The sequence below is a fragment of the Salmo salar genome, chromosome 17 (assembly GCF_965601325.2).
Source record: "Salmo salar chromosome 17, fSalSal1, whole genome shotgun sequence".
Taxonomy (NCBI): Eukaryota; Metazoa; Chordata; class Actinopteri; order Salmoniformes; family Salmonidae; genus Salmo; species Salmo salar.
The window spans coordinates 52725155-52869333 of NC_138307.1; the positions used below are offsets into that span (position 1 = coordinate 52725155).

The window sequence follows — 144179 nt, forward strand, 5'->3', positions numbered from 1 at the left end:
GGAATGTCTACAGCACTACAATGACAGCATATATTCCAGCACAGAGGTTCTCAAACTTTTTGGGGCTGGGGACCCCTTTTGTGATAGCAAATTCATCAGGGACACCCTCATAATCATTACACAAACAAATAGTCTACAATGAGTTTTACCGTGACGTCTAAAGTGCATGGCCGGACCAATCTAGCCTCGGGCCGGGGAAAATAACATTTAAAAAGGGCCGCCTCTTGGCTAATTTCCTGCAATTCTAAACATTTTGTCATGGGGCACAGAGATGTTTTGTTGTTGCAGCTTTAAAGCTAATATACACCAATTCTACACATTTTGCCACGAAGCAGAGAGAAAACATTGACGTTTTAAACTTCAATTACAGTGCATTTATGTAAAAAATATACTGTATATAATCAAATCAAACTGTATTTGTCACATGCGCCGAATACAACAGGTGTAGACCTTACAGTGAAATGCTTACGTAAAAGCCCTTCACCAACAATGCAGTTGAAAGAAAACACCAACAACAACAAAAAGAGAAGAATAACAAATAATTAAAGAGCAGCAGTAAATAACAGCGGGGCTATATACAGGGGGTACTGGTACAGAGTCAATGTGTCAATGCGCGGGGGCACCGGTGTCAAGGTAAATTAGGTAATATGTACATGTAGATAGAGTTATTAAAGGGACTATGCATAGATAATAACAAACAGTAGCAGCAGCATAAAAGAGGGTGGGGGGGGCAATGAAAATAGTCTGTGTTGCCAATGCAAATAGTCTGGGTTGCCATTTGATTAGCTGTTCAGGAGTCTTATGTCTTGGGGGTAGAAGCTGTTTAGAAGCCTCTTGGAAGTAGACTTGGCGCTCCGGTACCCCTTGCTGTGCGGTAGTAGAGAGAACAGTCTATGACTAGGGTGGCTGGAGTCTCTGACAATCTTTAGGGCCTTCCTCTGACACCGCCTGGTTATGAATTCCTGAGTGGCAGGAAGCTTGGCCCGGGAGATGTACCCTCTGTAGTGCCTTGCGGTCGGAGGCCGAGCAGTTGCCACACCAAGCAGTGATGCAACCGGTCAGGATGCTCTTGATGGTGCAGCTGTAAAACCTTTTGAGGATCTGAGGACCCATACCAAATCTTTTCAGCCTCCTGAGGGGGAATAGGCTTTCTCATACCCTCTTCACGACTGTCTTGGTGTGCTTGGACCATGTTAGTTTGTTGGTGATGTGGACGCCAAGGACCTGAAGCTCTCAACCTGCTCCACTACAGCCCTGTCGATGAGAATGGGGGAGTGCTCAGTCCTCCTTTTCCTGTAGTCCACAATCATCTCCTTTGTCTTAAATCATGTTGAGGGAGAGGTTGTTGTCCTTGCACCACACGGTCAGGTCTCTGACCTCCTCCCTATAGGCTGTCTCATCTTTGTGTCATCAGCAAACTTAATGACGGTGTTGGAGTCATGAATGAACAAGGAGTACAGGAAGGGACTGAGCACTCACCCCTGAGGGGCCCCCATGTTGAGGATCAGCGTGGCGGATGTGTTGTTGCCTACCCTTACCACCGGGGGGCGGCCCATTAGCAAGTCCAGGATCCAGTTGCAGAGGGAGGTGTTTAGTCCCAGGGTCCTTAGCTTAGTGATGAGCTTGGAGGCCACTATGGTGTTGAACGCTGAGCTGTAGTCAACGAATAGAATTCTCACATAGGTGTTCCTTTTGTCCAGGTGTGAAAGGGCAGTGTGGAGTGCAATAGAGATTGCATCATCTGTGGATCTGTTGGTGCGGTATGCAAATTGGAGTGGGTCTTGGGTTTCTGGGATAATGGTGTTGACGTGAGCCATGACCAGCATTTCAAAGCATTTCATGACAACAGACGTGAGTGCTACGGGTCAGTAGTCATTTAGGCAGGTTACCTTAATGTTCTTGGGCACAGGGACTGTAGAAAGGCCCATGGAGTTGGTGGAATCATCCTTTAATTCATGGCCACTTGCTCAGCTGGGCCAGGGGCGCTTTAATTAGGTCAGGTGGAAATGACCGACAGAACTCAAATCATTAAAAGGAGGACATCGACACCACCCAACCTCGCTGCTTTCTCTTCCTCAACTCCGTCTAATCCAGACATTCTGTGCGTCCATGAATCAACGTAAATCCACCGAATCTGTTACCTTTCATCTGAACTATCTGTTGCGATTGGGAGAGCGTGCCATCAGTTATTGTTTATAGTTATTGGAGCGCACCCTTCAAACCTATTGTGTTATGTAAATGGCCAATGATCACGGCCCTACAGACATTGATATATATTGTTAAAATGTAATGAAATTACATGTACATATAGGATGAAATATGAAACGTAATGATTTGCTGAATTGATCCAAAAAATCCACAAAAAAGACACTTTTTTTATCACAAGCAAAGAAAAGTATTGCAAACAGAAACGATTACGGTGCCTTGCTGTAAATTGTCAATGATGGACTGCACAGTCAACTCGGTAGCTCTCATTCCTAAACGACTACGGGGCTGATACACCAAGCTAAATAAAAAAAAACATACACCTACGTGAAGTAAAACTGACTGACAGAAAAGTACTTAAAATATAGCATTTTACCATCATTTAGCAGTGAATTCGTTGAAGCTTCTCTACTACCATCCATGTTTGCCACTTCATCACACGATGACGTAGAATTTCAGCGACAGGAAATGAACCAAACCAAACATTTTATTATTCTTAATAAATTATCAAATTATCTGTATTTGTATCAAAGTTCATTGTTATAACGTTACTTATCAAATAAATACATAAAAAATAATATTTAAATCCTTTTTAGGTTCAAAGGTAAAACATGAAAGGTTGTTCGGAGGACACGCCCACTAACATACCGCGTGTTATTCTTTGCATTTGGGTGTTTGTCATCTTTAGCTAACTAGCTAGCTTAATTACATTAAACATGAACGTTATCTAGTCACATCAACGTTAGAATAGGTCATAAACTGCATGCAACAAACAGTTTCGACTGTGGAAAGAAAAGCATTGCCATGCCAATCTAGCTAGCTAGCTAGCTAACTGGCTAGCTCACTTCAGTGATTAAAAACATACTGTACGGTCTATGAAAATGACGACCACCAACATGATGGACATGTTTGCGGAAGGGAAAGTTCTGAAAATCTGTGCTCCTATGGTCCGGTATTCAAAGTAAGATTGTCTGATCTTGGTACATTTTCAATGACTTGTTCAGCAGTTGGGTTTTGTGCAGATAGCTGAAGTAGGTTGAGCAATAGCTATAACTCGTCGTTTATTTTCAACTTTTCCAGGTTGGCATTCAGGTCACTGGTGAGGAAATTTGACTGTGACATTTGCTTCACTCCAATGATAGTTGCTCCTGACTTTATGCGTTCTGTCAAAGCCAGAGACAGTGAATTTACAACTAATGAAGGTAATATGAGATCACTTTTTTTTCCTTCAAGGAAATATTAGATGCCTCTCAAACTATAGGGACGTGGTGTCTTGATGTGTGGAGACTGTCAATTTGCTGTCAATTAAATCCAACTTTATTGCTCTCTGTCTCTCCCATCAGCTGACCGTCCTCTGATTGTGCAGTTTGCTGCCAGTGATGCCCAGACCCTGGCTGATGCAGCCTGTGTGGTCGCACCCTTCTCTGATGGAGTGGACCTCAACTGTGGCTGTCCCCAGCGGTGGGCCATGTCGGAAGGCTACGGGGCATGCCTTATCAACAAACCTGAGCTGGTCAAAGACATGGTTCGACATGTCAGGAACCAAGTGGACAATCCTAACTACACAGCCTCCATCAAAATACGGTAAGAGTGATTATATCACCAAATATAATTGTTTCACTTTTACTCCAATGACAAAAGAGCTTGTAAAGCTTTATTTTGCAAACAACCTAAGTGTCACGAAGTTCCTTTTGTAGTTGTTGTTTCTTCTCTCTTTTCCCAGAATTCACAAGGACCTGCGACGTACGGTGGACCTGTGTCAGAAGGCAGAGGCGGCAGGGGTGTCCTGGATAACGGTCCATGGTCGGACCGCAGAGGAGCGCCACCAGCCGGTCCACTTTGACGCTATCAAGACCATCAAGGACAGCCTGTCGGTCCCTGTCGTCGCCAACGGAGACATAAAGACCCTCCGAGATGTGGAGACCACTCACCAGCTCACTGGAGTTGATGGTCAGTTCAATTTGTGCAAATCGCAATTGATTCTTTATTCCCAATATTGTGCACTACTTGTGACCAGAGACTCCAAAGGCAGTCACACAGGACTCTGGTCAAAAATAGTGCACTCTGTATGAGAATAGGGTGTCATATGAGACAGATCCTTAGTAACTACACATGTGTAGTTATTTCTATGGGAAAGACACGCTTGAAATAGCTTCATATTAAATCCCCTTATATAGGCCAAAGTGATCCACAATGACAAGCTGGGCAGTGCAATGAAAATAAACCACAACATGGGGGGTTTCTGGGGGGGAGCCACTGTCATGGTTGATTTTCATAGAACTGCATAGCCCACTGTTTACTCCTTATCGTAAACACTATCTGCTTTTCATCTGCATTTATTCTGTAACCTCTCATTCCCTCCAGGGAAATCATTATCTGTTTATTGTGTCATCTTAACATATATTCATTGTAAGTACATAAATGGGTAGCTAGAGGTTCCATTCACAGAAATAATTTGAGAAAGATAGAATATATCAATACAGAATCTTTATTGTTAAATGGCTCACTCAAGACACTTCCCACCTCACGTGCCTTGTCCTGTAGGTGTGATGGCAGCCCGGGGGCTGTTGTCCAACCCGGCCATGTTCGCTGGCTACAATGAGACCCCTCTTGAGTGTGTGTGGGACTGGGTGGACTTCGCCACGAACCAGGGGACCCCCTTCACCTGCTTCCACCAGCACCTCATCTACATGCTGGAGAGGGTCAGCTCCCAACCCGAGAGAAAGGTGTTCAACTCCCTGCATAGCACCGCTGCTGTCATAGACTACCTCCACAACACATATGGATCCCCAGACACACAGACAGTAGGCCTATCATAAACACTGGCTGGGTATAATTTATTGTGTATGTTATTAATCATATTTCCAATGGAATAAAAGCTTTTATTTACTATATTACTTTTTTATTTTTTATCTCATTCAGATAGTTAAGGAGTGCAGTGTGCGAGCACGTGACCCTCTATCTGCACTAAATAAACTAAGGTTACATCAGATTCACTTCAACATGTCCAGTCAGAAATTGTCAAAAGGTACAAACAAAACCAAACACGTTACACCTAATTTCAACATATTTGTAATTTCCATGATGTGCACAGTATGGTATTACCAATATATGGCAGAACCTTATTGGTTCTCAGTGGAGGATAAAACCGTAAACGAACAGCTACTGTAAAACGTTATGTATGACGTCATTCCAATGAGACGAAAAAGGAGGAGTGAAACAACTGTCTCCAAAGTTTGCTTTTCTCTTTTCAACCTCCGGTTTCTTTGTTCGGGTGCCGCAGAGTAAGTTACATACTTTGCATAATTATTAAGATATTGAACTTGATCATATGTGTAGTTACTGTGTATTTCACAAAAGTGCTAACGTTAGCTAGTACCAGTTAGCTAGATAGCTATCGTGTCCTGCCTTAAAAAATATTGCCAACTATAGTACCTGGCTGATGTCACTGCATGAGGCAAAGTCTTTAGCAATATAAAGCTAGCTACTATTTCTATGAGGCACAGCTACTATTTCTATGATATAAGGACGTATGGTACACACTGAATGAAACAGCATACATTTACTACTACTGGCTATTATTTACCAAGCATGTGAACTTTGTAACGTTACGTATCGAGCTAGGATAAGAGGCTTATCACTGAAACAGGAACAGCTCTGTTCTCAATACATTTGCATTGGTGGTTTCACAGTTAGCTGAACTATATCCATAGGAAACTAGCTAGCTACGTAGCCAGTTAATTGTTTCTGTTGTTGACATCAACAATTGAACCAGTCCGTTTCCATTCTGGCAAAATAACCTACTGCCAGACTGTGAAAAGGACCTCTGTTGCTTAAAATGTTTAATATTTTACAGACTGTATTGTTAGAGATGACGTTGCAATGGACTGCAGTTGCCCTCTTCCTCTATGTGGAAATAGGTGTACTCCTCATCCTCTGTCTACCCTTCATCTCAGCCACCAGGTAGGAATGAGCCCTAGCCAGTCCTGATACTGCAACAAGCCAGTAAGCAAAATTACGTTGAAATCATGTCTAAAATACGTATTTTCCAGACATTGAGGTCAGGTTAATTTTCAGTTCTGAATGAAAGTTAAAGACGTCATTTACAGACGTTAGATATTAAATTTTTTTTTGTCATTGACGGATTACCAGGACGCGTACTCATAGCATGTGCCGACCAGATTGCAAGTGTATACATTCACATTTTCAACATCTCCCTGACCCAGTCTGTAATACCCACGTTTCAAGCCGACCACCATAGTCCCTGTGCCAATGAACGCCAAGGTAACCAGCCTAAATGACTTTCGCCCCTTGCACTCACATCTGTAGCCATGAAAAGCTTTGAAAGGCTGGTCATGGCTCACATCAACACCATCATCCCAGAAACCCTGGACCCACTTCAATTCGCAAACCGCCCCAACAGATCCACAGGTGACGCAATCTCTATTGCACTCCACACTGCCCTTTCTCACCTGGACAAAAGGGACACCTACATGAGAATGCTATTCATTGACTAAAGCTTAGCGTTCAATACCATAATGCCCTCCAAGCTCATCACTAAGTTAAGGACCCTGGGACTGAACACCTCCTTCTGCAACTGGATCCTGGACTTCCTGATGGGCTGCCCCCAGCTGGTGAGGGTAGGCAACAACATATCACGCTGACCAACAACACGGGGACACCTCAGGGGTGTGTGCCTAGTCCTCTCCTGTACTCCTTGTTCACCCACAACTGCGTGGCAATGCATGACTCAACACCATCATTAGGTTTGCAGACGACACGACGGTGGTAGGCCTGATCACCAACAGCAATGAGACCGCCTATAGGGATGAGGTCAGAAACCTGGCAGTGTGGTGCCAGGACAACGACCTCTCCCTCAAGGTGAGCAAGACAAAGGAGATGATTGTGGACTACAGGAAAATGAGGGCCAAGCACACCCCCATTCACATCGACAGCGCTGTATGGAGCCGGTCGAGAGCTTCAAGTTCCTTGGTGTCTACATCACTAAGAACCTATCATGGTCCAAACACACCAACACAGTCATGAAGCAGGTACGACAACAGCTCTTCCCCCTCAGGAGGCTGAAAAGATTTGGCATGGGACCTCAAATTCGCGAAAAGTTCTACAACTGAATCATCGAGTGCATCCTGACTGGTTGCATCACCACTTGGTATGGCAACTGCTTTGCATCTGACCGCAAGGCGCTACAAAGGGTGGTGCGGACAGCACAGTACTTCACTGGGGCCAAATTCCTGCCATCCAGGACCTCTATACCAGGTTTTGTCAGAGGAAGGCTCTAAAAGTGGTCAAAAACTCAAGCCACCCTAGTCATATACTGCTCTCTCTGCTACCGCATGGCAAGCGGTACCGGAGCGCCATGTCTGGGACCAAAAGGCTCTTTAAAAGCTTCTACCCCCAAGACATAAGACTGCTGAACAATTTAATCAAATGGCTACCTGGTCTATTTGCATTGACCCCCTTATTTTATTCTTATTTGTTCTTAACTTTTGCTATGACTCTCTTGCACAGGCTCAATGTACACTCACTGGACTCTAACCACTCACTCACACATGGCAGTCCAACACACACACACACACACACACACACACACACACACTATATATTGACGTCACACACATACATTCACACTCTTCACATACGCTGCTGCTACTCTCTGTTTATTATCTATGCATAGTCACTTTACCCCTAGCCACGTGTACAAATTACTTGAATTACCTCAACTAACCTGTACCCCAGCACATTGACTTGGTACCAGAACCTCTTGTATATAGCCTCGTTATTGTTATTTTGTTACTTTTTTGTCTTACTTTTTTAAAACTGCATTGTTGGTTAAGGGCTCATAAGTAAGCATTTCTCAGTAAGGTCTACCTACACCTTTTTGTATTTGGCGCATGTGACAAATACAATTTTATTTGATTCTATGGCCAAGTTTCAACTGCGCATGCACTACATCACCAAAAGTATGTAAGTATGTGGACATCTGCTTGTCGAACATCTCATTCCAAAATCATGGGCATTAATATGGAGTTGGTCCCCCCCTTTGCTGCTATAACAGCCTCCACTCTTCTGGGAAGGCTTTCCACTAGATTTTGGAACATTGCTGCGGGGACTTGCTTCCATTCAACCACAAGAGCATTAGTGAGGTCGGGCACTGATGTTGGGCGATTACGCCTGGCTCGCAGTCTGCGTTCCAATTTATCCCAAAGTTGTTCGATGGGGTTGAGGTTAGGGTTCTGTCCAGGCCAGTCAAGTTCTTCCACACCGATCTCGACAAACAATTTCTGTTTGGACCTCGCTTTGTGCATGGGGGCATTGTCATGCTGAAACAGGAAAGGGTCTTCCCCAAACTGTTGCCACAAAGTTGGAAGCACAGAATTGTCTGGAATGAAAAACAGCCCTACACCATTATTCCTCATTCAACAGTTAGTTGAATGCACTGACTGTAACATGCTGACCATAACGCTCACGTCGCAAAATACATTTAGACATTTACACATGTTATTCAATCATTGCACTCACACTGCTCGTGCGCGTCAGCGAGCGTCTGCGTGTCCAGGCGCTTAAATAGAAATTGGTTCGATTTGTGACGCTCAACGTGCTGCAAGTCCGGCCTCTCCCATCTCCTCATTGTTTTTTTGGAGCATATACCCACCTGGGTGATTGACAGATTTAACTGAGGTCCTCACTCCATTCGGTTGTAGTAATGCTCCGTAAAATTGGTTGCCAACCGCCATATAAAGTCCAAAGAAGAAAAAGAAGCCTGAAGGAAGGAGGAGAGATGAGAAACTAATTCGGTTTACCGTTTTATCTGTGGATTAATTGTCGGAGTAGTGGACCTTGTGCATTTCATGTAAAATAACAACCCAATGTTTATATCACAGGACAAATTAGCTAGCAACAGCAAGCTAGCTAGCAAAATTGCCATAAATGTTTAATGCTTTTTGACTTGTCCCCAAATTGGTTCAGAGTTTTTGATATTTTTACCTGTGTGTCCTGATCGCTTCTGGTGCGTGTGAACAAAATCAACGTGCGCAGGCACGCGTCCAGTTTGGTCAGCATATAAGTTGCTCTGGATAGGAGCTTCTGCTGAATGGCCAAAATGTAAAAACAAATACTTGCAAAGCATGCTGGGGAATTTTCTAATGACCCTAAACAAGTACAAATTTGGTCAGTCCGGACCAGACCAAATGTGAATGAGTCATAGACATCTTGGCCAGTGCTTCCCAACCGAAGTGCCGCGGCACACTGGTGTGCCTTCAAGAACTCTCAGCTGTGCTGCAAAACCTTTCATAATCTTGATGATTATTTTAGATGACTCATTTATAAACCTGTGGAATGCACATTACTTCTTGACTTGGGAGCACTCGTTCCGGTCAGATAATGCATTAAACAGCACAATGTTACATTTGTCCAGTGCACTCACACTGTTGTTACAGTTATATCATTTGAGGGACACGTTTCACGAGCGAAGTAATTAGCATAATTTTACTTCATCTGTGAAAACAGGCAGGTCTGATTAGGATTAGCCAGAGTAATTTATTTCTTAATATATGCCTCTGGGCTTAGCTATACCTTCCATAGAAACAACGTTTCTCCCATTCTTCTCTGCACATCCTCTCAACCTCTGTCAGGTTGGATGGGAGTGTCGCTGCACAGCTATTTCCAGGTCTCTCCATAGATGTTCGATCGGGTTCAAGTCCGGGGTCTGACTGGGCCACTCAAGGACATTCGGAGACTTGTCAACAAAGCCACTCCAGCGTTGTTTTGGTTGTGTGCTTAGGGTTGTTGTCCTGTTGGAAGGTGAACCTTTGTCCCAGTCTGAGGTCCTGAGTGCTCTGGAGCAGTTTTTCATCAAGGATCTTTCTGTACTTTGCTCCATTCATCTTTCCCTCGATCCTGACTAGTCTCCCAGTCCCTGCCGCTGAAAAACATCCCCACAGCATGATGCTGCCACCACCATGCTTCACCGTAGGGATGGTGCCAGCTTTCTTCCAGATGTGACACTTTGCATTCAGGCTCGAGTTCAATCTTGGTTTCATCAGACCAGAGGATCTTGTTTCTTATGGTCTGAGAGTCCTTTGGGTGCCTTTTGGCAAACTCCAAGTGGGCTGTCATGTGCCTTTTTACTGAGGAGTGGCTTCTGTGTGGCCACTACCATAAAGGCCTGATTGGTGGAATGCTGCAGAGATGGTTGTCCTTCTGGAAGGTTCTCCCATCTCCACAGAGGAGCTCTGTCTGAGTGATCGCCATGGTCATGGTCACCTCTCTGACCAAGGCCCTTCTCCCCCGATGGCTCAGTTTTGCCAGACGGCCAGCTCTAGGAAAGTCTTTGATGGTTCCAAACTTCTTCCATTTAAGAATGATGGAGGCCACTGTGTTCTTGGGGACCTTCAATGCCGCTGACATTTTGTGGTACCCTTTCCCAGCTCTGTTCCTCGACACTCCTGTCTTGGAGCTCTACGGACAATTTTTTTTGGACCTCATGGCTTGGTTTTTACTCTGACATGCACTGTCAACTGTGGGACTTCATATAGACCGGTGTGTGCCTTTCCAAATCATGTCCAATCAATTGAATTTCCCACAGGTGGACTCCAAGTTGTAGAAACATCTACATCTCATAGCAAAAGATCGAAATACTTTATGTAAATAAGGTATTTCTGTTTTAATTTTTTATATATTTGCAAAAAGACCTAAACCTGTTTTCGCTTAGTTTTTTAGGGTATTGTGTGTAGATTGATGAGGGGGGGGAGTATTTCATCAATTTTAGAATAAGGCTGTTGTCGTGTCTTTGGACTATCATTAAAGTGAAGACTGTTATATTATCAAATCAATTCTCTGTGTAATTATTACGTGATTAAACTAATCATGTAAAGATGAATTAACTAGGAAGTCGGGGCACCATGGAAAATGTTGTTTAAAGAGTTACTATTTCCCGAATTTAACTTAAATCTTATTGATTACAGTCACTTATTAATGTATTATTACCTCAGTCATATTCTGAATGTTGCAAACTCTTGGATATCTGCACGAACCCTAGCATAAATGATGAGTCAGCGATATACAAATTGGCGTAATTTATTTACCTTCTAACTAAATAATCACACAGAATTACATAAACACACACACACAGGATAGGTTACACATTGAGTACTACATAATGCAATGAGAAGTCCCTAGTGGACTAAACTGATATGACGGCTTGTTACACAAAATTAAAGGGGAGGGCATGTAAGAAAGAGCGGGACAAAAGACATAGGACTTCACTATCGTACACACAGCTGATAACTAGGCGCATTGAAATGCTAATACTTTGCACATGAACACCCGCTCTTTCGAAAGGAAGTGCAATTTATATATTTACAGCCGTATGTCTTGATGTTTCTCTGTTGAAATCGCTGGTCTATCTGCTGGAGAGTCAGTCGACAGAAAGTGTCTGGTTTGTCTTTCGTAGATGTAGCTCTGTTATAATGGATACATGAAACGTACCAATGGTTGTTGATAGGGAAATGTTCTCCAGAATGGATCTTTCAGAGATCTTTCAGAGTACCAATCGGTCGTTCGATATGGAAGTGTTCTCTTGTCTTCGGTCGAGTTTACTAGACTATTTTACATATACAGCTGCAGACTGTGCATGTGTAGTCATGTAGTTTTCTTAACCAGCTTCATGCTCTCTGGTCTATAGAGTAGAAGCCATTTCAACGTGGGGACTCACATTTTGTCACGAGTGCTATTTAAATCTTTAATCATGTCAGTTTCCCAACATTTGGGTGTGACCCTGATCACTGGGAAATATACACATTCAGAGACACAGTTATGTTGTTATACTGTCCTTCATGGGATCCCAAAACACAACTGATCTGACATAATTGTTATTTAAGTGCCCACGGATCATTCCAACTATTTGGGGAATTAAACAATATTTATCTTTGTCCAAACAGTTGATGTTGGAGTTTTTGGCGGGAGGACTCCCTTTGTTCCACAGAGGTTTCTTTCCCTCAATTCTGCATGACAAGGAAGAGAGTTTCTGTAAGGTATTTACGACCTTCATAAAACGGCCAACTTCACCCCTCTCCCCCTCTGTAGAGCGGACCCACTGTAACCTGATCCTTCGGATCCTCACAGGAGTCATGACACTCTAATGGGTAAAAAGGGAAGGGGTCTGAAATACTTTCCGAATGGATTGTGTGTATATACAGTGAGGGGGAAAAAGTATTTGATCCCCTGCTGATTTTGTACGTTTGCCCACTGACAAAGAAAGGATCAGTCTATAATTTTAATGGTGGGTTTATTTGAACAGTGAGAGACAGAATAACAACAACAAAAATCCTGAAAAACGCATGTCAAAAATGTTCTAAATTGATTTGCATTTTAATGAGGGAAATAAGTATTTGACCCCCTCTCAATCAGAAAGATTTCTGGCTCCCAGGTGTCTTTTATGCAGGTAACGAGCTGAGATTAGGAGCACACTCTCAAAGGCAGTGTTCCTAATCTCAGTTTGTTACCTGTATAAAAGACACCTGTCCACAGAAGCAATCAATCAATCAGATCCAAACTATCCACCATGGCCAAGACCAAAGAGCTCTCCAAGGATGTCAGGGACAAGGTTGTAGACCTACACAAGGCTGGAATGGGCTACAAGACCATCACCAAGCAGCTTGGTGAGAAGGTGACAACAGTTGGTGCGATTATTCGCAAATGGAAGAAACACAAAAGAACTGTCAATCTCCCTCGGCCTGGGGCTCCATGCAAGATCTCACCTCGTGGAGTTGCAATGATGATGAGAACGGTGAGGAATCAGCCCAGAACTACACGGGAGTATCTTGTCAACGATCTCAAGGCAGCTGGGATCATAGTCACCAAGAAAACAATTAGTAACACACTAAGCCGTGAAGGACTGAAATTCTGCAGCGCCCGCAAGGTCCCCCTGCTCAAGAAAGCACATATACATGCCCGTCTGAAGTTTGCCAATGAACATCTGAATGATTCAGAGGACAACTGGGTGAAAGTGTTGTGGTCAGATGAGACCAAAATGGAGCTCTTTGGCATCAACTCAACTCACCGTTTTTGGAGGAGTAGGAATGCTGCCTATGGCCCCAAGAACACCATCTCCACCGTCAAACATGGAGGTGGAAACCTTATGCCTTGGGGGTGTTTTTCTGCTAAGGGGACAGGACAACTTCACCGCATCAAAGGGACGATGGACGGGGCCATGTACCGTCAACTCTTGGGTGAGAACCTCCTTCCCTCACCCAGGGCCTTGAAAATGGGTTGTGGATGGGTATTCCAGCATGACAATGACCCAAAACACACGGCCAAGGCAACAAAGGAGTGGCTCAAGAAGAAGCACATTAAGGTCCTAGAGTGGCCTAGCCAGTCCCCAGACCTTAATCCCATAGAAAATCTGTGGAGGGAGCTGAAGGTTCGAGTTGCCAAAGTTAGCCTCGAAACCTTAATTACTTGGAGAAGATCTGCAAAGAGGAGTGGGACAAAATCCCTCCTGAGATGTGTGCAAACCTGGTGGCCAACTACAAGAAACGTCTGATCTCTGTGATTGACAACAAGGTTTTTGCCACCAAGTACTAAGTCATGTTTTGCAGAGGGGTCAAATACTTATTTCCCTCATTAAAATGCAAATCATTTTTGACATGCGTTCTTCTGGATTTTTTTGTTGTTATTCTGTCTCTCACTGTTCAAATAAACCTACCATTAAAATGATAGACTTTTTGCCAGTCCTGTCTGGTCCAGTGACGGTGGGTTTGTGCCCGTAGGCGACGTTGTTGCTGGTGATGTCTGGTGAGGACCTACCTTACAACAGGCCTACAAGCCCTCAGTCCAGCCTCTCTCAGCCTATTGCGGACAGTCGGAGCACTGATGGAGGGATTGTGCATTCCTGGTGTAACTCGGGCAGTTGTTGTTGCCATCCTGTACCTGTCCTGTTCAGGTGTTGTTACATGTGGTATGCCACTGCGAGGACGATCAGCTGTCCGTCCTGTCTTCCTGTAGCGCTGTCTTAGGCGTCTCGAAGTACGGACATGCAATTTATTGCCCTGGCCACATCTGCAGTCCTCATGCATCCTTGCAGCATGCCTAAGGCATGTTCACGCAAATGAGCATCTTTGTTTTGGTGTTTTTCTGAGTCAGTAGAAAGGCCTCTTTTAGTGTCCTAATGTTCATTAAATGTTTATGGTTCATAGAACAAGCAATGAACCAATGAGAAACCGTGTTTAAACCCTTTACAATGAAGATCTGTGAAGTTATTTGGATTTTTATGAGTTATCTTTGAAAGACAGGGTCCTGAAAAAGGGCCGTTTGTTTTTTTTGCTGAGTTTATGTGTGTGCGTGCGTGCATTCTGATTGATCCCTTGACTTTTTCCACATTTTGTTACATTACAGCCTTATTCTAAAATGTATTAAATAAAATAAAAATCATCAGCAATCTACACCCAATACCCCACAATGACAGCGAAAACAAGTTTAGACATTTTTGAAAATGTATTCAAAATGAAAAAAACATAACTTATGTAAATAAGGTTTCAGACCCTTTGCTATGAGACTCGAAATTGAGCGCAGGTGCATTCTGTTTCCAATGATCATCCTTGAGATGTTTCTACAACTTGATTGGAGTCTACCTGTGGTAAATTCACACACCAGTCTATATAAGGTCCCACCGTTGACAGTGCATGTAAGAGCAAAAACCAAGCCATAAAGTCGAAGGAATTGTCCGTAGAGCTCCGAGACCAGATTGTGTTGAGGCACAGTTCTGGGGAAGGGTACCAAAAAAATTCAGCAGTATTGAGGTTTCCAAGAACACAGTGGCCTCCATCATTCTTAAATATAATAAGTTTGGAACCACCTATACTCTTCCTAGAGGTGACCGCCCGCCCAAACTGAGCAATCGGGAGAGAGGGGCCGTGGTCAGGGAGGTGACCAAGAACCTGATGGTCACTCTGACAGAGCTCTAGAGTTCCTCTGTGGAGATGTGAGAACCTTCCAGAAGGACAACCATCTCTGCAGCACTCCACCAATCAGGCCTTTATGGTAGCCGGTGCCGTATGCTCCATTACCACACTACACTTATTCTTCCAATGACCAACGGCCCCACATCTAAAACAGGAATCTATCGCCCTACACTTTGTTTTTTCACAACGTTTCCCTCCCTGTTTCTTTGTCTTACCTTGTTTTTGACTTTCACTGTGACTGTATTAACCCCTTGCATAACTGCGAAATGAGTGGAGTTAGAGTAGGATGCTTTGAGAGTGGAATCTATTTAATCCATATTCGAGCTGATTTGGTAGAATGCTTGTGTGCCTCTTTCAGGGCCGGTATGGCTTTTTTAAACTGTTCTTCCTCTAGCCCCGCTTTACAGAGAGAATCAGGGCCGCCGGTCGCAAATTATTCCGAAGCCTCTACCGACGGTGTCCAGAGTATTTCGATTTCCTCACGCCCGGCTCTAATACACGCCTTTTATTAACTGTTTTCCAAGGTAGCGATACCCACATCCCCGGAGAGTAGTTTATAGTATTTGTGCCTATTAATTGGTCACAGCACCTAATACCTTGTATTAGAACCAATACTATAGCGTCTGCAAATGTATTACTGGAGAATATGGGTGACATAATGTCTTATTCCCGTGTTACGCCTCATATCGCTGTTGTTGACAACACACATTATGAAAATTATTCAGTTGTCTTCCTATTTCCACATAATCTGTCACTGTTCCCTGCCCCAATAGGGAATTAACCAACCTCTCTCCTTATTGCTACTGCTAATACACTCGAATCATGTTCAAACATTATGTCACGCTCTGACCTAGGAGAGCTGTGTTTTTCTGTTTAGTTAAGTCAGGGTGTGATAGATGGGTGAGCATTCTATGTTTTTTGTTTTCTATGTTTTGGCCAGGTATGGTTTCCAATCAGAGGCAGCTGTCTATCGTTGTCTCTGATTGGAAGCCATACTTAGGCAGCCTGTTTTTCCTGTGTTGGTGTGGGTAGTTGTTTTCCGTTTTGTGAGTATCACCTGACGGAACTGTTGGCTGTCGTTTTGTTGTTTTGTTTAAGTGTTATCATTAAAGTAAAGTATGAGCACTCTACACGCCGTGCCTTGGTCCCCTTTATACGACCCTCGTTACACATCATTTGAATATCTTTTTAAAAATGTTCTAACCATGGATGAGGCTCTCCTCCAGAGCTTACAGGCAACCTTTTATCACTATCCACATACACTCTACTGCCTCACTGCCACTGTGGCTGGCATCTTCGTCCCTCTTACAGATCTCGCAGGGGAATACCCCCACTAGGGACCTATCCTATACGGAACTTACCCTACACTGTAATGTCACTCATGGATCTCGGGACCTATCCTTATGGAACCTACCGTACACCATAATGTCATTCATGGATCTCGGGACCTATCCTTAAAGAAACCTACCGTACTAGTACACAAGCATAACAATGTATCCATACACACTCTCCACAGCCTTACGGTCACCACGGCTGGGACTTTCACTCCCCCTTTACAGGTCTAGTAGGGAACCAACCCCACTCGAGATTTACCCCCTAGAACTTACCCTCTGCAGGTACCAGCCTGCTCTGTCTTACTTCTGGGACTTAGCCTAAAGCTATGCCCGGTCGTAATACAATGGGACTACTGGATATGCTCAGGCTTTCTAGGTCCGTATCCAATAATTGGTTCAGCCTACGGCAACTTCAGGAGAGTAGAAAGCCAGCAGGAGCGGGAGGGGGATGGTCTGGTTAATACGTTTTATTTTTCTTCTGGTTATCTTGATCTCTTGCTCCCTCTTGAGTCATTTGTCTTATTTAATCAAGCAGTTCACTTAAATCGTCAGACAAGCATCTTAGATTATTTTATTAAAACACGTGTCTATATATGAAAAAATACATGTTTTAAAATGTAGACAAATCTATTAGTTCGAAAGAACAGATGACTTTTGGTCTACTAGGATTTGTTTTAGTCGGGGACAGTCCTAAGCTGCATCCAGTGCTATTTTATTAGACATTGACTTGCTGTTGCAGTTCTGAGTCTCAACTTTGTTTTTGTGCTGTTTTGCAGATGGCAGTGTATCTTCCAGCTGAGAATATGGAACAAAATGGCCAGGTTTTGGAATAAATTCTTCCTCGCCATGATCATAATCCTTATAGTCTTCTTCCTCGGTAAACTGATGCCAAAAAGTGTTGTTTAATTTACTCACAGATCATGACAATCTCTCACCAGAGATCTTACAATCTCATGCAATACTTTTGCAATCTCAATGTCTTACCATGTTTAACCATGTCGTACCACACCTGCACACCCTCCTGTAGATGCTTTGCGTGAGGTGAGGAAGTATTCAGGCGCGGGAAACAGCAAGGATGCTAATCTGCATCCCAACATGTTTGACCACCTCCACATGAAGCTGTTCAGAGCCCAGAGGAATCTCTACATCTCTGGCTTTACCCTCTTCCTCTGGCTGTAAGTCCTGGATCTGTCTGTCCATCACTCACACATCGACATACTGAGTCCTTACTGTGTCGTCATCACATTGAGATGGATACTGGTGAAAACCAGCCAGAGCATGGATAGTCAGAGATTTCTTAATTCATTAGTAGTGCACACCGTAGCAAAATGTTTATCAACGGAAAACAAAACATTTGTTCAGAAGGACAAGTTCAGGTGGCAGCTGAAGTATTGAGCGTAATCTGTGTGTTGTTTCCCTACAGAGTGCTGAGGCGGGTGATCACTCTGATCAACCAGCTGGCAATGGAGTCTGGCACCACGGCCTCTCTGCAGACCAAGGCAGAGTGTGCCAACCAAACTGCAAAGAAATACATGGAGGACAACGAGCTATTGAAGCAGGTAAGGTCATAACCAGTATCACTACCTTTTCTGCTCCTGAGCCCGTATTTAAAAGGGTCTCAAAAAGAAGAGGAGCGCTGATCTAGGATAATGCCCCCCTTGTCCATGAAAACGTATTCATGTTGATCTAAAAGGCGAAGCTATATCAGAACTCCACTCAGAGATGTGGGCCTTCATCCACACTAAAAGAAACTAAACTCATTTTGGTACTGCATATGGTTGAGAAATGTGGTAAGTGGTTCATGTTTGTTAATGTTTACCTGTGTTTGTTTCAGACGCTGATGGATGGGAAGGGGGACAAGGCCACAGCGGAGGGAAACGAGCTGCTGAGGTCAGAGATGGAGAAACTGAGAGGAGAACTGAAGGGCTCAAAGGAAGGTGAAGAAGACACACACACAATACTTTTGTGACAAAGACGGAATAATAGAACCACAAATCCAATAATATTTCAATAAAGTGATCTACAATAACCAACCAAATGAAATCGGACTAATGATAATAAAACAAACATGGGCTTCAATTACTGTTCGAGAATGTGCACTCATAATGTGCACTCATAACATGTCCATAATGTGCACTCATAACCCATAGCATGTCAATAGCATGACCCATAGCATGTCACCTTGTAGATAGATTGGAGGATATGCATGGGAATTGGATGATAATGGGAATGCTTTGTGGTTAATGTTTTTCCTAGCCTTGGAAAAGTCCCAATCCGAGATGGAAGCTATGAAGAAACAATCCGATGGACTGACCAAAGAATACGACCGACTGCTGAAAGAACACCAGGTAACCCCAGACTTGCTCGTACATACAGTATCTACACTTAGCCTACAGTGCCTTCAGAAAGTATTCACACCCCTTGAATTTATCCAAATGTTGTTACATTTGTTATGGCAAGCCTAAATAAGTTCAGGGGTAGTGATAGTGAATGTTCCTGAGCGGCCAAGTTAGTTTTGACTTAAATCTACTTGAAAATCTATGGCAAGACTTGAAAATTGTTGTCGAGCGATGTTCAACAACCAATTTGACAGAGCTTTAAGAGTTTCGAAAAGCATAATGGGAAAATACTTCTCAATCCAGGTGTGGAAAACTCTTAGATTTACCCATAAAGACACTCAGCTGTAATCGCTACCGAAGGTGCTTCTACAAAGTATTGACTCAGGGGTGTGAATACTCATGTAACTTTGATATTTCTGTATTTCATTTTCAACAAATAGTGCCAAAAAATGCAACTTTTCTTTTCACTGTCTATATGGGGTATTGTGTATAGATGAGTGAGGGGAAGAAAACAAATATTTAATCCATTTTGAATTCAGGCTGTATCACAACAATGTGAAATAAATCAAGAGGGATGAATAGTTTCTGAAGGCACTGTATATATTTGATATTACTGCTCACCCTACCTTGTTCAAAGCTGTATATTACTACCCTGCTCAAATGTAGACAGAATACTACAGCTCTGACTTTAGTACTACTACTGTACATTTACCTCTACCACTTCAGATATATTGTATATATTCTTTATTTTTCCAGAATCTTCAAGAAAGTGGAGATAAAAAGGATGATTGATCGGGCTTACGACTACAGCGGTCAGAACGTTTACAGATTGTACCAAGAAACCAGAAATACTGTCACGCACGCTATCACTTTCCTTTGACATACTGAAGCACTGTGCATGATGTCATCAAAATACTCCTCCAAAGCCTCATTGAGCCGCCAAATCTCAGATAAAATGCACCTGAGCACGTTTGTGATAGAATAGCTACTAGACCAGCCTAGAAATAGTGTTTCTATTATTTTCTGGCTTTTGGAGAATGGATGTCAGTACAAGCTTCAGATTACAGTGGTCGTCTACTGTGAATATATTTTTGATGTAATGGGCTTGCTATGTAGTTTTCTTTCCTGTATATCGCAAGAGCACCACCGTTGCAGTCATCTTTCTTTCTTTTTGACCTAAACAGCAATGCATATTACAGATTGAGTTGTATGTGTTTTGTAAAACAAAATTAGCATTGAGTTCATAGGGGTAGAGAAGCTATATTGAGTCATTTTTGTTGTTGAAGATTTGATGTCAATGTTGAAGTTCTGTTTTCATTCCTCTTAGATGTGGAGGGTTTGTGAATATCAAACAGGGTCACAGTCATGATTTTCTGTTTTGTAATAAGGATACTGAAATGGAAAAGTCTGAGGAAATTCATCTTTCCTCTTACTCTGACTCCCTGTATTGACTGTCCCAACCCAGGGGTTGGGTTGGGTAGGGTAGACAGAGTCAGCACTTGGAGTGGAAGTGATAATTGACCAACAAATCTTCCTCTAGCCCCCATCCCCAAAGTACTTATCTCCTATAGGGCCCCAGTACTGTACTGTACACCCCCCAGTACTGTACATTCAATTCCAATACTAGGGAACAGTAGCTTCCCTGACTGAATAAGTGCCTTTCAGACCACTGTAGATATGTTTTTTTCAAAGTTGTTTTTCGTGCGAAATACGTTTTTTTTTTGGTATGTAGACAATTTTTCCAACATGTTATCCCGTATTAAAAATGTTTTACTGTTGTATTACATTTACAAGATTTTCGCTTTGTTTAATCGAATAAATACAACTATATACATTGATTTGTTTTTATGCGAGTGAGAAATGCCATGCAATTAATTTGTTTCACACAACAAAGTGATTCAAAATAAAAATAAAAATCCTTGGTATCCCAGTTATTTGAAATATTCACCTGTATAATATAAAGTTGGTGTTTATTCACCAACTTTAGGAACAAACTTGATATGACCTGAGAATAGACCATGATGCTTTTGTTGTGAGGTTTTGGCACATTAATGGCTCTATTCAGTCTGTATTGCAGAAATTCAGCGTTAGTGTGATCAAAATATAAAGGCAGTATTCCAACGTCAGCGGAGACTGCATTCACGGTAAACGCTGCATATGTCGGATCGATCTGAAAATTACCTTTACATTTATATTGTGCATTTGTAATGCTTCAGCGATGCAGATTAAATAGAGCCCTAAAACTTTCAAACATATGTACACAACTTATACACAAACAGACACGCAGATAGACTGACTAATAAATTAAGTGAATTTGCTTGACTTCTCATAATGAATATGGCACCTGCAGTGGATAGTCACTGATGGTAGAACTTTATAAACTGGGTGGTTTGAGCCCTGAATGCTGTTTGGCTGACAGCCGTGGTATATTTAAGTGATAATGCCCTCGAAGCCGTTGTTTGAAGGATATATTGGCATGGGTGTTGTTAGGCCCGGGACGAAAACGTTATTTTGATTAATTTATTCATACTATTTCATTCTTCCAGAAGATATTGTTCCGAAACAAATCTAGGGTTGTATTGGTTCGGTTGCCAGAGACGCGACCCAGTCATTCAGTATCTATGGACGCAACCCAGTCGTTCGTTCTAAATGTTCCATTGCCATACTGGCTGGCAACGTTCTTATCCCTTGCTTGCTAGCTAGCCAACTACGGCTAACTTACGGTCAAGTCAAACAGTGTAGATAGAATAAATACAGTAGCTGCATTTGTTTAAGCTGTTTTCTAGTGACATTTATTTGGATACATCCATAACAATGAGCTAATGAGGCACAATTTCGCCTGGCCATAGAAAGTGTTCTCTCGTTAGGACACTGTTGTTCAGAGGCGCTAACTTAGCCAACATCACAGTGTCGTGACTTTACTTTAATTAATCTGATGACTGCTATTTATTTAATCCACCAACTGTGTTTAATTGTTACCCAATTTAAATTAATCATGTAACAACTCATTAGTATTTGGGGCACCTAGGAAGAGGTTGTTTAAAGAGTTACCATCTCCTGAATTAAACTCTATAAGGTGTATATCTATTACATCAATAAACAGTCACCTTATTAATCATTACCTCTTATAAAATTATTATTCTGACCAGTCGTACACAAATTGGTTTAATTATTTATTCACTAGCTAACAATATGATAACACAGAGTAAACATACACCTTTATGTGAGACAAAGGTCCCTAGTGGACTGACAAAATATGGCAGCTTGTTACGACATAGATGGGGGGGGGGGGGGCACACTTATCGTCGAGACATTTCAGAAATATTCTCACAGTAGCGTTAATCATACAGTTTGCCCACGAACCACCGCTCATTTGGAGTAAGAAATCATGAATGTATTTATGTGTGAATTGCCTTTATTCATTGTCTATTGTTGGGTTCTGAGAGTATGAAATATACTTATTCATGTCACTGAGGGAGAGAGGGTAATGTATAATGTATACATTATGTCAGGAAATGTTATTGTTAGCCATTAGGGATCCTCTGGGAGGAGAAGAGAAACAGTCTGGTACCAGTCACCATGACCGCCGTGAGTTGGGGAGGAGTGAGCACTTTGGGGCAGAGGTCAGGTCAGATGAAGTGAGGAGGAACAGATATCACTAAGGTTCTGTCTAGCAACAGAGATGCATTGGCTGTTCGGATGTGTAGGAGGAGACTCAGCATAGGAGAAAGGGTTAAATATCAGTGCTTGTCTGAATATGTATTTTGTCTGTTCAGCTGTTCAATCCTTTAAGGTGAATAAACTTGGTTGAAGCTTTATAGTGTCCGTTGAGTTCTTACTCTGATATTTAGAACCAAACAGTTGGCTTTGTCGACAGGATTCACCACGATTTTTAATCGAACCAAAGTGTCCAGATCAGTGGAACAGGAGCCGGCACAACAAATAAGGTAGGCATAGTTCCTACACCTGTTACCACTCATTTTGACATCTTGGGGAGATGAGAACTGTAGGCTGAACAATAATAGAATACGGACCTAAAAAGCCTGAGCTTATTCAGTAGTCCCATTGTGTAATGACCGGTCGTAGCTTTGTGGTATATGGTAAGTCCCGGAAGGTTGGTACCTGTAGAGGGTAAGTCTTAGGGGGTAAATCCCAAGTGGGTTGGTTCCTGCTAGTACCATAAAGTATAGGGTAAGTCCCAGAAGGTAAGCTTGAGCAGGCTGGTACCTGCAGAGGGTAAGTCCTAGGGGGTAAAACCCGAGTGGGTTGGTTCCTGTGAGTACTACAAAAATAGGGTGTGTTCCGGAAGGTAAGCCCGAGCAGGTTAGTACCTGCAAAGGGTAAATCCTAGGGGGTAAGACCCGGGTGGGGTTGGTTCCCTGCTAAACCTGTAATGAGAGGGTGAAAGTCTCAGCTGCAGTGGCCATGAGGCAGTATAGTGTGTGTGTGGATGGATAAAGTGTCATGCTTGTCTACTAGGATAAAAGGTTGCCTATATATTCTGAAGGAGAGCCACATTCAGAGTTAAAATAAAAGATATTCAAACGCTGTTAGATTTGGGTGTATTAGCCATAGCAATAAAGAGAGGTTGGTTTTATGCCCTGTTGGGGCGGGGAACCGTGACAAATGTGGAAATAGGAAGACAACTGTGAATAATTTTGGTAATGTGTGTTGTCAACAACAGTGATATTTGAGGCGTAACACTGGAATAAGACGTTAGGTCATCCGTATTCTCCAGTAATACATTTGCAGACTATAGTAGTGGTTCTAATACAAGGTATTAGGTGCCGTGACCAATAAAAGGCACAAATACCCTAACTACTCTCCGGGGAAGTGGGTATCGCTACCTTGGAAAACAGTTAATAGAAGGTGGGTTTTATAGACGGGAGTGAAGAAATCTAAAACACCCTGGACATCGTCAGGAGAGGTTTGGGAATAATAACTCTTGATATGGCGACAGACGGTCCCGATTCTCCCTGTAAAGCCAGGCTAGAGGATTTTAATAAAGTCATGGAGGCGCTGAAAGAAGCACACAAGCATTCTACCAGTTCGGCTCGAATATGGGAACAATTGAGCAAACTGGATAAAATTGGGCAGCATTTCCCTGCTGACGGAAAATTCCAATCAAATTAAGAACTCAGAGATGATGTTGTGGTATGGCACAATGACATCAATGAGAAATCGCAAGCTCAATATACAAGTGTTTTGATGTCGGCGTTTTATTACCAGAAGAGTATAACTGATAAAAACGAAATTAGTAGATGTACTCAGCTGCAAAAAGACTGGGTACGTGAGTACATTGATAGAATTTCTACGTTGGCTTTGATCAAAAGGGCAATTTCGGGGATAGTGGATGAAATAGAGTAGAATGCTTTGAGAGTGGAATATAACTCTGTTCACTTCGCATACGTGCGAGGGGTTAATACTGCCACAGTGGAAGTCATTAACAGTGGTCTCAATGGCCAAGGTAGGACAAAGATACAGAGAGGAAAGGGTAGCGAACCAGTGCTAAGGCAGAGGGGGTTAGCTCCTTGTTTTAGATGTGGAGTTATTGGTCATTGGAAGAATGAGTGTAGAGTGGTCATGGAGCCTAATTCACCCACTGCATTAGGGGGGGATGCTGCGATGCAAGCCTTTGCATCATTGTCAAAACAACAGCAGCATATACTCCTGAAAGTAGCGGGACAGGAAACTTTCACATAGCGGTGTATGGCCTCAGTTAGATCAATAGTGGTTCATAGATATTACAGTTTGTATGTGAAGGGAGATGTAGGAGACCACGTTTTACACAACTTTTTAATAGATGCCAGGGATCAAATATTGCGGATTCCTTATGATGAGAAGTTGGCTAAATTTGCCAAAGAAAAAAGTATGTTGGGTTAAAGAATCTAGGCGAAGTGCCAAGGGGATGGATTCTAAAGAGGTAACAAATTAAAATTATCTGCCGAAAACACTCCTCGCAAACTCAGAAAACCATGTTTTTTTTTTTATCTCATGAGACATTTTATATCGTTTTATTCTGAAATAGATTTACCTTTTATGTCGTCTTTTTCTGAAATAGATTTATAGAATGGACGAGAGGGAGGAGGGGTCACGAGAAAGTAGCATTGGGGTTACCAAACTTAAAATGTATTTTACATTTTTAAGTTGTGGTGCGGTGGTTATGGAGAATCATGGGGGAAAATGTTAGACTCTGTGGCGAGATAATGTTGCCATGTCTAAGGGTAGTACATGCTAAATAAAGGATTCATAAACAAGGGTCTGGATTAAAACAAATGTTTCATGATTGGAGTAAGGACAGTGGATTTACCATTATCATGTTTGGTTTATAATTAATACTTTTGGATTGCTGATTAAGATGCAGCATAATGAATGTTAACACTGTACACTTTCTTTTCCAGAAGAGGGGTTTCATTATCTCCCTATGGAATGTTCCCCGAGACTGTGGTCTTGGGAAGAGCAGTTAGTGATATACGTCAGTTTTAAGTAGAAACGTATCTGGATTAGGTCATAAATGGACTTCCCAGATAAGTAAGGCCTGTTCATGTGTGTGTTTTTGACCTACGGTTTACCACACACACACCAGCACACACACACAACTTACTGGTTATGAATATGGGTTAGTGGTGTTAATACCGTGGGATTTATTGTGTGGGGTCTTCTCAATTTAGTTTTAAATTGGGTGTGCAGAATGATGGAAATGTTTTTAAATGTATCTGAAGGACAGGGAAAGAAAAGGGAGAGGAAATATTTAATGGTGTTGAATGACCTGGGTTCTGACTTTCTGGTGAGGCCTGATCAATCTCACAAGAAATAATCGAGACAGTTGGGATTTAATTACACTATGAATGAGATATACCAGTCTCTAGTCTATTTTACCATTACCTTATGGGATACCATTATTTTCTTATGGAGTTATCAAGAGTTGTAATTCTAAGTTGATTGGTTATTCGAATTTGTTTATTTTTGATTAACCTGTTATGGCTAGGGGGCAGTATTTTCACGGCTGGATAAAAAATGTACCCGATTTAATCTGGTTACTACTCCTGCCCAGTAACTAGAATATGCATATAATTATTGGCTTTGGATAGAAAACACCCTAAAGTTTCTAAAACTGTTTGAATGGTGTCTGTGAGTATAACAGAACTCATATGGCAGGCAAAAACCTGAGAAGATTTCATGCAGGAAGTGGCCTGTCTGACAAGGTGTCATTCTTCTTGTCTCTGTTTATTGAAGAGTGAGGATCTTAGCTGTCCCGTGACACTTCCTAAAGCTGCCATAGGCTCTCAGAAGGCGGCAAAACGCTGAATCGTGGCTTTGCAGGCTCTGGCTGAAAAAAAGTAGCGCGTTTGGGTAGTGGCTGGTTACAGTACTGTGAGACTCAGGCTCGTGCCCGCGTCGACCGAAAGCTTTGTTTTCTTTCCTCTGTTTAGCTAAATGGACATTCCCGGTCGGAATATTATCGCTTTTTTACAAGAAAAATGGCATAAAAATGGATTTTAAACAGCGGTTGACATGCTTCGAAGTACGGTAATGGAATATTTAGATTTTTTTTGTCACGAATTGCGCCATGCGCGCGACCCTGATTTACCATTTCGGATAGTGTCTGGGACGCACGAACAAAACGCCGCTATTCGGATATAACGATGGATTATTTTGGACCAAACCAACATTTGTTATTGACGTAGCAGTCCTGGGAGTGCATTCTGACGAAGACAACAAAAGGTAATCAAACTTTTATAATAGTAAATCTGATATTGGTGAGTGCTAAACTTGCCGGGTGTCTAAATAGCTAGCCCGTGATGGCTGGGCTATGTACTTAGAATATTGCAAAATGTGCTTTCACCAAAAAGCTATTTTAAAATCGGACATATCGAGTGCATAGAGGAGTTCTGTATCTATAATTCTTAAAATAGTTGTTATGCTTTTTGTGAACGTTTATCGTGAGTAATTTAGTAAATTGTTAGCAAATTCTCCAGAAGTTTGCGGGGGTATGCTAGTTCTGAACGTCACATGCTAATGTAAAAAGCTGTTTTTTTGTCACGGTTGTCGTCGGTGAATGAGGACCAAAACGCAGCAGGTACGTGAATGCTCATCTTGATTTTTAATTATCTTCAAAAATGAACATACAAAATAACAAAAACGAAACACGAACAACTAACAAACAGTCTGCAAAGCATAGGCTCAACACAGAACAATCACCCACAAATCACACACACAAACACACCCTAATATATGGGACTCTCAATCAAAGGCAGATAGACAACACCTGCCTTCAACTGAGAGTCCCAACCCCAATTAACCAAACATAGAAACACACACACCAGACTAACCATAGAATACAAACACATAGACCATCAACCAAAAACCCAGAAATACTAAATCAAACCACCCTTTACACAAACACACCACCCCGAACCACATAAAACAAATACCCTCTGCCACGTCCTGACCAAACTACAAAAACAATTAACCTTATACTGGCCAGGACGTGACATTTTTGATATAAATATGAACTTGATTGAACAAAACATGCATGTATTGTATAACATAATGTCCTAGGTGTGTCATCTGATGAAGATCATCAAAGGTTAGTGCTGCATTTTGCTGTCTTCTGGGTTTTTGTGACATTATATGCTAGCTTGAAAAATGGGTGTCTGATTATTTCTGGCTTGGTACTCTGCTGACATAATCTAATGTTTTGCTTTCGCTGTAAAGCCTTTTTGAAATCGGACAGTGTGGTTAGATAAAGGAGAGTCTTGTCTTTAAAATGCTGTGAAATAGTCATATGTTTGAAAAATTGAAGTTTTTGTATTTTTGAGGAATTTGTAATTCGCGCCACGCCTATCATTGGATATTGGAGCAGGTGTTCCGCTAGCGGAACGTCTAGATGTAAGATTAACATGCATTGTTGTTTGTTTTTGAATCACTATGTGAATCGTGTTCAAAAGGGGAAATTACCAATTCCCTGGGGCCCTGGTCCTTGGGTAAATACACACATGTATTTTGTTCAGACAGCATATAGAAGAAAAAATATATGTTAATAAAGGTTGACAGTTACTCCAAATGGGTGGATATTTGTGTATTGCTGATTTCATTTTTGTCTTTGTTCGATATACATTTCACCAGATTGGGTCAGCTGGATTGTTTGGATTTTCCCTGATGGGTTAGAGTTTGAAAACGGTTTCAACAGTAACAGTATGTTGTTATGCTCTTTGACATTTGTCTTAGAGATAATGGTATTAAGAAAATTGTGAATGTAATAATTTGTCATATAGTCAATGCTTGTCTGGATTTCCTGAATCAGAAATGAACTGAACTAAAATGTTTGTCTGATCTGCCCTCTCTTGAGGTTATCATGGAAGGTGACATCAGATTGTGTCTTAATGCATGGTAGGAATAATTTGACCACAAACAGTGTGTGTGAACCTCAAAACCCTCCCAAACCGGCAGAAGAAAGAGTGACAAAGACGTTCAATGCGACAGTGACTTTTAACACTTCTATCTGAAGTGCGCCATGAGCCCTGAGACCGTGCATGTAAAGTTAGCATGGAGAGAGATCACATTCAAACTTTTCTCATGCTGCTGGTGTACTGGTGGGAGAAATGGACCAGACAGAATGGTGGTTGTGGCTCAGGTGAGACTCGTGTATGTGGGAAAAACGGAGTTATTTATTTGGATATTGAAATCGGGGCATTATCAAGGGCCATCAAATGTGACAGGCAAGAGTTACATATGTGCCGTTGGGAAGATGAACTGTAACTCTATCTGAAGAAGAACCAATGAAAATACGCTGGAAGGATAAGGGCCGGGAGAAGGGGGGGGGATGGACAACCGTGCCCGTAATTGTTTAGTTGGGGTATTAGGTTTATTGAGGAAGGTCTACACACAGCGAAATTTATAGCAATTTAGACTAAGAATGCATTGAGATACCGGTCTTTCATTACCATGTCACTCGCGACAGGGAAACAGGGACAAATGGGGGTTGTAATGAGAAGAGTTATTACCGGTAATATCTGTTCCTGTTTATAAATGTAAATTCTAACCGGGATGATGTGTGCTAGGTTGAGAAGCTTGAATTTGAGTGGTAGACTCAAAGTAAAGCACTAAGGACTGTCATTCTAAGTTTGGGTTGGATAATTTATACATTTCAATTATGATTTGGATAAAGCGAGAGAGAGTGCTACCCTCAAACTGTGAGGGGTGGGTGCAATGCTCAAATTTATTGGGCCTAGGGAGGGTTTCTCTCTCTAGAAACCTTATCTCTAAGTGTCCTCTGAGAGGGAGGTTATTAGAGAACTCACTGGATGATAGCTGGAGTCAACCATGAAGGGGTTTTTGTTTTATAATGTCATCATAATCCTAATGTTAAAGCATATCAATACATATGGATTGCTGGATGATACGGTACAATTAATTGCATACAATGCTCATAGTCTGTGTCTTGCGTTATTAAGATCCAAGGATGAAAATGAAGGAGACGGGCATGGAGACCAGCATCACATGGGCATAGAACGGAGCAGATGGACGGTTCTTTCCCCAGTTTGAGTAACATCAATGGTGGTGTGAAATTATTAAACATGTACTTTCTCTCTTCCCTGTTCAAGTGAATATGTTTTTAGGTGTCGTGGAACATAAGAGTGACCATTGTTCCAGAGGAGTGATTGGTGTATATTGACTAATTAATTTGAGAATGTTTTAGTATTTTTTATAACGTTAGAAGCGCATTAGGAGTAGTGACTATTGTGTTATGGGTTAGATGGAATGTGTGAATGTTGTGAACGTTGAGCGGTTTAAAGGTCTTGCTCACCTCAGCTACGGAGAGCGTGATCACACAGTCGTCCGGAATAGCTGGTGCTCTCATGTATGCTTCAGTGTTGCTTGCCTCGAAGCGAGCATAAAAGGCATTTAACTCATCTGGTAGGCTCGCATCACTGGGCAGCTCGCAGCTGGGTTTCTCTTTGTAGTCTGTAATAGTTTTCAAGCCCTGCCACATCCGACGAGATATACGGGTCTACACTTTTCAGTGTTAAATTAACACACTGCTTAGTCTTATTTGTGCCTTTTGAGTGAATTGTAGAGTTACCACCCATGACGGAATTTGTTAGTGACAGAGACATGGTTGTTGCGTTCATCCATTTTCAGTCCTGTGGCCTTCACCAAGTGAGATCCTAAGTGAATAAAATGTTATTATTTAGGACAGTACAACACAATTCAAAAGGCCTTATTTTGAGGGCCTAGTTGTATCCCTAATACAGTGGCCGGAAACTCATGATTTAAAAGCAAAATCAGGCCCGCAGGTCACATTATGCTGGCTTGCAAAGTGATATGTAATTCCAATTGGAATCTAGCCAGGGGAGAACAGTCCATGGTTGGACCGCAGAGGCGCGCCACCAGCCGGTCATCGCCAACGGAGACATAAAGAGCATCCGAGATGTGGAGACCACTCACCTGCTCACTGGAGATAAAGGTCAATTCAATTTGTGCAAATCGCAATTGATTCCTTATTCCCAATGTTGTGCACTACTTGTGACCAGAGACTCCTAAAGCAGTCACACAGGACTCTGGTAAAAAATAGTGCACTCTGTATGGGAATAGGGTGTCATATGAGACAGACCCTTAGTAACTACACATGTGTAATTATTTCCTTGTGTCACATCTTCTCCTGCTCCTCCCTTCCGGCGTACGACGTCGCCAGAATACTAACCACCAGTCCTGGGATTCATCAATACACACACCTGGCACTCATCATTATGTGCACCTGTTAATCATTATGATTCACACCTGGACTTCATTACCTTCATCATTTCCTCCCCTTTATATGTCCCTCCCTTATGTTTTCTCACCAGTTGGTATTGTTCTTGTTTACCGGCGTGTAGCCTTATGGAATTGTCTCGTTACTGGTTTTGTTGTTTTATTAAACGTTTCACCTGCTTCTGACACAGCTCCATTATTACACCTTGGGAAAGATGCTCTTGAAATGGTTTCAAATTAAATACCTTTAAATAGGCCAAAATGATCAACAATGATCAGCTGGGCAGTTCTATGAAAATAAACCACAAACTCTCATTCCCTCATGCCCAGAAATAATTAGAGAAAAAAATGTCTCAATATAGGACTTTTATAGTTACATGGCTCACTCAAGGCTCTTCCTCTCCTACCTCACGTGCCCTGTCCTGTAGGTGTGATGGCAGCCCGGGGGCTGTTGTCCAACCCGGCCATGTTCGCTGGCTACAATGAGACCCCTCTCGAGTGTGTGTGGGACTGGGTGGACCTCGACACAAACCAGGGGACCACCTTCACCTGCTTCCACCAGCACCTCATCTACATGCTGGAGAGGGTCAACTCCCAACCCGAGAGAAAGGTGTTCAACTCCCAGCATAGCACCGCTGCTGTCATAGACTACCTCCACAACACATATGGATCCCCAGACACACAGACAGTAGGCCTATCATAAACACTGGCTGGGTATAATTTATTGTGCATGTTATTAATAAAAGTGTTTGTTTACTATTTAACTTTTTTATTGTCTCATTCTGATAGTTGAGGTGTGCAGTCTGTGTGCATGTAATGTGTCCCTCTACCAGTGGTATAAAGTACTTAAGTAAAAATACTTTAAAGTACTACGTAAGTAGTTTTTTGGGGTATCTGTACTTAACTATTTATATTTTTTGGACTACTTTTACTTCACTACATTCATGAAGAAAATTATGTACTTTTTATTACATACATTTTCCCTGACACCCAAAAGTACTTGCTACATTTTGAATGCTTAGCAGGACAGGAAAATGGTCCAATTCAAGCACTTATCCCTGGTCAACCTGACTGCCTCTGATCTGCCGGACTCACTAAACACACATGCTTCGATTGTAAATTATGTCTGAGTTTTGGAGTGTGCCCATGGCTATCCGTAAATGTTTTTGTACATTATAGTATTTACAATATATGGCAGAACCTTATTGGTTATCCTCAGTAGAGCGAACAGTTAAACGTTTCTGTAGGACTTCATTACAATGAGACGCAAAACAAGTGACAGCTAGAAAGGAGCGTGAAACAAATGTCTCAAGTTTGTTTTTCTCTTCATTCTCCAGTTTCGACCGTTTCTGGGTTCTTGTGCCGCTGAGTTAGTTGCGTACTTTGCATACTTATTAAGAAATTGAACCTGGCTACTCATGTGTAGCAACTAACTATTTCACAAAAGTATTTGCTAACGTTAGTTCCAGTTGGTTATATAGCTATCACTTCTTTCCTAACAGATTGCCAGCTGCCTGGCTGATTTCAATGCATGATGCAGTCTTTATAAATATATAGCTAGCTAGCTACAGAATGGAGAAGGCATACCTACTACTTCTATGATATAAAAACGTTTGTTATAAACTGAATGAAACAGCACCTTAGTGGCTGTAGGTGCTACACATATGTTTTTTAGTTTAAAAAAATGCATTGCAATTTCCGAAAATGCCCATAATATATCTGCAGTAATAGTGGAATTATAGATAGTGTTCCACAGTATTACTTAACCGCCAGTGTTGTGATTGGCTGTGATATTCGCCTATTGATTTCTCCTGCTGGAGCAGCGTCTGTTCTGACTTTCTGGCTGGGTTAACTCGTGGAAATTGTTCTGTAATTTCCTGGTTTCTAAAATGGTACACTGTTTGCTCAATTTCAGTGTATGTAAGAACAAGCACTGAATAGCGTAGGGAGTCATTGTACCATCTAAATCGCTGTGAAATATATTTTCAATAATATCGTTTTTACAGCTGTTTGAAGCTGGTGTACCGAAACCGAAAGTAAAAGGCTCAAGCGCAAGTCTCTGATATTTTAGGCGAAATTGAATGCGAGGGATGGAGGATATTTGTTTTAAATGCAGTCTAATGCTAGGTTAATTACAATATACTTCCCATTGATGTAGATGGACCCTACACTATTCAGTGCATGTTTCTCACATAAACTGAAATTGAGCGAACAATGTAGAACTTTAGCAACCAGGATAACACAGACCGATTTCCACTCGATAATACAGCCACAAAGTCAGAACAGCTTTCCCAATTTTACAAGAGATGCCGCTCCAGCGGGAGAAATCAATAGGCTAATATCACAGTCAATCACAACACTGGCGGGTAAGTAATGATGTGAAACACTATCAGCCCATTATTATTTAAGATATTGATATTTTCTGAAATTACAATGCAACATTAAAAAAAAATCCGATGTGTAGCACCTCTAACCAAGCATGTGAACTTTGCAGGCAGCTAACTAGGATAAGGGGCATTCATGGTTTCACAGTTAACTGGAATACAGTATATCCATAGGAATCCAGATAGGAAGCTAAGTTAGCTAGCCAGTTGGATTTTCCTGTTGTTGACATCAACAATTAAACCAGCCCTTTTCCATTCTGGCAAAATAACCTACTGCCAGACTGTGAAAAGGACCTCTGTTGCTTAAAATGTTTAATCTTTTACAGACTGTATTGAAGTTGTTATGGACTGCAGTTGCTCTCTTCCTCTATGTGAAAATAGGTGTATTCCTAATTCTCTGTCTACCCTTCATCTCAATCACCAGGTAGGAATGAGCCCTAACCCGTCCTGATACAATCTGCAACATCACAGTAATCAAAAGTACTTTGAAACAGCGTCTCAAATACATATCTTCCATATGCTGAAGTGAGATTAATTTCAGGTTCTAAATGAATGGGGAAACCTTCCACATGCTTCCCACAATAAGTTGGGTAAATGTTGGCCCTTTCCTCCTGACAGAGCTGGTGTAACTGAGTCAGGTTTATTGGCCTCCTTGCTCGCACAAGATTTTTCAGTTCTGCCCACATATTTTCTATAGGATTGAGGTCATGGCTTTGTGATGGTCACTGTAATACCTTGACTTTGTTGTCCTTAAGCCATTTTTGCCACAACTTTTGAAGTATGCTTGGGGTCATTGTCCACTTGGAAGATCCATTTGCGACCAAGCTTTAACTTCCTGACTGATGTCTTGAGATGTTGCTTCAATACATCCACATAATTTTCATCCCTCATGATGCCATCTATTTTGTGAAGTGCAACAGTCCCTCCTGCAGCAAAGCACCCCCACAACATGATGCTGCCACTCACGTGCTTCACGGTTGGGATGGTGTTCTTCGGCTTGCAAGCATCCCCCTTTTTCCTCCAAACATAATGATGGCCATTATGGCCAAACAGTTCTATTTTTGTTTCATCAGACCAAAGGACATTTCTCCAAAAAGTATGATCTTTGTCCCCATGTGCAGTTGCAAACCGTAGTCTGGCTTTTTTATGGCATTTTTTGAGCAGTGGCTTCTTCCTTGCTGAGCGGTATTTCTGGTTATGTCGATATAGGACTCGTTTTACTGTGTATATAGATACTTTTGTACCTGTTTCCTCCAGCATCTTCACAAGGTCCTTTGCTGTTGTTCTGGGATTGATTTGCCCTTTTCGCACCAAAGTACGTTAATCTCTAGGAGACAGAACGCGTCTCCTTCCTGAGCGGTATGACGGCTGCGTGGTCCCATGGTGTTTATACTTGTGTACTATTGTTTGTACATATGAACGTGGTACCTTCAGGCATTTGGAAATTGCTCCCAAGGTTGAACCAGACTTGTGGAGGTCTACAATTTTTTTTCGGAGGTCTTGGCTGATTTCTTTTGATTTTCCCATGATGTCAAGCAAAGAGGCACTGAGTTTGAAGGTAGGCCTTGAAATACATCCACAGGTACACCTCCAATTTACTCAAATGATGTCAATTAGCCTATCAGAAGCTTCTAAAGCCATGACAATTTTCTGGAATTTTCCAAGCTGTTTAAAGTCACAGTCAACTTAGTGTATTTAAACTTCTGAGCCACTGGAATTGTGATACAGTGAATTATAAGTGAAATAATCTGTCTGTAAACAATTGTTGGAAAAATTACTTGTGTCATGCACAAAGTAGATGTCCTAACTGACTTGCCAAAACTATAGTTTGTTAACAAGAAATTTGTGGAGTGGTTAAAAAACGAGATTTAATGATTCCAACCTAAATGTATGTTAACTTCCGACTTCAACTGTACGTATTTTATCGATTATTAAAATCAGGTTCATTTTTGGTTCTGAATTAAATGTGAAAATCTGTATTTTCTGGACATTGAAATTACATTCACTTTGTTTTGAGTGCCAGTTGAAAAGATGTCATTTACAGATTTTGAAAATATGTATTTTTTGGTCATGGATTCTATTCAACTGTACATTAATTCTAAGTATTATCACAATAATCATTTTTTCATCCATTTAATAAAGGAAACGAGAGTCAACAGAAGATTGCAATGTTTATTATTGCTCCCATCTGTCACATGCACTTCTGCATGTGACGGGCATTGATGATGTTTAAATTAGTCCAAACAACTAGCACTTCAAAACTACAATCATTTTCTCAGTAACGGCTACTGTTGTTGTTTATCTACCTTAGTTGAATGCACTGACTGTAAGTCGCTCTGGATAAGAGTCTGCTGAATGCCAAAAATGTCAATGTAAAAACAAACACTTGCAAAGCATGCTGGTAAGCTGATTCTAAAAAGTATGTTTAATTTACTCACAGATCTTAATGGCTCACAATAGTGACAATCTCTCACCGGAGAGATTACCATCTCAATCAATGCTTTTGCAATCTCAGTGTTTTACTATGTTTAACCATGTCGTACCACACCTGTACGTCCTCCTGTAGACTCTTTGCACGAGGTGATTAAGTATTCGGGGGCGAAGAACAGCAAGGATGCTTATCTGCATCCCAACATGTTTGACCACCTCCACATGAAGCTGTTCAGAGCCCAGAGGAATCTCTACATCTCTGGCTTTACCCTCTTCCTCTGGCTGTAAGTCCTGGATCTGTCTGTCCATCACTCACACATCGACATACTGAGTCCTCACTGTGTCGTCATCACATTGGGATGGATACTGGTGAAAACCAGCCAGAGCATGGATCGTCATAGTCATAGAGATGCATTTATTCATTGCAATGACCATAACACTGGTCGTGTTCAGTAGGGCACACCGTAGCAAAATGTTTAGACAAACTGAAAACTAAAACTGTGTTCAGATGGACAAGTTCAAGTGACAGTTCTCTGTTTAAGAAAAGTATTATCTCAGTATTGAACACCATCTCTGTGTGTGTTGTTTCCCTACAGAGTGCGGAGGCGGGTGATCACTCTGATCAACCAGCTGGCAATGGAGTCTGGCACCACGGCCTCTCTGCAGACCAAGGCAGAGTGTGCCAACCAAACTGCAAAGAAATACATGGAGGACAACAAGCTACTTAAGCAGGTAAGGTCATAACCAGTATCACTACCTTTTCTGCTCCTGAGCCCATATTTAAAAGGGTCTCAAAAAGAAGAGGAGCGCTGATCTAGGATAATGCCCCCCTTGTCCATGAAAACGTATTCATGTTGATCTAAAAGGCGAAGCTATATCAGAACTCCACTCAGAGATGTGGGCCTTCATCCACACTAAAAGAAACTAAACTCATTTTGGTACTGCATAAGGTTGAGAAATGTGGTAAGTGGTTCATGTTTGTTAATGTTTACCTGTGTTTGTTTCAGACGCTGATGGATGGGAAGGGGGACAAGGCCACAGCGGAGGGAAACGAGCTGCTGAGGTCAGAGATGGAGAAACAGAGAGGAGAACTGAAGGGCTCAGAGGAAGGTGAAGAAGACACACACACAATACTTTTGTGACAGACTGAATAATAGAACCACAAATCCAATAATATTTAAATAAAGTGAACATGTACAACTACAATACAATAACCAACCAAATTAAATCAGACCATAATGACAATAAAACAAACATGGGCTTCAATTACTGTTCGAGAATGTGTACTCTGACCCATAGCACGTCACATTTTAGATAGATTGGAGGATATGCATGGGAATTGGATGATAACGGGAATGCTTTGTGGTTAATGTTTTTCCTAGCCTTGAAAAAGTCCCAATCCGAGATGGAAGCTATGAAGAAACAATCCGATGGACTGACCAAAGAATACAACCAACTGCTGAATGAACACCAGGTAACTCCAGATCAGCTCACATACAGTATCTAAGACTTAGCCTGCATATTACTGCTCACCCAGCCTTGTCCAAAGCTGTCAACACTTACAGTAGATACTGTATATTACTACCCTGCTCAAACAGAATACTACAGCTCTGACTTCAGTACTACTACTGTACATTTACCTCCACCACTTCAGATATATTGTATATACTCTTTATTTTTCCAGAATCTTCAAGAGAGTGGAGATAAAAAGGATGATTGATCGGGCTTACGACTACAGCGGTCAGAACGTTTACAGATTGTACCAAGAAACCAGAAATACTGTCACGCACGCTATCACTTTCCTTTGACATACTGAAGCACTGTGCATGATGTCATCAAAATACTCCTTCAAAGCCTCACTGAGCCGCCAAACCTCAGATAAAAAGCACCTGAGCACGTTTGTAAGAATAGCTACTAGACCAGCCTAGAAATAGTGTTTCTATTATTCACTGACTTTTGGAGAATGGATGGCAGTACAAGCTTCAGATTAGTGGTCTTCTACTGTGAATGTATTTTTGATGAAATGGACTTGCAATGTCGTTTTTTTCCTGTACATGGCAAGAGCACCGTTGCATTCATAGAAATGTTTTACCTTAGCAGCTAGGCATATTACAGATTGAACTGTATGTGTTTTGTAAAACAAAATTAGCATTGAGTTCATAAGGGTACAGAAGCTATATTGAGACATTTTTGTTTAATATTTGATATCAATTGTGATATTCTGTTTTCATTCTTCTTCGATGTATAGAGGTTTGTGAATATTACACAGGGTCAGGATTCAGCTAGATTGTAAATACCATATTGGGTCATGATTTTCTGTTTTGTAATAAGGACACTGAAATAGAAAAGTCTGAGGAAATTCATATTTCCTCTTCTCACTCTCAGAACCCCTGTATTGACTGTCCCAGCCCAGGGTTGGGTAGACTGGGTCAGCACTTGGAGTGGAATTGATAATTTACCAACAAATCTTCCTCTAGGCTCCATCCCCTAAGTACTTATCTCTTATAGGGCCCCAGTACTGTACTGTACATTAAATTCCAATACTAGGGAACAGTAGCTTCGCTGACAGAATAAGTGCCTTTCAGACCACTGTAGATATATTTTCAAGTACAAAAATCTGGTTTGAGTAAGAAAGTGTTTCAATATTTCAGTATTGCTCATTATTAAACTTGTTTTTGCTGCTAAATCTGTTATTTTTTTAGTTTGGAAAAATTGTCTCCACATACCAACATATTATCTCCACATACCAACATGTTATCTCATATTAAAAATGTTTTATTATTGTAGATATTCTCTTTGTTTAATCGAAGAAATACAACTATATACATTCAGATGTTTTAAGGGTGTGAGAAATGCCATCCATTTCATTTGTTTAAAAAAACAAAGGGATTCAAATAAAAATGTTCCTTGGTATCACTTGGCCCACGAACCTCAGTGATTGAAATATTCACCTATATAATATTTAGTGTTTATTCACTAAATGTAGGTCCAAACATCATACAACCTGAGAATTGGCTGTGATGTTTTTGTTCTGATACTTTGGCACATTACGAGCTCTATTCAATTCGTATCGCGGAAATTCAGCGAATTTAGTGTGATTAAAATATAAAGGCAGTATTCCAACGTCAGCGGAGACTGCATTCACGGTCAGATCCCTAGACTTTTTCCACGTTATGTTACAACCTTATTCTAAAATGTATTAAATACATACAATTTCTCAGCAACACACAATACCGCATGGCTAAGCGAAAACAGAAATACCTTATTTACATAAGTATTAAGACCTTTTGCTATGAGAATCGAAATTGAGCTCAGGTCCATCCTGTTTCCATTGACCATCCTTGAGATGTTTCTACAACTTGATTGGAGTCCAGCTGTGGTAAATTCAATTGATTGGACATGATTTGGAAAGGCACACACCTGTCTATATAAGGTCCCATGTTATCAGTGCATATGGGAGCAAAAACCATGTCATGAGGTGGAAGGAATTATCCGTAGAGCACCGAGACAGGATTGTGTCGAGGCCCAGATCTGGTGTAGGGTACCAAAAAATGTCTGCAGTTTTGAAGGACCCCAAGAACACAATGTCCTCCATCATTCTTAAATGGAAGAAGTTTGGAACCACCAAGATTCTTGGCCGAATGGCCAAACTGAGCAATCGGGGGAGAAGGGCCTTGGTCAGGGAGATGACCAAGAACCCGATGGTCACTCTGACAGAGCTCTAGATTTCCTCTGTGGAGAAGGGAAAATCTTCCAGAAGGACAACCATCTCTGCAGCACTCCACCAATCAGCCCTTTTGTCACGACTATGTGTAGGAACGGACCAAGGCGCAGCGTGAATATCGTTCCACATCTTTTATTTTGAAAGTGAAACTTAGCCAAACAATAAACTATAAACAAACAACAAACCGTGACGAAGAGGTGCAACATGCACTAACTCAAAATAATCTCCCACAAACACAGGTGGGAAAAACAACTACTTAAATATGATCCCCAATTAGAGACAACGATGACCAGCTGCCTCTAATTGGGAATCATACAAAAAACCCAACATAGAAAAAATAAACTAGAACACAACATAGAAAAAATAAACTAGATAAAACCCCCCAGTCACGCCCTGACCTACTCTATCATAGAAAATAAGAGCACTCAATGGTCAGGACGTGACACCTTTATGGTAGAGTGGCCAGACGGAAGCCACTCCTCAGTAAAAGGCACATGACAGCCCACTTGGACTCTCAGACCATGAGAAACAAGATTGAACTCTTTGGCCTGAATGCCAAGCGTCACATCTGGAATAAACCTGGCACCATCCCTACTGTGAAGCATGGTGGTGGCAGCATCATGCTGTGGGGATGTTTTTCAGTGGCATGTACTGGGAGACTAGTCAGGATCGAGGGAAAGATCAACAGAGCAAAGTACTGAGAGATCCTTCATGAAAACCTGTTCCAGAGCGCTCAGGACCTCAGACTTGCGTGAAGGTTCACCTGCCAACAGGACAACGACCCTAAGCACACAGCCAAGACAACGCAGGAGTGGCTTCGGGACAAGTCTCTGAATGTCCTTGAGTGGCCCAGCCAGAGCCCGGATTTGAACCCAATCGAACATCTCCGGAGAGACCTGAAAATAGCTGTGCAGCGACGCTCCCCATCCAACCTGACAGAGCCTGAGAAGATCTTCAGAGAGGAATGGGAGAAACTCCCCAAATACAGGTGTGCCAAGCCTGTAGCGTCATACCCAAGAAGACTTTAGGCTATAATTGCTGCCAATGGTGCTTCAACAAAGTACTGAGTAAATGGTCTGAATACTTATGTAAATGTGATATTTCAGTTTATGTTTTATAAACTTGCTATAATGTCTAAAAACCTGTTTGTGCTTTGTCATTATGGGGTATTGTGTGTAGATCGATGAGGGGGGAAAAAAACAATTTAGTCAATTTTAGAATAAGGCTGTAACGTAATTAAATGTGGAAAAAGTCAAGGTGTCTGAATACTTTCCCGAAGGCACTGTATGTGGGATCAATCGGAAATTGCCTTTACAGTTCTATCCCGCAATCGTAACACTTCAGCGATACAGATTGAATAGAGCCCTAAAACTTTCAAACGTACACAACCTATACACATAAACACGCGGACAGATTGACCAATAAATTATGCGAATTTGCTTTACTTCTCATAATGAATGACACCTACAGTGGATAGTCACTGATGGTAGAACTATAAAACAGTGTAATGGTTCAGTGGATGTGCATTTGATATCTATAATGATCTTTGCGTTGTTAATTGTATGAATCACAATTCATTGTGATATTACTGTAACTTTCTAGACAGAGATTAATTTACTACCAGTATACAATACTGCCACCTAGTGGATTTGATCAGAATTGAAATAAGAAAGCCCCTGCTGCACACCAAAGGCTGAGAACAGCTATGGTAAGCTGGCACAATGGCATCATGTGGCACAACACAGTCACACAGACATGATGAACAGTAGCCCCGTTTATACCTGGTGCTAACATGTGTCCTTTGTCCTCATTCTGATTGTGCCCACATTTGTAGACAGGTGCATTGTGATGTGATTGTGATCATCTTTCACAGCATATTCGCCAGTGTTAAATCAATACTGAGTGTTACATTTAACACTGGTCCTTGTCTATACGGGTCTACACTTTTCAGTGTTAAATTAACACACTGCTTAGTGTAAAGACTTACTTGAATATTTCCCAGAGTGCCTTGCCTTTCGAGTGAATTGTAGAGTTACCACCCATGACTGTATTTGATAGTGACAAAGACATGGTTGTTGCATTCATCCATTTTTAGTCCTTTGGCCATCACCAAGTGAGAGTTTAAGTGAATATGTTATCATTAAAATAAAATTATATAAGACAGTACAACACAACTCATGAGGCCTTATTTTGAGGACTTAGTTTGAACCCTAATACAGTGGCCAGAAACTCACTTACAGGCAAAATCAAAACAAATCAAACTTTTTGTCACGAGCCGAATACAACAGGTGTAGACTTTACCGTGAAATGCTTACTTACAAGCCCTTAACCAACAACGCAGTTCAAGAAGAGTTGAGAAAATATAACACTATAAGTAACACAATAAGAATAACAATAACGAGGCTATATACAGGCTATATACAGGGTTTACTCTGCGGTAGCAGAGAAAACAGTCTATAACTTGGGTGACTGGAGTCTGACAATTTTATGGGCTTTCCTTTGCCACCACCTATTATATAGGTCCTGGATGGCAGGAAGCTTGGCCACAGTGTTGTATTGGGCCGTTCGCACTACCCTCTGTAGCGCCTTACGGTCAGATGCCGAGCAGTTGCCATACCAGGCAGCGATGCAACCGGTCACGATGCTCTCGATGGTGCAACTGTAGAACCTTTTGAGGATCTGGGGACCCATGCCAAATCTTTTCAGTCTCCTGAGGGGGAAAAGGTTTGGTCGTGCCCGACTGTCTTGGTATGTTTGGACCATGATAGTTCGTTGGTGATGTGGACACGAAGGAACTTGAAACTTTCGACCCACTCCACTATAGCCCGGTCGATGTTAATGGGGGCCTGTTCTGCCCGCCTTTTCCTGTAGTCCACGATCAGCTCCTTTGTCTTGCTCACATTGAGGGAGAGGTTGTTGTCCTGGCAACACACTGCCAGTTCTCTGAGCTCCTCCCTATAGGCCGTCTCATCGTTGTTGGTGATCAGGCCGACCACTGTTTTGTCGTCAGCAAACTTAATGATGGTGTTGGAGTCGTGTTTGGCCACGCAGTCGTGGGTGAACAGGGAATACAGGAGGGGACTAAGTACACACCATTGAGGGGCCCCAGTGTTAAGGATCAGCGTGGCAGATGTGTTGTTGCCTACTCTTACCACCTGGGGGCGGCCCGTCAGAAAGTCCAGGATCCAGTTGCAGAGGGAGGTGTTTAGTTCCAGAGTCCTTAGCTTAGTTATGAGCTTCCTGGGCACTATGGTGTTGAACGCTGAGCTGTAGTCAATGAACAACATTCTCACATAGGTGTTCCTTTTGTCCAGGTGAGAAAGGGCAGTGTTGGGTGTGATTGAGATTGCGTCATCTGTGGATATGTTGGGGCGGTATGCGAATTGGAGTGGGTCTAGGGTTTCCGGGAGGCTGCCGTTGATGTGAGCCATGACCAGCCTTTTAAAGCACTCATGGCTACCGAAGTGAGTGCCACGGGGCGGTAATCATTTAGGCAGGTCACATTCGCTTCCTTGGGCACAGGGACTATGATGGTCTGTTTGAAACAAGTAGGTACTACCGACTCGGTCAGGGAGAGGTTGAAAATGTCAGTGAAGACACTTGGTCCGCACATGCTTTGAGTACGCGTCCTGGTAATCCGTCTGGCCCAGCGGCTTTGTGAATGTTGACCTGTTTAAAGGTTTTGTTCACATCGGCTACCGAGAGCGTTATCACACAGTCATCCAGAACAGCTGGTGCTCTTGTGCATGCTTCAGTGTTGCTTGCCTCGAAGCGAGGATAAAAGGCACTTAGCTCATCTGGTAGGCTCGCCTTACTGGGCAGCTCGCGTCTGGGTTTCCCTTTGTAGTCCGTAATAGTTTTCAAGCCCTGACACATCCGAAGAGTGTCAGAGCCGGTGTAGTAGGATTCAATCTTAATCCTGTATTGACGCTTTGCTTGTTTGATGGTTCGTCTGAAGGCATAGCAGGATTTCTTATAAGCGTCCAGATTACTCTCCCGCTCCTTGAAAGTGGCAGCTCTAGCCTTTAGCTCGATGCGGATGTTGACTGTAATCCATGTGTCACGACTTCTACCAAAGGTGGCTCCTCTCCCTGTTCGGGCGGCACTCGGCAGTCGTCATCATCACCGGTCTACTAGCTGCCACCGATCCCTTTTTGTTTGGTTTTGTCTGTCTTTTGTTGCGCCTGTTTTGAGTTGGGTCATTAGTGGGGTATTTAGTCTCGCTTGTCTAGGTTGGGTTCGTGCGGGATTGTTTGTTGTTACCTGTTGTGGGTTTTGGGGTAGCATTTATTTTTTCTTTGTCTATTGTGGGCTTGCGTTTCTCTCTGGACTGCGTCCCGGCCCTTTTTGGGGGTGGACAATTTTTTTCTGGTTTGTTTTATGCCTGTTCATGGTGTTTTTGGACTCTGGAATAAACACGCTCTGCAAGTGCACTTTTGATCTCCTGCGCCTGACTTCTCTCCCTCCCCACCACTCCTAGAGAGCAGTGACACCATGGCTTCTGGTTGGGATATGTACGTACAGTCACTGTGGGGACGACGTCGTCAATGCACTTATTGATGAAGCCGATGAATGAGGTGGTGTACTACTCAATGCCATTGTATGAGTCCAGGAACATATTCCAGTCTGTGCTAGCAAAACAGTCCTGTAGTGTAGCATCCGCGTCATCTGACCACTTCTGTATTGAGCGAGTCACTGGTACTTCCTGCTTTAGTTTTTGCTTGTAAGCAGGAATCAGGAGGATAGAATTATGGTCAAATTTTCCAATTGGAGGGCGACGGGAGAGCTTTGTATGCGTCTCTGTGTGTGGAGTAAAAATGGTCTAGGATTTTTTTTCTCTGGTTGCACATGACATGCTGGTAAAAATTTGGTAAAACTGATTTAAGTTTAACGCGGGCAAAGTCCCCGGCCACTAGGAGCGGCGCTTCTGGGCGAGCATTTTGTTGTTTGCTTATGGCCTTATAGAGTTGGTTGAGAGCGGTCTTAGTGCCAGCTTTGTTCTGTGGTGGTAAATAGACGGCTACAAACAATATAGATGAGAACACTCTTGGTAGATAGTGTGGTCTACAACTTATAAGGTACTCTACCTCAGGCGAGCAATACCTCGAGAATTCTTTAATATTAGACATTGCGCACCAGCTGTTATTGACAAAAGACACAAAATCCCGCTAGCTCTATATTATCCATATCGTCGTTCAGCCACGTCTCGGTGAAACATAAAATGTTACAGTTTTTAATGTCCCGTTGGTAGGATAATCTTAATCGTAGGTCATCAATTTTATTTTCCAATGATTGCGCATTAAGAACGGATGGCAGTGGGAGTTTACTCGCTCGCCTATAGATTCTCAGAAGGCTGCTCGATCTGCTGTCCCTTTTCCTGCATCTTTTCTTCATGAAAAAGGCGGGGATCTGGGCCTATTCCAGTGAAAGCAGGATATCCTTCTCATCAGACTCGTTAAAGGAAAAGGTTTCTTCCAGTCAGCGGTGAGTAATCGCTGTTCTGATGTCCAGAAGTTATTTTCGGTTATAAGAGACGGTAGCAGCAACATTATGTACACAATATGTTAAAAAATAAGTTACACAAAAAAACTAACAAAATAGCACAATTGGTTGGGAGAATGTAAAATGTCAGCCATGTTCTTCGGCACCATCTTGATATAATCAGGTGTGCAGGTCACATTATGCTGGGTGGCAAAGTGATGTGTAATTCCTAGTGGAATCCAGACAGAGGGGGGTTAGCCTACGTTTGCAGCAACCTGGAGTTCACCAGCAACCTGCATTCAGAATGATTGGCGGGTTGGGAAGATAAGAGATGAGACTACCTAAAGCATCTAAACTGGAACAACCATTTCAGTGCCGGGTGCAATAAGTCCAAGTAACATATTGGATTAGTTTAGAAAATTGCATGTTATTTATATTTGAGTAGCATAAGATTAATTAGTTAATTAAACAATGTACATGCAAAAACATAGATATTGAAATAAACAATACAAAAAAAGAAATCTACCCTCAATAGAGCATTCTGGGAAATATAATGATGGGTGTGGTTTTGGTTTAACACTAGTTATTAACACCAACAGTGGGGTTCTTTTAAACCATTGAGTGTTAATTTAACACTTGCAGAGTTAGTTTAACACCTGAATCAACGCTACAAATGTTAAACTGAAATATCAACACTAGGTAACACTGACCAATTTGCTGTGTATAAGTGTAAACGGACAAGATCAGGATGAAGGATGCATGTTAGAACCAGGTATAAACAGGGCTATTGAGATCACATTTTGGCAATGTTTACAGTAGAGAAACACAGAATGTCTGACATTCTCTTTCAACAGATTGAGGCTGTATAGCAATATTATCACGTAGACTACCTTGGGAGTTGTTACAAAAATACTCAGTGACCGAAACTGGACTCTCACTGCAGTAAAAACAATTAACCAATGGTTAACAAATCCAATCAAATACTTTCTTTGTAAAAAACAACAAAGATGACATTCTTTGTCGTTACATTTGTGTTTTTGTAAAATACAGCAGGTACATCCATGAAATACGTCAGTTATATCAAAAACATGTTATTTTTTAAATATACATAACCTTGACAGGTCCAGTACAAATATATAATTTATGTTCTATGAGATGGTCTGGCGCAGCACGTTGTTGGTTCCTGCACATCTCGTGTGTGTGGTGTGTGTGTGTAACATGAGGGATCAGGGGAGACTGTCACAGCCGTGTCTCTCTCTCTGTGTTGTTGTAGTCTGTTGTGGAAGTCTGTAGCGATTGGTCCGAGTTGGAGGCTAGGACTTCCTCTTTCCTGAGTACCTCCAGTTCTGCTCCGCCGTTGGCCACTTGGTGAGCACTGCGTTCCTCTCTCCGCAGGTGTCGTTTGAGCAGCACAAATCCCAGTATACACAGCAGGAAGGAAACTGTCCTCAGGCCCATAGTTAGACCCAGGTAAGCTATCCTGAGGAGAGAGAGACCAGGGGATACACACACTCAGAGACTTGACATTACACTTGTGCTTCAAGTGGCAAGGCTACCCGGGGGTTGCTGGGGTTGCCTTCAAAATTGGCTTGAAAATCAATGTTCAGCATCTGATGTTATAGAGGGTATGCCTCTCCGACATTATCACTTTGAAGTAAGTGTGTTGTCTGTGTGCGTTTGTGTTGTGTATCAGGCTTGACCAGTAGTGTGTATGTGTGCATTACCTGTATGCTGTAGTGTTGTATATCCGACAGGCTCCTCTCCCTCCGCATCTCTTCTGGCCCCACTTCAGACACGTGGTGTCGATGATCGCCCCAAAGTAGATGGGCGCTGGGATGCCCGCTGTTATAACACCAACACACACAAAATGATCTACCAGTAATACGGAGGTGGCTAATCTTGGTCATGGAAAAGGGCAATGTGTGCAGGATTGTGTTCCAACCCAGAGCTAACACACCTGATTCACAAGTAATCATTTTTCAAGGATTACCTTTGCAACAGAGGGGATTTTTAAGAGGATTTTGTTCAGGGTATTAAGCTGATTAGTGGAGAAATGTGTGACTTGGAAACAAACTGGCTGCAGCTAGTTTTAGATCAGGGTTGCTAAGCTGCCAAGCGTTGGCTGTGATTCTGGTATGGCTTGATCTGACAGGAGTAGGAGGAAGTTGCCCCTAGACGCTGATCTTAGGATAGTTTTGTGCCCCCCACATGTTAACATTTTGGGTGGTAAACTGATCCTAGATCTGAGATCTGACAGTATTGACTCACCAAGTGTACGTGTGGACAGAGTATGGAACCCCAGAGCTAAGGACTTCAGTTGAGGCTTGATACACCTGCACGGGAGAACACCATCATCAACTTGAACTTTACCATTACTATGAATACAGATAATAGATATAGATCTGAAGATATTATAAATGAAATGACATGATATGAAAGTATCCACAATTTAGTTATGGTTCATTATTAAGTTTGCATACTCAGACCGCTTTAAAGGTCAATTGAAAAGACTAGTGTTGTTGACATAATGTAAGTTGACTGAAGACGTTCTCTGACGTAACTGGTGAACACAAAGAGTGAGTACGACTGACCTCTGTTGGTAGAGCAAGGTAGTACACTGTCAGGAATGTCTGCCCTTACTACCTTGCTATTTTATTTTTATTTTATTTAACTTGGCAAGTCAGTTAAGAACAAATTCTTATTTACAATGACGACCTACCAAAATGCAAAAGGCCTCCTGCGAGGACGTGGGCTGGGATTACATTTAAAAAAAAATACAAATATAGGACAAAACACACATAAAGAGAGACCTAAGACAACAACATAGCATGGCAGCAACACATGAAAACACAGCATAGTACCAACACAACATGGTAGCAACACAACATCGCAGCATCACAACATGGTAGGAGCACAAAACATGGTACAAACATTATTGGGCACAGACAACTGCACAAAGGGCAAGAAGGTAGAGACAACAATACATCAGGTGAAGCAGCCACAACTTTCAGTAAGAGTGAAAATGATTTAGTCTTTGAATGAATAGATGAAGATAAAACGGTCCAGTTTGAGTGTTTTTTGCAGCTCGTTCCAGTTTCTAGCTGCAGTGAACTGAAAAGAGGCGCGACCCAGGGATGTGTGTGCTTTGGGGACCTTTAACAGAATGTGACTGGCAAAACGGGTGTTGTATGTGGAGGATGAGGGCTGCAGTAAGTATCTCAGATAGGGGGGAGAGAGGCTATTCAGCTGTTCTCTCAAGACCCAGAGCAAAAACAGAAGCAGACCTATCTCAGACAACTAATACTCTAAAAATATCAGAACAAAAGAAAAAGGAAATAGGCCACTGCCAGTAACTTCATTTGTCCCAGTAAGGGCAACACATTTCATCAGGGTCAGCTGATCGAGCTTTGGGCCGATCTGCTGGATTGTGGTTTGTGTTCGTGTGTGTGTGTGTGCGTGCGTGTACATGCGTGTTTGTGTGTGCGCATTTGTGTACATGCTCAAAGCTGGCGAAGGCTAATCAAGGACTAGTTTTAGCCAGTAACAGTACCGATCCAAATCACATATTCTACTTTCCTGAAATACAGTAAAATCTCTATTGCTGACTTTCCTATAACCCCTTTGAAGTATGCCATGTGATAAAGATATCAATTAAATGTACTTAAAGTGTACTGAATCTATGTTTCCTGCTATAACCCTGAATGGACTCACAGGCAGAGAGTAGGAAGAACAATGAGCTGACTCAAAAACTTCTCTCTCAGTCCAATCAGACCACGAATCCAGAGGAAGTAATTCAATCACCTGAAAGCATCATGTGACTGTCTCCTTGCCCTCTATAAAGTCTGTTGCAACCATAGAGATAGATAGAAGACTCATCTTTGTATCTGAGCCATTATAGCGTCTGTGACAGCGCGTGCAGCGCCATAGTGCCCCACAGTGGAGGTGTCATAATACCTATAAAACCTAGTGGTCAAACAGGGAAATGGTTCCAGTCGTTTTTCCACCATTCATTTTTTCCCATAGGGGATTTTTAGAAACACTTAAATAAGGGCTGTGTTTCGCTTACCCTGTGACGTTTTGATAACTGTGTAAATCTCTATCGGACAAGGTGACTTTTATCAATATATTTGCCTGTATTTACCTCCCAAAAAGGAAATGCTAATTAGCTGTTAATGGTGGGGAAACGATTGGAACCAATTCCCTTAATGACCTTTAGGTGTTATGAATATTATGACTCTATAAAGGCTATCTCCATTTGCATTTTCTTCTTCCCAATTGGCGGATCACTCTGGATGACCCGATTGGACGTGACTCCAGCCAATAAAGTTGGAAGTCCCACCCAGTTGACTACATTAAAATGGTGGAAGTCCTCAATGGCACTGCCCATGCTAATATGGCCTTTACACCACTAGAGGCCTCTATGGTTGCAACACGGCTCTTTAAGTCTAGAATTCAATCTGATCGCGATTTGTCTGCTATGCAGCTTTTAAAGGCAATGGTTCCGCGTCAGCGGAGACCGTGTTCATCATAAACACTGCATATGTCAGCTCAATCAAAAATTACCTGGAAAATGGAACATAGCAGACAAAGCGCAGTTGAATTGAATCCCTGCCTAAGTCTGTTACAAAGACTACATTCAACTTCTGTCAGCCATTCTGTGAGGCAATTTCACTACAGTGAAATGTGAGAACTTTCTGGGTGAGATCATTCTGAAGAAGGTGGTGCAAGTAAATGTAATAGACTTTATGCAGGTTAGGTTCTCTCAGTAGCCATGGTTACACCTTGCGTTAACATGTGATTGTCATCATCCGATTAAGATGTGGTTGTCATCATCCGATCACTATCTGATTGAGATTTTGTTGCGTCTACACATGGTAATATCGGTCTCTTATCTGCCCACTTCGTCCCTATTGTGACCAGATTCCCTGGTCCCTCCCTATATGCAAATGAATCCAACCTGCCTTGGACCTACCGTTATGACACAAGCTGTATAAAATCGACAGAATAGCACGCTTTTATAGTCAATAGTTTTATACTCTCATCATTACAGCCTACTTTTGTTATCCAATGATTTAAGACTAGGCGTAATAGACTACTGTTCCGATAACTCTCAACTTGTCCACAGATGGACAAACAATAAGTCAGAGAATCTCTCCCATCTCTAAAAATGTCACCGCACAAATTAGTTGAGTATCTGGATGTGGGTACAAAATACAATTATTGCACAGTATAAATAAAAACTACACTTAGGCCCTAATGCACACAGTAGAAACAGGTTAAGTTACAGAGTAGGCCTCCCTGAATTCCTTGGCCTTTCTGTAGCCTTTTCAAATATTAGAATTTGAAGGGGAGAACCTCTTTTCTCTTATTCGGGACAATATCTCTTCATAAATATCTTTATTTCTATATGCCATTTTAAATCAGAGCTGGACGCGGTATTGGACTGTGGCATATCTGGCCACAGTGTCAGTAGGCAGTTGGTTTCTAAAAACATGTTCTGGTGTGATTTTTTTAAGAGGCCGGGATAACTGTGACGTTGGCCAAATGTATACACTTTCGATTTGTTTACACCAAGGATATCCGTACAAGATGCGTCTTTCACTACAACCGGAGGTGGTCAGAAAGATATAATCACAATCAGATCACAATGCGTCTTTTGATTGTCTACACCTGTCGACGCACAATCAGAATGTGGACATGATCAGGACAACGGACGCATGTTAGAACCAGGTACAAACGGGGCTTCTGATTGTTTCCCCTTTAAGGTACCTTGTTGTAGCAGGAGTCACAGATTTCTTTGTGCCGTCTTGCCAACTGCTATGACCATCCCTTCTTGTTTGTGTGTGTGTGTATGGGTGTGTGTGTGACTGACCTGATGAGGACCATGTAGCCTGGCGTGCCACCCAGGGAGATGATAAAGGAAGTGATGACAGAGAGAGCCAGGAAGTAAGGGAAGACACGGTCACAGTCGTCTCTGTGAGGACAGTGGCCTACACTGGCTGTCAGGTTACCACTGCTCAGCCCTGCTACCACCACACAGCTACAGTTAGAGAACACCTGCAGAGGCACACACACACACACACACACACACACACACACACACAACAATTTGACACAAAAACAGAAACATCATAACTGGCTGCTTCAAAAGTTTTCCATAAACCCACCAGGGTGCGAGTCAATTCCGACTGAAATCATACTGAAATTAAAATGGAATTGACCTTTACCCCGTTGCTCACAAGTAACGTGATCTATCAGATTACACAGTCTTTTTGCATCTCAAATGGCACCGTATTCCCTATATAGTGTACTACTTTTAAACAGAGCCCAAAAGTAGTATACTATATAGGGAAGAGGGTGCCATTTCGGGATGCAGCCTCCGTGCTGGCTATGAATCTCATCTAACCGTGTTCTTCCCTGATCCTGTGGAGGTCTGGCAGCCAGCTAGGCAGGGAGAGACGTACGTGATGCCGTTCTCTCCACAGACAGGGTCCCAGTCTCTGTCTGAACACACACAGTCTGAGTTACAGGCTGAGAATACTGAGCGCTCCTCATACGATACACCATCCACCCTGAGAGAGAGAGAAAAGGAGAGAAATAGAGAGAAAGAGAGAGAAAGTGGGGCTGTTATTAATAGTAGATTTAATTCATATAGCGCTTTCCTTTAGACAGATAATCTAATGAATACAGACATGACTTGACCTCTGCCTGCTCAGATACAGAAGGTGTGATGTGCATTTAATCAAATGCATAATAAGATATATCCTGAACAAAAATATAAATGCAACAAGTGTCGTTCCCAGGTTTCATGACCTGAAATAAAAGATCCCAGAAATGTTGTGCACAAATGTGTCAACATCCCTGTTAGTGAGCATTTTATCATTTGTCAAGATAATCCATCCTCCTGAAAGGTGTGGCATATCAAGAAACTGATTAAACAGCATGATCATTACAAAGATGCACCTTGTGCTGGGGACAATAAAAGGCCACTCGAAAATGTACAGTTTTGTCACACAACACAATGCCACAGATGTCTCAAGTTTTGAGGGAGGATGCAATTGGCATGCTAACTGCAGGAATGTCCACCAGAGCGGTTGCCAGAGATCTAATGTTAATTTCTCTACCATATTGTTTTAGAGAATTGGCAATACGTCCAACTGGCCTCACAACCGCAGATCACGTGTAACCATGCCAGCCCAAGACCTCCACATCCGGCTTCTTCACCTGCGGGATCTTCTGAGAACAGCCACCCGAACAGCTGATGAAACTGAGGAGTATTTCTGCCTGTAATAAAGCTCCTCAGTGGGTGGGCCTGGGTCCCAAGTGGGTGGACCTATGGCTGCGTCCCTGCCCAGTCATGTGAAATCCATAGATTAGGACCTAAAGGATTTGTTTTTAATTGACTGATTTCCTTATATGAACTGTAACTCAGCAAAATCGTTTAAATTGTTGCATGTTACGTTTCTATTTTTGTTCAGTATACTTTCACCGATTCAATGATGTTATCAACCAAATTCAGTGCCGGTTCTGATATTGACATTAGCAGCAAATAGTCTTGACAGAGCCAGGGGGCATACAGTACAGTAAATGGGTGAAATCCCTCATTCGCTATTCTAGACCACATCTCTCCAGTGTTGGAGGTATACTGTTCTCTAGGCGCAGTTATTAGTATACACACTCCAGCATGTTACCCGTTTGTGGTGCTGGGAATAGAACATTTACAGAGGGTAAATACTGTATGTACCTAAGGGCAACTTCTACCAACAGCTCTGTGTGTGTGTGTGTGTGTGTGTGTGTGTGTGTGTGTGTGTGTGTGTGTGTGTGTGTGTGTGTGTGTGTGTATCCCCCACCGGTTGTAGGGCAGCGTGATCCCAGCCACTTTGGCATTCTCGCAGCTCATGACGAAGAAGAAGAGGGATAGGAAGTAGCCTATCAGAGAGGTGCCGAACGCAAACTTGGCCGCTCCCATGATGCTCAGCTTCAGCCTCTTCATGAGCAGGCCGCCAGTGAAAATTCCCAACGCCACGGCAGGGATGTTGATTGTACCTGGAACAAACAACACACACACTGTAAACGTTAAGACATAGGTCTCATTCTTTAGAAATGTTCTTCATTCCTAGTCATGGAGGATTTAGGCCAGGACTAAGGTCTCGACGAAAGGTTCAATGGGACTGATACACCATGTGAGCCAGCCAAAGCCCTAAACCAGGCATACACTTTCACACAATACCATACTGTAGCTTTAGCTACCTTTCATACCACTGTAGCTATAAGTCTACCTTTTATGCCAGTGCTATTCCACAACCCAATACAGCCCCATACAGTACAGTGGAGTAGAACCAGGCCAGGCTGAGACTCAGCCTTTGATATAGTTGACAGTAGAGAGAACTCACAGTAGACACTGTCCAACTCCCACTCAAAGACCAAAGCTCTTGGTCTTTCTCATACATCAATGTACAGATATCATATTTTATCTATCCGTTCTATTACTGTAGTTATGCTAGATATCGCATTGCCTTCCATACACAGCATGCAATGGTCAGGTCAATAGTGGAGCATGAGGCCTATTTAGATCAGTATTCACATTTGAGGGTTGAATCCTAACACATTGTATAGCTCAATAAAACAGCACCTTTGACCTCCTATTGCTTGATCTAGTATTAACAATATTGTATGCATGTGCTTATCTATGCATAAAGCGAGTCCTTTCAAGTTTCCAATCTAAATTGAACTAGCTCATGCATGAGATGAATCAAGGCCAGTGTCGGGGGTAACGCGGTACAAAGTAACGGGTTAGACTACTCAGATTACTTTTTTTGTGGTAACTAGTAATTTAACAGGTACATTTTTCTATTTAATTAATCAGTTACTTAATTACGTTTTTAAATAAGAAAGTCATTCATTTTACAATATTATTTCCTTTTTGTTTTGTTTCTAACTAGTGAGATGGCAGAGACAGTAGCCTTTGCACGGTGGAAGAATTCGGATTACTTTGAATTGGTAAGGGGAAAAGGACAGGAACATGTCAGTAAAATGCTAACTCTGCCTCGGGGATAAGTGGCTGTCCGCCGCAAAGAACTCCACTTTAAATATCAAGAAGCACCTTCAGACTTTTTCTTGTGCCGTATAACGTTAAATCGCTACTTTAGAGGAAATCAGTGAAATAAACCAACAAGGTGTTTTATTTTTTACTTTGAGTTATGAATGTTGTAACGTGCATACGTTGTCCTTTTGAAAAGGCTACGCTACTGCAACGTCTATGAAAATAATACAACTAATTGGTATCTAGACCGTCTGGTTATTGTGGTTCATGAATTGCATGTTTGGAAAGGGCTATTGCTCATGTTAACGTGTGTTTTCATATCTCTGCCAAGTTTATCTGTGTTTAAAACAGATTGGTAGCCAGTTGTCCTTGTAGTTGAGCTCTCCCTTTACTGTGCCCAGTTAGTTTAATACAGCACCTTCAGAAACTATTCATACCCCTTGACATTTTGTTGTGTTACTGCCTGAATTGAAAATGGATTAAATTGAAATGTTGTGCCATTGGCCTACACACACAATACCCCATAATGTCAAAGTGGAATTATGTTTTTTATTTTTATTAATTCAAAATGAAAAGCAGAAATGTCTTGACTCAATAAGTATTCAACTCCTTTGTTATGGCAAGCTTAAATAAGTTCAGGAGTAAAAATGTGGTTAACAAGTCACATAATAAGTTGCATGGACTCATAATTTAACATGATTTATTAATGACTACCTCATCTCTGTACCCCACACATACAGATAATTGTAAGGTCCTTCAGTCAAGCAGTGAATTTCAAACACAGATTCAACCACAAAGACCAGGGAGGTTTTCCAATGCCTCACAAAGAAGGGCACCTAATTGGTAGATGGGTACAAATAAAAAGCAGACATTGAATATCCATTTGAGCATGGTGAAGTTATTAATTACACTTTGGATGGTGTATCAATACACCTATTCACTACAAAGATACAGGCCTCCTGTGGTGGAAACAGTCAAGGGATGTGAAGATGTGAATACTTCCGGAGGCACTGAATATTGTATGTATTATTTTATACTTATGTGTAAATAATTCCCCAAAATAATGTATTTATTAAAGAATTGTAAAGAAGATATTTCATCTGTCATTATTACTTGAGCTGGTATAGGCCAGAGTTATAGATTACGGACGAAAGGCACAGTTTTGACGGTAGCCACTAGGCCAGGGATCAGAAATATGTGGCCCACGGGCCTAAACCGTCCCGGAAGTGATTTTCTGGGGGTAAAGAAAACTGTAAAATCACAAGGACTTCAGATGAAAGAGTTTAATTTAGAAAATCTGTTCTTAAGTATTCCCACAAAAGAATTATATAAAAATGTGATCGTGTCTCAATATAACCATGGTATGAAATTATTATCATTTTCAAATACAACCTCTTTTTGGGCTTAGTTGTGGTCAATTTGCAGTGTACAAATGGTTATAATTATGTTTCTGCCCCCCAACCATCTGCTCCGGCAAAAATTGTCTGGTGGCTTAATCTAGTTGCCTACCCTTGCACAAGGCCTATCAGTCGTCATAGTCTCGCCATTCAAAAGTAGTGTGCATAAAGCTAATTCTTAAAGGTCCAACACAACTGTTTTCATCTCAATATCAAATCATGTCTGGGTAACAATTAAGTACCTTACTGTGATTGTTTTCAATTAAAGTGGTCAAAAAGAAACAAAAATAGCTTCTTAGCAAAGACCAATTTCTCAAGCAAGAATTTACCTTGGACTGTCTGGGATTGGTCTGAGCGGAGAGTGGAAAACTATCTGTTATTGGCAGAGAGGTTTGGAACTCTCTTTCTTATTGGTCTATTAACTAATTTACCACCTGGTGATGTCACCATGCAGGCCAAAACTCCACCAAAACAGGCAGCAATTTCAGGTTGTCTTTTCAAAAAGCTCTTACACTAAAAGGGCATTATCATAATTTTCACAATTTCACAGTATTATTCCAACCTCATAGTGTGGAAATGTATATAAAACACAGGAAAAACATGCTTTTGACTGCACTGGGCCTGTAAGATTGACCAAGAGGCGAAAGAAAGAGGTGAGGGCTAGCGGAGTGGAATAAAGGAGAGCCGCACACTCTAGGAGCTTAGATGCAAAAATGTTAAGTCCAACGTTTCGACAGACAAGCTGTCTTCATCAGGGTATAATGACAAACACTGCGGGGTGACTCATTTATATAGTGTCAAAAGACACTTATTTTTGGTAACGCAGAAGTAATGTAACAAGTTACTTTCCATAGTAAATAACATTGTAACGTATCAAGTTACTTTGAAAAGTAACGATCCCCAACACTGATAGAGGCATATAAGCTATATGATTGGCCAACGTTACGTACCCATCAGGAAATTGGCTTTTGATGCTGACTGTCCGTAATGCTGCTCTATGTACTTGGGCTTGTAGGTTACCATGCCGATGAGAGAGTTCAGCTGAATGATGGTCACACACAGGTAGATGAAGTACACTGGGTTCCCCAGGAGGGTTTTCAACGTTGGTATGAAATCTAGATTAAAAACAATCAACACAACATCATCACTCGTCAACGACATCATCAGTTGTCAAGGTCATTTTTGTCTACCTTTTTCCATACTATGGTAATTTCATCCAAAGCAACCTGAATTTGATATACCATTTTACCTGACCAGACTTTGAAATAGCCTTTTTAAACTCCAATCATAATCTAAACCAGAAAATGTTCCAACTTCATCCCCATTCAACAAAATACCTTTGGCCATCTCCAGAAAGCTGGCTGGCTCGTCGGCTTGATACTTATGCTCCAGGAGAGGGGAGTCTTTGATGAAGCTAGTCTGCTCCGGGGTGCACTGGGCTGGGCCTCGGTCTGACGGGATGGGCAGGGAACGGGGCAGGAACCAGAAGGGGATGGCTGAAAGCAGGGTGATCACCCCAGCTATAAGGTAACCTAACCACCAGGCCCCCACCCAGCGAGCATCACCAGGGCTTATGGTGATACTCTCTATACAGGGAGGGGAGACACAGAACTTGATTTAATTGGATTTATTAGGATCCCCATTACCCGACAGCTAGTCTTACTGGGTTCCGACATATAACGAAAAAGACATTACAGACAAAAGACTTTACAATTGACATACATTTAAAAACATTAACATGTAGTGTATGTGTGCATCTATCAGTTACACATACACGTCAGTACATACATATAACAAGAGAAGGCCATGGTGATAGTCTCTATAGAGGGAGGACAAGCAGAGAGAGAGCTGTGACTGTTGGGGACAAAATACATTATGAGAATAACTGAGTGCACTAGCAACGTTCCTAGCGACAAGACTTACTGGAGAGAAAAAACAAGCACGCTACAGCTGCTTTTTGTGCATATCTTAACCATCTCTCCTGCTTTATATTGGTTACTCAAATTTAGTAGCTGACGTCACTGAGCAGTGTTCTGGAGCACACTAGTTCAATTAGTCTGATAACCTAGAATCTAGAAGCATGAGCATACATAACAAACACTTATTGAACACAGTCAGCGACTGCACTCTAGGAACGACTATGAACTTAACTCAGAGCGCTGTTTGTTAGTCTAATAGTAACAGAACAGAGGTGAATGGCCTGTTTCTGTCTAAACTGGAGAACTCACTATTACAGTCCAATAGTGTGTAGGCGGAATAGACAAAATACGCAGTGTTTCGCTAGATACCGGTTACTCACCCATGTTGACAAATCCAATGTCCACATATATTTTGGCACACAGGGATCCCAGTAAATAGCCAAACACAGGACCAATGACTGCTATGGTCTGAACGCAGCCTGAAATATGAAACGCACGCACGCACGCACGCACGCACACACGCACGCACACACGCACACCAATTTATTTATTATACTAACCAGAGACAGTTCCATTAAGCAGTAAACACTAAGACGGGTGTGTGTGAGTTTTAAAAGGTCAAAGAGATGCCTCTGCTTATCTGGAGCATTTGTCCATTCATGTTATCACAAAGAGCTAGATTAGCGTGAACCAGCAATAGCAGACACCTGCATAGCAGATGTTTTGGTAGTGAGCAGCCCCACTTGAGTTAGAAGTTCAGAACGAGAAAGTGTAGGCTATATAGAAATAATTACACTCAAATTGAAAAATCATAAATAATGACCATTTTTTACTATCCTAATCGAGATGTAGATTACGTTTCACATTCCAGTGTTCGAACTTGTAAAAAAGGCTGCATGAGATTTCTGTTAATGTGACTGGCAATGGCAATGTCTGCTTTGCATGTAAAGCTGGGAGCCACTTGTGGATTTGACAGCTCTAACGCAGTTCCACCTCCCACACCGTCTAAACATCAGCTATCCGGATGTTGGCTAAAGCGGATCTGATTGAATCGGACCCTTAGTGTATGAATTAGATTGAAAGGCAGTTTAGTCACACTGTCAGATCTACTTAACATATTGTACTTCAAATCATGCACAGTGACATTATCTAAAATGTGTATGTTTTTCCAATTGGTCTATTACCAATGTAAAATGCAGCATTTTCCTCCCTGGCAAAATCATCTATATACGAGATCCCAAGGGGCTGCACTGGAGTCTCCCCGATCCCTCGTAAGACGTTCCCCAGGAACACATAGATCCACATGGAGAGGTTGGACTCTCCTTCACAACCTACTGGGAAGGGGGAAGGAGAGAGAGAATAGTTCCAGCACGTGTGTGTGTGTGTGTGTGTGTGTGTGTGTGTGTGTGTGTGCGCACGCGTATCCGTGTGTATTCATGTGTGCGCACGCGTATCCGTGTGTATCCATGTGTGTGTTTGTGTGCGTACATTTGTATGTGCGTGGGTTTGTGTTTGCGTGCTTGCATGCATGTATGCACATGAGCATGTGCATGTTTAGCGTGTTTAGGTGACACACCTGTTGCTGTGCCTGGTGCCTTAGAAAGCGGGTCACCCGAAGCTAGTGCGGCGGGTGACAACAGGCGCGCTGGACATGGAGAGAGGTTATTGGTTGAATTCACTGACGATCGGATTGATGTTTCGAACTTATAGCTGCGTACAAAACACCAATGCGACTGTTTAGCGAAGGGAGGGGAGAAAGCACCACGTTATACAGTTAGAGAGGACAGAGACAAAGCAGAACATGAGTGCAATGAAACACTTAGGAAACAACGTTTTATAGATTCAAGCACATCATGTTATACGCAATACTAACAATGGGAAGAAGCTTTCCTGGCTTCCCCTGTAAAATACAAAACAATTGGCGACTGAAAGTGTTTTTCGTGAAAAACATCCCACAGCTGTAAAAATGCATATAGTAAAACTTCTCTTGGCATTCAGTAAATAGACTCCATACAGTACAGCATATATTCTTTAAGATTCACTATGTTCCCATCTTGTGGCGAGGAATTAAACATTCTGACTGATCAAACTTTCATGACCAAGCCAAGCTAATGAGAACACATGATAACACACACAACCATGCTTCACCCCACAAAAGATGGTATACAATATATAAAATATGTACAAAATAGAGTATATTAGCATATCAGTACAGAGTCACAGTGATATCTGTCCTTTACCAGACTTTATCCAAACACAGAAATACAGTGCATTCGGAAAGTATTCAGACCACTTGACTTCTTCCACATTTTGTTACGTAACAGCCTTACTCTAAAATGGATGAAATACATTTTCCCCCCATCAATCTACACACAATACCCCATAATGATAAAGCAAAAACAGGTTTTTAGAAATCTTTGCAAATGTATTTAAATAGTATTCAGACCATTTGCTTTGAGATTCGAAATTGAGCTCAGGTGAATCCTGTTTCCATTGATCATCCTTGATATGTTTCTACTTGATTGGAGTACACCTGTGGTAAATTCAATTGATTGGACGTGATTTGGAAAGGCACACACCAGTCTATATACAGTGGCTTGCGAAAGTATTCACCCCCTTAGCATTTTTCCTATTTTGTTGCCTGGAATGAAAATTTATTTTGGGGGGTTTGTATCATTTTATTTACACAACATGCCTCCCACTTTGTAGAAGCAAAATATTTTTTATTGTGAAACAAACAAGAAATAAGACAAAAAACAAAAAACTTGAGCATGCATAACTATTCATCCCCCCAAAGTCTATACTTTGTAGAGCCACCTTTTGCAGCAATTACAGCTGCAAGTCTCTTGGGGTATGTCTCTATAAGCTTGGCACATCTAGCCACTGGGATTTTGCCCATTCTTCAAGGCAAAACTGCTCCAGCTACTTCAAGTTGGATGGGTTCTGCTGGTGTACAGCAATATTTAAGTCATACCACAGATTCTCAATTGGATTGAGGTCTGGGCTTTGACTAGGCCATTCCAATACATTTAAATGTTTCCCCTTAAACCACTCAAGTGTTGCTTTAGCAGTATGCTTAGGGTCATTGTCCTGCTGGAAGGTGAACCTCCGTCCCAGTCTCAAATCTCTGGAAGACAAACAGGTTTCCCCTCAAGAATTTCCCTGTATTTAGCGCCATCCATAATTCTTTCAATTCTGACCAGTTTCCCAGTCCCTGCGGATGAAAAACATCCCCACAGCAGGATGCTGCCACCACCATGCTTCACTGTGGGGATAATGTTCTCGGGGTGATGAGAGGTGTTGGGTTTGCGCCAGACATGGCGTTTTCCTTGATGGCTAAAAAGCTCAATTGTAGTCTCATCTGACCAGAGTACCTTCTTCCATATGTTTGGGGAGTCTCCCACATGCCTTTTGGCAAACACCAAACGTGTATGTTTATTTCTTTCTTTAAGCAATGGCTTGTTTCTGGCCACTCTTCCGTAAAGCTCAGCTCTGTGGAGTGTACAGCTTAAAGTGGTCCTATGGACAGATACTCCAATCTCCGCTGTGGAGCTTTGCAGCTCCTTCAGGGTTATCTTTGGTTATCTTCGCCTTCCCTGTAGCTCAGTTGGTAGAGCATGGTGTTTGCAACACCAGGGTTGTGGGTTCGATTCCTACGGGGGGGCCAGCACAGAAAAAACAAAAAAAAAAAAAAGGTATGAAATATATGCATTCACTACTGTAAGTCGCTCTGGATAAGAGCGTCTGCTAAATGACGTAAATGTAAATGTAAATGTTTGTTGCCTCTGATTAATTTCCTCCTTGCTTGGTTCGTGAGTTTTGTGGGTGGCCCTCTCTTGGCAGGTTTGTTGTGGTGCCATATTCTTTCCATTTTTTTAATAATGAATTTAAATGGTGCTCCGTGGGATGTTCAAAGTTTGATATTTTTTTATAACCCAACCCTGATAGGTACTTCTCCACAAGTTTGTCCCTGACCTGTTTGGAGAGCTCCTTGGTCGTCATAGTGCCGCTTGCTTGGTGTAGTCCCTTGCTTAGTGGTGTTGCAGACTCTGGGGCCTTTCAGAACAGGTTTATATATACACCGAGACATTGTGACACTTAGATTGGACACAGGTGGACTTTATTTAACAAATGGTGTGACTTCTGAAGGTAATTGGTTGCACCAGATCTTATTTAGGGGCTTCAGAGCAAAGGGGGTGAATACATATGCCCACACCACTTTTCCATTTTTATTTTATTTTTTGTAAAGTTTTTGAAACAAGTTATTTTTTGCACTTCTCCAATTTGTTTATGTCCATTAAATGAAATCCAAATAAAAAAATCTATTTAAATTACAGGTTGTAATGCAACCAAATAGTAAAAACGCCAAGGGGGATGAATACTTTTGCAAGGCACTGTAAGATCCCACAGTTGACAGTGCATGTCAGAGCAAAAACCAAGCCATGAGGTCGAAGGAATTGTCCGTAGAGCTCAGAGACAGGATTGTGTCGAGGCACAGATCTGGGGAAGGGTACCAAAACATTTCTGCAGCATTGAAGGTCGCCAAGAATACAATGGCCTCCATCATTCTTAAATGGAAGAAGTTTCAAACAACCAAGACTCTTCCTAGAGCTGGCCGCCCGGCCAAACTGAGCAATCAGGGGAGAAAGGCCTTGGTCAGGGAGGTGACCAAAAACCGATGGTCATTCTGATAGAGCACTGGAGTTCCTCTGTGGAGATGGGAGAACCTTCCAGAAGGACAACCATCTCTGCCCGCTTGAAGTTTGCCAAAAGGAAATGAAAGAATCTCAGAACATGAGAAACAAGATTCTCTGGTCTGATGATACCAAGATTGAACTCTTTGGCCTGAATGCCAAGTGTTACGTCTGGAGGAAACCTGGCACCATCCCTACGGTGAAGCATGGTGTTGGCAACATCATTCTGTGGGATGTTTTTCAGCGGCAGGGACAGGGAGACTAGTCAGGAACGAGGGAAAGATGAACAGAGCAAAGTACAGAGAGATCCTCGATGAAAAACTGCTCCAGAGCGCTCAGGGCCTCTGACTGGGGCGAAGGTTCACCTTCCAACAGGACAACGACCCTAAGCACACACCCAAGACAACGCAGGAGTGGCTTCGGGACAAGTCTCTGGAGAGACCTGGAATAGCTGTGCAGCAACGCTCCCAATCCAACTTGACATAGCTTGAGAGGATCTGCAGAGAAGAATGGGAGAAACTCCCCAAATACAGGTGTGCCAAGCTTGTAGCATCATACCCAAGAAGAATCGAGGCTTTAATCGCTTCCAAAGGTGCTTCAACAAAGTACTGAGTAAAGGGTCTGAATACTATGTAAATGTGATATTTCTGTTTTTCAATTTTATTATACACTTGCAAAAATTACTAAAAACGCGTTTTTGCTTTGTCATTATGGGGTATTGTGTGTAGATTGATGAGGAACCAAGATTTAATACATTTGAGAATAAAGCTGAAAAAAATGTGGAAAAAGTCAAGGGGTCTGAATACTTTCCAAATGCACTGTAGACTGACATTTCCCTTAAACACAGGATAAATGGAAACGTGATTCAGACTAGAGTACACACACCTGCAGGCACTTAAACACATATCTAGATAAGCTTAGGCTTACTGTGCCACAAGTCCATTCAGAAAAGCATTTCACTAGACCCACAATAACATCTGCTAAATATGTGTATGCGATAAAATGTTATTTGAAAAGGAAGCTGGAAACGCAAGCATTGTAAGTTAATCCTCCTACAAAATAAAAAAGTCAGTAAAACCTCACCGTCCGATGAGGAAGTGTGGCAGAGCGATGATGAATGTTCCCATGGCCATTAGTACACAGCCCATGGCTATGATCTTGGGCCGATGCAGCTTTGCACCAAAGTAACTCACGAATGCTATCACCAACAGGTTACCTGGTAGGGCGACAGACAGACAGACAGACAGACAGACAGACAGACAGACAGACAGACAGACAGACAGACAGACAGACAGACAGACAGACAGCGACAGACAGACAGACAGACAGACAGACAGACAGACAGACAGACAGACAGACAGACAGACAGACAGACAGACAGACAGACAGACAGACAGACAGACAGACAGACAGACAGACAGACAGACAGACAGACAGACAGACAGACAGACAGACAGACAGACAGACAGACAGACAGACAGACAGACAGACAGACAGACAGACAGACAGACAGACAGACAGACAGACAGACAGACAGACAGACAGACAGACAGACAGACAGACAGACAGACAGACAGACAGACAGACAGACAGACAGACAGACAGACAGACAGACAGACAGACAGACAGACAGACAGACAGACAGACAGACAGACAGACAGACAGACAGACAGACAGACAGACAGACAGACAGACAGACAGACAGACAGACAGACAGACAGACAGACAGACAGACAGACAGACAGACAGACAGACAGACAGACAGACAGACAGACAGACAGACAGACAGACAGACAGACAGACAGACAGACAGACAGACAGACAGACAGACAGACAGACAGACAGACAGACAGACAGACAGACAGACAGACAGACAGGACAGAATTTGTATGTTCTTAGTTGCCATTTAAATTCTCAAATTGACAAATCTGATGAATCGAGATTCAATTTACAAATTGCAAAAGTTAAATGTATTTTCAAATAGAGTTAATCTAGTTACAACTCTATTTGGATTCCGTTCCTGAATGGATTCTTGAATTGTCGAGTTGACATGGAACTGACCCCAGCTCTGACACAATGGTCTGCTTCGATTTATTCACAATCACAATGCCTAATTCCTCTAATTGATGTACAGTTGAAGTCGGAAGTTTACATACACTTAGGTTGGAGTCATTAAAACTCATTTTTCAACCACTCCACAAATTTCTTGTTAACAAACTATAGTTTTGCCAAGTCAGTTAGGACATCTACTTTGTGCATGACACAAGTAATTTTTACAACAATTGTTTACAGACAGATTATTTCACTTATAATTCACTGTATCACAATTCCAGTGGGCCAGAAGTTTACATACACTAAGTTGACTGACTTTAAACAGCTTGGAAAATGCCAGAAAATGATGTCATGGCTTTAGATTCTTCTGATAGGCTAATTGACATCATTTGAGTCAATTGGAGGTGTACCTGTGGATGTATTTCAAGGCCTACCTTCAAACTCAGTGCCTCTTTGCTTGACATCATGGGAAAATCAAAAGAAATCACACAAGCTCTGTCAGAAGGAATGAGCCAAAATTCACCCAACTTATTGTGGGAAGCTTGTGGAAGGCTACCCGAATTGTTTGACCCAAGTTAAACAATTTAAAGGTAATGCTTCCAAATACAAATTGAGTGTATGTAAACTTCTCACCCACTGGGAATGTGATGAAAGAAATAAAAGGTGAAAAATCATTCTCTACTATTATTCTGACATTTCACACTCTTAAAATAAAGTGGTGATCCTAACTGACCTAAGACAGGGAATTTTTACTAAGATTAAATGTCAGGAATTGTGAAAAACTGAGTTTAAATGCATTTGGCTAAGGTGTATGTAAACTTCCGACTTCAACTGTAAGTGTGTTGCCAAGGTGAGTTACAACATAGTGGCACCGTTGGTTTCCTAATTCCCACTATAGAGTGATTCCTCATGAAACCCAGACAAAAAAAGGACATATTGTTGACATATATTTGAAATTTGTATCTAAAAACATAATTGAGAAATAATGAATCAAACTTGGCATATTTCTGACATTTTAGCCTCCCTTAAGACGCCATAATGTCTCATTCTACAAAGCAAAACTTGGTGTCATATGAAGCTTTACCACTTGCTCTGTAATATGAGTAGTATTTTGATTTCAATAACACATTTTTCCAATAATATATTAATAAAGAAAAATATAAACGTTTATTTAACGAATTAACTGCCAATGTATTTGGCAAATGTTTCAATATATTGTTGTAAATAATATACAGTTAATTCGGAAAGTATTCAGACCCCTTGACTTTTTCCACATTTTGTTACGTTACAGCCTTATTCTAAAATTGATTAAATGTTTTTTTTCATTCATCAAACTACACAATGTATTAAAAATAAAAACTGAAATATCACATTTACATAAGTATTCAGACCTTTCACCCAGTACTTCGTGTAAGCATTTTTGGCAGCGATTACAGCCTGAAGTCTTATTGGGTATGACGCTACAAGCTTAGCACACCTGTATTTGGGGAGTTTCTCCCATTCTTTCTGCAGATACTCTCAAGCTCTGTCAGGTTGGATGGGGAGCATTGCTGCACAGCTATTTTCAGGTCTCTCCGGAGATGTTCGATTGGGTTCAAGTCCAGGCTCTGGCTGGGCCACTCTGGCTGGGTCATTGTCCTGTTGGAAGGTGAACCTTCACCCCAGTCTGAGATCCTGAGCACTCTGTAGCAGGTTTTCAACAAGGATCTCTCTTTACTTTCCCTCGATCCTGACTAGTCTCCCAGTCTCTGCCTCTGAAAAACATCCCCACAACATGATGCTGCTACCACCATGCTTCAGCGTAGGGATGGTGCCAGGTTTCCTCCAGACGTGATGCTTGGCATTCAGGCCAAAGAGTTCAGTCTTGGTTTCATCAGACCAGGGAATCTTGTCTTTAGGTGTCTTTTGTTTACCTCCAAGCGGGCTGTCATGTGCCTTTTACTGAGGAGTGGATTCTTTCTGGCCACTCTATCATAAAGGCCTGATTGATGGAGTGCTGCAGAGATGGTTGTCCTTCTGAAAGCTTCTCCCATCTCCACAGAGGAACTCTAGAGCTCTATCAGAGTGACAATTGGATTCTTGGTCACCTCCCTGACCAAGGCCCTTCTCCCCCGATTGCTCAGTTTGGCCTGGGGGCCAGCTCTAGGAAGAGTCAGGGTGGTTCCAAACTTCTTCCATTTAAGGGGCGGCAGGTAGCCTAGTGGTTAGAGTGTTGGGCCAGTAACCGAAAGCCTGCTAGATCAAATCCCTGAGCTGACAACGTAAAAAGCTGTCGCTCTGCCCCTGAACAAGCCAGTTAACCCACTGTTCCTAGGCCGTCATTGTAAATAAGAATTTGTTCTTAACTGACTTGCCTAGTAAAATAAAAAAATAGAATGATGGAGACCACTGTGTTCTTGGGGACCTTCAATAATGCAGACATGTTTTGGTACCCTTCCCCAGATCTATGCCTTGACACAAACCTGTCTCGACGCTCTACGGACAATTCCTTTGACCTCATTGCTTGGTTTTTGCTCTGACATGCACTGTCAACTGTGGGACCTTATATAGACAGGTGTGTGCCTTTCCAAATCATGTCCAATCAATTGAATTTATCACAAGTAGACTCCAATGAAGTTGTAGAAACATCTCAAGGATGATCAATGGAAACAGGATGCACCTGAGCTCAATTTCGAGTCTCATAGCAAAGGGTCTGAATACTTCTGTAAATAAGGTATTTCTGTTTTTAATTTTTTATACATTTGCAAACATTTCTAAAAACCTGTTTTCACTTTTGATTATGGGGCATTGTATGTAGATTGCTCAGGATTTATAAAATAAAAAAAAATCAATTTTAGAATAAAGGCTGTAACGTAACAACATTTTGGAAAAAGTAAAGGGGTCTATGGGTATATCAAAGTTCCAGAGTCGGATCTCAGCTAGTTTTAAAGTTATGGCCCATTTAATACAGAGAAACTGGGATAGTAGGCAACGTTACCAATCACTGCCCTCCTTTTACTTATATCATTACACATCCTGCAAATCACCAGAAGGTGACCATTTGGAATCCATTTTCACATTCACTCTGTTGGTAATGCTTACAAATTGGATCATAAGAAAAGAAGAACCCTCCAAATCGAATGACCGAGGGCCAATTGAATTACTGTGCCGTGGCCTGGATAGAGAGAGAGTGAGAGAGACGGGTGAGAGAGAGAGAGGGGTGAGAGAGAGAGAGAGAGAGAGAGAGTGAGAAAGCGGTGAGAGAGGGAGAGGTGAGAGAGGGAGAGGTGAGAGAGGTGAGAGAGAGAAAGAGAGGGGGGGAAGTTGATAGGGGAGAGAGAGGGAAAGTAAGAGCGAGAGAGTTATAATGTTAGAGAGAGAGAAAATTGGCTAGTGGAGGAGAGCAGTGGGCAATAAAGACTTTAATAAGGTAAACAAAAGCAGCCATTTCATGATTGAACCAATTGTTGTTTTTCAAGGATGGAGTCCATTCCTTAAGAACCTCCATCCGCTCTCATTATTAAGAGGAGTGAGTAGGCTATTCTCCCAGTGTGCTGGGTTTGGAAAGTCCCACTTCAGAAACCTGTTGTAGAATGCCTAAACTTCTGAACTCCTGAAATAACTGTTCTCGGACTAAGGCCAACCTAGCACTTGAAAATGCTAGGTAGTTAATAAGGATCGGACCCTTTTTTTCCCCATTTTCGCCTAAAATGACATACTCAAATCTAACTGCCTGTAGCTCAGGAACTGAAGCAGGGATATGCATATTCTTGATACCATTTGAAAGGAAATACTTTGAAGTTTGTGGAAATGTTAAATTAATGTAGGAGAATAAGACATTAGATCTGGTAAAAGATAATACAAAGAAAAAAAACATTCGTTTTTCTGAAAAAAAAATTGAACCATCATCTTTGAAACACAACAGAAAGGCCAATATATGACTTAGGAAGCTAGGCGCAATTTAGATTTTGGCCATTAGATAGCAGCAGTGTATGTGCAAAGTCTTAGACTGATCCAACGAACCTTTGTATTTCTGTTTGAAGTTTTGTATCAAGACTGCCCAAATGTGCCTAATTTTCTTGTTATTTACAACCTCATGCTAATCGCATTAGCCTACGTTAGCTCAACCGTCCCACGGGAGACCCACCAATCCTGTAGAGGTTTTAAAGAGTCATTGTGCCCTGCATTAGTTCAAAATATTGCTTAAGGAAAATAACTATTTCTATTGTGCTGAGAGCTATTGTGCTGAAAACACCTGAACTCACTGCTCTCTGACTGTGAATGTGTTGTATTTTCCTTCATTCATTTAGAATACTGTGTGGACTAGAATAACGGCTTTGTTTGTTGCTAAGGGAAACCTCTCTCTGATTTGAGCAGGTCAAGAGGCACAGAGTACATCCTGCTATTAGAGAGTTGTTAAATACAGAAAGGCCTTCGAGGCTAGTCTATGGAGCTCTCCTGAGTTGCTTCAGCACTTTTATCTCTCCCTGTGGTTGGGGGCATTGGCGCCACGACAAGAGGCACACATTGCATCCTACAGCAGGCTTCTCCTGGTTTCCGTCTACTCTACACAGAAAGGCCTTTGAGGCGAGCTGAAGCGTGGGACTAAAAATATCAAGGTAACTAATGTAAAATATACTGTGTCCATAAAATGTATCTAAACTTAGCAAAAAAAGAAACGTCCCTTTTTCAGGACCCTGTCTTACAAAGATAATTAGTAAAAATCCAAATAACTTCACACTCTTCATTGTAAAGGGTTTAAACACTGTTCCCATGCTTGTTCAATGAACCATAAAGAATTAATGAACATGCACCTGTGGAATGGTCGTTAAGACACTAACAGCTTACAGACGGTAGGCAATTAAGGTCACAGTTATGAAAACCTAAGACACTAAAGAGGCCTTTCAACTGAACCTGAAAAACACCAAAAGAAAGTTGCACAGGGTCCCTGCTCATCTGCATGAACATGCCTTAGGCATGCTGCAAGGAGGCTTGAGGTCTGCAGATGTGTCCAGGGCAATAAATTGCAATGTCCGTACTGTGAGATGCCTAAGACAGCGCTACAGGGAGACAGGATGGACAGCTGATCGTCCTCGCAGTGGCAGACCACATATAACAACATCTGCACAGGATCGGTACATTCAAACATCACACCTGCGGGACAGGTACAGGATGGCAACAACAACTGCCCGAGTTACACCAGGAACGCACAATCCCTCCGTTAGTGCTCAGACTGTCCGCAATAGGCTGAGAGAGGCTGGACTGAGGGCTTATAGGCCTGTTGTAAGGCAGGTCCTCGCCAGACATCACCAGCAACAACGTCGTCTATGGGCACAAACCCACCGTCGCTGGACCAGACAGAACTGGCAAAAAGTGGTCTTCACTGACGAGTCGCGGTTTTGTCTCACCAGGGGTGATTGTCGGATTTGCGTTTATCGTCGAAGGAATGAGCGTTACACCGAGGCCTGTACTATGGAGCGGGATCGATTTCGAGGTGGAGGGTCTGTCATGGTCTGGGGTGGTGTGTCACAGCATCATCGGACTGAGCTTGTTGTCATTGCAGGCAATCTCAACGCTGTGTGTTACAGGGAAGACATCCTCCTCCCTCATGTGGTACCCTTCCTGCAGGCTCATCATGACAATGCCACCAGCCATACTGCTCATTCTGTGTGTGATCTCCTGCAAGACAGGAATGTCAGTGTTCTGCCATGGCCAGCGAAGAGCCCGGATCTCAATCCCATTGAGCACGTCTTGGACCTGTTGGATCGGAGGGTGAGGGCTAGGGCCATTCCCCCCAGAAATGTCCGGGAACTTGCAGGTGCATTGGTGGAAGAGTGGGGAAACATCTCACAGCAAGAACTGGCAAATCTGGTGCAGTCCATGAGGAGGAGATGCACTGCAGTACTTAATGCAGCTGGTGGCCACACCAGATACTGACTGTTACTTTTGACCCCCCCCCCAGGGACACCATTTATGTTAGTCACATGTCTGTGGAACTTGTTCAGTTTATGTCTCAGTTGTTGAATCTTGTTATGTTCATACAAATATTTACACGTTAAGTTTGCTGAAAATAAACGCCGTTGACAGTGAGGATGTTTCTTTTTTTGCTGAGTTTAGGTTCAGAACTTTTGTGAAACAGCACAGTTGGAAAATATATGGCGAATAGAAATCAAAACTGGATGGTCTTCAGAGATAGATGGGAGGGGTTGAGGGTAGCTGAAGGAGTCAATCACCACCTTCCGGAGACACCTGAAACCCCACCTCTTCAAGGAATACCTGGGACAGGATAAAGTAATCCTTCTAACCCCCCCTTAAAAGATTTAGATGCACTATTGTAAAGTGGTTGTTCCACTGGATATCATAAGGTGAATGCACCAATTTGTAAGTCGCTCTGGATAAGAGCGTCTGCTAAATGACTTAAATGTAATGTAAATGGATGGGACTGAAAACAAACAAACAAAAGATAACTATTGTAAAATGTATTGTGTCTGTATAATGTATATAGTATGTATAAGCTGGAAGTAGAAGCCCAAGTGTTGTTCTACATTAGTTTACTCCAATTAGGGGAAGGATGGTAAGGGGAAAATGTGCATATATATATATATATATATATATATATATATATATATATATATATATATATATATATATATATATATATATATATATATGCACACTCTTGGCATTCTCTCAACCAGTTTCATGAGGTAGTCACCTGGAATGCATTTCAATTAACAGGTGTGCCTTGTTAAAAGTTAATTTGTGGAATTTCTTTCCTTCTTAATGCGTTTGAGCCAATCAGTTATGTTGTAACAAGGTAGGGGGATATACAGAAGATAGCCCTATTTGGTAAAAGTCCATATTATGGCAAGAACAGCTCAAATAAGCAAAGAGAAATGACAGTCCATCATTACTTTCAGACATGAAGGTCAGTCAATACGGAACATTTCAAGAACTTTTAAAGTTTCTTCAAGTGCAGTCGCAAAAACCATCAAGAGCTATGATGAAACTGGCTCTCATGAGGACCGCCACAGGAATGGAAGACCCAGAGTTACCTCTTCTGTAGAGGATACGTTCATTAGAGTTACCAGTTTAAGAAACTGAAGCCCAAATATATGCTTCAGAGTTCAAGTAAGAGACACATGTCAACATCAACTGTTCAGAGGAGACTGTGTGAATCAAGCCTACATGGTCGAATTGTTGCAAAGAAACCACTACCAAAGGACACTGTTAAGAAGAAGAGACTTGCTTGGGCCAAGAAACACGAGCAATGGACATTATACCGGTGGAAATTTGTCCTTTGGTCTGAAGTCCAAATTGGAGATTTTTGGTTCCAACCGCCGTGTCTGTGTATTTCCCAACATAAAAGCATGGAGTAGGATGTGTTATGGTGTTTGCTGGTGACACTGTCTGTGATTTATTTGGAATTCAAGGCACACTTAACCAGCATGGCTACCACAGCATTCTGCAGCTGGTTGAGAGAATGCCAAGAGTGTGTGCAAAGCTGTCATCAAGGTAAAGGGTGGCTATTTGAAGAATCTCAAATATATTTTGAGTGGTTTAACCTGTTAGGGCTAGGGGGCAGTATTGACACGGCTGGATAAAAAAACGTACCCGATTTAATCTGGTTACTACTCCTGCCCAGTAACTAGAATATGCATATAATTATTGGCTTTGGATAGAAAACACTCCAAAGTTTCTAAAACAGTTTGAATGGTGTCTGTGAGTATAACAGAACTCAAATGGCAGGTCAAAACCTGAGAAGATTCTGTACAGGAAGTACCCCGTCTGACCATTTCTTGAACTTCTTTGCCATCTCTATCAATTACAGGGGATCTCTGCTCTTACGTGACACTTTCTACGGCTCACATGGTCTCTCAGAAGGCGGCAAAATGCTGAATCGTGGCTTTGCAGGCTCTGGCTGAAACAAAGTAGCGCGTTTTTATACTTCCGGTTTGGAGCGAGCAGTCGCACTACGCTTCGCTCCACAGGTAATATTACACTTCACTACATTACAACGGCTTGATTTGTTTGATCTGAGCAATTCTTCTTAGCTAGCTACTTAGCCGTCTTTGTATCAAAGATAATTGTGTAGTTTAGAGTAATTGAGTAATTATCGAGGCTAGCTATCTTCGTCCTCCTAACGTAGTCAACACTGCTAGCTGCTAGCTAGCTAGTCATCACTGCTAGCTAGCCAACTTCTACCGACTAGCAGCACTGTAGAAACTATTACATTACAACGTAACGACTTGATTAGTGTGGTGTTAGTGTTAGTTAGCCAGCTACATAGTTGTCTTTGCTGTCTCTGTATCTAAGATAATTGTGTAGTTTGAGTAATTATCGAGGTGAGCTAGCCAGCCGCGACGCGGCGCCAGACTTAGTCAACACACCTAGTCATCATTAACCCACTGCTAGCTAGCCAACCGTTACCGACTAGCAGCGCTGTAGATACTAATACTTTACAACGGAACGATTTGACTAGTGTAGTGTTAGCTAGCTAGCTACTTAGTTGTCTTTGTCATAGCTTGATAATTGTGTAGTTTAGTAATTACCGAGGTTAGCTAGCCAGCCATCGAGGTTAGCTAGCCAGCTATTTCCGTCCCCCGCGACGCCATTCTTCCTAACCCAGCCAACTATTACCGACGAGCAGCATTGTAGAAACTAAATACATTACAAGGAACGTCTTGATTAGTGTTATGTTAGCTAGCTAGCTAGCTACAAAGTTGCTTTGTATCATGACAAGGTGTAGTACTGAAACTATCGAGGTTACCTAGCCAGCTACACGTTCAAAGTCAACAACGCAGCCACTGCTAGCTAGCCTACTCAGCCAGCAGTACTGTATCATTTTAGTCAATAAGATTTTTGCAACGTAAGCTTAACTTTCTGAACATTCGAGACGTGTAGTCCACTTGTCATTCCAATCTCCTTTGCATTAGCGTAGCCTCTTCTGTAGCTTGTCTACTATGTGTCTGTCTATCCCTGTTCTGTCCCCTCTGCACAGGCCATACAAACGCTCCACACCGCGTGGCCGCTGCCACTCTAACCTGGTGGTCCCAGCGCGCACGACCCACGTGGAGTTCCAGGTCTCCGGCAGCCTCTGGAACTGCCGGTCTGCGGCCAACAAGGCTGAGTTCATCTCAGCCTATGCTACCCTCCAGTCCCTAGACTTCCTGGCGCTGACGGAAACATGGATTACCACAGATAACACTGCTACTCCTACTGCTCTCTCCTCGTCTGACTACGTGTTCTCGCATACCCCTAGAGCATCGAGCCAGCGGGGTGGTGGCACTGGAATCCTCATCTCTCCCAAGTGGACATTCTCTCTTTCTCCCCTGACCCATCTGTCTATCTCCTCATTTGAATTCCATGCTGTCACAGTTACCAGCCCTTTCAAGCTTAACATCCTTATCATTTATCGCCCTCCAGGTTCCCTTGGAGAGTTCATCAATGAGCTTGACGCCTTGATAAGTTCCTTTCCTGAGGATGGCTCACCTCTCACAGTTCTGGGTGACTTTAACCTCCCCACGTCTACCTTCGACTCATTCCTCTCTGCCTCCTTCTTTCCACTCCTCTCCTCTTTCGACCTCACCCTCTCACCTTCCCCCCTACTCACAAGGCAGGCAATACGCTTGACCTCATCTTTACTAGATGCTGTTCTTCCACTAATCTCATTGCAACTCCCCTCCAAGTCTCCGACCACTACCTTGTATCCTTTTCCCTCTCGCTCTCATCCAACACTTCTCACTCTGCCCCTACTCGGATGGTATTGCGCCGTCACAACCTTCGCCCTCTCTCTCCCGCTACTCTCTCCTCTTCCATCCTATCATCTCTTCCCTCTGCTCAAACCTTCTCCAACCTATCTCCTGATTCTGCCTCCTCAACCCTCCTCTCCTCCCTCTCTGCATCCTTTGATTTCCTCTGTCCCCTATCCTCCAGGCCGGCTCGGTCCTCCCCTTCTGCTCCGTGGCTCGACGACTCACTGCGAGCTCACAGAACAGGGCTCCGGGCAGCCGAGCGGAAATGGAGGAAAACTCGCCTCCCTGCGGACCTGGCATCCTTTCACTCCCTCCTCTCTACATTTTCCTCTTCTGTCTCTGCTGCTAAAGCCACTTTCTACCACTCTAAACTCCAAGCATCTGCCTCTAACCCTAGGAAGCTCTTTGCTACCTTCTCCTCCCTCCTGAATCCTCCTCCCCCTCCCCCCCCCCCCCCTCCTCTCTGCGGATGACTTCGTCAACCATTTTGAAAAGAAGGTTGACGACATCCGATCCTCGTTTGCTAAGTCAAACGACACCGCTGGTCCTGCTCACACTGCCCTACCCTGTGCTTTGACCTCTTTCTCCCCTCTCTCTCCAGATGAAATCTCGCGTCTTGTGACGGCCGGCCGCCCAACAACCTGCCCACTTGACCCTATCCCCTCCTCTCTTCTCCAGACCATTTCCGGAGACCTTCTCCCCTACCTCACCTCGCTCATCAACTCATCCTTGACCGCTGGCTACGTCCCTTCCGTCTTCAAGAGAGCGAGAGTTGCACCCCTTCTGAAAAAACCTACACTCGATCCCTCCGATGTCAACAACTACAGACCAGTATCCCTTCTTTCCTTTCTCTCCAAAACTCTTGAACGTGCCGTCCTTGGCCAGCTCTCTTGCTATCTCTCTCAGAATGACCTTCTTGATCCTAATCAGTCAGGTTTCAAGACTGGGCATTCAACTGAGACTGCTCTTCTCTGTGTCACGGAGGCTCTCCGCACTGCTAAAGCTAACTCTCTCTCCTCTGCTCTCATCCTTCTAGACCTATCTGCTGCCTTTGATACCGTGAACCATCAGATCCTCCTCTCAACCCTCTCCGAGCTGGGCATCTCCGGCGCGGCCCACGCTTGGATTGCGTCCTACCTGACAGGTCGCACCTACCAGGTGGCGTGGCGAGAATCTGTCTCCGCACCACGTGCTCTCACCACTGGTGTCCCCCAGGGCTCTGTTCTAGGCCCACTCCTATTCTCGCTATACACCAAGTCACTTGGCTCTGTCATATCCTCACATGGTCTCTCATATCATTGCTATGCAGATGACACACAATTAATCTTCTCCTTTCCCCCTTCTGACAACCAGGTGGCGAATCGCATCTCTGCATGTCTGGCAGACATATCAGTGTGGATGACGGATCACCAGCTCAAGCTGAACCTCGGCAAGACGGAGCTGCTCTTCCTCCCGGGGAAGGACTGCCCGTTCCATGATCTCGCCATCACGGTTGACAACTCCCTTGTGTCCTCCTCCCAGAGTGCTTAGAGCCTCGGCGTGACCCTGGACAACACCCTGTCGTTCTCCACTAACATCAAGGCGGTGACCCGATCATGTAGGTTCATGCTCTACAACATTCGCAGAGTACGACCCTGCCTCACACAGGAAGCGGCGCAGGTCCTAATCCAGGCACTTGTCATCTCCCGTCTGGATTACTGCAACTCGTTGTTGGCTGGGCTCCCTGCCTGTGCCATTAAACCCCTACAACTCATCCAGAACGCCGCAGCCCGTCTGGTGTTCAACCTTCCCAAGTTCTCTCACGTCACCCCGCTCCTCCGCTCTCTCCACTGGCTTCCAGTCGAAGCTCGCATCCGCTACAAGACCATGGTGCTTGCCTACGGAGCTGTGAGGGGAACGGCACCTCCGTACCTTCAGGCTCTGATCAGGCCCTACACCCAAACAAGGGCACTGCGTTCATCCACCTCTGGCCTGCTCGCCTCCCTACCTCTGAGGAAGCACAGTTCCCGCTCAGCCCAGTCAAAACTGTTCGCTGCTCTGGCACCCCAATGGTGGAACAAGCTCCCTCACGACGCCAGGACAGCGGAGTCAATCACCACCTTCCGGAGACACCTGAAACCCCACCTCTTTAAGGAATACCTGGGATAGGATAAAGTAATCCTTCTAACCCCCCCTTAAAAGATTTAGATGCACTATTGTAAAGTGGTTGTTCCACTGGATATTATAAGGTGAATGCACCAATTTGTAAGTCGCTCTGGATAAGAGCGTCTGCTAAATGACTTAAATGTAAATGTTTGGGTAGTGGCTGGTTACAGTACTGTGAGACTCAGGCTCGTGCCCGCGTCGACCGAAAGCTTTCTTTTCCTTTGTCTGTTTACCTAAAAGGATATTCCCGGTCGGAATATTATCGCTTTTTTATGAGAAAAATTGCATAAAAATGGATTTTAAACAGCGGTTGACATGCTTCGAAGTACGGTAATGGAATATTTAGTTTTTTTTTGTCACGAATTGCGCCATGCGCACGACCCTTATTTACCATTTGGGATAGTTTCTGGAACGCACGAACAAAACGCCGCTATTCGGATATAACGATGGATTATTTTGGACCAAACCAACATTTGTTATTGAAGTAGAAGTCCTGGGAGTGCATTCTGACGAAGACAACAAAGGTAAGAACATTTTTTTTATAGTAAATCTGATTTTGGTGAAGGCTAAACTTGCCGGGTGTCTAAATAGCTAGCCCGTGATGGCAGGGCTATGTACTTAGAATATTGCAAAATGTGCTTTCACCAAAAAGCTATTATAAAAAAAAATCAGACATATCGAGTGCATAGAGGAGTTCTGTATCTATAATTCTTAAAATAATTGTTATGCTTTTTGTGAACGTTTATCGTGAGTAATTTAGTAAATTGTTAGTCAATTCCCCGGAAGTTTGCGGGGGGTATGCTAGTTCTGAACGTCACATGCTAATGTAAAAAGCTGTTTTTTGATATAAATATTAACTTGATTGAACAAAACATGCAAGTATTGTATAACATAATGTCCTAGGGTTGTCATCTGATGAAGATCATCAAAGGTTAGTGCTGCATTTAGCTGTCTTCTGGGTTTTTGTGACATTATATGCTAGCTTGAAAAATGGGTGTCTGATTATTTCTGGCTTGGTACTCTGCTGACATAATCTAATGTTTTGCTTTCGTTGTAAAGCCTTTTTGAAATCGGACAGTGTGGTTAGATTAACGAGAGTCTTGTCTTTAAATAGCTGTAAAATAGTCATATGTTTGAGAAATTGAAGTAATAGGATTTTTAAAGGTATTTGAAAATCGCGCCACTGGATTACACTGGCTGTTACGTAGGTGGGACGAATTCGTCCCGCCTAGCCCAGAGAGGTTAACACTTTTTTGGTTACTACATGATTCCATATGTGTTATTTCATAGTTTTGATGTCTTCACTATTATTCTACAATGTAGAAAATAGTACAAATAAAGAAAAACCCTTAAATGAGTAGGTGTTCTAAAACTTTTGACCGGTAGTGTATATATTTTATATACATATAAGAAATATGGGGATTGGAAATGATGCGTAATAATTTGGAAATTATGCAGACAATTACATTTATGGAATCCACAATCTGTCTGTATTATTAAAGCTGATCTCTTCCCCCACTCCTCCCCCAAAAAGGCTCGAGGTAGAGAGGTGTTTCTATATACTCCTAAAGCTTGGGCTGAAGGGAGACTGAGGACACTGCAAAATGACTAATCAAAACCTAAAACTGACCCCTTCCCTTAACCTTAACCAAACCCATAGAGATGGAATCCGCAGTAGGGGGAAACAGCGCCACTCGCTGCTAGAAACATGAGCATTTCACTGCACATGCTTTAACATCTGCAAATCTGTGTACGCGACCAATTCACTTTGATTTCAATTTGATGTTTGAACTTAGCCATGACAGATTCTCAAACAAGGTGCAATGGTAAGTTTGATCAGATTTCTGTAGAGGTGTAGGCAGAATATGTTTCAGTGACTTTCAAACTAAAAATGCATGCCGCCTATAGCGAGTGCCAAACACTGACCGCGCATTCTGCAAGATATATTGTTTGAATAGACAATCAAAAAGTAAATGCTTCAGCCAACACCTCTAATCAAAAGACAAATTGTTGTTCAATATTTTGTTTATCAGTACATCATTGTGTTTATATCTCCTGCCTTGGTGTAGGCTCTGAGATTAAATAGGCTATGATGTCGCCCTCTTACCACACAGCAATACTGTAGCCTACCCATAATGTCAAATATTTTAAATAGGCTACCAGTCTATTTACTTTCGAGCACGCTTGGCTATTGAATGAACGATGGATAAATGGTAGCCTAATATGGGAATAAACCAGTTATGTCAGAAAAGGAGAGACATGTCCTGCAATATGACTATGATTTAGGCCTATATAATAAAAGTAAAATAAATATATTAGGCTACGCATTCCTATGCGATCTTCTTAACATCTAATGCATCTGTTTTATCATTAGGCAGACGTTTGAATTGTTTTATTATTCTCGTGCATCAAACACCATCTCCCCCATAAAGAACAATATTTGCTTGCAATACAATTGATCAACCACTAGAAGTTGGTCTGAGCTGTACACTTTCCCACAAGTTCAAAATGGATAAATACTAACCTTTGTGGGAAATCTGGTGCACACAAGGGTTATAGTTTTTTTGTGCACACACACACCTGATAAATGAGACTTCCTAGAAGGCCTTGGTGACCCATTCATTCACATCTCTTCTCTTTCACAACAACATGGATAGAACGGAAGCCCAAAATAGCCCTGGGGATGAGGACGAGGTGAGGACTGGGGGATGGGGTACTGTGACATAGACACTTACCTATCTCAAAGCTCCCGTCGATGACGCCTGTTAGGTAACTGGGGATGTCAAAGCGCCTCTCCAGCTGGGTTATTGTGCTCTTCATGTAGCTGCCAGACAAGGCCTTGGCAAAGTAGGCAAACGACAGAGCCACAAGGAACATCTGAAGAGCATGAGGGGAGGAAGAAAGGAGAAAGGAAGGCGACAGAAAGTGAGAGATAGAAGAAAGGGGATGGGGAAAGAGATATTGGTTATTAATAATTAATACATATCGGATTGTGCTTGTATCCAGATTTTCATCGTCAGAGAGAGGAAGAGTTACCCCTGTGTTGCCCTAATGTACACCACAGCTCTACTTTTCATTGGCTCATTAGCCTATTTTAGCTCCTGCTATCACATTTACTGTTTAATATTCAACTAGGCCTACATCATAGAAGCACAGAGGAGAGGAGGATAGAAGAGGGAAAGGAAAAGGGGGGATGGAGGATGAGAGGGAAGGCAGAGTGTATCTGTAACTACAGGGTATTGAGGAAGACCAGGACAAAGAGAGGATTAAGAGTCTACGTCAGACTTAAGATGGCTCCTTATGTGAGAGACCGATGACTCAACCCTAGCAACTGATGAAGAAAGGATTGGTTTTGACTAGGAGAGAGAACTTATACATTATGGATTGGCCTTCAGTCTTAGCACCTTTTTTTTTATATCTAGAACCTAAAAGGGATCTTCGGATGTCCCCATAAGATAACCTTTAAAGAGCCCTTGTTGGTTCAAGGTAGAATCCTTTTGGTTCCAAGTAAAACCCAAAATGCTTCTACCTGGAACCCGAAAGGCTTTCACCTGGAACCTAAAAGTGTTATCCTATGGGGATAGCTGAAGAACCCAGTGTGGGTCCCAGTCTGTTTCTGATGTCCTTATGGAACTGTCGTGCCAAACATGTTTCGCAATTAATAACACGGTGTTGGCAAGATACCACAAACAGATTGGGAACTAAGATAGAAAAGATGAGCTTCAGCATCCATTGCATCAGTCTTCCCATTCTGGGCCACACACGAATAGCAACACCTCCCATCTCTCATAATGACTAGGTTTGGACCAACATGTAAAGTGTTGGTCCATTGTTTTATGAACTGAAATAAAATACATTTTCCATATGCACAAAAAGCACATTTTACTCAAATTGTGTACACAAATGTGTTTATATCCTTGTTCGTGAGAAATTCTCCTTTGCCAAAATAATGCATCCACCTGACAGGTACGCATATCAAGAAGCTGATTAAACATCATGATCATTACACAGGTGCACCTTGCGCTGGGGACAATAAAAGGCCACTCTAAAATGTGCAGTTTTGTCACACAATGCCAGAGATATCTCAATTTGAGGGAGAGTGCAATTGGCATGCTGACCGCAGGAATGTCCACCAGAGCAGAGCTCTGTTGCCAGAGAATTTAATGTTAATTTCTCTACCATAAGCCGCCTCCAACGTTGTTTTAGAGCATTTGGCAGTACATCCAACTGGCATCACAACCGCAGACTATTTGTATGCCGTTGTGTGGGGGAGCGGTTTTGGTGGCGGTGTAGTTATGGTATGGGCAGGAATCGGTTACGGACAACGAACAAAATTGCATTTTATCGATGGAAATTTGAATGCACAAAAATACCATGAGGGGATCCTGAGGCCCATTATGAGTCCCATTTTTTTTAAGGTATCTGTGACCAACACATGCATATCTGTATTCACATTTGTGTGAAATCCATAGATTAGGATCTAATGAATTGATTTAAATTGACTGATTTCCTCATATGAACTGTAACTCAGTAACATCTTTGAAATTGTTGCATGTTGCATTTATATTTTTGCACCACAATACTCTTCTAGTACACATTGAAATGAGCATGTCTTTGGCATTGTAATAACTGAAAACCCAAACATTATACGTTCCTGTGGCACTGTGAAAGAAAAGGAAAGAAAGAAGAAAAGAAAGAAGAAAAGAAAAAGAAGGAAAAGAAGGAAAAGAAGGAAAAGAAAAGAAGAAAAGGAAAAGGAAAAGAAGGAAAAGAAGGAAAAGAAGGAAAGAAAGAAAGAAAGGAAAGAAAAAGAAGAGGCTGTGTCCGAATACTCGTACTCTAAATAGAAGGCATTTTGAGTACACATTAGACATGTGACATGTAAAAAATGTATAGAATTGCAAGAAAATGAGCTTTAAAAACTGAAAAATATCTGCATCCCATGAAAGAAATTGTAGAATTGCAGGAAATACGTTTTAAACCGGAAAAATGTTCTCTCCGCCAACAAGAGGGGTCAAAACTGTTCGCTGCTCTGGCACCCCAATGGTGGAACAAGCTCCCTCACGACGCCAGGACAGCGGAGTCAATCACCACCTTCCGGAGACACCTGAAACCCCACCTCTTTAAGGAATACCTGGGATAGGATAAAGTAATCCTTCTAACCCCCCCCCCCCCCCAAAAAAATGATATAGATGTACTATTATAAAGTGGTTGTTCCACTGGATATCATAAGGTGAATGCACCAATTTGTAAGTCGCTCTGGTTAAGAGCGTCTGTTAAATGATGTAAATGTAAATGAACGGTTTGTGTCATGAACAGTGTTTGTGCCAATTGAAATGGGTGTGGCACGCGCATGCGGGATGTTCCCCAATGCTGGAAGGGGGGCCTGAGTGAAAAACTTTGGGAACCACTGCATTAAATGATATATTCTTAGTATGGGTGTCTAGTACGTTGATATTTGTTGCTTACTGTATACAGTTTTACTAAACAGTACATTCTAAATAGTATGATTAGTACACAGTATGTAGTTTTAGTAAGTGGTAAGAAAGACAGATTTTGGTCACGACGAGACAGACAGACAGAGACAGACAGAGAGAGAGAGAAACAGACAGAGAGAGAGAGAAACAGACAGACAGAGAGAGAAACAGACAGACAGAGAGAGAAAGACAAAGACAGAGAGAGAAAGACAAAGACAGAGAGACAGAGAAACAGACAGAGAGACAGAGAAACAGACAGAGAAACAGACAGAGAAACAGACAGAGAAACAGACAGAGAAACAGACAGAGAGAGAAACAGACAGAGAGAGAGAGAGAGAAACAGACAGAGAGAGAGAGAGAAACAGACAGAGAGAGAGAGAGAAACAGACAGAGAGAGAGAGAAACAGACAGAGAGAGAGAGAAACAGACAGAGAGAGAGAGAAACAGACAGAGAGAGAGAGACAGAGAGAAAGCAAGAAAGAGAGAGAGACAGACAGAGTGAGAGTTGAAGAGGAGACCATTTGTGGATTAAATGGCTGGTTAAGCAAGTGTTTAATGGAGTCCCTCAACAGTGATGTACTCTGCATGCTCTGCATACAGGCTACAGCACACACCATCAATTCATCCAGCCATACAGTTTTACTAAACAGTACATTCTAAATAGTATGATTAGTACACAGTATGTAGTTTTAGTAAGTGGTAAGAAAGACAGATTTTGGTCACGACGAGACAGACAGACAGAGAGAAACAGACAGAGAGAGAGAGAAACAGACAGAGAGAGAGAGAAACAGACAGAGAGAGAGAGAAACAGACAGAGAGAGAGAGAAACAGACAGAGAGAGAGAGAAACAGACAGAGAGAGAGAGAAACAGACAGAGAGAGAGAGAAACAGACAGAGAGAGAGAGAAACAGACAGACAGAGAGAGAAACAGACAGACAGAGAAACAGACAGACAGAGAGAGAAACAGACAGACAGAGAGAGAAACAGACAGACAGAGAGAGAAACAGACAGACAGAGAGAGAAACAGACAGACAGAGAGAGAAACAGACAGACAGAGAGAGAAAGACAGAGAGAGAAACAGACAGAGAAACAGACAGAGAAACAGACAGAGAAACAGACAGAGAAACAGACAGAGAAACAGACAGAGAAACAGACAGAGAAACAGACAGAGAGAGAGAGAAAGCAAGAAAGAGAGAGAGACAGACAGAGTGAGAGTTGAAGAGGAGACCATTTGTGGATTAAATGGCTGGTTAAGCAAGTGTTTAATGGAGTCCCTCAACAGTGATGTACTCTGCATGCTCTGCATACAGGCTACAGCACACACCATCAATTCATCCAGCCAGTCAAAACTATAAAACAAACAAAACATAGCAATCCGTTATGGTATCATTATTGTTAATTTGAGGCATTAAGAAATTAACTCTTGAATGATAACACCCCAGAGAGTTTCTGTTAGTGTGTATGGTCTACACTGGCAGCCAGCCAAAAATCCCTAGGAAGCACAAGCTCAATTACTGAGATAAACATTAATTCAGGCTTGCAACCACAACTGGAAGACAAGTGATAATTCAGGGTCTAATTCATGGTCGGATGGGACTTTATCTCTCCCAAGTTCATTGTAATTCAAAATGGTCAGGGCTAATGAACCTTCAAGACTGTTCGCTTCAATAACGTATGCCTCATTAACAACCTCCCCCTCTTTCTAACCATACTACATACTATTTAAAACATACTGTTTAGTACAAACGTATGCAGTAAGCAACAAATATCAACATACTTCTCATCCATACTGAGAAGGCGTCATCAAATGCGAAATCGCGCTTGTTCCTCGCCATTCGTAAATTTTTGTGGAGCACATCCCATATTCTGATTATCAGCTGTTGTCGAACACACGTGGGTGTGAAAAGACGATTTTCTTCCTCAATAGTGTGCAGCGAATTCTACTCGATGAAAACCTGAAATAAGTATGCCATCCTGGCATTTAAAGTATACTCGATTTTCTAAATGTCACAAACGCAAAACAAATATTTTTTTTGCATACTCAAACGGCCTACTATTTAGGAAGCAAGTACGGGTATCCGGACATGGCCATTATCTCCTTCTGTCTGGGTCTCTCTGTGTCTCTCTCTCCCTATCTCCCACCCTCCTCTCTCCATTTTCAGACAGTCAAATCCAGAGCAGCATAGACTGTTGGGCCCAGGTAGGAGAGAGGAAAGGCAGGAATAAGGGAAGATAGGAGGAAGGAGAGATATCTTCCCTAATTCCTTCCTTTCCTCTCTCCTGCCTGGGCCCAACAGTCAATTAGCTCGCTAATTCCCTCAGGGTAGACAAAAGACACTTGAAGAAACCAACCTTTTTGTTGTTCTAAAGCCAATCACGGCTTCAATTCTGTAATCTCTCTCACTCTCTCAGAGTTTGAAAATGGGTCAGAAAACCTTGGTCTTGGTTCTCCCTGTGCCTTGTAGCCCTGATTGAGGGAACCAATAATCAATCAAAATGTATAGAGCCCTTTTTACATCAGCCAATGTCACAAAGTGCTAATCCAGAAACCCAGCCTAATACCCCAAACAGCAAGCAATGCAGATGTAGAAGCATGGTGGCTAGGAAAAACTCCCTAGAAAGGCAGGAACCTAGGATGAAACCTAGAGAGGAACCAGGCTCTGAGGGGTGACCAGTCCTCTTCAGGCTGTGCCGGGTGGAGATTATAACAGTAGATGGCCAAGATGTTCAAACGTTCATAGATTACTTGAGATCCACTTCACGCATGTAACCTATACTTTCCTGCAAATAATTTAGTGTGGGCGAGCAGTTTGCTGATGTCAACATTGTGAACAGCGTTCCCCATGATGGCGGTAGGGTTGTGGTATGGGCAGGCATAAGCTACAGACAACGAACACAATTACATTTTAGCGATTGCAATTTCAATGCATAGAGATACCGTGCCAACATCCTGAGGCCCATTGTCGTGCCATTCATCTGCCGACATCACCTCATGTTTCAGCATGATAATACACAGACCCATGTCGCAAGGATCTATACACAATTCCTGGAAGCTGAAAATGTCCTAGTTCTTCGATGGCCTGAATACTCACCAGACATGTCACCCATTGAGCATGTTTGGGATGCTCTGGATCAACGTGTACGACAGCGCGTTCCAGTTCCCACCAATATCTAGCAACTTCGCACAGCCAATGAAGAGGAGTAGGACAACATTCCACAGGCCACAACCAACAGCCTGAGCAACTCTATGTGAAGGAGATGTGTCGCACTTCATGAGGCAAATGGTGGTCACACCAGATACTGACTGGTTTTCTGATCCCCGCCCCTACCTTTTTTTTAAAGGTTTATGACCATCCGATGCATATCTTTATTCCCAGTTATGTGAAAGCCATAGATTAAGGCCTAATTTATTTCAGTTGTCTGACTGTATGAACTGTAACTCAGTAAAATCTTTGAAATTGTTGCATGTTGCGTTTATATTTTTGTTCAGTATACATGTTCATAGACGAGAATAACTATTCTGATAAAGGAAAATGTTTTTTTTTTTACAAAATAGAGGCATACAAAGACAAAATAAATGTGGTACAGTGTGGAAATAATAACATGACTGAAGGAAATGCATGCACTACTCATGAAACATTTTTTGAACTTGCACATGACCAGAGCCCTCTGGAGCCTTAATTTCCCAGAATTTCCCACTACGGCTTTAAGATTTCCTCTGCTGGTAACTATCGGAGGCTATTAGGATACAGAGAGCAGCAAGAGTAATCTCAGGTGCCTAAGGGTTTAGCGAAGATGTGCTAGGTTAACCGCTAACAGCTAACAAATCCTTCGGCTCTTCTATGATGACATGGCATTTCTAATGTTTAGTTATTCAGAGACAGACACAGCAGCCTGGTAGGTAGAACACTTTGCATAAGCTTGTCTAGTGGGAATACATAATTACACTGTCTCCTAGAATCAATATCATGTATCAACAGAGCAAAGTAGGATGACATGTAGGCCAAGAAAATCTCTTACACTAATAGAAAACCAATAACTCATTGATCTGCATTTAATTGAAAGGAAAACACTGTCTGAGCCCAGCTCTGAATTTATGTCATCACATCTATGGTCCACATGTGTGTCAACATGTTTAAGTCAAATCTCACTGCCAGCACTGTCATAACTAGCATAGTCACAATTAATCAGCTTGAGTTAGTCATACAGTTTCAATGCAAGGCCATACAATAGATCCTTTCTTTACACCCCAACAAAGGGTCTATAGAGTGTTCGCAGTCACAATTAACCCATGATCAACCCAAAATGGCTTTTCTGCATGGTCATATTATGGCTATCTAGGTTACACATGAATTAGCCATATCTATGACTAAAAAGATAATACTTTTACAATCTGAGCTCTATTGTAGCTCTTTTTTAGAGCTTTGATTTCTAAAATGTCTTCTAGTCATAGATATGGCTACAGGTGAATATTCAAACATAAGTTGATCTTAGCCATATTAGCCCCATAGCCTCATCTCATTGTGAATACGACAGAGAAAAGGTAGCACTTTATCTTTATATCTGTTCACCGGACGTGCTACCTGTCCCAGACCTGCTGTTTTCAACTCTCTAGAGACAGCAGGAGCGGTAGAGATACTCAATGATCGGCTATGAAAAGCCAACTGACAATTACTCCTGAGGTGCTGACCTGTTGCACCCTCGACATCCACTGTGATTATTATTATTATTATTATTTGACCCTGCTGGTCACCTATGAAAATTTGAACATCTTGGCCATGTTCTGTTATAATCTCCACCCGGCACAGCCAGAAGAGGACTGGCCACCCCTCATAGCCTGGTTCCTCTCTAGGTTTCTTCCTAGGTTCTGGCCTTTCTAGGGAGTTTTTCCTAGCCACCGTGCTGCTACACCTACATTGCTTGCTGTTTGGGGTTTTAGGCTGGGTTTCTGTACAGCACTTTGAGATATCAGCTGATGTAAGAAGTGCTTTATAAATAAATTTGATTTGATCTTAAAGAACAGAAATGACCAGGAAGCCCATTTACTAAGAAATAACATGGCAAAATGGTAATAAACTAATCATCTATTAATTACTTAGGCTATTTGTTTCTTTGGGATTTCATTAAATCAAGCACCACTAGGCACCATTTGTGTACCAGAAAGTACCCATTCGAGTTACCACATACTTTCCTGTTAAATAGTCTACCAATACCAGTGGAAACAGTACGACGATGTGCTAATGAGTAGAATATTGCGATATGTATTTATCATGGCATTACAGTTCAAACAAACACCATAGAACCCTGAGTCACACCGGCAGGCTAACTAACAATCCTGAGAAACTGACCTTTTTCAACTTTGAACATACTTTAACAAACAAACAGTCTTATTTTAAGAGGCTTAGACACCATTGTCTCATGTAGCTTTAATCCTGAAGAATAACAAGCTGCTACTCTCTGATGTGGACGCAAATCCTTTGTGTCAGGGGGAAGGATGTTTTAAGGCGATTAAAGACCCACTCCTTGATTAAAAAAGCAGCTATAAAGCTGAGGGATGGGGCTTCAAAATAGGTTGAAGACTCAGTGTTAATTTTGTCAACTAAAATAGTGACTAAAATATTCATCAAACTCCTATTTTACAGTGGCAGTTGACGAGACTATATCTGACTAAATAGAGCCAGAAAAACAAGAAGTAAACTAAAATTATTTTTCATTTCAGTTTACTAAAACGAGATGAGAAAAAATGATCTATGTGACTAACATCTGACTACTAAGTGTGGACTGGACAATACTTTTTGAAGAGATTGAGAGCTTTTCAATAATAATCATGATTAATATTAGCAACACAGATGTGCAGTTCAGTTAACCTCACTAGGGTAGGGGACAGCATTCAGAATTTTGGATGAAAAGCGTGCCCAAAATAAACTGCCTGCTACTCAGGCCCAGAAGCTAGGATATGCATATAATTGGTAGATTTGGATAGAAAACACTCTAAAGTTTCCAAAACTGTTAAAATAATGTCTGTGAGTATAACAAAACTGATATGGCAGGCGGAAACCTGAGGAAAATCCATCCAGGAAGTGCTTTTATTTTGAAATGGCTGTTTTTCCATTGAAAACCTATCCACTATACAAAGCCTTTACTCTGTAAAATGAGGGAGAAACACCACTTTCAATGAGAGGACAGTGGACATTTCCAGACATGAGTCCTGCGTGTGACCGGGAGCGTGTCTTTCTTGTTTTTCCTTTTCTATTGTCGAAGCTATTGTCTGGTTGAAATATGATCAATTATTTATGACAAAAACAACCTGAGGATTGATTATTAACATCGTTTGACATGTTTCTACGAACTTTTATGGTACTTTTTTGATTTTTCGTCTGTCTGTTGTGACCTGGCTTTGTTCCAATGGATTACTGAACAAAACACACCAACAAAATTGAGGTTTTTGAATATAAAGAGGGACTTTATCGAACAAAACAAACATTTATTGGGTAACTGGGAGTCTTGTGAGTGTAATCATATGAAGATCAAAGGTAAGTGATTCATTTTATCGCTATTTCTGACTTTTGTTACTCCTCTACTTGGCTGGTTACTGTTTGTAATGATTTGTCTGCTGGGCGCTGTTCTCAGATAATCGCATGGTTTGCTTTCGCCGTAAAGTCTTTTTGAAATCTGACACCGTGGTTGGATTAACAAGAAGTTAATCTTTAAACCGATGTATAACGCTTGTATGTTTCATGAATTTTTATAATGAGTATTGCTGTTTTTGAATTTGGCGCTCTGCAATTTCACTGGATGTTGGCCAGGTGGGACGGTATATCCCCTAGAGAGGTTAAGCAGTGGGAAGGATGTGTCACACCCGGCAAACACAGCCGGTGAGCTGTTGGGGAGAAAGCGATGCGTGTGGGCAGAAAAGCAGACAGGCTCCGCTCCGGCTCCATTTATACATAATGCGCAGGTGACTCTCTTGCTTCACTTGAGCTAACCAGTCACCACCAGCCTTCTATTTAGCTACCCTTTGCCTTGTTAAGAAACACACGCTGCTTTACGAAATAAAAAACAATAGCAGCGATGAGTTTAATAGTAAAACAACAGTCTAGCTATGTTTTTCTCTCCCTTGAGTAGGCTATAGAAAAGTAGGCTCTTTGAATCCGCAGTCTTTCACACTGCATTTCATATACAAGTTCTGTAGCCAACGTAGCCAAGTCAACCTCTTTTCCTGAGAGAAAAGGCTTGATTCTAGACCTTAGGCTACGCTTCAAAAGGACATGACCCATAATACCACCGCTACGTTTTTTGGGCCACTACACTATATCTGACTGGGTAAATAACTTTTTATTTTGAGTTAATGTGGACCCAGTAGCTCAGACTTTAACACTTGGACCAGGACTCGAGCACTGGGACTCGGACTTCAGCCATAGGGACTTGTGACCTGGACTCGATCCGTAGCTTATGCCTACCCATACCATAACCCCACACCGCCACCATGGGGCATGTTGACATCAGAAAACCGCTCGCCCACACAACGCCATATACGTGGTCTGTGGTTGTGAGGTCGGTTGGACATACTGCTAAATTCTCTAAAATGTCATTGGAGGCGGCTTATGGTAGAGAAATGAACATTCAATTCTCTGGCAAAAGCTCTGGTGGACATTCCTGAAGTCACCATGATAATTGCACGCTCACTTAAAACTTGAGACATCTGTTGCATTCTGTTGTGACAAAACTGCACATTTTAGAGTGGCCTTTTATTGTCCCCAGCACTAATATGAGTCTAATATGTTAGTATTTGTTGCCTACTGCATACATTCTTACTAAACAGTATGTTCTAAATTGTATGTAGTATGATAAGTACACAGTTTAAGTAAGTAATAGGCAAGACAGATTTCGTACACGGCTATGGACTGTCAGCCTTTGCATCCACTGTGTCTATGAATTTGAGGGTGGCTACAAAATTTCCCCAAGCCCATTCCCTCAGCTTGCCTATTAAAATGGCAGTTTATGATTTATTTCTATATTTTTTTTTTAACTAGGCTAGTCAGTTAAGAATAAATTCTTATTTACAATGACGGCCTACCCCGGCCAAACCCGGACGACGCTGGGCCAATTGTGTGCCGTCCTATGGGACTCCCAATCACGGCCGGATGTGATTCAACCTGGATTTGAACCAGGGCATATGTTTAGTATTAGTGGATTGAATACATCTCTTTGCCCGAGTGGCGCAGTGGATATATCAAAAGGAATTTAAAAGGGAGAAAGAGGTCCAGAAAGACCCATGTGACTTGTCCTGTAAGGATGTACGCTGAGAGTCGTGAAGCAAGTTCAGGGAGTGAATACATTTCATTAATAAATGAACAAAACAAGAAACACAAACAGCGCACCGACATGAAACAGGAACAATGACGACTGGGGAAGAAACCAAAGGGGGTGACATATAAAGGGCAGGTAATCAAGGAGGTGATGGAGTCCAGGTGAGTGTCATTATGCGTGTAACGCTGGTGACATGTGTGCGCCATAACGAGCAACCTGCTGACCTAGCGGCCAGAGTGTCAGACTCCCGCCGAAGTCGGCCCCTCTCCTTGTTCGGGCGGCGTTCGGTGGTCGACGTGACCGGCTTACTAGTTGCCACCGATCGATGTTTCACTGTTCGTTTGGTTTTGTCTTTATTGTGTACACCTGTTTTTCATTTCGCTAATCATGTTCATTATTTAACCTCTGAATTTCCTGTTTGTCTTGTCGGTGATTGTTTGTCTGTTTTGTGTAGTTGGAGGTGTTTCTCCAAACTATGTATCTTTCTATGAGAAGATTTATTGATATTTTTAGTAAACACGTTTGTTTACCTTTATCCCTGTGTCCTGCGCCTGACTCCTCCACTTTGCTAAGAAAACCATTACACAGAGAGGGAGCACACATGACAGTTCCTAATGTGCTCTGTTGAGAGAGCAACGTCATTCACTTTTCATGTTTCACTATGGCAACAACTTTCGTTGGCAGGTATTGGATTGACTGACATACTTTCCAGAGTGCTTCAGGAGAAAACAACAGGAAACACAGAGGTGGAGGAGTATATCTCATGATTAACACCATGGCGTGACTGTGGTAACGTACAGGAATTCCCAATCTGGAATACCTCATCAAATTCTGACCACATTAGCTCCCAAAATAATTTGGGGGTTATATTCATTGCCTTGTATATTCCCCCTCAAGCCTACACAGCGACGACTCTCAAGGAACTACACTGAACTTCGTGCAAACTGGAAACTGCATATCCTGAGACATCACATGCTTGGCCATTGTTACTCTCCCTTCTGGGATGGCTACAAGGCCTTTTTCCCCAACCCTGCCTACTGCAAGGGGAATGGAAACACTTCAGGAAGTGAAGCTGAGCAAAGAGATGTATTCAATCCACTAATACTAAACATGTGCTTGTATCATAGAAACATCTGTTTTTATTATTTTGATCTTGAACAACGTTTATTAGAGGTATGAGTAGCGCCATCTTGAATTGGTATAGTAACGACTGACACCCATGCGTCATTGGTAGTGAGAAAATTGGGAGTTTTGGTGTGGAGACTGAAAGTGAATGCTGCTACTGGGTGGCGCCTCACCTCTACTGGACCTGAACGATTTCTCACAACTTTGACAGCTCTATATTAAGGTAATATTAAGGTAAGAAAATGTATACAATTCGTTTTTATGTTGGTAATTATACTATGTACATTTGAGTTTTTTCATATTGATAAAATGAGTCTGTGAAATTAAATTTTGATAACAAGCCGAGTAGACAAATCAGCCAAAACGAGACAAGGTGGCTACTTGATTTAGCTAATCTTGTCTTTGGATGTAAATGTTTTCGTATTGATATCTGTACAAAATAAAATACTCATATTGACAATTTGAAGAGCATTTGTCATTAGCTAAAATGAACTAGCTAACGTTAGTGATTAGATATAAAAATAGCTAGCTAGCCAGGCAAGAGGGGGCTGCTGCATGATTGCTATTTTACCAGTAAAATGTATGATTCCCATATAGCTAGCTAGCTACAACAATAATTATTAGCTAGCTAGCTAGCTAGCTAGCTAACAATAATTATTAGCTAGCTAGCTAGCTAGCTAGCTAATAATTATTAGCTAGCTAGCTAGCTAGCTAGCTAACAATAATTATTAGCTAGCTAGCTAGCTAGCTAGCTAGCTAGCTATGTTTTGTTTAATCTGTGATTCCTAAAAAGAGTATGCCTGCTGGCTGTTGATTGCAGCCTGAAGCCTAACCCTGATAACTTGTACAATTGCCTTCCATTCATGATTCCTTTTTATGTGCTGAAGGGTAATCGTTACTTGGGGAGGACGAAGAGGATGAGATTACCACCACATGATGCTGATGCCTCTCAGCCAAGCTTTTTGACTGGAATTTAACTGTCAATGATTATTATGATTTATTATTAGGCAGGGGTGAAAGTAAATGTAATTTATTCCCGGCATGGGACCTCCTATTTGTGCATGCGCTTCTTTTTATATTTTTATGGACCTCAAAGAATTACATCCCCATTAATTTAATTGGATTTCTATGGGCCTAATAGTCAAGATTTGTTATTTAACTTTTACAATGTATTAGGCTACCCATTAATGTGGCATAAACACAACCAGTCACGATGTTTTCATCTAATTTTCAAACAATTATTCAAAAGGCTCATGTAGGCTACCTGTGCACAGTACTCAGCGAAAATGGTTCTTAAGCCTCATTTAGATTATTTTTCTGCTTATAAATTTCCGACATTTGGTAAGCTATTTGTTAGTCAACTTGTCTATAATTAGATACATGTTGCTTCTCTTCTGTCATTACTTGATTCTTGTCTAGAATACTATATAAAGCCTTGTTCACCAGAATGATGTCATAAATCGATAGAATGTTAATGATGCATTGATCAATCTAGTTGACATTGGTAAAGTTCTCTTTCATTTTTACTTCTCTCACAGAGCAAGGACATTTAGGGTCCAGGGGGACCAAATTACATCACTTTGACCAGTTTTAAGAAAATGAAAAGCTGTGAAAAAGATCCATCATGTTTCTGATATTATTTCAGTTCGTCTTGGATGCTTACTGTTAGCTTTTATGACGCTGAAAGAAATTCCACGTTTAGGCTACACAACAGGTCTCTAAGCGCACATTCGCATTCTCAAGATGCTGAAAGAAAGAAATCATATACAGTATCTCCACTCCTGTTCCCGAGACAAAATTAACATTCTATCATTTTACTGTGAGGAACACTAAATTCTGCAGGAGTGAATATTATAATAGGCTTACAGTTAGTGTCCAGACTTCAGTTACTATTCCAACTATTAGGCAAATCATTCTGGCATCTATACAGTGCCATTGGATAAGTGCAAAGAGACATCACTTACAAAACACCAAAAAGTGTTATGAATGACATACAGTGATTGTCATTCTTTAGGCCTAAATAAGTCTTGTAACCTGAATTGATGCGTACACTGCTGTCAGCGCACATCTCTGGGCCACTCATCTCTGCCTTGGCAAAAACTGTTCATTATCATCAAACCACACCGCATTTTGGAGCACATTCCACATGTTTTCAAGTCTATCTGCAAATGTTTCATGCAACTGCCATGCAGTGATGATAAAAAGGGGAATAGATTACAAGACAACTGTAGGCTGTTTTAATTATTGTGATAGGCTCATGTTCTACCGGTACAGTGTACCCCCACTATTTATTTTGATGATACTCCGTACTGGACCATTCCAGCTAACTTTCACCCCTGCCTATATATAAATTAGGTATATCCTTTTGTAAATACTCTCATCTCTCTCTCTCACCTCTCTAGGACACGGTGGTGGACTGTCAGCTCTCAGACCTTTGTGAGGTGGACGACACTATAGACATGTCACCTGTGCTCCACCGTGACAAGGATAGAGATTGGACAACATGCTACTGAGGCTGTAAACAGGGCTGAGGGACAAATCACACGCTAACAGGACATATGCATAGACATACATACCGTACACAACTAGGTACTAGTAAAAGGGTCTCCTAGTCTTCACCCAGTAGCTTAGATTGTCACTGGTCATTTCCCCGTTCTTGCATGCTTTTCATTCTGACTCTGAGTATTAGTCTATAGGCCAAGAGGAATGTATGTAAGAAGAAATTAAAGTTGTAAAATACCATTATTATTATTATTATTATTATAGTATATTCTTTATTGTTACATGTTTTAATTACAGTTCAATTTTGTTTTCAGGTTTGAATAAGACAATGTACCCCCTTATCCTTATTCTTTAAAGTTATTGTTTTATTAATATTATATTACTTGTGTATGTCTTCATCAAATGTAAGACTAAATGCCATTTTATAATATGTTTTAATGCATATACAGTGCATTCGGAAAGTATTCAGACCCCTTGACTTTTTCCACATTTTGTTATGTTACAGCCTTACTCTAAAATTGATTAAAATGTTTTTTTTCTCCCCTCAATCTACACACAATACCCTATAATGGAATACAAAAACTGTTTTTTTGAAAATGTTGCATATATATTAAAAATAAAAACAGAAATATTACATTTACATATTACTATTCAGACCCTTTGGCAGTGATTACAGCCTCGAGTCTTATTGGGTATGACGCTACAAGCTTGGCACACCTGTCTTTGGGGAGTTTCACACATTCTTCTCTGCAGATCCTCTCAAGCTCTGTCAGATTGGATGGGGAGCATTAATGCACAGCTATTTTCGGGTCTCTCCAGAGATGTTCGATCTGGGCTCTGGCTGGGCCACTCAAGGACATTCAGAGACTTGTCCAGAAGCCACTCCTGCATTGTCTTGGCTGTGTGCTTAGGGTCGTTGTCCTGTTGGAAGGTGAACCTTCACCCCAGTCTGAGGTCCTGAACGCTCTGGAGCAGGTTTTCATCAAGGATCTCTCTGTACTTGGCTCCGTTCATCTTTCACTCGATCCTGACTGGTCTCCCAGTCCCTACCGCTGAAAAACATCCCCACAGAATGATGCTGCAAGCACCATGCTTCACCGTAGGGACGGTGCCAGGTTTCCTCCAGACGTGACGCCTGGCATTCAAGCCAAATAGTTCAATCTTGGTTTCATCAGACCAGAGAATCTTGTTTCTCATGGTCTGATAGTCTTTAGGTGGCTTTTGGCAAACTCCCATGCGGGATGTCATGTGGTTTCTTTACAGAGGAGTGGATTACGTCTGGCCGCTCTACAATAAAGGCCTGATTGGTGGAGTGCTGCAGAGATGGTGGTCCTTCTGCAAGGTTCTCCCATCTCCACAGAGGAACTCTAGAGCTCTGTCAGAGTGACCATTGGGTACTTGGTCACCTCCCTGACCAAGGCCCTTCTCCCCCGATTGCTCAGTTTAGCCGGGAAGCCAGCGCTAGGAAGAGTCTTGGTGGTTCCAAACTTCTTCCATTTAAGAATGCTGGAGGTCACTGTGTTCTTGGGGACCTTCAATACTGCAGACATTTTTTGATACCCAGATCTGTGACTCAACACACTCCTGTCTCGGAGTTCTACGGACAATTCCTTCGACCTCATGGCTTGATTTTTTTCTCTGACATGCACTGTCAAGTCTGGGACCTTATAAAGACAGGTGAGTGCCTTTTCAAATCATGTCCAATCAATTGAATTTACCACAGGTGGACTCCAATCAAATTGTAGAAACATCAAGGATGATCAATGGAAACAGGATGCACCCAAGCAAAATCTTTGGTCTAATAGCGAAGCGTCTGAATACTTACAGTACCAGTCAAAAGTTTGGACACACCGACTTATTCAAGGGTTTTCATTTATTTTTGATATTGCCTACATTGTAGAACAATAGTGAAGACATCAAAACTATGAAATAATACATATGGAATCATGTAGTAAGAAAACAAGTGTTAAATCAAAATATATTTTATATTTGAAATTCTTCAAAGTAGCCACCATTTGCCTTGATCACAGCTTTGCACACTCTTGACATTCTCTCAACCAGCTTCACATGGAATGCTTTTCCAACAGTCTTGAAGGATTTCCCACATATGCTGAGCACTTGTTGGCTGCTTTCCCTTCACTCTGCGGTCCAACTCATCCCAAAACATCTCAGTTGGGTTATTTGGGCTGCAATTTCTGAGGCTGGTGACTCTAATGAACTTATCCTCTGCAGCAGAGGTAACTCTGGATCTTCCTTTCCTGTGGAGGTCCTCAAGAGAGCCAATTTCAACATAGCGCTTGATGGTTTCTGTGACTGCACTTGAAGAAACTTTCAAAGTTCTTGAAATTTTCCAGATTGACTGACTTTCATGTCTTAAAGTAATGATAGACTGTCATTTCTCTTTGCTTATTTGAGCTCTTTCTTGCCATAATATGGACTTGGTCTTTTACCAAATAGGGCTGTCTTCTGTATACCACCCCTACCTTGTCACAACGCAACTGATTGGCTCAAACGCATTAAGAAGGAAAGAAATTAACAAGGCACACCTGTTAATTGAAATGCATTCCAGGATACTGGCTCATGAAGCTGGTTGAGAGAATGGCAAGAGTTTGCAATGCTGTCATCAAGGCAAAGGGTGGCTACTTGGAAGAAATGTTGATTTGCTTAACAATTTTGGGTTACTACATTATTCCATATGTGTTATTTCATAGTTTTGATGTCTTCACTTTTATTCTACAATGTAGAAAATAGTAAAAATAAAGAAAATCCCTGGAATGAGTAGATATGTCCAAACATTTTGATGAGTACTGTTTATAAATAAGGTATTTTTCACTTTGTCATTATGGGGTATGGTGTGTAGATTGCTGAGAGAAAAAAATATTTAATCAATTTTTGAATAAGGCTGTAACGTAACAAAATGTGGAAAAAGTCAAGGGGTTTGAATACTTTCCGAAGGCACTGTATATGGGTTTAGAAAATGTGCTTGTTTAAAACTTATGGCTTGGGGGCAGTATTTCGACATCTGGATGAGAAGCGTGCCCAAAGTAAACTGCCTGCTACTCAGGCCCAGAAGCTAGGATATGCGTATAATTATTATTAGCATGTGTTCGTCTGCATGTTTTGACCGCCTTTGAGCCAGTGGAGTACTGAACAAAATGCGCCAACAAAACAGTTTTTGGGATATAAAGAGGGACTTTATCGAACAAAACGAACATTTATTGTGTAGCTGGGACTCTTGTGACTGCAACCATATTCATATCTTCAAAGGTAAGTGATTCATTTTATCGCTATTTCTGACTTTTGTAATTCCTTTACTTGGTTGTAAAATGTTTGTATGCTTTTGTAAGCGGGGCGCTGTCCTCAGATAATCGCATGGTATGCTTTCGCCGTAAAGCCTTTTTGAAATCTGACAAAGCGGCTGGATTAACAAGAAGTTAATCTTTAAGCCGATGTATAACACTTGTATTTTTTTATGAATGTTTATTATGACTATTTCTGTATTTTGAATTTGGCGCTCTGCAATTTCACAGGATGTTGTCGAGGTGGGTCGCTAGCGGAACACCTGCGCCAGAAAGGTTAACAAACACAAAAAAGCAAACATTTTCTACAGGAAATATTTTCTAAGGGGTCAGGAACATTTCATGTCGATTGAATGTTAACCTGTTAGGGCTAGGGGGCAGTATTTACACGGCCGGATAAAAAATGTACCCGATTTAATCTGGTTATTACTACTGCCCAGAAACTAGAATATGCATATAATTATTGGCTTTGGATAGAAAACACCCTAAAGTTTCTAAAACTGTTTGAATGGTGTCTGTGAGTATAACAGAACTCATATGGCAGGCAAAAACCTGAGAAGATTCTGTACAGGAAGTACCCTCTCTGACCATTCCTTGGGCTTCTTGGCTCTGTTTATTGAAAATTTAGGATCTTTGCTGTAACGTGACACTTCCTACGGCTTCCATAGGCTCTCAGAACCCGGGAAAAAGCTGAATGATGTAATTCCAGCCGCTGGCTGAAAAACTTTAGCGCCTTTGGTTAAGTGGTCTAGCAGAGGACAATGAGCTGAGGTGCGTGCACGGGGCGACACCATGTTTTTAGTTTCTCTCTCTTTGTACTAAAACACAGATTCCCGGTCGGAATATTATCGCTTTTTTTACGAGGAAAATGGCATAAAAATTGATTTTAAACAGCGGTTGACATGCTTCGAAGTACGGTAATGGAATATTTAGAATTTTTTTGTCACGAAACGCGTCGTGCGCGTAACCCTTATTTACCCTTTCGGATAGTGTCTTGAACGCACGAACAAAACGCCGCTATTTGGATATAACTATGGATTATTTGGGACCAAACCAACATTTGTTATTGAAGTAGAAGTCCTGGGAGTGCATTCTGACGAAGAACAGCAAAGGTAATAACATTTTTCTTATAGTAAATCTGACTTTGGTGAGGGCTAAACTTGGTGGGTGTCTAAATAGCTAGCCCTGTGATGCCGGGCTATCTACTCAGAATATTGCAAAATGTGCTTTCACCGAAGCGCTATTTTAAAATCGGACACCGATTGCACAAAGGAGTACTGTATCTATAATTCTTAAAATAATTGTTGTTTTTTGTGAACGTTTATCGTGAGTAATTTAGTAAATTCACCGGAAGTTGGCGGGGGTATGCTATTTCAGAACGTCACATGCTAATGTAAAAAGCTGGTTTTTGATATAAATATGAACTTGATTGAACAAAACATGCATGTATTGTATAACATAATGTCCTAGGATTGTCATCTGATGAAGATCATCAAAGGTTAGTGCTGCATTTAGCTGTGGTTTGGGTTTATGTGACATTATATGCTAGCTTGAAAAATGGGTGTCTGATTATTTCTGGCTGGGTACTCTGCTGACATAATCTAATGTTTTTCTTTCGTTGTAAAGCCTTTTTGAAATCGGACAGTGTGGTTAGATTAACGAGAGTCTTGTCTTTAAAATGGTGTAAAATAGTCATATGTTTGAGAAATTGAAGTAATAGCATTTCTAAGGTAGTTGAATAACGCGCCACGGGATTCCACTGGCTGTTACGTAGGTGGGACGAGCCCTAGAGAAGTTAAACAGATTCGGGATTGGTGTCCCGTCCACGGGATGGTTGAGCTAACATAGGCTAATGTGATTAGCATGATGTTGTAAGTAACAAGAACATTTCTCAGGACATAGACATATCTGATATTGGCAGAAAGCTTAAAACTCTTGTTAATCGAACTGCACAATTTACTGTAGCTATTACAGTGAATACCATTCTTGTTTGAGGAGAGTGCAGTTTTGAACATGAAAAAGTTATTAATAAATTAGGCACATTTGGGCAGTCTTAATACAACATTTTGAACAGAAATGCAATGGTTCATTGGATCAGTCTAAAACTTTGCACATACAGTGCTGCCATCTAGTGGCCAAAATCTAAATTGCAGCTGGGCTGGAATAATACATTATGGCCGTTCTCTTGCATTTTAAAGATGGTACAAAAAAAATACAAAATCACGGTTGGTTTGTTCTTTGTATTATCCTTTACCAGATCTATTGTGTTATATTCTCCTACATTCCTTTCACATTTCCACTAACTTCAATGTGTTTCCTTTCAAATGGTACCAAAAATATGCATATCCTGTGCTTCAGGGCCTGAGTTACAGGCAGTTAGATTTGGATATGTCATTTTAGGCGAAAATTGAAAAAAAGGGGCAGATCGCAAGGTAAACCCTTTGAAGAAGTGAATGGATAGAGCTCCGTTTCTATTTTCAACAGTAAACATTTTCAAAGGGGTCAGGAACATTGAATGTCGATTGAATGTTAAAGGAAAACCTTTGAAGAAGTGAATTGACAGAGCCCCGTTTCTTTCAACAGGAGAGGCCAGAGCAAGGTGCATCCACTCTACCACATTACATGATTAGCCACAACCATGAGCAGACAGACCTGTCTCTCAATGGTGTTAAGAATTAACAAAAATTCAGGAGAGCGGACCAGACTTGAATGCATCATTTAATTAGTTGCCTTTAATTTAGGGACCAGCTGACAACATCCGGTGAAATTGGAGGGCGCGCAATTCAAATAAATAATCATTCATGAACATACAAAGTATCTTATGTCATTTATAAGCTAAAAATTATTGTTAATCTAACTGCGTTGTCCGATTTACAATAGGCTTTATGGCGAAAGCATACCATGCGATTGTCTGAGGACAGCGCCCCACATCAACATATTTTTCAACCAAATCAAAAATAGCGATTAAATAAATCACTTACTTTTGAAGATCTTCCTCTGTTTGCAATCCCAAGGGTCCCAGCTACAACATGAATGGTCGTTTTGTTAGATAAAATCCTTCTTTATATCCCAAAAGGTCTGTTTAGTTAGCGCCATCGATTTCAGTAATCCACTCGTTCAACATGCAGACAAAGGAGTCCTAAAAACTACTGCTAAACTTCGTCCAAACAAGTCAAACGACGTTTATATTTAATCCTCAGGTACTCTAAAATGTAAATAAACTATAATATTTCATTTGGAAAATAGTATGTTCAATAGGAAAGCAAAATTAGTAAGCGCGCGCCCTCTCCCTCGCACACCGAAAGACGGATATTGTTCCGGTGATCTCCTCACCAAAACTCAAAATTCTTGCTCGTTTTTTAAAAAACAAGCCTGAAACCTTGAATAAAGACTGTTGACATCTAGTGAAAGCCATAGGAATTGCAATCTGGGAGATGGATTTATATAGAAACAATAGGTTTCCATTATAAGAGCCTGGGACCTCAAAAACAAAAAGAATTCCGGGTTGGTTTTCCTTGGTATTTTCACCTGCCATATCAATTATATTATAGTCTCAGACATTATTCTAACAGTTTTAGAAACTTCTAAATGTTTTCTATCCAATGCTACCAATTATATGCAGATCCTGGTGTCTGGGCCTTAGTAACAGGCAGTTTACTCTGGGCACGTCAGTCAGGCGGAAATTCAGGAAACTAGACCCTATCGCAGAGAGGCTTTAACACAGCTCCCAGATCCCTACTAGCTCAATAAGCACCAGCTGCTACTAACTGCCAATCAGTGTCCACGCCTGTTGCAACACTTTAAATAGTTGCCATGAATGCAGCTCCTCAACAGCATCAGCTGAAACATATTTTAGCCTCCACACCTTGCCTCACTCCTTAAATCACCACTGCTACCCGACTTAAACCTGACCAAACTAACATTCCTTTGTGTTCTACATTGCATGTTGCATTGCATGACACTGTGCGTTATTAGCTTTGTCAAGGACTGCTGAGCAAGTTCTCCACTAAGCAAGTACATTTTTATATTTTGTTGAATCTCGCACCTGCTCCCATCAGGTCTCGTTCCCAAAACTCTACTTTGTTTGTCTCTCAACCTTGATGCTGAAATTAGTTGGCTCTTGGCACTTCATGCTTTTTAGTTAGCTTCAACTGCTGTCTTCAGGCTCTTTATATCCCTCGTTCCTCTCCAGGCTGCTAGAAAGAATGGCGCCGGAAGGTAATGGCTGCCGTTTTACAGGCTCCTAACCAATTGTGCTATTTAGTGTTTTTTCACAATGTTTGTAAATTATTTTGTACATAATGTTAATCCTACCGTCTTTTATGACCAAAAACAGCTTCTGTATATCAGAACAGCAGATTTTTTCTTTAATGAGTCTGACACAAAGGATATAATGTTGCTCCCAGACAAGGCCCAAATCCCTGTCATTCGCGTGAAGAAAATAAGAAAATACAGCGGGAGGCAATCAGGGTGCCTTCGTCAGCGAGTGGGTAACCCGCCTCTATCATCTGTTCTATTGGCAAACGTGCAATCACTGGAGAATAAACTGGATAAGCTCCATTCGAGACTATCCTACCAAAAGGACATTAAAAACTGTAATATCGTGTGTTTCTCTGAGTCATACCTGAACAATGACACAGATAATATGCAGTTGGCTGGGATTTCTCTGCATCAGTGAGACAGAACATCTAACCTCAGCAAAAAAAGAAACGTCCCTTTTTCAGGACCCTGTCTTACAAAGATAATTCGTAAAAATTCAAATAACTACACAGATCTTCATTGTAAAGGGTTTAACCTCTTACGACACCAATCGCATAGGGGGCAGTATTGTCACTTTCGGATTAAATACGTGCCCATATTAAACTGCCTCGTACTCAAACTCAGAAGCTAGGATATGCATATTATTAGTGATTTGGATGGGAAACACTCTGAAGTTTCTACAACTGTTTGAATGGTGTCTGAGTATAACAGAACTCATATGGCAGGCAAAAACCTGAGAAAAATCCTACCAGGAAGTGGAAATCTGATGCGTGGAATCTTTCCAAGTCATTGCCTATCTAACACAGTGACTAAGGATTCATTTAGCACTTCCTAAGGCTTCCACTAGACGTCAACAGTCTTTAGAACCTTGTTTCAGCCTTTTGCAGTGAACAGAGAGCGATCAAGAAGGTTGGGAAGTTGTTGACTCAGGGAAGGACATCAGTTCATTGGCGCGAGTTCACGTGAGGAGGTTGCTGTGTTCCAAAACGTTTTTCAAGACAATGGAATCGTCCGGTTGGAATATTATTGAAGTTCTAAGTTAAAAAGGCCCTAAAGATTGATGCTTTACAACGTTTGACATGTTTGAACGAACGTAATTAGAACTTTTTTTAACTTTTCGTCGTGACATTTTCCATGCGCTTCCTACATTTGGAGTAACTAACTGAACGCGCAAACAACAAGGAGCTATTTGGACATAAATTATGAACTTTATCAAACAAAACAACATTTATTGTGGACCTGGGATTCCTGGAAGTGCCTTCTGATGAAGATCGAAGGTAAGTGAATATTTCTAATGCTATTTATGATTTTAGATGACTCCAAAATGGCGGGTATCTGTATAGCCTAGTGTATTTTTCTGAGCGCTGTATTCAGATTATTGCAAAGTGTGCTTTCCTCATGAAGCTTTTTTGAAATCTGTCACAGCGGCTGCATAAAGGAGATGTTCATCTATAATTCTTTGAATAACAGTTTCATATTTTATCAATGTCTATGATGAGTATTTTTGTAAATTGTTGTGCTGATTCTCCGGCAGTATTGGAGGGAAAATATTTTCTGAACGTCACGCGCCAATGTAAAATGCTGTTTTGGATATGAACTTTATCGAACCAAAAAAATGCATGTATTGTGTAAGATGAAGTCCTAGGAGTGTCATCTGATGAAGATCGTCAAAGGTTAGTGCTTCATTTAGCTGTGTTTTGGGTATTTGTGATGCATCTAGTTGCTTGGAAAATGGCAGTGTGGTTATTTTTGTCTATGTACTCTCCTAACATAATCTAATGTTTTGCTTTCGCTGTAAAGCCTTTTTGAAATCGGACAACGTGGATCGATTCAGGAGAAGTGTATCCTTAAAATAGTCGTATGTTTGAGAAATTGAAATGATTAGATTTGTGGTTTTAAATTTGGCGCTCTGATTTTTCACTGGCTATTGTCAAACTGTGTCGTATGAAGTTAATCACTGTTTCCCATACTTGTTCAATGAATCATAAACAACTAATGAACATGCACCTGTGGAACGGTTGTTAACCTCTTACATCTAGACGTTCCGCTAGTGGAACACCTGCTCCAATATCCAATGATAGGCGTGGCGCGAATTACAAATTCCTCAAAAAACCCAAAACTTCCATTTTTCAAACATATGACTATTTTACACCATTTTAAAGACAAGACTCTCCTTTATCTAACCACACTGTCCGATTTCAAAAAGGCTTTACAGTGAAAGCAAAACATTAGATTATGTCAGCAGAGTACCAAGCCAGAAATAATCAGACACCCATTTTTCAAGCAAGCATAGAATGTCACATAAACCCAAATCACAGCTAAATGCAGCACTAACCTTTGATGATCTTCATCAGATGACAACCCTAGGACATTATGTTATACAATACATGCATGTTTTGTTCAATCAAGTTCATATTTATATCAAAAAACAGCTTTTTACATTAGCATGTGACGTTCAGAACTAGCATACCCCCGCAAACCTCCGGTGAATTTACTAAATTACTCATGATAAACGTTGACAAAATACATAAATTATTTTAAGAATTATAGATACAGAACTCCTTTGTGCAATCGAGGTGTCCGATTTTAAAATAGCTTTTCGGTGAAAGCACATTTTGCAATATTCTGAGTAGATAGCCCAGCCATCACGGCTAGCTATTTTGACACCCACCAAGTTTAGCCCTGACCAAACTCCGATTTACTATTAGAAAAGTTTGATTACCTTTGGTGTCTTCGTCAGAATGCACTCCCAGGACTTCTACTTCAATAACAAATGTTGGTTTGGTTCAAAATAATCCATAGTTATATCCAAATAGCGGCGTTTTGTTCATGCGTTCAAGACACTATCCAAGGGTGACGAAGGGTTACGCGCCCGATGCGTTTCGTGACAAAAAAAATCTAAATATTCCATTACCGTACTTCGAAGCATGTCAACCGCTGTTTAAAATACATTTTTATGCCATTTTTCTCGTAAAAAAGCGATAGTATTCCGACCGGGAGTGGTGGTTTTCGTTCAAAGAGAGAGAAAGTAAACATGGAGTCGACTCGTGCACGAGCCTCAGTCTCATAGTACTCTGACCGGACACTATCCAAACGCGCTAATGTTTTTCAGCCAGGGCCTGCAAAGCCACGATTCAGCTTTTTGCCGCCTTCTGAGAGCCCATGGGAGCCGTAGGAAGTGTCACGTAACAGCAGAGATCCCCTGTATTGGATAGAGATAATCAAGAAGCCCAAGGAATGGTCAGACAGGGTACTTCCTGTACAGAATCTCCTCAGGTTTTGGCCTGCCAAATGAGTTCTGTTATACTCACAGACACCATTCAAACAGTTTTAGAAACTTTGGAGTGTTTTCCAAAGCTAATAATTATATGCATATTCTAGTTTCTGGGCAGGAGTAATAATCAGATTAAATCGGGTACGGTTTTTATCCGGCAGTGAAAATACTGCCCCCTATCCATAACAGGTTAAGACACTAACAGCTTACAGACGGTAGGCAATTAAGGTCACAGTTATGAAAACTTCGGACACTAAAGAGGCCTTTCTACTGACTCTGAAAAACACCAAAAGAAAGATACCCAGGGTCCCTGCTCATCTGCGTGAACGTACCTTAGGCATGCTGCAAGGAGGCATGAGGACTGCAGATGTGGCCAGGGCAATAAATTGCAATGTCCGTACTGTGAGATGCCTAAGACAGCGCTACAGAGAGACAGGACGGACAGCTGATCGTCCTCGCAGTGGCATACCACATGTAACAACAACGGCACAGGATCGGTACATCCGAACATGACACCTACGGGACAGGTACAGGATGGCAACAACAACTGCCCGAGTTACACCAGGAATGCACAATCCCTCCATCAGTGCTCAGACTGTCTGCAAGAGAGGCTGGACTGAGGGCTGGACTGAGGGCTTGTAGGCCTGTTGTAAGGCAGGTCCTCACCAGACATCACTGGCAACAATGTCGCCTATGGGCACAAACCCACCGTCACTGGAAGGACTGGCAAAAAGTGCTCTTCAATGACGAGTCGTGGTTTTGTCTCACCGGGGGTGATGGTCGGATTCGCGTTTATCATCGAAGGAATGAGCGTTACGCCGAGGCCTGCACTCTGGAGCGGGATCGATTTGGAGGTGGAGGGTCTGTCATGGTCAGGGGCGGTGTGTCACAGCATCATCGAACTGAGCTTGTTGTCCTTGCAGGCAATCGCCACTCTGTGCGTTACAGGGAAGACATCCTCCTCCCTCATTTGGTACCCTTCCTGCAGGCTCATCCTGACATGACCCTCCAGCGTTACAATGCCACCAGCCATACTGCTCGTTCTGTGCGTGATTTCCTGCAAGACAGGAATGTCAGTGTTCTGCCATGGCCAGCGAAGGGATCTCAATCCCATTGAGCACGTCGGGGACCTGTTGGATCAGAGGGTGAGGGCTAGGGCCATTCCCCCCAGAAATGTCCGTGAACTTGCAGGTGCCTTGGTGAAAGAGTGGGATAACATCTTACAGCAAGAACTGGCAAATATGGTGCAGTCCATGAGGAGGAGATGCACTGCAGTACTTAATGCAGCTGATAGCCACACCAGATACTGACTGTTAATTTTGATTTTGACCTTTGTTCAGGGACACATTATTCCATTTCTGTTAGTCACATGTCATGGAACTTGTTCAGCTTATGTCTCAGTTCTTGAATCTTGTTATGTCCATACAAATATTTACACATGTTAAGTTTGCTGAAAATAAATGCAGTTGACGGTGAGAGGACGTTTCTTTTTTTGCTGAGTTTATGACCGTTAAGACGAGGGGTGGGGGTGTATGTCTTTGTCAATAACTGCTGGTGCGCAATGTCTAATATTATGGCAGTCTCGAGGTATTGCTTGCCTGAGGTAGAGAACCTCATGATAAGCTGTAGATGACACTATCTATATTTTTCGTAGCTGTGCACAAAGCAGATGTGCACAAAGCGCTCCCTCGCCCTCCACTTGGAAAATCTGACAAATTCTATCCTCCTGATTCCTGCTTACAAGCAAAAACTAAAGCAGGAAGTACCAGTGACTCGCTCAATACGGAAGTGGTCAGATGATGCGGATGCTATGCTGCAGGACTGTTTTGCTAGAACAGACTGGAATATGTTCCGGGATTCATCCAATGTATTGAGGAGTATACATACCACAATCAGCGGCTTCATCAATAAGTACATCGATGACATTGTCCACACAGTGACCATACATACATATCCCAACCAGAAGCCATGGATTACAGGCAACATCAGCACCGAGCTAAAGGCTAGAGCTGCCGCTTTCAAGGAGCGGGACACTAATCCGGATGCTTATAAGAAATCCTGCTATGCCCTCAGACAAACCATCAAACAGGCAAAGCGTCAATACAGGACTAAGATTAAATCCTACCACATGGCAGGACTTTCAAAATATTACAGACTACAAAGGGAAACCCAGCCGTGAGCTGCCAAGTGACGTGAGCATACCAGACGGGCTAAATGCCTTTTATGCTCACTTCGAGACAAGCAACACTTAAGAACGCATGAGAGCACCAGCTGTTCCGGATGGCTGCGTGATAACTCTCCATAGCCAACGTGAGCAAGAACTTTAAAGAAGTCAACATTCACAAGGCCGCAGGGGCAGACAGATTACCAGGATGGTCACTCAGAGCATGCGCGGACCAACTGGCAAATGTCTTCACTGACACTCTCCCTGACCGAGTCTGTAATTCTTACATTTTTCAAGCAGACCACCATAGTCCCTGTGCCCAATAAAGTGAAAATAACTTGCCAAAATCACTACCACCCCATAGCACTCACTTTGGTAGCCATGAAGTGCTTTGAAAGGCTGATCATTGCTCACATCAACACCACTATCCCGGAAACCGTAGACCCACTCCATTTCGCATACCGCCCCAACAGATCCACAGATGACGCAATCTCAATCGCACTCCACACTGCCCTTTTCTCACCTGGACAAAAGGAACACCTATTTGAGAATGATCTGTAGTCAATGAACAGCAGCATTCAACACCATATTGCCCACAAAGCTCATCACTAAGCTAAGGACCCTGGGACTAAACACTTCCCTCTACAACTGGACCCTGGACTTCCTGACAGGCCGCCCCCAGGTGGTAAGGGTAGGCAACCACATCTGCCAGGCAGATCCTTAACCTGTTGAGGGTAGGGGGCAGTATTTGCACGGCCGGATAAAAAACGTACCCGATATAATCTGGTTACAACTCCTGCCCAGTAACTAGAATATGCATATAATTGGCTTTGGATAGAAAACACCCTAAAGTTTCTAAAACTGTTTGAATGGTGTCTGTGAGTATAACAGAACTCATATGGCAGGCAAAAACCTGAGAAGATTCTGTACAGGAAGTACCCTCTCTGACCATTCCTTGGGCTTCTTGACTCTTTTTATTGAAAACTTAGGATCTTTGCTGTAACGTGACACTTCCTACGGCTCCCATAGGCTCTCAGAAGTCGGGAAAAAGCTGAATGATGTCGAGGCAGCCCCTGGCTGAAAAACATTAGCGCCTTTGGTAAGTGGTCTATCAGAGGACAATGAGACTGAGGCGCGTGCACGAGGCGACCCCATGTTTTTATTTTCTCTCTTTGTACTAAAACACGGTTTCCCGGTCGGAATATTATCGCTTTTTTACGAGAAAAATGGCATAAAAATTGATTTTATACAGCGGTTGACATGCTTCGAAGTACGGTAATGGAATATTTAGAATTGTTTTGTCACGAAACGCGTCGGGCGCGTCACCCTTCTTTACCCTTTCGCATAGTGTCTTGAACGCACGAACAAAACGCCGCTATTTGGATATAACTATGGATTATTTTGAACCAAACCAACATTTGTTATTGAAGTAGAAGTCCTGGGAGTGCATTCTGACGAAGAACAGCAAAGGTAATAACATTTTTCTTATAGTAAATCTGACTTTGGTGAGGGCTAAACTTGGTGGGTGTCTAAATAGCTAGCCCTGTGATGCCGGGCTATCTACTCAGAATATTGCAAAATGTGCTTTCACCGAAGCGCTATTTTAAAATCGGACACCGATTGCACAAAGGAGTTCTGTATCTATAATTCTTAAAATAATTGTTGTTTTTTGTGAACGTTTATCGTGAGTAATTTAGTAAATTCACCGGAAGTTGGCGGGGGTATGCTATTTCAGAACGTCACATGCTAATGTAAAAAGATGGGTTTTGATATAAATATGAACTTGATTGAACAAAACATGCATGTATTGTATAACATAATGTCCTAGGATTGTCATCTGATGAAGATCATCAAAGGTTAGTGCTGCATTTAGCTGTGGTTTGGGTTTATGTGACATTATATGCTAGCTTGAAAAATGGGTGTCTGATTATTTCTGGCTGGGTACTCTGCTGACATAATCTAATATTTTGCTTTCGTTGTAAAGCCTTTTTGAAATCGGACAGTGTGGTTAGATTAACAAGAGTCTTGTCTTTAAAATGGTGTAAAATAGTCATATGTTTGAGAAATTGAAGTAATAGCATTTCTAAGGTATTTGAATATCGCGCCACGGGATTACACTGGCTGTTGCGTAGGTGGGACGAAATCCCAGAGAGGTTAACACGGGGGCTCCTCAGGGGTGCGTGGTTAGTCCCCTCCTGTACTCCCAGTTCACCATGACTGCGTGGCCAAGCACAACTCCAACACCATCATTAAGTTTGCTGATGACACCAGTGTTAGGCTGATCACCAACAACGATGAAACAGTCAGAGACCCGGCAGTGTGGTGCCAGCACAACTACCTCTCCCTCAACTTGAGCAAAACAAAGGAGATTATCAAGGAATACAGGAAAAGGAGGGCTGAAAACACCCCCATTCACATCAATGGGGCTGTAGCTGAGCAAGTCGCGAGTTTCAAGTTCCTTGGTGTTCACATCACCAAACTATCATGGTCCAAACACAACAAGAATGTCGTGAAGAGGGCACGACAACGCCTTTTCCCCCTCAGGAGACTGAAAAGATTTGGCATGGGTCCCCAGATCCTCAAAGTTCTATAGCTGCACCATCGAGAGCATCCTGACCGGTTGCATCCCCACCTGGTATGGCAACTGCTCGGCATCCGACCGCAAGGCGCTACAGATGGTAATGCGTACAGCCCAGTACATCACTGGGGCCAAGCTTCCTGCTATACCAAGTGGTGTCAGAGGAAGGCCCTAGTCAAAGACTCCAGCCACTCTAGTCATAGACTGTTCTCTCTGCTACCGCACGGTAAGCGGTACCGGAGTGCCAAGTCTAGGTCCAAGAGTCTTCTAAACAGCTTCTACCCCCAAGCCATAAGACTCCTGAACATCTAATCAAATGGCTACCCAGACTATTTGCATTGCCCACCCACCCCCTCTACGCTGCTGCTACTCTTATTATCTATGCATAGTCACTTATAACTCTACCTACATGTACATATGACCTCAATTATCTTGACACCAGTGCCCCTGCACATTGACTCTGTTCCAGTACCCCCTGTATATAGCCCCGCTATTGTTATTTACTGCTGCTCTTTAATTATTTGTTATTCTCATCTCTTTTTTTGTTGGTATTTTCTTAAGTAAGCATTTCACTGTAAGGTCTACACCGGTTGTATTTGGCGCATGTGACAAATACAATTTGATAACCTCATCATTGAGTTATTTTTAGTTGTAATTTCTTACTTTAGTTTTTAGTAAATATTTTCTTAACTGCATGGCTGGTTAAAGGCTTTTAAGTAAGCATTTCACGGTAAGGTCTAAACCTGTTGTATTCGGCGCATGTGACAAGTAAAATTTTATCATGGACCAGCAAGCTGTCTGCTTTCACAACATTTTGGGGAATATTCAGAGGTGGAAAATATCTGTGGGAATTCACGGGAATATGGGAATTAACGGAAATATATGCAAATTAATACTAATACCATTTAAAACTTCTTATGGGCAGGTGGGACGGTAGCATCCCACCTGGCCAACATCTGGTGAAATTGCAGAGCGCGAAATTCAAACTACAGAATTATCAATATTTAACTTTCATAAAATCACAAGTGTAATACATCAAAATAAAGCTTAACTTTTTGTTAACCCAGCTGCTGTGTCAGATTTCAAAAAGGCTTTACGGCGATAGCACACCATACGATTATCTGAGGACAGCGCCGCGCATACAAAACCATGAAAAACATATTTCAACCAGGCAGGTGAGACACGAAAGTCTGAAATAGCGATATAAAAATGCCTTACCTTTGATCTTCTTCTGTTGGCACTCCAAAAGGTCCCAGTTACATCACAAATGGTCCTTTTGTTCGATAATGTTGTTCTTTATATCCATAAAAAAACTCAGTTTAGCTGGCGCGCTTCAGTCAATAATCCACCCATGAAAATGCATACAAAATTAATCCCAACTGCAATCTGGGAGTACTTCGCCTTATAATAAAAGTGACAGCCATTGAAAATAGTGGTTGGCTGATTTTTGGGATGGTTTGTCCTCGGGGTTTCACCTGCCATATCAGTTCTGTTATACTCACCGACATTATTTTAAGTTTTAGAAACTTTAGAGTGTTTTCTATCCAAATCTACCAATTATATGCATATCCTAGCTTCTGGGCCTGAGTAACACGCAGTTTACTTTGGGTACGCTTTTCATCTGGACATGAAAATACTGCCCCCTACCCAAGAAAGGTTAAATCTTTTTTGCATTGGATATATTTACCATATCATATGGAGACAGAAACATAAACCTTTTACCTTATCATAAGTAGACATAATTGCAAATGATTAAATCCTTCCAATAGAAATAAAAAACAATTGTTACAAATTGAACTTTAATTTAAGGAGTTGACTCTTCACATGTGGTGATTTCAATGTCCACCTCTTGAACATCAGACTCTGAGGCCTCATCTTCACTGTCACTTTCCAACCTTGTTGAGGATGGCTCTTTGTCAGGCTCAAAAAGCCTCAAATTTGCCCGGATGGCGACCAATTTCTCAACCCTTGTTCAGCCTGTTGCGTGCTTTGGTGTGTGCGTTCACAAACAAGGACCAGTTGCGCTCTGAGGAGGCTGATTTTGGTGGGATTTGTAGGATGATGGAGGCAACAGGGGAAAGCGCCTCAAATCCACCATGTGGCTGATGAGATATGTTGGCACGACTGCCATATTGCATCTCCATCCCAAAGCCCTTGCTTGGAAGTGTACTTCGCCAGACTGCCAAGAACCTTGCCCTCATCCAGGCCAAGGTGGCAAGACACAGTAGTGATGACACTATAGGCCTTGTTGAGCTCTGCACCAGACAGGATGCTCTTGCCAGCATACTTTTGGGGTCCAAAATGTACGCTGCGGCGTGTATGGGCTTCAGGCAGAAGTCTTCATGCTTTTTTATGTATTTCAGAACTTTAGTTTCCTCTGCTTGGAGCAACAGTGAAGTGGGCAGGGCAGTACGAATTTCCTACCTTACATCTGCAAGCAGAGTCTGAACATCAGACAGGATGGCATTGTCTCCCTCAGTCTGTGCAATGGCTACTGCTATAGGTTTCAGGAGGTCAGGCTGCTTATCCCCCCTCTCCCAAAATACATCATCCAGGAGGATCTTCTCAATGGGGCTGTCCATATCAGCAGACTGTGATATGGCCATTTCTTGGAGAGACTCCTTCCCCTCCAGGATATTGTCAAACATGATGACAACACCACCCCAATGGGTGTTGCTGGGCAGCTTCATTGTAGTGCTCTTATTCTTCTCACTTTGCTGCTATAACATGATGACCCTTCACTTATATAACCATTTCCCTGGCTCTCTAGTAGAGTGTATCCATTGTTTTCAGTGCCATAATATCCTTGAGGAGCAGATTCAATGCATGAGCAGCACAGCCAAATGGATGTGATGTGAGGGTAGGACTCCTCCACTTTAGACCAAGCAGCCTTCATGTTCGCAGCATTGTCTGTCACCAGTGCAATTACCTTCTGTGGTCCAAGGTCATTGATGACTTCCTTTCAGGTCATCTGCATTGTAAAGACATATGTGTCTGTTGTCCCTTGTGTCTGTGCTCTTGTAGAATACTGGTTGAGTGGTGGAGATGTAGTTAATTATTCCTTGCCCACGAACATTCGACCACCCATCAGAGATGATTGCAATACAGTCTGCTTTCTCTTTGATTTGCTTGACTTTCTCTTGAACTCTGTGGAACTCTGCATCTAGCAATTTAATAGATAAAGCATGTCTGGTTGGAGGGGTGTATGCTGGGTGAAGAACATTCAGAAATCTCTTCCAATACACATTGCCTGTGAGCATCAGAGGTGAACCAGTTGAATACACAGCTCGAGTAAGACATTCATCAGCATTTCTCTGACTATGTTCCTCCATTGAGTCAAAACAACTTCTGATTCCAGGAGGACCATGAGCTGTTGCCATCGATAAGGTGTCTGAGTCATTGTTTTCATCTCGAATAGAAGTAGAGAAACTTTTGTCAGAGGTTGGTTGCTTGTGAGCGCTGAGGGAACTTTATGCACTTGGCCAGATTATTCTGCATCTTTGTTTCATTCTTCACATATGATTGGCACAGTACTTGCAAATGTACACAGCTTTTCCTTCTACATTAGCTACAGTGAAATGTCTCCACACATCAGATAGTGCCCGTGGCATTTTCCTGTGAAGAGTAGAAAAAAATTGGCAAAAAATAATAAAAAAATACAACTCCATGTACAGATAAAGTTAGATTAAACAACTCCTTTGTAAGATAAATATTTTATAATGAAACATGTATTGGCAACAGGTGAATTAACACTCCACAGTTTGCAGGCTCAAGCAAGCTAAAACCCACATGGTAGCAAAAACTAACTAGCAGAAATTGTTAACAAGTTCGTAATTATTTAAACACACTTTGCAGTTGGCTACTATTTACTAGTTAACCTCTCTAGGGTCGGCGGGACGAAATCGTCCCACCTACTCAGCCAGTTGAATCCCGTGGCGCGTTATTCAAATACCTTAGAAATGCTATTACTTCAATTTCTCAAACATATGACTATTTTACAGCTATTTAAAGACAAGACTCTCGTTAATCTAACCACACTGTCCGATTTCAAAAAGGCTTTACAACGAAAGCAAAACATTAGATTATGTCAGCAGAGTACCAAGCCAGAAATAATCAGACACCCATTTTTCAAGCTAGCATATAATGTCACATAGACCCAAACCACAGCTAAATGCAGCACTAACCTTTGATGATCTTCATCAGATGACAACCCTAGGACATTATGTTATACAATACATGCATGTTTTGTTCAATCAGGTTCATATTTATATCAAAAACCAGCTTTTGACATTAGCATGTGAAATTCTGAACTAGCATACCCCCCGCAAACTTCCGGTGAATTTACTAAATTACTCACGATAAACGTTCACAAAAAACATAAATTATTTTAAGAATTATAGATACAGAACTCCTCTATGCACTCGCTATGTCCGATTTTAAAATAGCTTTTCGGTGAAAGCACATTTTGCAATATTCTAAGTAGATAGCCCGGCATCACAGGGCTAGCTATTTAGACACCCACCAAGTTTAGCACTCACCAAAATCAGATTTACTATAAGAAAATTTTTATTACCTTTGCTGTCTTCGTCAGAATGCACTCCCAGGACTTCTACTTCAATAACAAATGTTGGTTTGGTTCAAAATAATTCATAGTTATGTTCAAATATCCTCTGTTTTGTTTGTGCATTCAAGACACTATCCGAATGGTAAAGGGTGACGCGCACGACGCATTTCGTGACAAAACAATTCTAAATATTCCATTACCGTACTTCGAAGCATGTCAACCGCTGTTTAAAATCAATTTTTATGCCATTTTTCTCGTAAAAAAGCGATAATATTCCAACCGGGAATCTGTGTTTAGGTTCAAAGACGATAGAAAATAAAAACATGGGGTCGACTCGTGCACGCGCCTCAGCCCATTGTCCTCTGATAGAGCACTTGCCAAAAGCGCTAATGTGTTTCAGCCTGGGGCTGGAATTACTTCATTCAGCTTTTTCCCGCCTTCTGAGAGCCTATGGGAGCCGTAGGAAGTGTCACGTTACAGCAAAGATCCTCAGTCTTCAATAAACAGAGTCAAGAAGCTCAAGGAATGGTCAGACAGGCCACTTCCTTTAAGGAATCTTCTCAGGTTTTTGCCTGCCATATGAGTTCTGTTATACTCACAGACACCATTCAAACAGTTTTAGAAACTTTAGGGTGTTTTCTATCCAAAGCCAATTATATGCATATTCTAGTTACTGGGCAGGAGTTGTAACCAGATTATATCGGGTACGTTTTTTTATCCGGCCGTGCAACTACTGCCCCCTATCCCCAACAGGTTAACAAAAAATGATCTGTGGTATAAAATATATTCCCCCCACCCAATACTGTAATCAAAACTTACCAGAATGCATGTAGTCCTTGGCTTAGAAAGTGTAGTAGTGTGGGCTCAATAGCATCTCATTAGTGTGCAAGATCTTGAGAATCAGTTGTACATGTGATGGAAGAGTGCACTGCACATGATGGTAGAACGCACTGTGCCTGCAGAGGGTTGCAATTCCATTGAATAGGGGATAGTTTAACCAAAATACGCCACAAGACCTAGAATTGCCTTATGTGTATCCCACAAAAAAGGTTCACTGTTATAAGCTAACTTTTTTGATGAATTTAAGCAAAATTCTCCAAAATCCCGGGCTTAACATCCCATGGAAAATTTCCAGGAAAATTTCAGAAATTTACCGGAAAGTTTCCGGCGCTTTGCAACCCTATCCCAGACCATACTATAAAACTCCACGCATGCTGGTCCGCTAAAGCCTATCATTCCTACATCACTCTGACATCAACATCAGGAGAGCACACAACATGCTCATCTCTCAGAACCTGCATTAACTCAAGTACTGTTTTCTAGTTCCTGCCTCCTTTCACGGACACCGTCTACCTCACGCACCGATTCCTACCCAACCAGCCAAAATAGAGTTGGCTTGCTAGCTGTGCCGATTCCTCATTGTTCTCTTCCTTCCAGAGTTTTTTTCCCTTGCCACAGTCGCTTCTGCTTGCTCTCCTGGGGTCTAAGATTGGGTCACTCTGTGGGCAGCTCGTCCATATGCTGTACTACCTCAACTATATTGCCAACCATTCAGCATCTGCAGTCCAGAACAACTCACTTCCTGTCTCGGGTTCGACTAATTTGGAGTTCTTATTTTGGGGATTGCCATCACCACAGCAGGCTAACTACCATGGCCTGTTGTCTACAAACCAAACTCTACAGAGTCCCCCCCCCCTCCCCCCGGATTCTTCCCCTGCGGTCTTCGGCTTCATCCGGCGTGTTCATTCTAAATCCTTCTCACATCCATTTAATTCCCTCAAAAAAATATTAAACCCATTTCAATGTCTGGTCCTTAAACTCGTGCAACCCCTCTCTTTTTCGCCTGGTTCAGCATGTCATGGAAAAGACTATCCCAAATCGGAAAGAAAGGCTATCAAGGCTACCAATCACATTAAACAAGATGGTTAGCTAACAGGGTAGAAGAAAAACATGTAACATCCACACATGGTCTCACGTGGTCAAATGAGCTGGAACAACCCCTTGTCAGGAGACGGAGATCAGTATGGCTGCTCTTCCTGCCACAACAGAGGTATAGTATTCCTAGAGAAAATTCCAGGTAGAAGTTGCTGCCCACCCCCCCACTAAATGCTAACCTTAACAGGAGATGAGGCATGCAGAGGAGAGGAGAGGTGGAGAGGATGAAGGAGGCAGAGAGGAGAGGAGAGTTAGGTCTCTATTCAATCTGTATTGCTGAAGAAGGACCAATTGCGTGATTAAAAATGTAAAGGTAATTTCCAATTGAGCCGACATGAATGCAGTCTCTGCTAATGCGGGAACATTGCCTTTAAATGTAAATCGTTCTGTAACACTGAACTTCCGTAATACGGATTGAATAGAGCCTTTAAGCGAGTCAGAGAGTCTCAGAGAGTCAGAGGCAAAGAGAATCAGAGAGCGGCAGAGGGAGGCCTAGAGGTTCTGATCGTACCTTGAGGCTGGAGCAGGAGGAGCATTGCGCCCTCGTCGAGGAGCTGCCTCCGTTCTCTGTCGTCCCTCTCTCCTTGGCCGCCGGCTCCATCCTACACAGATGGCTCTCGTTTTCCTTGGGCAAAGTTACCCTTATGGAATTTCTTGGCATTGATGCATGCAACCCTGCAAATAGATGATTCAAGCATGTGACCCAGATCTCTTCCTATCCAGAAAATAAAAGTGTATTTGCAGCAGCATTGCTCCAGTCCGAAGGCTAGGAAGGCCAATGGATTAAATTAGATTTTAAGAGTTTTTAGGAATGCAGTCCACGGGAAATAAGTATTTTATTAGAAAAACAAATGGTTTTAGTAACATATCATAGATTAAGACTATAGACTGAGATTTGACACACTCTGGGCAACAACAAAAAAAGAAAATCAAAGGGGAGATGACACTCAAATACTGCCTAAATCCTAGAATCTTGCTCCTACTTCCAGGAATGTATTGATGAATCATTAAAATCAATCAAAGAGCCTTAGACATGAGAGAACTATGATCTAGACGCAACCTGTCCAGAGCACCCACCTCTCTCTCTCACACATGCAGACACACACGTTCTTTCTCTCATCCCTCTCCCACTCCGTCTCTCTCTTGCACTCTCCCCTCCTTCTCCCCCTTCCCTGTCTCTCAGGCAGCCTACAACCTTATGAATAGTAAATAGCTTCCCCTCATCCACTCAAATCAAAATAGTATATTTCTTGAAGGGGTGTCCACATACTTTTGTGTGTGTATGTATGCAAGCATCCATGCTTTGGCCACACAGTGTAACCATCAGGACAAATTGGACGATCGATCGATCGAAAATTGCATACCCCAACTTCTTGTCTTGCCAAATTTTTAAGGAGTTTTGTTTACACACCTCCTTGACAGTATATATTTTTTGAAAATTGCAATGTCCGTATTGTGAGATGCCTAAGACGCTGCAGGATGGACATCTGATCGTCCTGCAGTGGCAGACCACGTGTAACAACACCTGCACAAGATCGGTACATCCGAACATCACACCTGCGGGACAGGTACAGTATGGCAACAACAACTGCCCGAGTTAAGGACCTAAGCAAGTGTTTAAATACTTCCCTACACATATAGAATATTTGCTTGCATACTTTTGTGTGTGTATGTATGCAAGCATCCATGCTTTGGCCACACAGTGTAACCATCAGGACAAATTGGACGATCGATCGATCGAAAATTGCAATGTCCGTATTGTGAGATGCCTAAGACGCTGCAGGATGGACAGCTGATCGTCCTGCAGTGGCAGACCACGTGTAACAACACCTGCACAAGATCGGTACATCCGAACATCACACCTGCGGGACAGGTACAGTATGGCAACAACAACTGCCCGAGTTAAGGACCTAAGCAAGTGTTTAAATACTTCCCTACACATATAGAATATATGCTTGCATACGTTTGTGTGTGTATGTATGCAAGCATCCATGCTTTGGCCACACAGTGTAACCATCAGGACAAATTGGACGATGATAGATAGATAGATAGATAGATAGATAGATAGATAGATAGATAGATAGATAGATAGATAGATAGATAGATAGATAGATAGATAGATAGATAGATAGATAGATAGATAGATAGATAGATAGATAGATAGATAGATAGATAGATAGATAGATAGATAGATAGATAGATAGATAGATAGATAGATAGACTAGGCGCAACATCAGCTCAGCTGCGAAGTGGTAGGCCACACAAGCTCACAGCGCGTAAAAATCGTCTGTCCTCAGTTGCAACACTCACTACCCAGTTCCAAACTGCCCCTGGAAGCAATGTCAGCACAATAACTGTTCGTCGGGAGCTTCATGAAATGGGTTTCCATGGCCGAGCAGCCGCACACAAGATGACCATGTGCAATGCCAAGTGTCGGCTGGAGTGGTGTTAAGCTCGCCACCTTTGGCCTCTGGAGCAGTGGAAACGTTTTCTCTGGAGTGATGAATAATACTTAACCATCTGGCAGTCCAGCGGATGAATCTGGGTTTGGCGGATGCCAGGAGAACACTACCTGCCCAAACGCATAGTGCCAACTGTAAAGCTTGGTAGAAGAGGAACAATGGTCTGGGGGTGTTTTTATGGTTCGGGCTAGGCCCCTTAGAATCATTCTAGACGATTCTGCGCTTCCAACTTTGTGGCAACAGTTTGGAAAAGGCCCTTTCCTGTTTCAGCATGACAATGCCCCCATGCACAAAGTGAGGTCCATACAGAAATGGTTTGTTGAGATAGGTGTTGAACAACTTGACTGGCATGCACAATGCCCTGACCTCAACCCCATCGAACACATTTGGGATGAATTGGATCGCCGACTGCGAGCCAAGCCTAATCACCAAACTTCAGTGCCCAACCTCACTAATGCTCTTGTGGCTGAATGGAAGCAAGTCCCTGCAGCACTGTTCTAGTGGAAAGCCTTGCCAGAAGAGTGGAGGCTGTTATAGCAGCAAAGGGGGGGGCAACTCCATATTAATGCCAATATATATGACAAGCAGGTGTCCACATACTTTTGGTCATGTAGTGTACTTCTGTACTTCTTACCACGGTTCCCAAATATCAGACCTCAAAATAAATCAAGATCATCCAATATGCTTTTGATGGATTTTGGACCATTTTAATGATGTTGACTACTTGAAACGTCTTCTACTCGAGAACCGCTTGACCGATCAGCACCAATATTTTCCAAGACTCTAGTTCAAACAACATGGCCGTTATAAGCCAACAGCACCACCATGAGGCCAAACAGAACCAAATTCTACAGGTTAGCTAGATTCACGTCGCTGAGCATGTGTGCCAAAAATGTGTGCCAAATTCCATGACTTTGTCAAACAGATCAAGAGATATTAATATATGGTGGATCAGATTGTTCTTGCATATGTTGAGTCTGGACAGTGTTGGGTACATTTTGTTTTGTTTCAATAGAAATAACCATGTCTGATTTATATCCATTTATGTGTCAGGTCACAGGGCACTAAAATGTTTATTGGTCAGTTCCTGCCATGAGATGCTAGCCTGGAAAAACATGTGTTGTGAGACCTTGGTTCATAGATGCCATGTGTCAAGGCAGCAGCTACTCTTCCTGGGGTCGGGCAAAATTAAGACACTTATACCATTTTTAAAACATTACAATACATTCATTACAGAATTCACAACACACTAAGTGTGTGCCCTCAGGCCCATACTCCACTACCAGATATCTACAACACAAAATCCATGTGTAGGTGAGTATAGTGCGTATATTATTGTGTGTGTGTGTGTAAGCACCTGTCTTTGCCTACGTTTGTGTTACTTCAGTCCCCGCTGTTCCATAAGGTGTATTTTTACCTGCTTTTTAAATCTGATTCTACTGCTTGCATCAGTTACCTGATGTGGAATAGAGTTCCATGTAGTCATGGCTATATGTAGTACTGTGCACCCCCCATAGTTTGTTCTGGACTTAGGGATTGTGAAGAGAACTCTGGTGGCAAGACTTGTGGGGTATGCATGGGTGTCTAACTTCAGCTGTAACTTCAGCTTGTTATTGCTAACACCTCTTACAAAAACATGTAATGAGGAAGTCAATCTCTCTTCCACTTTGAGCCATGAGAGATTGACATGCATGTCATTAATGTTAGCTCTCTGTGCACTTTTAAGGGCCAGCTGTGCTGCCCTGTTCTGAGCCAACTGCAATTTTCCCAAGTCCCTCTTTGTGGCACATGACTGAACAGTACTCCAGGTGTGACAAAACCAAGGTCTGTAGAACCTGCCTTATTGATAGTGTTGTTAAGAAGGCAGAGCAGCACTTTATTATGGACAGACTTCTCCCCATCTTAGCTACTGTTGCATCAATATGTTTTGACCATGACAGTTTACAGCCCAGGGTTACTCCAAGCATTTTAGTCACCTCAACTTGCTCAATTTCCACATTATTCATTGCGAGATGTAGTTGAGGTTTAGGGTTTAGTGAAGGATTTGTCCCAAATACAATGCTTTTAGTTTTGGAAATATTTCGGACTAACTTATTCCTTGCTACCCATTCCAAAACTATCTGCATCTCTTTGTTAAATGTTGCAGTAATTTCAGTCGCTGTAGTAGCTGACGTGTATAGTTTTGAGTCATCCGCATACATAGACACACTGGCTTTACTCAAAGCCAGTGGCATGTCATTAGTAAAGATTGAAAAAAGCAAGGGGCCTAAACAGCTACCCTGGGGAATTCCTGCTTCTACCTGGATTATGTTTGAGAGGCTTCCATTAAAGAACACCCTCCGTGTTCTGTTATACAGGTAACTCTTTATCCACATTATAGCAGGAAGTGTAAAGCCATAACAAGTTTTTCCAGCAGCAGAGTAAGATCAAGAATGTCAAAAGCTGCACTGAAGTCTAGTTTTCTTATCGGCTGTTGTTATTGTGGTAATGTGTTGTTGTCTAGATTTAGTATAGGGACCTATGTACCGAATTTCAGGAGTCTAGCTCAAACAGGGTGAGGGGCGTGAGCTTCCAAAGTTAGCATTTTAAATTGCTTGATATACCGCCACCATGTGGCCAATTGGCCTGGCATTGCATGAGAGGGTGTGGCCCTTTTAACCATCATGCAATGTTGCAACCTACTGGGCCTGAACGTCTCATAGGAATTTGCTTTTTATTCACCAATTCGAAAGAGTAAATAATAACCCAGCTTCGCTGGTTGAACCCCTATTTAGAGTGGACCAAGTAATAACCCACACTACCTCAGATGAAAAGCACAATGCTGAAAGACTGATAACCAATTACTGTTGGGTCACTACAGCCATCCCACCTCACTCTGTGTCCAATCACCATACATATTGCATCCTTAATGAAACCAAATAAGGCTTTCTGTCATTAAACACGTCTCGTTATCTTGTCCGTTATCTGGGCTGTAACATGGTCATAATCTGATATTTACATTAGCTGATGAAAATTGACATGGAGCCTCCGGGGAGCGAGATCTCCCCATTACTCATGTGAGAGCGCTATGCTGGGTACAGCACGGTAAGTAGCTGCAGGGTGTCACTCAGCAGGCAATCAGAGCCTGGTGTTGATTGTAAAAGGCTTCTCTCTCTCTCTGACTCACCTCGACAACAACACAATAACAACAGCCGATAAGAAAACGAATTCACTGGTAGGCCTACAGTGCTTTCATACAGGTCCTGATACAGACCTGGATAAACCGTCTGTATGTGAAGCTGTAGCCCACAGACTGAATCACTCAGGTTAGTCTTGAAATTAAAACCTTCCAGATTCACACCATGGTAACCTGTTACAGCTATCCTCCAATCCAATCTCTATATGACTAACTACAGAACTCCATATACTGGAGCGCATGACTGCTACACCAGGTGGGCAGTTCCAGAGCACTCCTGTCTCCAAGGATATTCTTATTATATTAACCAATTTAGTAGAGAGATCCACAGTGTTGTTACAATTTCATACACTAAGTCTGATTCACTTTTTTAAAATTGTATTATTGAGTTATAGGAACTTGGACCTTTTTGACATTTCTGCCTGGATCTCTGTATGCCTAACACTGAGTCTGGATAAAATGTTGCGGATTAATCCCTTATCGACAAAGGAATCAGAATTTTACAGGATTAGTAGCCTAAATTCTTTAATCATATTTGAGAAAACAGAACAGAAATGCTGTGGTTACTTATTTTTTCACTGTAACTGGTACTGGGGTCAATCAGTAGCCTAGCTGTCATTGACCAACTATAGATTTTTTCCTTCAGATGAACAAAGTTGCTATTTTTAAGGAGGATGTAATTTAGAAGTCTCAGCAACAACTGTACCAATGGCGGTTATGTAACAGGCTCGTAATACCGATTTTACAAACTGAACATTTTGGACAGCAGAATAGTTTAAAGAGCAATTAGGAAAGAAAGGGTAGAGAGAGACAGAGAGAGAGAGAGAGACAGAGAGATAAAATAAAGCTTTAAACAAAATTATGCCCAAACAGTGGTCCCTATAAGCTAGGAGTTACCATGAATTTGACAATATCTTACAGGCAAATGATGTATTTCATATTAAAGTACACACTAATATAAATACAGTATCAAAACAAGTACAATATCATAGAATTGTTGGTATTATACTGTAAAAAAGTAAATGCTACCATAATCGGAACGAATGAATGAAATTAATTTGAGCAAAAGGGTTTGTATTTTACTCTAATTACAAGGGATTGGTGCAAGCAGGTTGGCTGCATGATAAAGTGTTCACACATTACAACATATTAGGCCTTAACAAACTGGCACAGACTACACTGCAAAACAGATCAAAAGGACATGGCAAAATGTTTAACCATTTATGGTTTAAGACTTGCTGCCACTCTAATCTGACCCCTATACAGTGCCTTCAGAAAGTATTAGACTTAGACTTACGTCATTTAGCAGACGCTCTTATCCAGAGCGACTTACATTTCATTTTCTTTTTTTTCCCTCCGTACTGGGCCCCCCGTGGGAATCGAACCCACAACCCTGGCGTTGCAAACACCATGCTCTACCAACTGAGCCACAGGGGGGGCTCACACCCCTTTACTTTTTCCACATTGTGCTGTGTTACAGCCTGAATTTAAAATAGATTCAATGTCACTGGCATACACTCATTAAATCACAGAGTATTTGTGAAATGCGCCTAATAGCCCTTATCGTGAAATGCTTACTTACAAGCCCTTAACAAACAAACTAAGTAAGAAACACTTGCTAAAGAAACAAAAATAAAAAATAGTAACACAATAAAATAACAATAACATTAAAGGAGTACCATAATTTCCGGACTATTGAGCGCACCTGAATATAAGCCGCACACACTGAATAAAAAAAAATATATATATATTATTTTGAACATAAATAAGTCGCACATGTCTATAAGCCGCAGGTGCCTACCGGTACATTGAAACAAATGAACTTTACACAGGCTTTAACGAAACACGGCTTGTCATCGACTCATTAAGACCAAGCTCCCGTGCAGCAGCTCTATTTCCTTTTCCAACAGCCAGATCAATCACCTTCAATTTGAAAAGCTGCATCATATGCATTTCTCCCTGTCTTTGCCATGATGAGGGTGACAAAATGACTACCGTAATCAGAATGATGAAGTTTGAGAGCACTCGATTTAATCTAAACAGTAAACAAAAAAGTTGTTTGACCTTAACCTGTTCGGCAATTTCATTGGTCTAATGAAAGCTTTATGCCGCCAGAACTGAGCACGTCACAGAATGTGTTTTTTTGGAGAAAAAAATGTGAAAGCGGGAAAAATCCATATATTAGCCGCGTCATTGTTTAAGCCGCGAGGTTCAAAGCCTGGGAAAAAAGTTGCGGCGTATAGTCCGGAAATTACGGTACTGGTACCGAGTCAATATGCAGGGGTATGGGCTAGTCGAGCTAATTGAAGTAATATGTTCAGTGCATTTAATCTGTTTTTTTCCCCCTCTTCAATCTAGACACAATACCCCATAATGACTAAGCAAAAACAGGTTTTTAGACATGTTGAAGCACCTTTGGCAGTGATTACAGCCTCAAGTCTTTTTGGGTATGACATTACAAGCTTGGCACACCTGTATTTGGGGAGTTTATCCCATTCTTCTCTGCAGATCCTCTCAAGCTCTGGCAGGTTGGATGGGGAGCGTCACTGCACAGCTATTTTCAGGTCTCTCCAGAGATGTTTGATCGGGTTCAAGTCTGAGCTTTGGCTGGGCCACTCAAGGACATTCAGAGACTTGTCCCGAAGCCACTCCTGTGTAATCTTGACTGTGTGCTTCGGGTCTTTTTTCCTGTTAGAAGGTGAACCTTCGCCCCAGTCTGAGGTCCTGAGCGCTCTGGAGCAGGTTTTCACCAAGGATCTCTCTGTACTTTGCTCCGTTCATCTTTCCCTCAATCCTGACTTGTTTCCCAGTTGCTGGCACTGACAAACATCCTCATAACATGATGCGGCCACCATCATGCTTCACCGTAGGGATGGTGCCAGGTTTCCTCCAGACATGACGCTTGGCATTCAGGCCAAATAATTCAATCTTAGGCGTCAGGAAGTGTTTAAACGTCTTACTCCAGTGGTTCCCAAACTCGGTCCTCGGGACCCCAAGGGGTGCACATTTTGGTTTTGGCTTGATTAGTTGAATATTTGAATCAGCTGTGTAGTCCTAGGGCAAAAACCAAAATGTGCACCCCTTAGGGTCCTGAGGACCGAGTTTGGGAAATCCTGTCTTACATCGGCTACGGAGAGCGTGATTACACAGTCATCTGGAACAGCTGGTGCGGTCATGCATTGTTCCATGTTGCTTGTCTCAAAGCGAGCGTAGAAGGCATTTAGCTCGCCTGGTAGGCTAGCGTCACTGGGAAGCTCGTGGCTGGGTTTCCCTTTGTAATCTGTGATAGTTTGCAAGCTTTGCAACTTCCGACGAGCGTCAGAGCCAGTGTAGTAATATTCGATCTTAGTCCTGTATTGATGCTTTGCATGCTTGATGGTTCGTCAGAGCGTGTAAAGAGATTTCTTATAAGCGTCTTGATTAGTGTTCTGCTCCTTGAAAGCAGCAGCTCTAGCCTTTAGCTCAGTGCGGATGTTGCCTGTAATCCATGGCTTCTGGTTGAGATATGTACGTACAGTCACTGTGGGGACGATGTCGCCGATGCACTTATTAATGAAGCCGGTGACTGATGTGGTATACTCAATGCCATCGGATGAATCTCAGAACATATTGCAGTCTGTGCTAGTGAAACAGTCCTGTAGCTTAGCATCCACTTAATCGGACCACTTCCGTATTGAGCGTGTCACTAGTACTTCCTGTTTGAGTTTTTGCTCGTAAGCAGTAATCAGGAGGATAAAGTTATGGTCAGATTTGCCAAATGGAGGGCGATGGAGAGCTTTGTACAATCTCTATGTGTGAAGTAAAGGTGATCTAGAGTTTGTTTTCCTCTAGTTCAGTGGTGGGCAACTCCAGTCCTCGAGGGCCTGATTGGTGTCACACTTTTTCTCCATCCCTAGCAAACACAGCTGATTAATCATATTGCATTCTAAACTAAAGATCATGATTAGGTGATTATTGGAGTCAGGTGTGTTTAGCTGGGGCTGGGGGAAAACTGTGACACCATTCAGGCCCTCGAGGACTGGAATTGCCCACCCCTGCTCTAGTTGCACATGTGACATATTGATAGAAATTAGGTAAAACCGGATTTCTGTTTTCCTGCATTAAGAAGCACCACCTCTGCATTAAGAAGCGCCACCTCTGGATAAGCATTTTCTTGTTTGCTTATGGCCTTATACAGCTCAATGAGTGCGGTCTTAGTAACAGCATCGATTTGTGGTGGTAAATAGACAGCTACGAAAAATACAGAAACTCTTTTGGTAAATATTGTGGTCTACAGATTATCATGAGGTACTCTAACGCAAGAGAGCAAAACCTTTAAACCTCCTAATATTGGATACTGCGTACCAGCTGTTGTTGATAAAGAAACACACACCACCACCCCTAATCTTACTGGAGGCTGCTATTTTGTCTTGCCGATGCATGGAAAACCCAGCTAACTGTATATTATCAATGTCCTTGTTCAGCCACGACTCGGTGAAACATAGGATATTACAGTTTTTGATGTCCTGTTGATAGGATAGTCTCAAATGAAGCTCAACCAGTTTATTCTCCAGTGATTGCACGTTCGCCAGTAGAACGGAGGTAAAGGCGGATTATCCACTCCCCGACGCAGTCAGTTCTTCGACCTCTGTAGCGGTGTCTCCACTTCATATGATTGACGGGGATTTGGGCCTGTTCCGGGAAGAGCAGTACATACTTCAGACTCATTAAAGAAACAAATCCTTGTCCAGTTTGAGGTGAGTAATCGCTGTTCTGATGTCCAAAACCTATTTATTTTGGGTCATAGGAAATGATGGCGGAAACATTATGTACTAAAAAGTGAAAAACAGTGAAAAAAACAAAAAACACAAAATAGCACAATTGGTCAGGAGCCCATAAAAACGGCAGCCATCCTCTCCGGCACCAACGTTAACCGATACCAGCTTTGACTTAACGTGGCTTGAAAATCTATGGCAAGACTTGAAAATGGCTGTCTACCAATGATCAACAACCAACTTGACAGAGCTTGAAGAATAAAAATAAAAAAGTGCAAATATTGTACAATCCAGGTGTGCAAAGCTCTTGAGAGATTTACCCAGTAAGACTCACAGCTGTAAATTGCTGCCAAAGGCGATTCTAACATGTATTGAATACTTATGTAAGCAAGATATGTTTTATTTTTCACACATTTATTACAAATGTTAGACTTTTTTCCACTTTTAAATTAGAGTATTTGGTGTAGATCGTTGACAAAAAAATAACAATTAAATCCATTTTAATCCCACAACAAAATGTGGGGAAAAAAATCAAAGGGTGTTAATACTTTCTGAAGGAACTACATTTTGAATTGATGACTCACTTTAAACACATAAAAGTGAAATTGTTATTGCATTCTAACTCATGGGTGCAACAAATATAGCCTCTTACAAAGCACACCTCAAAATGTGTTAATGAGCCAAACGCTCTAACCATTAAGTTACCTGCTGCCCTATATATGGTAGGGCACTATTCTGTGGGGTGGAATTACAGTATCATTCGAAAAATAGCAATTTTCCGACAATGCGCCATCATTTACAGTGTGCCGCACAGTTAAACATTTGAGTTTTTTTTTTTACTGTTGATAATACCTCAAATTACCGTATAAATTAGAGTTTTCTGTTAGTGTAGGTAGGCAGATTCCTCACTTAAATTCACTGTGAATCTTTGATGCATAAAAAGCATAAATTGCATGATTTGTGATGGAGTATGAGTCATGGGTTTCCAAAAACACTCAGACTGCAAGTAGCCTAAATAAATAAACGCTAACTAAAATATAGTTGTCTTCCTGGTCGACCTATCTGACAGCTTCGGTCTATTCCAGCTGTGATGCTCAGCATAAGTAAAGCGTGACAACAAAAGCTATCAAACACTTGTGTAGGAGAAGAAAAAAAAATGTTGAGTCACTTACCAAGTCTACCACGAAACAATCGCCCTATATTTTCAAACGAGGTAATATAACAACCTATGACAAATGCGCGTAATATTCCCGGTGGAAGAGAGTTTGGACAGCGCAGAGTGCCCGGCAGATGTCTCGGGCTCAGGGGAAACTTCTCATATGGAGGAAGAGCAGTAAAGCCACCGGTTATTAAAGGTCATAGAATAAGGTATTTCTCAAAAGTTATTCTTCCCGCCTCTTGTCATCATCACAATTCCAATTATCTAAATATTTTACCTCAATCAGACCGAGTTACCACAACATTCTCGCTAAGAAGTTAAATCTGTTTGTGCAACCCTAACGCTGTTCCTATAAATTAGCTCACGCACGTGATAACACTTGAGAGGGAGAGAGGCTATGCGCACGGTATGATGATATGTATCCTACTTCCAGAATTGATTCGCTCAAACGCAAAGCTTCTCGATGGACAAAAAGTAAAACAACGTTTTTAATTTGTTAACGGTTATTATGTTGTGATTGAAAATAGGTAAAGTGATGGTAAAGTCATTCATCTTCAAAGGGGCGTTGTGGTGTTGGGCATGATGTCACCTCCTGACCATAGAAAGCTTTTATTTTTCTATGGTAGAGTAGGTCAGGGCGTGACAGAGGGTTTTGTGTAGTTTATTTATGTCTATGTTGGTTCTAGTTTATTTTTTCTATGTTGGGTTTTGTCTAGTTTATGTATTTCTATGTGGGGTTCTAGTTGTTGTATTTCTATGTTTTTTTGGGGGGGATGATCTCCAATTAGAGGCAGCTGGTCATTGTTGTCTCTAATTGGGGATCATATTTAAGTGGTTGTTTTTTCCACCTGGGTTTGTGGGAGATTATTTTGAGTAAGTGTATGTTGCACCTCTTCGTCACGGTTTGCTGTTTTGTATGTCTTGCATAGTTTCACAGTTATAATAAAATGTGGAACGATACACACGCTGCGCTTTGGTCCCATTCTTCAGACAGACACATGATGCTTCACACAAGCTTAATACCAAAAGATGTTCTAAAATACTCCTATTTCATGCCAGACGCTACTTAGTATGTGACGTCTGCAATGCAAATTTGATGTCAGTGAGAGAAACAATAGGGCAAACAGATGTTATAGTGTGTAGAATTGTCACATAAGGCATAATACAACATAACAATTCTACTTATATAAGGTAGCCTAGTCTATATTATAAACTGGGTGGGTCGAGCCCTGAATGGCTGACAGCCATGGTATATCAGACCTTATACCACGGGTACGACAAAGCATTTATTTTTACTACTCAAATTACGTTGGTAACCAGTTTGTAATAACAATAAGGCACCTCGGGGGTTTGTGGTATTTGGCCAATATACCACGGCTAAGGGCTGTATCCAGGAACTCCGCGTTGCATCGTGTAGAACAGCCCTTACCTGTGGAATATTAGCAATATACCACAACCCCTCTGGCCTTATTGCTTAAATATAACACTTCCACTAATCAAACACACACAGAGTTGGGTAGGTTACTTTCTAAATGTAATCCGTTACAATTACCTGTCCAAAATTGTAATCAGTAATGTAACTTTTGGATAACCTAAACTCAAGTAACGGAAATATGATTACTTTGTTAGTTTTTAATTACTTTCCCATTATGAATCAGAATCACCTTTATTCGCCAAGTATACTCAGAATTGTACTTGGTGATATGGTGCTGCTAGTGATAGACAACATTTAGAGACATACAGTTGTTCGGTTTATGTTCCCATTTATAAATAAAAAAGAAATATATTTACATACAAGTATTCAGACCCTTTCAATCAGTACTTTGTTGAAGCACCTTTGGCAACGATTACAGTGTTTGGGTAGTTTCTCCCATTCTTCTCTGCAGATCCTGTCAAGTTGGATGGGGAGTGTTGCTGCAGAGCTATTTTTAGGTCTATCCAGAGATGTTTGATCGGGTTCAAGTCTGGGCTCCAGCTGGGCCACTCAAGGACATTCAGAGACTTGTCCCGAAGCCACTCCTGTGTAATCTTGACTGTGTGCTTAGGGTCTTTTTTCCTGTTGGAAGGTGAACCTTCGCCCCAGTCTGAGGTCCTGAGCGCTCTGGAGCAAGATTTCATTAAGCATCTTTCTGTACTTTACTCTGTCCCTGCCGATGAAAAACATCCCCACAGCATGATGCTGCCACCACCATGCTTCACTGTAGGAATGGTGCAAGGTTTCCTCCAGACGTGCCATTTCGCATTCAGGCCAAAGAGTTCAATCTTGTTTCTCATGGCCTGAGAGGCTTTAGTTGCCTTTTGGCAAACTCCAAGCGGGCTGTCATGTGCCTTTTACTGAGGAGTGGCTTCCGTCTGGCCACTCTACCATAAAGGCCTGATTGGTGGAGTGCTGCAGAGATTGTTGTCCTTCTGCAAGGTTCTCCCATCTCCACAGAGGAACTCTAGAGCTCTGTCAGAGTGACCATCGGTGTCACGTCCACGTCAGGGCGTGACTGGGGGGTTAGTCTAGTTTATTATTTCTATGTGGGGTTCTAGGTTTGTTTTTCTATGTTGGTGATTGTGTATGATTCCAATTAGAGGCAGCTGGTAGTCGTTGTCTCTAATTGGGGATCATACTTAAGTAGCATGTTTTCCACCTGTGGGCTATGGGATATTGTATTTTGAGCAAGTGTATGTAGCACCTCTGTAGTCATGGTTCGTTGTTCGTTTATTGTTTTTGTTAAGTTTCACTATTAATAAATTATGTGGAACGCTACTCATGCTGCGCCTTGGTCCGATCATTCCAACGAACGTGACAATCGGGTTCTTGGTCACCTCGCAGTTTGGCCGGGTGGCCAGCTCTAGGAAGAGACTTGGTGGTTCCAAACTTCTTCCATTTAAGAATGATGGAGGCCACTGTGTTCTTGGGGACCTTCAATGCTGCAGAAACGTTTTTGGTACCAATCCTCAGATCTGTGCTTTGACACAATCCTGTCTCGGAGCTCTAAGGATAATTCCTTCGACCTCATGGCTTGGTTTTTGCTCTAACAGGCACTGTCAACTATGGGACCTTATATAGACAGGTGTGTGCCTTTCCAAATTATGTCCAATCAATTGAATTTATCACAGTTGGACTCCAATCAAGTTGTTGAATCAACTCAAGGATGATTAATGGAACAGGATGCACCTGTCTCAATTTCGAGTCTCATAGCAAAGGGTCTGAATACGTATGCAATACGTCTGTTTTTTATTTTTAATAAATTTGCTCACATTTTTAAAAACTTGTTTTCGCTTTGTCATTATGGGGTATGGTGTGTAGATTGCTGAGGAAATATTTTTTACAGTATTTTACTGTAATTACAAGGGATTGGTGCAAGCAAGTTGGCTGCTAGGTAAATGGTTACACATTACAGTATATTAACAAATATGTTGTGTTTTATATCACTTGCACTTCTAGAGGTCATAACAAAGGCTTCCAAACTGGCAGCTACCACAGGGCAAAAACAGACCAAAAGGACATGGCAAAAATTCAACCATTAAAGAGTTAAGACTTGCTGCCACTCCAATCTGTCCCCTATACAAATTGAGGGGGCACTATAATCTCATAGGAGTTAAATTGGTACAGTTTTCTCACTCAAGGGTGCAACAAATAGTGTATGTATCCTCTTACAAGGCACTCCTCAAAATATGTTAATGAGCCAGAAACAACAATACCATGCACCTAGTGGTCAAAAAGGTTTTTGGGGCTCCAAAGATACGGTACGGTACTGTATTCTGTGGGGTGGTATTACAGTACCATTCCAAATATAGCAATTCTTTCCCCTCCCACAACCTTTTCCACCAACGCACCATCATTTACAGAATGCTGCAGTAAAACATTTCAGAGTATTTTACTGTTGATAATACGCCAAATTACCATATAATGACAGTTATCCGTTACAGTGAACGTAACTGATTACATTTATTTGTTATCAGATTACATGTAATCTGTTACTCCCCAACCCTGGACACACACACACATCTTTGTTTTACTATCCTTGTGGGGACCATAAAATGTATTCCCATTCAAATCTTATTTTCCCTAACCCACCCTAATTGTAACCCTTTCCCTAAACCTAACCCCTAGCATGCTCACTAAACTGGCAGCCTTTGTGCATGAGCGTTGCAAAATAAATGTACACATACGTTATTCAATAATATCATGCAAATTGATCACTCGTGTCAACGCCATCTGTGTAGCGAGGTGTTAAAATCGAACGTGGTTCTATTTTAGACTCTTGACACGCTGTAAATCCCACCTCTTCATTGGTTTTTATCAGCCTACTAACCCATGTGGGTGATTGAAAGATGAACAAGATCCACACTCCAGTCCAGTTGGTGGCGGTAAGGCAACTGAAGTTGGTTTCCAACCGCCATATATAATCCACAGAAGGAGAAGAAGCAAGATGGAGAGATTAATCAAAGAAAACTAACATAAAAACTAACTAGGTTTCCCCTTTTATCTGTGGATTAATTGTCGGAGTAGAGAACACACGATTTTGTTTGACTCAAAATGGTTCAAAATTCTACAAAGATCCAGCAAAAAAAGGACCATTGCATTTCAGGTACAATAACAACCCAATGTTATCTCCCAGGACAAATTATCTCTCAAACTATAGATGGTATCTGCCTTCTCCCTACAGTTTTCAGCAGTTAGTTTCACCCACGACTGCCTCATGTGAACTACAATCCCGACGCTGTGTTTTAACATTTAGAAACGTCAATCATTGCTTGCAATACGGCTTTCTAAACATATATTGATGGCCCTTGTCTTTCATCAGTGAGAAAGAATCTTTAAAATCTAAAAGATACACTTACTGTATCTTCCGTCTGTTTTCCGTAAACAAGCGCTGTAACATGGAGATATTGCCGAGTGTGAATACAAACCCTTTAAAGGTGTGAATCAATTTAACCTTTCGTTTTTAGAAAATTATGAAAGATAAGGCCCTTATGCTTCCAAAACCATACCGCAAGCGATGTGTGTTAAGGTTCAGACCGAATGTTGGGGTTCTTAACTAAACTTAGTACAAAAGACTCCAATGTCCAATATAATGGAACTGAGAGTCATGATCAAGGGCAAGGAAAAATTTCCTACTGTAGCAACAGCAAGCTAGCTAAATGTCCATGAACGTTTCATGTGTGTTTCAACCTGGCCTAAATTAATAGTTGGTTCACAGTTGGTTTTCGTATTTTAACCGGCGTGTCATGAGAACGTCTGATGGGGATAGACAAAAATCAACATGCGCACGATGGCATATGCGCAGAGATGGTTTGGTCAAGGTGTTAGCCTAAAATAGCCTTTTTCCTCATGGGGACCAGCGAAATGTCCCCACTTGTCAGAATTGTCCTTGTTTAACTATCCTTGTGAAGACTGCTGGTCCCCACAATGATAGTAAAACCAAGCACACACACACACACACACACACACACACACAAACACATTTGCATTTGGGTCAAATGGTGTTTCCTGTGTTGTGGGTATGTTATCCCTTATCATTAAACTGATTGGCAATGCACTGTACATTCATGGAATGACCCTAAATGTAATTCACCTCAGTATTCTAAAGGACATGTATGGCTTACTCATGCTGGAGATAAATGACATGCCTAAACTTTGACTCAATGAGACTAGTCTGGAAAATGTGTCTACAAAGCAACTCTGATGTCAATGGCAACAAGCTGAAAAAAAAGTGAAGTAGATAGAGGTCCTAGATAGGCCTAGATATTTTTCCCTAGGAAACAGAAGCAGTATTCGTCTCTTGGTCTTCAATCTGCAGTCATCTGCATCTGATCAAGCCATCTCTTGAATGTATTCCCTACATGGTTCTATTTCTATCAACACTGTAGACCAAAGGACTCAGAATTGCGCTTAAGGGTGCTATACAGGCTAGTATTTACACCTCAATCACACCTACAGCGTCATTGTATTTTGGTACTACAGAAGTACATTCATTTCCAAAGGAATGCTGCGTTTATCTTGCATCATTGCTTTGCATAGGCAGTTGCAGTGCGTTCTGTGTGGTGCATATGTTGGATTTATCGAATGTATGCATCAAACTGTATGCTTAGATGGTTTGACAGAAATGGTAGCAGGTGAATGTTGAAATTTCGTTCCACATACAGTACCAGTCAAAAGTTTGGACACCTACTTATTCAAAGGTTTTTCTTTATTTTTACTATTTTCAACATTGTAGAATAATAGTGAAGACATCAAAACTATGAAATAACACATATGGAATCACCTCGGCGTTACTCTGGACCCTGATCTCTCTTTTGAAGAACATATCAAGACTGTTTCAAGGACAGCTTTTTTCCATCTACATAACATTGCAAAAATCAGAAACTTTCTGTCCAAAAATGACGCAGAAAAAATTAATCCATGCCTTTGTTACTTCTAGGTTGGACTACTGCAATGCTCTACTTTCCTGCTACCCGGATAAAGCACTAAATAAACTTCAGTTAGTGCTAAATACGGCTGCTAGAATCCTGACTAGAACCAAAAAATTTGATCATATTACTCCAGTGCTAGCCTCCCTACACTGGCTTCCTGTTAAGGTAAGGGCTGATTTCAAGGTTTTACTGCTAACCTACAAAGCATTACATGGGCTTGCTCCTACCTATCTTTCCGATTTGGTCCTGCCGTACATACCTACACGTACGCTACGGTCACAAGACGCGGGCCTCCTAATTGTTCCTAGAATTTCTAAGCAAACAGCTGGAGGCAGGGCTTTCTCCTATAGAGCTAAATTTTTATGGAATAGTCTGCCTACCCATGTGAGAGACGCAGACTCAGTCTCAACCTTTAAGTCTTTACTGAAGACACATCTCTTCAGTAGGTCCTATGATTAAGTGTAGTCTGGCCCAGGGGTGTGAAGGTGAACGGAAAGGCTGGAGCAACGAACCGCCCTTGCTGTCTCTGCCTGGCCGGTTTCCCCTCTTTCCACTGGGATTCTCTGCCTCTACCCCTATTACGGGGGCTGAGTCACTGGCTTACTGGTGTTCTTCCATGCCGTCCCTGGGAGGGGTGCGTCACTTGAGTCGGTTGAGTCACTGACGTGGTCTTCCTGTCTGGGTTGGCGCCCCCCCTTGGGCTGTGCCGTGGCGGAGATCTTTGTGGGCTATACTCGGCCTTGTCCCGGGATGGTATGTTGGTGGTTGGAGATATCCCTCCAGTGGTGTGGAGGCTGTGCTTTGGCAAAGTGGGTGGGGTTATATATCCTACCTGTTTGGCCCTGTCCGGGGTTTCATCAGATGGGGCCACAGTGTCTCCTGACCCCTCCTGTCTCAGCCTCCACTATTTATGCTGCAGTAGTTTGTGTCGGGGGGATAGGGTCAGTCTGTCACATCTGGAGTATTTCTCTTGTCTTTTCCGGTGTCCTGTGTGAATTTAAATATGCTCTCTCTAATTCTCTCTTTCTCTTTCTTTCTTTCTCTCTCTCTCGGAGGACCTGAGCCCTAGGACCATGCCTCAGGACTACCTGGCTTGATGACTGCTTGCTGTCCCCAGTTCACCTGGCCGTGCTGCTGCTCCAGTTCCAACTGTTCTGCCTGCAGCTATGGAAGCCTGACCTGTTCGCCGGACGTGCTACCTGTCCCAGACCTGCTGTCCCAGACCTGCTGGAACCCTGACCTATTCAGCGGATGTGCTACCTGTCCCAGACCTGCTGTTTTCAACTCTCTAGAGACAGCAGGAGCGGTAGAGATACTCTCAAAGATCGGCTATGAAAAAGCCAACTGACACTTACTCTTGTGTTACTGACTTGTTGCACCCTCGACAACTACTATGATTATTATTATTTGACCATGCTGGTCATTTATGAACATTTGAACATCTAGACCATGTGCTGTTATAATCTCCACCCGGCACAGCCAGAAGAGGTCTGGCCACCCCTCATAGCCTGGTTCCTCTCTAGGTTTCTTCCTAAGTTTTGGCATTTCTAGGGAGTTTTTCCTAGCCACCGTGCTTCTACACCTGCATTGCTTGCTGTTTGGGGTTTTAGGCTGGTTTTCTGTACAGCACTTTGAGATATCAGCTGATGTAAGAAGGGCTATATAAATACATTTGATTTGATTTGATCACGTAGTAACCAAAAAAGTGTTACATCAAAATACATTTTATATTTTTAACACATTTTTGGTTACTACACCATTTTGTGCAATGACACTGTTGGTGTGATGGAGGCGTTAGGCACTAGTCAAGGCTCTGAGGCACAGGTCACTCAACCCAGATTAAGCCTACTGTACCTGGGCACAGAGGTATTCCCAGAGGAGAGGTCGCTTTTTGAAATCTATATCCAAGAAACCAAATGAGTGTGTCTTGCCATCAAGTTGCTTTAAATCAACTCATCAAATTGCAGCATTTTGGAGTGCAAGATCCCTGAGCGTGGCTCAAACCTGGGTCACCATGATCGAGGGCAAGAGTCGTGGCTGCTGCTCCAAGAAACCTAACTTGTTTGGTGGAACAGTTATCGGTCTTATGAACACTAGGCTTGCTACCCCTAAAAAAGCTACCTACCCCCAACAAACTCTTTCAAGTCCCTTCAAACGTCTGACATGACGAGGTCATCTTCACGTCTGACACCATTGTAGCATGTCACCAGGAGTGTGTCCTCAAGCAATGCTTGAACCGGGTTGCTTTGTCCCATGGCAGCGGCTTTTGACACCTGGACCTGCTCCAAGAAAGCTAGTTCCCTTGGGGGAGCGGTTATTGGTATTATCAACACTAGGTTTGTTGGGTTTGTTAAAATAGTTACATCCCATGTGACACTGACCCCTCAGTGACATCTATAAAAAACGAGTGAGGAATAAGTAGGAACAAATAGCCTTGGATATTACACACACACTGCGTTTATTTTCAGCAAACTTAACATGTGTAAATATGTGTATGAACATAACAAGATTCAACAACTGAGACATAAACTGAACAAGTTCCACAGACATGTGACTAACAGAAATGGAATAATGTGTCCCTGAACAAAGGGGGGGTCAAAATCAAAAGTAACAGTCAGTATCTGGTGTGGCCACCAGCTGCATTAAGTACTGCAGTGCATCTCCTCCTCATGGACTGCACCAGATTTGCCAGTTCTTGCTGTGAGATGTTACCCCACTCTTCCACCAAGGCACCTGCAAGTTCCCAGACATTTCTGGGGGGAATGGCCCTAGCCCTCACCCTCTGATCCAACAGGTCCCAGGCGTGCTCAATGGGATTGAGATCCAGGCTCTTCGCTGGCCATGGCAGAACACTGACATTCCTGTCTTGCAGGAGATCACGCACAGAACGAGCAGTATGGCTGGTGGCATTGTAACGCTGGAGGGTCATGTCAGGATGAGCCTGCAGGAAGGGTACCACATGAGGGAGGAGGATGTCTTCCCTGTAACGCACAGCGTTGAGATTGCCTGCAATGACAACAAGCTCAGTCCGATGATGCTGTGACACACCGCCCCAGACCATGACAGACCCTCCACCTCCAAACCGCTCCCGCTCCAGAGTAACGCTCATTCCTTTGGCGATAAACGCGAATCCGACCATCACCCCTGGTGAGACAAAACCGTGACTCGTCAGTGAAGAGTCCTTTTTGCCAGTCCTGTCTGATCCAGAGATGGTGGGTTTGTGCCCATAGGCAACATTGTTGCCGGTGATGTCTGGTGAGGACCTGCCTTACAACAGGCCTACAAGCCCTCAGTCCAGCCTCTCTCAGCCTATCGCGGACAGTCTGAGCACTGATGGAGGGATTGTGCGTTCCTGGTGTAACTCGGGCAGTTGTTGTTGCCATCCTGTACCTGTCCCGCAGGTGTGATGTTCGGATGTACCGATCCTGTGCAGGTGTTGTTACATGTGGTCTGCCACTGCGAGGATGATCAGCTGTCCGTCCTGTCTCCCTTTAGCGCTGTCTTAGGCGTCTCGCAGTACGGACATTGCAATTTATTGCCCTGGCCACATCTGCAGTCCTCATGCCTCCTTGCAGAATGCCTAAGGCACATTCACGCAGATGAGCAGGGACCCTGTGCATCTTTCTTTTGGTGTTTTTCAGAGTACGTAGAAAGGCCTCTTTAGTGTCCTAAGTTTTCATAACTGTGACCTTAATTGCCTACCGTCTGTAAGTTGTTAGTGTTGTAACGACCGTTCCACAGGTGCATGTTCATTAATTGTTTATGGTTCATTGAACAAGTATGGGAAACAGTGTTTAAACCATTTACAATGTATTTTTACGCATTATCTTTGAAAGACAGGGTCCTGAAAAAGGGACGTTTCTTTGTTTGCTGAGTTTGTGTATATATAGACTGTGATTGCATAAATTGCTTCTAATCTAATCTATCATACACACTAATAACAAATGGTTCTATATAGTGCAAAATAGATTTCTTCCTTTAGGGGATCTTTTTATGGTGCTATAAAGAACCCTTTCCAAAGGTTCTTTAAAGAACCATTAAAAAAAGGTTCTGCAACCTTTTTTGGTGCCACAGAGAACCCTTTTTAATGAATCTTTATAGATACTTAATAGAGAAAGGTTATTTGAAGAACCTTTCTCAACATCAAAGGTTCTTCAAATAACCTTTTGAAGAACCATACAGGGGCTCTTATTCTGGTTAGCCAAACAGTAAAGAACATAATTTACTGGCAGCCAGTTCCCTTTATAAAAAAAGTACAATATGTTTCGATAAATTTCAAAGAAACTTTGGTTTAACAGTAGATTACTGTAAAGAAGTGCTGTCTCCTGTGGTGGATGAATCAGAATTAGTTGGGTAACATAGATAATTAAGATGTTTTATTAGTATAATATGCTTATGTGAGATACTTGTCATTAGAAAGTGTCCTTTGGACTCTGGTATGTTTCAGTTGCACATTTCCCTTAGCTGGGGCTCAGTCACTTGGGGCCCGGAGAGGGTAGAAGTTGAACTTGTTTTTTATATGTTGTGGCAAACCTCTTCAAAGTTAGGAGCGTTTGTCACAAATTATGTGGGAAACTGTCACCAAAGTCAGCCCAGAATGAAAGTTCTTTCGAACATGACAGTACCTGTGTGTTTGTTTCGCTGTCCTGGTCCACCCAGGCCGCAGGTAAGGTCAAGGATAGCAGGGTTCGGTACACAAATCTGGTTCTCGGTAGGTCCAGGTCTAAACGCCAACAGGTAAGTCCAAAACAGTCCAGCTCGTACACGATAAATCCAGCCAATGTAGATTGTCTCTTTCTCTATGGTTCATAGATCCTTCCCGCCCTCTCTCTCTCTTCCTGGTTTTTCTTGACCTTTTATCTGTGGGTCGGCTCCACCTTCTGAGGGTTCCCCTTGCTTCTGGGAATTGTAGTTTTGGTAGCCGGCCATTTTGTGATCTGTAGTTCTGATCGGGGTGGCCATTTTAGTGATCGGGCAGAGCCCGTTTATTAGTTCTGCCCTCACATATCTGCCATTTATCACTCGACCCCCTTCTTTGCCACAATGTGAATGTGTCTTTAGCTATTCTTAAACCATGTGAAGGGATGGCGTGATTAATGGGGAACCAATGACTTGTCTCCACAATGTCTGTGAGCAAGTCACTCCCTCCTTTTCTTTATTGTGGGGAGGTTTATGGCAGTGTCTGGGACCATCGTATGTCCTCTCTTAGATCTCGCACTTATCCTGTGATAGTATATGGCCTAGAGGTCACTCCCCTCAGTGAGCTTGTCCAGGAGTGGGTTCAAGAGGGGGTTTGCTTGAGATGGGAGTATCTAGAGTTGACAATTGATATATTCCATTGGATGAAATGGTGTTTTTGTTCTATGAAGTACCAGGGACGAGATTAGAACCTCGTCATTAGGGATCAAACTGAACGATAATTTATAGCGAATGCTATCTGGCTGTGGATACTCCTCTCTAAAGTAAACAGTCTTTCTTTGTGAACTGTTCCTAACTATCTGTGGTTTGTCATGTCAAAAGGGGGTGGATATTTGGGTATAAAATATCTCAGTAGCCATTGTGTCGGAACCTTCCTGGTTCATTCGAGAGAGTGCATCATTGAAGGTCAAGTGCTTTTGCAAAAGTATCTTAAGTATTAAAGATGTAGTTTAACTCAGACTGGTGTGTTTGTAACTCTCCTAATTTGGTAATGCAGAAATTAGCCATCACACTCCCCGGAACAATTGTTTATTTATTTTTTAAATGTCCAAGAGAATCCGACATCCTCCCCAGACCTAGTGCTGTTGCTCTAGGTCTGGGATTTCCGAGACTACTATCTATCACTAGCTAACAGGGAAGAAGTACAACCTAAATGGCTCCTAGCCTCCCATACATAGGCTACTTTCTGCCCCTACACTGTAGAATGTACAGTAACTTACTGGTAGCAATAAGCCAGTAAATAACAGTAATGTATTTTACAGTACAACTACTGTAATCCATTTTATGGCAATCCATTTTATTGCACCCACATTTTTACTGTAATCAAATGTACAGTATATTATTGGAATTACTGAATGTAGCGACATATTACCCAGTGTTCTTTGCTAGTTTTCATTTTTGGTCATTTAGTGAGCACTCCTTAGCAATTTAAAAGCAGGGCATTCAAACAAGGTTGATTAAAGAATATATCCCAGTCATAGCAAGTAAAATATTTCTGTAACTGTTGTTGTAGTTAAGGATACATTGGTCAACAAAATTATTGTATTTACAACAAGATATCTTATTATATATCTCTTACTATCTCTGGATAGTGCCAATACAATACTGAGATATTCATGGTAACTTGATACCAGAGCAATGAAACACAGTACAATACAGTAAAAGTGTAAACGTTAAGAAAAGATTTTACTGTAATTACAAGTGATTAAAGCAAGCAGGTTTGCATTTGCATTTTACAACATATTAATAATTACTAGGTGTTTTATATCACTTGCACATCTAGAGGCCTAAACAAAGGCTTTCAAACTGGCCTTGATTACAGGGCAAAACATATCGAATGGATATGGGTAAATATCCAACCATTAAAAGGTGTAAGACCTTCTACCAATCTGATCTGTGCCCTATATATACACTGTACTGAACAAAAATATAAACACAACATGTAAAGTGTTGGTCCCATGTTTCATGAGCTGAAATAAAAGATCTCAGAAATGTTCCATATGCACAAAAAGGTTATTTCTCTCGATTTTTGTGCCGAATTTTTTTTTACATCCATGTTAGTGCGCATTTCTCCTTTGCCAAGATAATTCATCAACCTGACAGGTGTGGCATATCAAGAAGCTTATTAAACAGCATGATCATTACACAGGTGCACCTGGGGACAATAAAAGGGTACTCTAAAATCTGCAGTTTTATCACACAACAAAATGCCACAGATGTCATAAGTTTTGAGGGAGTGTGCAATTGGAATGCTGACTGCAGGAATAGTGCCAATACAATACTGTCCAACAGAGCTGTTGCCACGGAATTTAATGTTTCTGCCTACCATATGCCGCCTCCAACGTCATTTTAGAGAATTTGGTTGTACGTCCAACAGGCCTCACAACTGCAGACCACGTGTAACCATGCCATCCCGGGACCTCTACATCCAGTTTCTTCACCTGCGGGATAGTCTGAGGAAGGGGGGCGTTCTGAGGAGTATTTATATCTGTAATAAGACATTTTGTGGGGAGAAACTCATTCTGATTGGCTGGGCCTGGCTCCCCAGTTGGTGGGCCACTGCCCACCCATAGCTGCATCCCTGCCCAGTCATGTGAAATCCATAGATTAGGGCCTACTGAATTTATTTAAATTCACTAATTTCCTTCAATGAACTGTAACTCAGTAAAATTTTACAATGTGTTGCATATATAGTTTTTGTTCAGTATAAATTTAATTGTTAGGGAACTATTAACACATATGAATTAAATTGGTGTAGGACTCTCACTAACGGGTAAAACAAATATAGCCACTTACAAGGAACGCCTTAAATATGTTCATGAGTCAGTGATTCTTTCTCCTCCCACAATGCACCATAATTTACAGTATGCTGAAGTAAATATATAGCAAAACAACTATACAGTACTTTATTGTTGAATTGTATTCAAAATGAAATCTGCAATTGCTAATAGTGAATATTTAACTGTATAATACAGCATACCAACTGATATTTGATGTTTATATGACTTGCCTTAACAAAGGCTTCTAAATTGACAGTGACTACAGAGCAAAAGGATATGGTTTGCTTAAAGGTTTGAGACTTACTGCCTTTCCGATCTGTCTTCTACATAAATGTAATTGCTAGGGAACCACTACCACATATCACTTTAATTGGTACAGCGCTGACGTGTACAACAAATATAGCCTTACAAGACACATCTTAAAATATGTTAATGAGTGAGAAGCAACAATACCATGCACCCACTACTTTTCAAAAGGCACACAAAAAATGCAGTATGGTACTGTATTCTTAATTACAGTAAATTACTGGCAGCAATTGGCTGTAGAGTTACAGGACAAGATTTGTAGAATTCCTAAAATAGAGTATATTACCGTATTCTGTGGGGGTACATCAATCTCACGGGTGCAACAAATATAGCCTCTTGTCACGAACCGGCTCGAAGCCCGTAACAAAAAGGGAGACAATGTGGAGATAAGGAATAACAAAAATATATTTATTAACTGAGGTAACCTATATACAAATAAACAATAGTGTGTGTGTAGTCAGTAATGTAAGTGAGTGGTTGCATGTATAGATGTGATAATGACGAGTGTTGAAAGATGCCAAAGCAAGCAAGCAAAACAAACCAACAAACAATCTGGCCTCAAAAAAATGCCACATCCAAAATCAAACAGTGTGTCTGCATGGAGAGAGTCTCCTCAATGAATGGGGAAAAGGTATATTTATCCCGGGACACACCCGGGCCAAGGTGTGTCCCATTTTGCTGACGACTCTCCCAGCTCCACCCACCGACATCCTAATAAGGAAAACAACAGCAAAGAGAAAGAATTTGGCAGACAGAGTGGCAGGGGCGTCACACTCTTAAAATATTTTAATGAGTACTGTTGATTAATACTGTAAAACACATTTACAGTATTTTACTGTGCATTCTACAGTGTTTTACTGTTAAAATGACAGAAAGGTCTTACAGTGTGCTGTGAAACAATGGTATTTTACTGTGCATTCTACGGTAATATACTGTATTCAGTTTTAACACTATCATACTGTTGATTAATACAGTAAGTTATTGATAAAATTACAAAAACGGCTAACAGAGTAACATTAAAACTGAAACTAAATAATACAGTGAGGGAAAAAAGTATTTGATCCCCTGCTGATTTTGTACGTTTGCCCACTGACAAAGAAATGATCAGTCTATAATTTTAATGGTAGGTTTATTTGAACAGTGAGAGACAGAATAACAACAAGAAAATCCAGAAAAACGCATGTCAAAAATGTTATGAAATGATTTGCATTTTAATGAGGGAAATAAGTATTTGACCCCCTCACAATCAGAAAGATTTCTGGCTCCCAGGTGTCTTTTATACAAGTAACGAGCTGAGATTAGGAGCACACTCTTAAAGGGACATATGAAGTTAACTCTTAGGAAATAAAAGTTATTTATATTGAATCACATAGGGCTCACTACCTAATAATTTATCAGCATATGACTACTTATTGAGATTCATTTCACTCAAACTGTCATTTAACCATAGGAGTTGGTAAGACAGCACAAACATATCTGGGACCACTAGCCCATGCTACTGTAGGCAGGCCTATAGGCATTACATTCAAATACTTGTGATTTATTATTTTGCACCAGAGCTGTTTACAGAACTCTCAAGGATCACATAGATGCGGTAAAGAGGTCAATGGAACTCGACCTAAACAATGGAAATGCCATGGAAAGTCGTGGGGGAAAGATGCCGAATATCCTCATTACCCCCCAGCAAAACTAGACTACATTTAGGCTATTGTTTATTTGTGTATTTCATACTATGTTGAGGTAAAAAATAGGATCAACTGCATTACAGTTAAAAATGACTTTGACTAACACCACCAATTTCTCTAAGCTAGCTAAGCTACCAACTTAATCGAATGGGAGTTAGCATTTAGGAGTCCCTTCTTCTAAACATGAAAAGGGACTACTTCTAAATGTAATGCATCGAAAACAGCCAAATGGGACTTTAGTAACCATATTGGGCCTGTTACAATACATCAATCATGATGAATTTGACAAATATTCTTTGTTAGATCAGATTTGTTGAATGTGCGCCAACCCAGGTTCCTTCTATTTAAATTTTTTAAATCTTTATTTAACTAGGCAAGTCAGTTTAGAACAAATTCTTATTTTCAATGACGGCCTAGGAACAGTGGGTTAACTGCCTTGTTCAGGGGTAAATGTTGTAAATGAGAACTTGTTCTCAACTTGCCTACCTGGTTAAATAGTTACAAGTCCAACGCTCTAACCACTAGTCTACCAATCACCCTGCCTGCCCACATCCCCAACGGTCTGTGGAGTTGAAATTCAGTCCTGTGTTTCTCTGTTGCCATCGCGACCATATGTATCTGTAGTAAGTAATGAGTGAGAATTTGGTGGGTTGGAATAAGTGGGTCAGTCTGATTCCATAGGATGCATTTCTGTTTCTGCCCAGCCATGATCATCACACTTAAAGTATTCACTGACTCTTCTACATGTTGGCCTATCTTTACGATGCCAGATTCAGAGGGGTAAAGCATGATATGCAAAACAGTATTCGGGGCGTGCACTGGTGTGGCTATAGTTGAGTGGTTATCAAAGCGCCCTGCTGTGCATTAAGTAGGGATCCCTAGAGAGGGATTTGAGCAGAGATTAAACCAGCCAGGCCTCTCTCTTCTACAATACACTGGAGGAATGACCTTCTCTCAGCCAGCAGCCATACAGAAGAAAGCTAATTCCCCACCCTCCTCTGCTCCACTCTGTGCTTTCACTCAACCTTGAATTCTGACAAGGATTTAAGTCATTGTCTCCTACTGACAACACTACTAATTGTGGGTTATTTAACTGATTGCTGAAATCCAACAAGGATTTTTTTTATTCTGTAGTGTAATTTGTCTCCTAGAGTTATAGCTTATTCTTCATACCTTGCAGACAAAACCAAATTATTAGACAGGTACAGGTTTCAGCACATACTGACTGAATACAAACTCTATGTTATGTGAACCACCCCTGATCAAACTGCACATTGTCATTTTGTGGCCAAATGCTCCCCATTCACCAGACTTGGGTCCAATAGATAAATAAAGTGCACCTCAAGTATTTGAAATTAATTGTATTTGACCAAGTTCTATTATTCATATACAAGACACACTGGTTGATGCTTATTCATAAAACACTCTTAGGCCTCACTCCCCCCTCCACATACAACACCATGTTCTGCCAATCACATTCTGTTAAAGGTCCCCAAAGCATACACATCCCTGGGTTGCTCGTCTTTTCAGTTTGCTGCAGCTAGCAACTGGAACGAGCTGCAACAAACACTCATCTCTTCATTCAAAGACCCAATCAAATCAAATGTTATTTGTCACATGCGCCGAATACCACAGGTGTAGACCTTACA

The 144179-nt window shown here is 41.9% G+C and overlaps 5 protein-coding genes and 1 non-coding gene across 7 annotated transcripts in view; 3 read left to right on the plus strand and 3 right to left on the minus strand.

Moving 5' to 3' along the window:
- Nucleotides 1–2647, minus strand: part of LOC106576112 (conserved oligomeric Golgi complex subunit 5) — a 105832-nt gene extending 103185 nt beyond the window's left edge. Inside the window, 1 exon segment of the mRNA XM_082963851.1 lies at nucleotides 2582–2647. Within this exon segment, the coding sequence (XP_082819977.1) occupies nucleotides 2582–2627 (46 nt within the window). The 5' untranslated portion in view covers nucleotides 2628–2647.
- A 189-nt stretch (nucleotides 2648–2836) lies between these two features.
- On the plus strand, nucleotides 2837–5099 carry dus4l (dihydrouridine synthase 4-like (S. cerevisiae)). The gene is made up of 5 exons (XM_014153007.3): nucleotides 2837–3166; nucleotides 3286–3407; nucleotides 3549–3789; nucleotides 3929–4155; nucleotides 4750–5099. The coding sequence occupies exons 1-5, from the start codon at nucleotides 3081–3083 to the stop codon at nucleotides 5022–5024; spliced, it is 951 nt and encodes a 316-aa protein (XP_014008482.1). The 5' UTR covers nucleotides 2837–3080; the 3' UTR covers nucleotides 5025–5099.
- A 268-nt stretch (nucleotides 5100–5367) lies between these two features.
- On the plus strand, nucleotides 5368–20136 carry LOC106576119 (B cell receptor associated protein 29). 2 transcript variants are annotated; one of them, XM_014153010.3, is made up of 8 exons: nucleotides 5391–5489; nucleotides 6062–6168; nucleotides 17296–17396; nucleotides 17547–17694; nucleotides 17943–18078; nucleotides 18354–18456; nucleotides 18776–18867; nucleotides 19615–20136. In XM_014153010.3, the coding sequence occupies exons 2-8, from the start codon at nucleotides 6077–6079 to the stop codon at nucleotides 19648–19650; spliced, it is 708 nt and encodes a 235-aa protein (XP_014008485.3). In that variant the 5' UTR covers nucleotides 5391–5489; nucleotides 6062–6076; the 3' UTR covers nucleotides 19651–20136. The 2 variants fall into 2 exon arrangements, with proteins under 2 accessions (XP_014008483.3, XP_014008485.3); XM_014153008.3 differs by lacking the exon at nucleotides 6062–6168 and having other exon boundaries at nucleotides 5368–5489.
- A 15014-nt stretch (nucleotides 20137–35150) lies between these two features.
- On the plus strand, nucleotides 35151–38160 carry LOC145861317 (B-cell receptor-associated protein 29-like). The gene is made up of 5 exons (XM_082963291.1): nucleotides 35151–35710; nucleotides 36023–36158; nucleotides 36434–36536; nucleotides 36809–36900; nucleotides 37111–38160. The coding sequence occupies exons 1-5, from the start codon at nucleotides 35631–35633 to the stop codon at nucleotides 37144–37146; spliced, it is 447 nt and encodes a 148-aa protein (XP_082819417.1). The 5' UTR covers nucleotides 35151–35630; the 3' UTR covers nucleotides 37147–38160.
- Nucleotides 38161–45038: 6878 nt separating this feature from the next.
- On the minus strand, nucleotides 45039–115771 carry slco1c1 (solute carrier organic anion transporter family, member 1C1). The gene is made up of 14 exons (XM_082963852.1): nucleotides 115615–115771; nucleotides 78351–78492; nucleotides 62768–62900; nucleotides 58567–58700; nucleotides 58175–58321; nucleotides 57371–57469; nucleotides 56409–56657; nucleotides 56022–56186; nucleotides 52482–52677; nucleotides 51038–51203; nucleotides 50504–50688; nucleotides 46900–46964; nucleotides 46356–46473; nucleotides 45039–46111 (listed from the first exon to the last, which is right to left on the minus strand). The coding sequence occupies exons 1-14, from the start codon at nucleotides 115762–115764 to the stop codon at nucleotides 45871–45873; spliced, it is 2190 nt and encodes a 729-aa protein (XP_082819978.1). The 5' UTR covers nucleotides 115765–115771; the 3' UTR covers nucleotides 45039–45870.
- Nucleotides 115772–122104: 6333 nt separating this feature from the next.
- Nucleotides 122105–122180, minus strand: trnaa-ugc (transfer RNA alanine (anticodon UGC)). The gene has a single exon. It is a non-coding gene; the product is annotated as a tRNA-Ala (tRNA).
- Nucleotides 122181–144179: the final 21999 nt, after the last annotated feature.

Excerpts from the sequence above, each read along its gene's own strand:
- dus4l (XM_014153007.3), top strand. The coding sequence starts at position 3,081 with ATGAAAATGACGACCACCAACATGATGGACATGTTTGCGGAAGGGAAA. Across the intron at positions 3,790-3,928 it reads ACAGCCTCCATCAAAATACG|AATTCACAAGGACCTGCGAC; the intron begins GTAAGAGTGATT and ends CTCTTTTCCCAG. Across the intron at positions 4,156-4,749 it reads CCAGCTCACTGGAGTTGATG|GTGTGATGGCAGCCCGGGGG; the intron begins GTCAGTTCAATT and ends CTTGTCCTGTAG.
- LOC106576119 (XM_014153008.3), top strand. The coding sequence starts at position 5,383 with ATGTATGACGTCATTCCAATGAGACGAAAAAGGAGGAGTGAAACAACT. Across the intron at positions 18,079-18,353 it reads ACAACGAGCTATTGAAGCAG|ACGCTGATGGATGGGAAGGG; the intron begins GTAAGGTCATAA and ends TGTTTGTTTCAG. Across the intron at positions 18,457-18,775 it reads ACTGAAGGGCTCAAAGGAAG|CCTTGGAAAAGTCCCAATCC; the intron begins GTGAAGAAGACA and ends TGTTTTTCCTAG.
- LOC145861317 (XM_082963291.1), top strand. The coding sequence starts at position 35,631 with ATGTTTGACCACCTCCACATGAAGCTGTTCAGAGCCCAGAGGAATCTC. Across the intron at positions 36,537-36,808 it reads ACTGAAGGGCTCAGAGGAAG|CCTTGAAAAAGTCCCAATCC; the intron begins GTGAAGAAGACA and ends TGTTTTTCCTAG. Across the intron at positions 36,901-37,110 it reads AACTGCTGAATGAACACCAG|AATCTTCAAGAGAGTGGAGA; the intron begins GTAACTCCAGAT and ends TTATTTTTCCAG.
- slco1c1 (XM_082963852.1), bottom strand. The coding sequence starts at position 115,764 with ATGCCAAGAAATTCCATAAGGGTAACTTTGCCCAAGGAAAACGAGAGC. Across the intron at positions 46,965-50,503 it reads GGCTACATGGTCCTCATCAG|GTGTATCAAGCCTCAACTGA; the intron begins GTCAGTCACACA and ends TCTCCCGTGCAG. Across the intron at positions 46,474-46,899 it reads TCTGTCCACACGTACACTTG|CGGGCATCCCAGCGCCCATC; the intron begins GTGAGTCAATAC and ends GTGTTATAACAG.